The 106,712-nt window shown below is 54.8% G+C and overlaps 11 protein-coding genes and 4 non-coding genes across 23 annotated transcripts; 12 read left to right on the forward strand and 3 right to left on the reverse strand.

Moving 5' to 3' along the window:
• The first annotated feature begins 21,684 nt into the window (after nucleotides 1-21,684).
• Nucleotides 21,685-29,516, forward strand: LOC113908273 (tumor necrosis factor ligand superfamily member 12). Of its 2 annotated transcripts, none has more exons than XM_027568512.1 (7): nucleotides 21,685-21,940; nucleotides 22,098-22,148; nucleotides 22,687-22,762; nucleotides 23,450-23,503; nucleotides 23,589-23,624; nucleotides 28,393-28,517; nucleotides 28,707-29,516. In XM_027568512.1, the coding sequence occupies exons 1-7, from the start codon at nucleotides 21,782-21,784 to the stop codon at nucleotides 28,956-28,958; spliced, it is 753 nt and encodes a 250-aa protein (XP_027424313.1). In that variant the 5' UTR covers nucleotides 21,685-21,781; the 3' UTR covers nucleotides 28,959-29,516. The 2 variants fall into 2 exon arrangements, with proteins under 2 accessions (XP_027424313.1, XP_027424312.1); XM_027568511.1 differs by having other exon boundaries at nucleotides 21,690-21,940; nucleotides 22,101-22,148; nucleotides 28,707-29,490.
• An 863-nt stretch (nucleotides 29,517-30,379) lies between these two features.
• On the forward strand, nucleotides 30,380-33,271 carry TNFSF13 (TNF superfamily member 13). 2 transcript variants are annotated; one of them, XM_035724586.1, is made up of 6 exons: nucleotides 30,380-30,923; nucleotides 31,282-31,360; nucleotides 31,498-31,545; nucleotides 31,690-31,808; nucleotides 32,026-32,164; nucleotides 32,371-33,271. In XM_035724586.1, exons 1-6 carry the CDS (start codon nucleotides 30,666-30,668, stop codon nucleotides 32,478-32,480), a joined length of 753 nt encoding a protein of 250 aa, XP_035580479.1. In that variant the 5' UTR covers nucleotides 30,380-30,665; the 3' UTR covers nucleotides 32,481-33,271. The 2 variants fall into 2 exon arrangements, with proteins under 2 accessions (XP_035580479.1, XP_035580480.1); XM_035724587.1 differs by having other exon boundaries at nucleotides 30,647-30,923; nucleotides 32,802-33,271.
• A 185-nt stretch (nucleotides 33,272-33,456) lies between these two features.
• SENP3 (SUMO specific peptidase 3) lies at nucleotides 33,457-42,239 on the forward strand. 3 transcript variants are annotated; one of them, XM_027568503.2, is made up of 11 exons: nucleotides 33,460-33,931; nucleotides 34,816-35,541; nucleotides 36,502-36,741; nucleotides 36,837-36,948; nucleotides 37,608-37,755; nucleotides 37,881-37,928; nucleotides 38,947-39,024; nucleotides 40,718-40,855; nucleotides 41,017-41,100; nucleotides 41,227-41,277; nucleotides 41,703-42,239. In XM_027568503.2, exons 2-11 carry the CDS (start codon nucleotides 34,827-34,829, stop codon nucleotides 41,811-41,813), a joined length of 1,725 nt encoding a protein of 574 aa, XP_027424304.1. In that variant the 5' UTR covers nucleotides 33,460-33,931; nucleotides 34,816-34,826; the 3' UTR covers nucleotides 41,814-42,239. The 3 variants fall into 3 exon arrangements, with proteins under 3 accessions (XP_027424306.1, XP_027424305.1, XP_027424304.1); XM_027568505.2 differs by lacking the exon at nucleotides 41,227-41,277 and having other exon boundaries at nucleotides 33,457-33,931; XM_027568504.2 differs by lacking the exon at nucleotides 37,881-37,928 and having other exon boundaries at nucleotides 33,459-33,931.
• A 618-nt stretch (nucleotides 42,240-42,857) lies between these two features.
• Nucleotides 42,858-48,986, forward strand: EIF4A1 (eukaryotic translation initiation factor 4A1). The gene is made up of 11 exons (XM_027568507.2): nucleotides 42,858-42,967; nucleotides 44,335-44,383; nucleotides 44,751-44,883; nucleotides 45,332-45,471; nucleotides 46,509-46,677; nucleotides 47,003-47,112; nucleotides 47,330-47,473; nucleotides 47,550-47,687; nucleotides 47,798-47,887; nucleotides 48,149-48,228; nucleotides 48,334-48,986. The coding sequence occupies exons 1-11, from the start codon at nucleotides 42,945-42,947 to the stop codon at nucleotides 48,476-48,478; spliced, it is 1,221 nt and encodes a 406-aa protein (XP_027424308.1). The 5' UTR covers nucleotides 42,858-42,944; the 3' UTR covers nucleotides 48,479-48,986.
• Nucleotides 44,918-45,052, forward strand: LOC113908382. The gene has a single exon (XR_003515456.1). It is a non-coding gene; the product is annotated as a small nucleolar RNA SNORA48 (small nucleolar RNA).
• Nucleotides 45,803-45,944, forward strand: LOC113908383. Its single transcript, XR_003515457.1, has one exon. It is a non-coding gene; the product is annotated as a small nucleolar RNA SNORA48 (small nucleolar RNA).
• On the forward strand, nucleotides 46,765-46,905 carry LOC113908396. The gene has a single exon (XR_003515469.1). It is a non-coding gene; the product is annotated as a small nucleolar RNA SNORD10 (small nucleolar RNA).
• On the forward strand, nucleotides 47,934-48,076 carry LOC113908359. Its single transcript, XR_003515435.1, has one exon. It is a non-coding gene; the product is annotated as a small nucleolar RNA SNORA67 (small nucleolar RNA).
• A 557-nt stretch (nucleotides 48,987-49,543) lies between the features above and the next one.
• On the forward strand, nucleotides 49,544-51,564 carry CD68 (CD68 molecule). The gene is made up of 6 exons (XM_027568510.2): nucleotides 49,544-49,702; nucleotides 49,783-50,204; nucleotides 50,331-50,450; nucleotides 50,551-50,623; nucleotides 50,733-50,903; nucleotides 51,196-51,564. Exons 1-6 carry the CDS (start codon nucleotides 49,654-49,656, stop codon nucleotides 51,327-51,329), a joined length of 969 nt encoding a protein of 322 aa, XP_027424311.1. The 5' UTR covers nucleotides 49,544-49,653; the 3' UTR covers nucleotides 51,330-51,564.
• Nucleotides 51,565-52,866: 1,302 nt separating this feature from the next.
• On the forward strand, nucleotides 52,867-56,493 carry MPDU1 (mannose-P-dolichol utilization defect 1). Its single transcript, XM_027568513.2, has 7 exons — nucleotides 52,867-53,105; nucleotides 54,448-54,513; nucleotides 54,694-54,826; nucleotides 55,143-55,228; nucleotides 55,343-55,461; nucleotides 55,570-55,680; nucleotides 55,808-56,493. Exons 1-7 carry the CDS (start codon nucleotides 53,003-53,005, stop codon nucleotides 55,925-55,927), a joined length of 738 nt encoding a protein of 245 aa, XP_027424314.1. The 5' UTR covers nucleotides 52,867-53,002; the 3' UTR covers nucleotides 55,928-56,493.
• A 163-nt stretch (nucleotides 56,494-56,656) lies between these two features.
• SOX15 (SRY-box transcription factor 15) lies at nucleotides 56,657-58,328 on the reverse strand. The gene is made up of 2 exons (XM_027568515.1): nucleotides 57,416-58,328; nucleotides 56,657-56,864 (listed from the first exon to the last, which is right to left on the reverse strand). The coding sequence occupies exons 1-2, from the start codon at nucleotides 57,946-57,948 to the stop codon at nucleotides 56,696-56,698; spliced, it is 702 nt and encodes a 233-aa protein (XP_027424316.1). The 5' UTR covers nucleotides 57,949-58,328; the 3' UTR covers nucleotides 56,657-56,695.
• Nucleotides 58,329-59,478: 1,150 nt separating this feature from the next.
• Nucleotides 59,479-73,686, reverse strand: FXR2 (FMR1 autosomal homolog 2). 3 transcript variants are annotated; one of them, XM_027568502.2, is made up of 17 exons: nucleotides 73,191-73,679; nucleotides 67,579-67,631; nucleotides 67,130-67,223; nucleotides 66,499-66,570; nucleotides 66,254-66,402; nucleotides 65,921-66,014; nucleotides 65,318-65,434; nucleotides 63,044-63,214; nucleotides 62,805-62,883; nucleotides 62,379-62,488; nucleotides 62,039-62,125; nucleotides 61,514-61,736; nucleotides 61,173-61,370; nucleotides 60,882-61,082; nucleotides 60,691-60,786; nucleotides 60,465-60,565; nucleotides 59,479-60,177 (listed from the first exon to the last, which is right to left on the reverse strand). In XM_027568502.2, the coding sequence occupies exons 1-17, from the start codon at nucleotides 73,269-73,271 to the stop codon at nucleotides 60,082-60,084; spliced, it is 2,022 nt and encodes a 673-aa protein (XP_027424303.1). In that variant the 5' UTR covers nucleotides 73,272-73,679; the 3' UTR covers nucleotides 59,479-60,081. The 3 variants fall into 3 exon arrangements, with proteins under 3 accessions (XP_027424303.1, XP_027424302.1, XP_027424301.1); XM_027568501.2 differs by having other exon boundaries at nucleotides 61,173-61,346; nucleotides 66,254-66,570; nucleotides 73,191-73,686; XM_027568500.2 differs by having other exon boundaries at nucleotides 66,254-66,570; nucleotides 73,191-73,683.
• Nucleotides 73,687-83,803: 10,117 nt separating this feature from the next.
• Nucleotides 83,804-85,761, reverse strand: SAT2 (spermidine/spermine N1-acetyltransferase family member 2). Of its 3 annotated transcripts, XM_027568516.2 has the most exons (6): nucleotides 85,138-85,756; nucleotides 84,945-84,996; nucleotides 84,701-84,784; nucleotides 84,508-84,609; nucleotides 84,310-84,350; nucleotides 83,804-84,177 (listed from the first exon to the last, which is right to left on the reverse strand). In XM_027568516.2, exons 1-6 carry the CDS (start codon nucleotides 85,201-85,203, stop codon nucleotides 84,010-84,012), a joined length of 513 nt encoding a protein of 170 aa, XP_027424317.1. In that variant the 5' UTR covers nucleotides 85,204-85,756; the 3' UTR covers nucleotides 83,804-84,009. The 3 variants fall into 3 exon arrangements, with proteins under 3 accessions (XP_027424317.1, XP_027424318.1, XP_027424319.1); XM_027568517.2 differs by lacking the exon at nucleotides 84,701-84,784 and having other exon boundaries at nucleotides 85,138-85,761; XM_027568518.2 differs by lacking the exon at nucleotides 84,508-84,609 and having other exon boundaries at nucleotides 85,138-85,759.
• Nucleotides 85,762-86,348: 587 nt separating this feature from the next.
• On the forward strand, nucleotides 86,349-89,802 carry SHBG (sex hormone binding globulin). Its single transcript, XM_027568508.2, has 8 exons — nucleotides 86,349-86,943; nucleotides 87,091-87,182; nucleotides 87,330-87,519; nucleotides 87,831-87,992; nucleotides 88,244-88,406; nucleotides 88,538-88,674; nucleotides 89,155-89,368; nucleotides 89,622-89,802. The coding sequence occupies exons 1-8, from the start codon at nucleotides 86,830-86,832 to the stop codon at nucleotides 89,768-89,770; spliced, it is 1,221 nt and encodes a 406-aa protein (XP_027424309.1). The 5' UTR covers nucleotides 86,349-86,829; the 3' UTR covers nucleotides 89,771-89,802.
• A 6,932-nt stretch (nucleotides 89,803-96,734) lies between these two features.
• ATP1B2 (ATPase Na+/K+ transporting subunit beta 2) lies at nucleotides 96,735-103,010 on the forward strand. The gene is made up of 7 exons (XM_027568531.2): nucleotides 96,735-97,463; nucleotides 99,272-99,400; nucleotides 99,754-99,858; nucleotides 99,952-100,157; nucleotides 100,396-100,452; nucleotides 101,227-101,325; nucleotides 101,437-103,010. The coding sequence occupies exons 1-7, from the start codon at nucleotides 97,352-97,354 to the stop codon at nucleotides 101,599-101,601; spliced, it is 873 nt and encodes a 290-aa protein (XP_027424332.1). The 5' UTR covers nucleotides 96,735-97,351; the 3' UTR covers nucleotides 101,602-103,010.
• The last annotated feature ends 3,702 nt before the right edge of the window (nucleotides 103,011-106,712 follow it).

The raw sequence follows: 106,712 nt of genomic DNA on the forward strand, positions 1-106,712 counted from the left end.
GATATATTTATTTATGGGGCGCCTGGGTGGCTCAGTCGTTAAGCGTCTGCCTTCGGCTCAGGTCATGATCCCAGGGTCCTGAGATCGAGTCCCGCATCGGGCTCCCTGCCCCTTGGGAGCCTGCTTCTCCCTCTGCCTCTCTCTCTCTCTCTCTGTGTCTCTCATGAATAAATAAATAAATAAAAGTTTTTTTTAAAGATTTTAATTAATTAATTTTAAAATTTTTATTTATTTATTTGACAGAGACACAGCAAGAGAGGGAACACAAGCAGGGGGAGTGGGAGGGGGAGAAGCAGGCTTCCCGCGGAGCAGGGAGCCCGATGCGGGACTCGATCCCAGGACCCCGGGATCATGACCTGAGCCGAAGGCAGATGCTTAACGACTGAGCCACCCAGGCGCCCCTGTTTTTTATTTTTTTAAGTAATCTCTACACCCAACGTGGGGCTTCGACCTACAACCCTGAGATCAAGAGTCGCATGCTCCATTGAGTGAACCAGCCAGGAGCCTCTCATTGATTTCTTGCACTTTTGGTGTTCTATCTAAGAAACCACTGCCTTACCTCAAGGTCACAAATATTTAGGCCTATGGTTTCTTCTATGAACTTTAGTGTTACCTCTTACATTTAGATCTGGGATCCATTTTGAGTTAACATGTGTATATGGTGAGGTCAGGGTCCAACTTCATTCTTTACATGTGGGTACCTGCTTGTCCTAGCACCCTTTGTTGAAAACACTATTTTTTGCCATTTGATTGACTTGGCACCCCTATCAAAAACTGGTTGGGGGCGCCTGGCTGGCTCAGAAAGTAGAGCATTAGGTTCTTGATCACGGGGTTGTGAGTCTGAGCCCCACGTTGGGCGTAGGGATTACTTCTTTAAAAAATAACATATGCTACTTTATTTTTTTTTAAGATTTTATTTATTTATTTGACAGAGAGAGAGGGAACACAAGCCAGGGAGAGCAACAGAGGGAGAAGCAGACTCCCCTGCTGAGCAAAGAGCCCGATGTGAGGCTTGATCCCAGGACCCTGGGACCATGACTTGAGCCAAAGGCAGATGCTTAATGACTGAGCCACCCAGGCACCCCTCCCTGGATCCCTTTTATTTTATTTTATTTTTTAATTTTATTTATTTGACGGAGAGAGACACAGCTAGAGCAGGAACACAAGCAGGGGGGGTGGGAGAGGGAGAAGCAGGCTTCCCGTGGAGCAGGGAGCCCGATGCGGGGCTCGATCCCAGGACCCGGGGATCATGACCCGAGCCGAAGGCAGACGCTTAACGACTGAGCCACCCAGGCGCCCCCCTGGATCCCTTTTAAAAAGTCCTTCGTGAGGGTGCCTGGGTGGCTCAGTTGGTTGAACGACTGCCGTTGGCTCAGCAGGGAGCCTGCTTCTCCCTCTGACCCTTCCCCCTCTCATGTGCTCTCTCTCTCTCAAATAAATAAAATCTTAAAAAAATAAATAAATAAAAAGTCCTTCATGGTGTTGGTTTTGTCTGAAGGAGCCTCTTTCAAGGGTGACCAGCTCATTTCTGTCTGCCTGGCACTGCAAGTCCAGGGCCCCGTGAAACACCTCAGTCCCAGGCCATCTGGGTGGTTGGTCCAGGACAGACTTGGGGCAGGGGCCCTTCTGTCCTAGGACTGAATCTCTGTCATGCTTTCCGCTCTCCCCAAAGTCCGTGCACCATCGCCTTCCCTGTGTCTAGAAGCACTCTGTGCTCCACCAACCATGGGGACTTCCTGGTGCCCCTGTTGCCACCTCACCGGCCCTCCGGCCCTAGTCAGGCTCCAAAGGAGGTCAGGGAGGCAGGACTCCTTGCTTGGCCTCTGGTCACTCCAGCTCTCCCAGGGCATAGCCTGGGGCGAAGCTGTAGGTGCAGAGAGATCTGTGAGAGGTCAGGGCTGGGCCCCCACGCCCGGGGCTGCAGGACGCTTGGAAGAAGGGTCTTTTGGAGAAATGCCCCATGACTCTCGCTCTCAAAAGCCTGGTGAGGAAGTAATTCTTTACGACTTTTGGGAGGATTTCAGGAGAAATTCCTCCATGGCCCTCCTACCATACAGAGCAGGAGGAGTTTTTCCTGAGCACTTGGCTTGTTGTTAATCTCAGCGACTCTTAGAACTGTGACTCACTGAGTCTCTCTTCCTACATTAGCTTCTGGGATGTTCAAAGCATGTCTGTGGGGCCCCCTCACACAAAGCAGTTAGGGCATCAAGGTAAAGAGTGGCTCAGTCGTTAGGCGTCTGCCTTCGGCTCGGGGCATGATCCTGGGGTCCTGGGATCAAGCCCCACATCGGGCTCCCTGCTCGGCGGGAAGCCTGCTCCTCCCTCTGCCACTGCCCCTGCTTGTGTTCCCTCTCTCGCTGTGTCTCTCTCTGTCAAATAAATAAAATATTAAAAAAAAAAAAGAGTTGTGAGTTCAAGCCCCATGTTGGGCATACAGGTTACTTAAAAAAAAAAAAGTCTCATGCTCTACCTACTGAGCCAGGCACGTGCCCCTGATTTGAGCACAGTCTCGAAAGAGATAAAGGAGGAAGCCAGGTGGGCAGCCAGGGAAAGCTCATGCTAGGCCAGTGGTTCTCAGCCAATGCTGACTGCACCCTCTTACCCCCAAAGAGGAGACTTTTGCCGATGTCTGGAGAGAGTTTTGCTCTCCGGGGGTGGGGGTGGGGGTCTAGTAAGGAGAGGCTCTTAACATCCTACAACACACAGGACAGTGCCTGTCTTTGTCACAGGACAAAGAATCATCTGGCCCAAAGAGTCAACAGTGCCCAAGTCGAGACACTCTGGCCTCATGCAGGGAACAGCCCGTGCAAAGGGCCTGTGGTATGTGTGCCGGGTGCCCGCAGAAGCACTCAGAGCTCTCGCGGCTGGAAGGAGACGACAGGAGCCCAGTTTGGAGGGGATGGGCCAGCTGACCTAGGGCAGGGAGGCACTGTGAGGGCTTGAACTTCACCCTTAGTGACAAGAGGAACCACTGCAGGATTTGAAGTGAGGGAGTGATGGCCTCTCACGGAACGTCTTAGGGGCTTCTCGGGCTGCCGTGCTGGGGACAGGCTGGGGGACAGGAGTGTCTGTAGGAGCAGGAGCCACAGGGGACCAATGCTGCGACCCCAGGAGCCAGCTGGCCTCCTGTTTCAACTCTCCTCTCTCCTGAGGACCTCACCCCAGGCTGCAGAATAAAAAGGCAGCTGTCGGGTGGGACTCCTGCCTCCCACCCCCACACACCTCAGAGCCCTGGCCCTTGCCTTCCACACGGAGGTGAGCTCTGACATCTCCCGTGTGGGAAAAACAAACACACCAAAGAGACAAAACCCTACCTCAACACGGGGAAACCCTGGATGGGGGTCCCCCTGAGTGCGCACCTTCTGGACTGTTGATGTCCTTTGTTATGAAAGATCCGGGGCGCCTGGGTGGCTCCGACCCTTGAGCGGCTGCCTTTGCCTCGGGTCATGATCTTAGGGTCCTGGGATCGAGCCCTCTCCCTCTCTCTCCGTCAAATACATAAAATCTTTAAAAAAAAAAAAATTATGAAAGATCCTAGGGTTCCCACCACCCCGCGGTGTGAACGCTCCTCCCCCACCTTCCCCAGCGCACGCATTCCATTTGCAAGTAAAACAGAAGGGGATGTTTCTTTTCTTTTCTTTTCTTTTTTCTTCCTTCCTCCTTTTCTTTCTTCCTTTCCTTCCCTTCCCTGCCCTTCCCTTTCCTTCCCTTTCCTTTCCTTTTTTCTTTTCTTTTCCGATTTTATTTATTTGACAGAGAGACACAGCGAGAGAGGGAACACAAGCAGGGGGAGTGGGAGAGGGAGAAGCAGGCTTCCCGCGGAGCAGGGAGCCCGATGCGGGGCTCGATCCCAGGACCCTGGGATCATGACCTGAGCCGAAGGCAGACGCCTAACGACTGAGCCCCCCAGGCGCCTCGAGAAGGGGATGTTTCATATTTAACAAAATGTTTCATATTTAACAAAAAAAACCCATGATCAAATCTACTGAATCACACCCTCCCACTGGTCCCGTGGCCCCCCCTTCAGCCACCGCCTCCCCCCAACACCTGCGTTCTCAGTCCAGCTTCATCGTCTCCCACTGCCGCCTGGATGCTGCTCTCCCCCTCCCGCGCCCCCCCCCCCCCCGCCCCAGCTGGCCCTACCTCCCTCCGCTCCTCCCCGGGCTGCTCCCCTTTCCAGGGGTTCAGGCTGCCTCCCTGGAGGTCCCCGTCTCCACGCCCGGCACCTACACCCACCCAGATGCTCGAGCCTTGAGCTGCCAGAGCGCCTCTCCGGGCCCAAGTCCAAGCCGCGCCACTCTGCTGTTTCTCGAGGCGGTCCGCACCCTCCGTTCCCACCGCCTCCCCCCTGCTCCGCGACGGCCCGCGGCCCCCGCCCGGCCAAGTGCAGCGCCTCGAACCAGGCTGTCCCGCGGGGTCTTTGTCAGATCCAGTCTCCTCCCTCGCTGGTTCGAAGCCTTTTTAATGGCTTCCCTCTGCCCTGGGGCTAAACTCCTCCGAACTGTTGGGGCTCAGCCTCTGCCAGGCCCTTCCCACCCCGGGGGCTGCACCTGCCTTCTGGCACACACTCCTTTCTCCCCCAACCAAAAAATATGTTATTTATGTTAACATATGTCTTACTGGTTTTGGACACTTTTTAATTGTGGTTAAAACACACAGAACATGAAATTTATCATCGCAAACGTTCGTTTTTTTGCATCTGGCCATCGGTCTCCAGAACTCTTCATCTGGCCAGACTGAAGCTCTGTCCCCCTTGAACACCAATGCCCCATCCCCCACTTCTTCCCAGGACCTGGCACCCACCAGTCTACCCTCTGTCCCCGGGACTATGACCACGCGGGGTACCTCATACAGGTGGCATCATACAGAATTTGTGTGTGGGTGTTTTTTAAGATTTTATTTATTGATTTGACAGAGAGAGAACACAAGCAGGGGGAGCGGCAGGCAGAGGGAGAAGCAGGCTCCCTACTGAGTAAGGAACCCGATGCGGGGCTCGATCCCAGGACCCCGGAATCATGACCTGAGCCGAAGGCAGCCGCTTAACCGACTGAGCCACCCAGGCGCCCTGCCCTTCCCTTCTAAAGCTGAATAATATTCCGTTGTGTGTATGTCCTGCATTTTGTATATATGCCCCCATCCATGGACATCTAGGTTGCTTCCCCCCTTTTGGCTCTTAGGAATCATTTTGCTGTGAGCGTTGGTGTGCAAATGTCTCTTCAAGATCCTACTGGCAATTCCCTGGGGTTTCAGACCCAAAAGTGGAATTGCTGGATCATATGAGAATTCTATTTTTAATTTGTCGAGGGACTGCCATGCTCTTTTCCACAGCAGCTGCTCCATTTTCTGTCCCCACCAGCCGTGCACGAGGGTCCCACCTTCTCCACATCCCAGCCAACCAACACCTGTTATCTCGTGGGCCTTTTGTGGGTTTCCTAGTGGGGGCGAGGTGGTATCTCACTGCATTTTCCTAACGACTAGAAATCATCGCCAAGCTTTTCCCTTGCGTTTTCTTCCAAGAGTTTCATAGTTGTAGCTGGGAATGCTCATAAACTTCTCTCTCCCTGGCTCGCTGCAACTCTGGTTTTGCTGCATAACGATTTCCCTTCCCGGGAGGCCGCACTCCTGTTGCTCTGTCACATTTTCTTACGGCCCACATGGAACATCTGCCCCTTCAGGGCCCTTTGCACAAACGTAGTGAGGTTTTTACTTGGTGGCCATTACTGTCCTGAAGACAGGAGCCTCTGGTTCTCCATGTAGGACCAACACCCAGGACAGCACCTGGCACCTCCGGGCCTCCACACATTCTCGTTGAGTGGATGGATGGTTGGATGGATGGGCGGATGAGCGAGTCAAATCAACGGGACAGACAACCACAGGGGAGGGGAAGTCTGGGTGGCCAGAAAGAGGTGAGATCTAAGCTAAGCATGGAATGCCAGGAAAGGTTTGGAAAGAGAAGAAGTTGGGGAAGGGCTTCTGGCTGGAAGGAACAGCATATCCTCAGAGATGAGAATGAGCAAGGCCATCTGACCTCAGTGGGTGCCCAGCCTGTGTGGCGCAGGCCAAAGACGACCGGGTGGGCGCTGTCTACACTGGGCACATGAGCCTGACCAGAAGGATGAGGGGGACCCGTGAGGAGTTGGAACCACCCTATGACCTCGTAAAATGCGGCTTCTGGAAGATTCTTTGGCAGCAGAGTGCAGGATGGACGTGAGTGGGGGAGGGGCTGGAGAGTCAGAGGCTAGCCTGGAAACCTCTGCTCCTGTGAGACCTTTCACCACACTGTCTGAGAACCAAGCTCGTTTCCTTAAGCATAGTGGCCTTTCAAGCTTTTGCTGAGCTCCTGGCGAAGAATCCCCCGGGCGGCGCAGGGGCAGGGGGCAGAGCTAAGTGGGGCTGCTCAGCTTCCTGGCGTGCACCTGTTCAGAACAGGGGGTCATGCAGGTGTATTTAGTGATGCACACACACTGGCTTTGTCCTTGCCACCTGCCATCCCTGCCCTACACAGTGGGGTGCACAGCGGGCCCTGAACCCCCAGGTCAGGTAAACGAGGGCTCCCTGCAGAATAGGGCCTGCCCTTCCCTGGCAGTTTAAGGGAGAAGCCTGATAGGGTTTCTCAGAATAAAGCCTGGTCAGACCGAACACAGAATACTTTCCCTGTATCCAACTACAAATTCCTGTATATGGGGGCGCCTGGGTGGCTCAGTCAGTGAAGCGTCTGCCTTCGGCTCGGGTCATGATCCCAGGGCCCTGGGATCGAGCCCCACATGGGGCTCCCTGCTCAGAGGGGAATCTGCTTCTCCCACCTTTGCCTGCCGCTCTCCCTGCTTGTGCTCTCTCTCTCTCCGCCAAATAAATAAAAAAAATAAATAAATAAATAATCTTTTAAAAAGATTCCTGTATATGAAAATCACGTATGAAAATAACCTCGCACAGGGGCACCTGGGTGGCTCAGTCTTTAAGTGTCTGACTTCAGCTCAGGTCATGATCCCAGGGTCCTGGGATCGAGCCCCGCATCGGGCTCCCTGCTCGGCGGGAAGCCTGCTTCTTCCTCTCCAGCTCTCCCTGCTTGTGCTCTCTCTCTCACTGTGTCCTCTCTGTCAAATAAATAAATAAAATGTTAAAAAAAAAAAAAGATCTGCTCCCCACCCCCCTCAAATAATAAATAAATAAATCTTTAAAAAAAAAAAAAAAGAAAATAGCCTCGCACAGCTCCCTGCATGCAGGGAAGGGCTCCGTACATCACTTCGCAGGGAGCAGAGTGCTTCAATAATTGTTGGCTGACTAGCCCAAGCAGGACTTAGGAACCTAAGAATATAAGCAAGCCTCAGCATCCACCAAAAGCCCAAGGACAAAGCCACCATCAGGGTGGACATTTGGGGTCCTTTGGCTGCCCAAGATCTGATCATCGTGTCTGGAGAGTTTCTTGCCACAGGTATGTTGCTCGGAGAGGAGGCCTCAGAGTCAGAGATCTGCTTTCCCAGCATCCCTTGCAGCGGACAGGAGGGCATGTGACCCAGGCTGAGCCCGGTGGACCACTGGCCCCTCAGGCTTTGGTTTGAGGACTAGTGAGGCAAAGCAACCAAGCATGAGCATCACCCATCCTGGGGCCAGCAGTGCCCTCCCCTGCCCAGGGCGGGTGGTGCCGGCCTTCCTGGCTGCGTGTGTGTGTGTGTGTGTGTGTGTGTGTGTGTGTGTCCCGGAGGGCCTGTGGCGGGCGTGTCCTCACCAGCACAGATCAGCAGTGAGCTTTGGCCCCTGTCCATGCTGCAGTTTTCTTGACCCAGCCCTGGTTATCCAGCCTTTCTGGCAATTCCAGAAGCTACCTATGGCCTCCCAATAAACTCATTTTCTGCTTGTGAATGCCAGGGGTGGGTTTTTACGGTAAAAACTCGAATGGCTCGGCTACATATAAGGCGGAGGCTTTAAGTCGGGCTGGTCTGAGGGCCATGCTTCGGTTTCAGGCTCAGGCTCTGTCCAGGGGACGCCCCCCCCCCCAGCCCCCGCAGGGTCTGAGCAGGACATGGAAGCTTTGGGAACTGAGGCAGAGGATTCCCTCCCTAGAGCCGAGGTCCCACACCAGCAGCTGCGGAGCGTGACCCGAAATGCAAATTCTCCTTCCCAGACCTGCAGAATCCGAAACTCCGGGGAGGGGGAGACAGGAGCTGGTGTTTTAACAAGCCCTCTAGCTGATTCGGATGTACCCTAAAATTCGCCCTTGAGCTTCAGGGAGGAGCCACGTGCAGCCGAAAAACAACAGACAGAAATCAGAGACCCAGTTCTAGCCCTTGACTCCTTGGCTTTCTGCACATTTGCCTTACCTCTCTGAGTCTACCATTTTCATCTATAAAATGGGTACCAGAGGATCACCAGAGGAGTTTGCTGTTAAGGATTCAATTAAATAAGACTGTAGACATACGGTGCCAAGCAGGATGCCTGGGACACACGACAAAGGCCCGGTAAATGTCAGCCATCACCGTCGCGACCGCTTGTAATCCGTCCCCTTAGTAGAACAGCTGTGCAGATTTGGGCAAGGCCCCCAACTTCTCGGCCTCGTTTTATTGTTTTATTTTGTAACATTCAGATAACAGCCCTCGCCTCCCAGCCTTCGGAAAAATCAAGGAAGATAAAATAGGAAAGCAGTGTTTTCTCTGAGCTAAAACATAAAACTATGCAACGCGAAGTAAAACACAGGAGTTAAAAAAAAATATCCAGCCTAGGGGAGCCGGGCAGGCTCAGTCGGTAGAACCTGCGACTCTTGACCTGGGGGTCGTGAGTTTGAGCCCCACGCTGGGTGTGGAGCCTATGCAAAAAAAAAAAAAGAAAAGAGGGGCAACTGGGTGGCTCAGTCGGTTAAGTGTCCGACTCTTGGTTTCGGCTCAGGTCATGATCTTGGGGTCATGAGATCGAGTCCTGCGGCAGGCTCTGCACTCAGCGGGGAGTCTACGCCCTCTGCCCTTCCCCCCGCTCATGCTCTCTCTCTAAAATAAATAAATAGGGCGCCTGGGTGGCTCAGTCGGTGAAGTGTCTGCCTTCGGCTCAGGTCATGATCTCAGGGTCGTGGGATCGAGTCCCACGTCGGGCTCCCTGCTCCACCGGGAGTCTGCTTCTCCTTCTCCCTCTGCCCCTCCCCGCTGCTTGTGCTCTCTCGCTCTCAAATCAATCAATCAATCAATCAGTCTTGGGGGGAAAAAAGGAGTATATGGTGAAAATTCTCTCTCTCAGCACAGACCCCCAGATACCCAATTCCTTTTCTGCAGAAGAAACTGTTGGTACCACTTTCTCGTGTCTCCTTCCAGACCCTTCGGCTGTGCACGTATAGGATGTGTGTGTATGTTTCATATTTTTGTTTTCCACTTAACTCTATATGTTAGGGCTTGGTTCTTAAACAGCTGTAATGTGTGCATTAGGTTTTGTCCAGTTTTTCTGCCAGAAACAATTGTACCATGAAAAAAATACACCGCTTTATTTATTTATTTATTTATTTTAAAGATTTTATTTATTTGACAGAGAGAGAGACACAGCGAGAGCAGGAGCACAAGCAGGGGGAGTGGGAGAGGGAGAAACAGGCCTCCCGCCGAGCAGGGAGCCCGATGCGGGGCTCGATCTCAGGACCTGGGATCATGACCCGAGCCGAAGGCAGACGCTTAACGACTGAGCCACCCAGGGGCCCCCAAAATACACCGCTTTAAAGTAGGTCACGGGGTGACCCCAACTGTGCACTCCTGCAGAATCCTGCCACCAGCCAGGCCTGATTTCTTCTGGGCCTGTTTTCCCATTTGACGCCCGGATTGCTGGGTGGCCCACCCAAGGCCTTACCCAAGGCCAGAAACCAGGGGAGATCAGAACCAGGTTTCTCGTTTCCCAGCTCACTCCTGGTCAAGGGGTTAGTGGCTATATGGCTGTTTGTAGATACGCCTTTTTTTTTGCTAATTTGTGCATTTACATTTGACATCCCAAAACGGTCTGAGCAGGTGCCACTGAGGTATCAGGACAGGTGTTTGCTTTTACCACATTCTCTCCTGCTTAGAGGGAGGCTGGCTGGTCTGGCCCATCACAGCCAAGCTAGACCTGAGTCAAGCTGCAGCTCAGGGTCAAGGCGGAGGCAGGTGCCAAGGGCCGGGGCCCGACACAGCCAGGTCTGAGCTTGAGGACAGAGAACCAGTAGGGGTGTCCAATGCCTACAACCATCTGAGAGTCTGGCCCTCTCCTGACACTCAGTTCTTGTCTGGGCTGAGTCTTCATTTGGAGCAGGTATGAAATGGATGGAGGGCGAGGATTGAAGTAAAAATCCTGTGACCCAGGGAATCTCTGAAATAGTCGCAGAAGGTACAGAGGCAAAGAAGCAGGTGAAGGTCAGGCGGGTGAATGCCCATCTAGCCTTGAAATGCTGACCCCTCCTCCTTGTTCACCAAACTCTCTCTAGTCTTCACAGCTAGGTCCTCTTTTTTTTTTTAGTTTGTTTGTTTTCTTAAAGGTTTTATTTATTTATTTGACACAGAGAGAGAGACAGCGAGAGAGGGAACATAAGCAGGGGGAGTGGGAGAGGGAGAAGCAGACTCCCCACTGAGCAGGGAGCCCGATGCGGGGCTCGATCCCAGGACCCTGGGATCATGACCTGGGCCGAGGGCAGACGCTTATCGACTGAGCCACCCAGGCGCCGCACAGCTAGGTCTTCTTTCCCGTCCTCAGGAAAGTAATGGAACCTGTGGAGAGAGAGGAGTTCTGAATTCTGGTTTTAAAATTTAGGTTTGGGGCGCCTGGGTGGCTCAGTTGGTTGAGCGACTGCCTTCGGCTCAGGTTATGATCCTGGAGTCCCGGGATCGAGTCCCGCATTGGGCTCCCTGCTCGGCAGGGAGTCTGCTTCTCCCTCTGACCCTCTCCCCTCTCATGCTCTCTCTCTATCTCATTCTCTCTCTCAAATAAATAAATAAAATCTTAAAAAAAAAAAGATTTTAACATTCAGGTTTGAATTCTGGTGCCCCTGCTTCCCGATTGTGGCATCCGGAGCAAAATCACACGTTCGCTGATGTAGGAAATACTTACAGAGTGCCTGCTTTGCATAAGGCCTTAGCCAGGTCCTGGGAAACAAAGGTAAATGAGGGGCGCCTGGGTGGCTCAGTCGTTAAGCGTCTGCCTTCGGCTCAGGTCGTGATCCCAGGGTCCTGGGATCAAGCCCCGCATCGGGCTCCCTGCTCTGCGGGAAGCCTGCTTTTCCCTCTCCCACTCCCCCTGCTTGTGTTCCCTCTCTCACTGTGTCTCTCTCTGTCAAACAAATAAATAAAATCTTAAAAAAAAAAAAAGGTAAATGAGTCACAGTTCCTGCATCCATGAAACTGACAATAGAAGGATCAGATGAGTGACATGATGGTGAGCTCGAGGCAGCTAGGACGCAGAGGGAGGCCCTCACCAAGGAGAGCACGGGCGCAGAGCCTGAAAGGTCCCTTGGAGACTTCCTTGAGACCAACCAAGGGAAAGAAACCGTTCATTCATCAAATAAACAAGGTGCCTACTGTGTGCCCGGCACCAAGCAAGCCACTAGACATACAATGGTGCCCAAGGCAGACTTGGCTTCCACACCTGGGCAACTCTACACTCCAGCGAGGGGACAAGAGATATAAATTGTGGTCAAGGCGAGAAGGGAAACACAGTATCATGAACAAGAAGACGGGGGAGGGCATACAGATGTAGGGGTGGGGGGGCACAGGGGAGATGGGAAAGAACCTTGGGGTGTTGGGCCAGAGGGAGAAGTAACACTACAAATTTATTATTTATTACATTCCCTATCTCTGACAAAGGGCCCGAGAATCAGCGCCGTTTCAAGGAGTACGGGGTTCTCCTGTGACCTTGGTTTCCCAATACCCTTCTCTGTGACAAGAAAGACAAGAAACAGAGTTCCTTGCAGAAATGGCTGCTGATCCCGGGGTTGGTGCTGAGGAAGTACATAGTGTGCCTGGAACATCTTATTGTGACAGAGAGAGAGAGACCGAAACAGAGAAGGAGGAGGGGGGGGGGAAGGCAGGAAGTAGGGAAGGAAGAGCTCAGAAACAGAAGAGGACCCAGGAACCAGATGGAAAAATCGCCCGCTGGATAAATTTGGAACAACTGAAGTATTAAAATGGATAATGACTTAATGGATTATACTACATTAAAAAATTTACATGAATAACGAGTGCCTGCTTGTACTAAAAATGAAAACAAATAATAAAGGGGGGAGAACGGAAATCACAGTAGAATGCAGTTATGAAATGCAGAATGAAGACACCTATTTTGAAACCAACGGAGCAATTGTTGATTCAGGCAAGAAGCACTAACGGATGCTAACATCTTTAGGTGGATGTTCCTTGGAGAACGGGATTCCGGAGAAGGGTCTCAAATGTGTCTCCAGTCTGTTTGTACATTACAAAGACGAAAAGGGTCACTTGAGGGTAGAGAAGCCTGGCGCACGTGACCTCAACCAAAGGGATCACAGTTCACACTGCCAGTGATGGAATGAATTGATGTCCTCTGTCTCCTGCCTTGAGGCACCAAGGACACAATAGCCTTCCTTCGGCTTCCCTGCCAAAAACGTGCAACGGGGAATCTAATCATAATAAAACACAACAGGACCCTCTGTGGTATTGGGATTTATAATAACACATACAGATTTCATTTTTGTTCCCATTTCTGGCCCCAAGCTCCTAAAACCCTTGGACTCTCCCAACCAATGAGAACAATGGGAACATCTGTTGTGGGATTTGGTCTGTTGTCATGGGTTCCTGAACCCTGCTCCAGAACGAGGCGAAAGGAGCGCCCCCCCCCCCGCCCCCCTCACCCACACCCCACTTTATGTTAATAAGGTTATGTTAATGGGAGCCCTTAAGGATGGGCCCGTGGCCCCGGGAATCCACCTCATGATTGGAGGGTCGGAACTTTCAGCCCCACCTACCAGCCTCCAGGGAGGGGAGAGGAGCTAAAGATTGAGCTCAGTCACCAATGATTGATGATGACTTGGTCAATCTGGCTGTTGGAGTTGTAGCCTTTTGTCCTAAAATCTCAGTAAGGACACTGTTTTCTTGAGTTCTGTGAGCTGCTCTAGCAAATCAGTCGAACCTGGGGAGGAAGTCGTGGGAGCCTCTGTTACAGAGCCGGTCCGGCAGAAGCACGGGGGTCTCAAGCGTGTGGGGGCGGGGACAGCTTTGTGGGACTGAGCCCCTTCCTTCACCTGTAGGATCCCTCGCTACCTCCACGTGGAGCGTGGAATCCAGTCGTGGGGCGCTCAGCTGGTGTCACAGAAACCCACGTACCTGGTGTTGGGAGCAAAGCAGCGAAGCATTGACAGTGAAGGAGGACATGTGCGCGGGAAGTGAGCTTGTCCTTTACACATTCTATAAAACAGCTGACTTTGCTCCAGAATATCCACATCCCAGGGGCGCCCGGCAGGCTCCGTGGGTGGAGTGTGCGACTCTTGAGCTTGGGGTTTTGAGTTCGAGCCCCGCCTTGGGTGTAGAGGTGACTTTAAATGAAAAATCAAGGGACTCCTGGGTGGCTCAGTCATTAGGTGTCTGCCTTCAGCTCAGGCCATGATCCCAGGGTCCTGGGGTCGGGCTCCCTGCTCAGCAGGAAGACTGCTTCTCCCTCTCCCACTCCCCCTGCCTGTGTTCCCTCTCTCGCTGTCTCTCTGTCAAATAAGTAAACAAAATCTTTAAAAAAAAAAGAAAAATCAACTTAAAAAAAAAATCTTTTTAAAGCATTCCACATGTAAGGTACCCTGGGGTGAATTCAGTGATCAGTTTTGGAGTGTCTATGTAAACTCTTGTAAAAACAAAATTCAACTAAGTACATTTGAAGATGTCATTGATTTTTTTTTTTTTTTTTTAAGTAATCTCTGCCCAATGAGGGGCTCAAACTCACCACCCGGGGATCAAGAGTTGCATGCATGTGGCCCCTGGGTGGCTCAGTTGGTGAAGCATCTGCCTTTGGCTCAGGTCATGATCTCAGGGTCCTGGGATCGAGTCCCACATTGGGCTCCCTGCTCAGTGGGGAGCCTGCCACTCCCCCTGCTTATGTTCTCTCTCTCTCTCTGTCAAATAAAGAAAATCTTAAAAAAAAAAAAAGGGTCGCACACTCCACCGACTGAACCAGCCACGCACCCCTCTCCTTGGCTTTATTAAACGATTCATGAATGGGTCAGGAGCACCCCATCCAGCAGGGAAGAGAGACTCTCTCTGGGCAGTTGTAGAAAATGGAAGGAGGGCTCTTATAGGAGGAGGTGGGGCCAGAAGGTTATTAGTTAAAGAAAACGATTGTTGCAGGCGGGTCAGCTTTCTCGGGGAGAAGAAGCCAGGTGTCTCATTCTGCGCATGGCTTCATCCTTCCTAGGGCGATGGGGACAGCCCTGGTGACCCACTCTAGTGCAGACCGAAAACTCCCTAGCTGACGGCTAGGCTACATTTCTGGGAGAGGTTGAACTGCTGTGAGACGGTGTACGGAGCCCCGCTTTGGGGCCTCTGATGTCTTTTTTTTTTTTTTTTTTTTTTTAACACATTTGACAAACGTTTGCTGGCACTGAAAATAGGACGGTCCGGCTGAACCTTCCCAGCCCTCCCGCCCTTACAGACCATGGGGAAATTCCTCCTCTGCACGTGAGTGATGTGAGTCAAACCAGGCCTCAAAACAACAACAACAACAACAAAACCATCTGATTTTCTCTCATTATCATGGTAGAATATTTGAGAAGAAAATCGTAAAAAGCCCGAGGAAAACAAATCCTACTGGCTGATTTCCTTTCAGTAGTTTTCCTACGCATCCCCCTCTTCCCAAGTCACTTCCAATCGGTGTCCAAAAAAATGCAAGTTAATTTTCATTTTGGCTGCAAACCAAGAACAGAAAGGTTAAGTGTACTGAATTAGTTTTTCAAGCCAAAGTTAAAGGCTCTGAGCATGATGTCTCCAAGGGCCCTAATCCCTGTTTTTTTTCCATTAGCAGGTGTGAGCCCAGACCTGGAAGAGGCCACCGAGCGGCTTTCTCTCCCCTCGGCTTCCTGCTTTACCATTTTTTTTTTCTTTCTACAAACCCAAGTGCTGCCTTCACTTGAGAGCAAATCCATCAGAACAGAGACTATTACGATGGAAAACAAGGCTCCCTCACCCCTTCCCAACCTGTCCCACCCCGCTCCATCCCTGTGGCCCAAAAGCAAGCCCTGGTAAAGGTTTCTGTTTCTATTTCTTGCGGAAATTATTTCCAAAATCCTAGCTAAAATGCGCATCCTTCGATTTCCTTCTATATCATCTGTAGTGAATATTGACTTTGCAACACAAAACATGAGGCGTTTAAGTAGGTCCGCTTTCTCTCCCACTCTTCCCAAGGATGAGTCTTGGTATAAATATTTTTGGGTTTTTTCTTAAAGACTTATTTATTTAGGGGCGCCTGGGTGGCTCAGTCAGTTAAGCGTCTGCCTTCGGCTCAGGTCATGATCCTGGGGTCCTGGGATCGAGCCCCATGTCTGGCTCCCTGCTCAGCTGGGAGATGGCTTCTCCCTCTGCTTGCCCCACCTCCTGCTTGTGCTCTCTTTCTCTCTCTTTCCATGTCACATAAATAAATAAAATCTTTTAAAAATAATAATAAAATAAAATCTTGAGAAAAAAGGGGGGAAAAACTTTCTTCTTCAGTTTTGGAATTTCCCTAGAGATTCTAATTGTTTTTCTTTCTTCTTGTACTCTTTACCTATATCATATCTTTATTTATTTTTAAATTTTTAAAAAAGTTTTGTTTGGGGCGCCTGGGTGGCTCAGATGGTTGAGCGGCTGCCTTCGGCTCAGGTCGTGGTCCCAGGGTCCTGGGATCGAGCCCCGCATCGGGGTCCCTGCTCCACGGGGAGTCTGCTTCTCCCTCTGCCTCTGCCTCTCTCTCTCTCTCTCTCTCTCTGACTCTCATGAATAAATAAATAAAACATTTAAAAAATAAAATAAAATAAGAAGTTTTGTTTATTTAAGTCATCTCTACACCCAGCGTGGGCCTTGAACTCACAACCCCTAGATCAAGAGTCGCACACTCCACCAAGTGAGCCAGCCAGGCGCCCCTGTTTACTTTTTTTCAAGTTACATTTAGTCAAGTCAAGCCCCATTTTGCCTCCTCTTCCAATGAGAACTCATTACTGCTCAGTTGTCATCGGGGCCCTCATCCAAGTTAGAGCCACTGTTTTCTGAATATCTTGTTGCCTTTTTCCTGATGTACCCCCACGTTTTGAGGAACATAGCCGCCATTCTCTAGGGAAGGGTGGGTAGAGGCCAACTTTGCAAGTCAGCACTGGTCTTTATTCCGTCCTTACATTTGGGGATCGTTGGGCTCCATATACAATGCTAGATAGAGATTTTTCTCTCTCAAATGGTAGCCCGGAAACAGGGGTGCATGAGCACCTGCTCCGGGGGTCCCCAATAGACCAGGTTCGGCCACTTACCGCTGACAAAATCCAAAGGCAGAGAGGAGAGCAGTGGGGAAACAAGAAAAGATTTATTTCAGCGAGGCCAGCACCGGGAAGACGGTGGAGCAGCGTCTCAAACACTGTCTCCCAAGTGCTGAAAATACTTGTAGGGTTAGGTGAGGAAAATGTGGGGCCGGGGTCGGAGTGTGCGGGCAAGCAGTGCAGGTGGCAGCGAAGGTCAAGGTCGATCACTATCTCGGGGCCCCTCGTGGGTGGGGTCTTGCTGGCTCAGGGCAGTCCTTACCCCTTGAAGTGTAATTTCGGTTCCCTTCAGGGGATGCTTTGCTCGCAGGGTCTTTTGCCCAAGTTAAAAGGTGGGCTGGAAAGGAGAACGCAATCAGTTAGAAAGTTCGAGGTCAACATGGAGTTGGTGAGGCCCTCATTCCAAAACTGTCGGCATTTCTTTCTTCAATCTTCTAAGATTCAGTGCGATTGGTGAAAAATCTGGTTGTTTTGATTCTTGTTCCTTTGGAGAGGAATTGGTTTTTTTTCTCTTTAGAAACTCTTAATATTAACCCCTTTAGTCTTGATGTTGTGAAATTTCATGAGGAAGTATCTGCACGCAGATAACTTTTTTATTCATCATCTCTCTTTTTTTTTTGGTGCAAAAAGATGATTTTTTGACAGAGAGAGACACAGCGAGAGAGGGAATACAAGCAGGGGGAGAGGGAGAGGGAGAAGCAGGCTTCCCACTGAGCAGGGAGCCCGACGCGGGGCTCGATCCCAGGACCCTAGGTTCATGACCTGAGCCGAAGGCAGACGCTTAACAACTGAGCCACCCAAGTGCCCCAAAATACAATGTTTAATAGAAGGATTAAAAAACAGAGCTGAGGGGGCCCTTGGCTGGCTCAGTGAGTGGAGCACGTGACTCTTGATCTCTAGGTCATGGGTTTGAGACACGTTTTGGGTGTAGAGATTACCAAAAAAAACCACAAAAAAAAACACAAAAAAACCGCTATTTTTGCAACCACATTTTTAGCCACTGAGAAATATTTGTTTTCTGATTGTTCCTTTTTCATGCAGCACCCTCTTCTTGTGTTATGGATGTTTATGAGGGGTTCTCTCCGTACTCTGCATTTTAGGCATACCTCGGAGTTATTGTGGGTTCAGTTCCAAACCACAGCAATAAAGCAAGTATCACAATAAAGCAGGTCGAATGAGTATTTTGGTTTCCCAGTGCATATAAAAGTTATGTTTACATGATACTATAGTCTATTAAGTGTGCAATAGCTAGTAACTAACAGCTTATATGGCTTAAAAAATGCTGGGGCACCTGGCTGGCTCAGTCCGTGGAGTGTGTGACTCTTGGTCTCCAGGTTATGAGTTCAAGCCCCATGCTGGGCATGGAGATTACTCAAAAAAAAAAAAAGAAAAGAAAAGAAAAGTAACCATCATCTGAACTTTCAGCAAGTCATAATCACTGATCCTAGGTCACCACAATAAATATAAATATGGTGAAAAAGTTTGAAATATTGTGTGAATTCCCAAAATGTGACATAGAGTCACAAAGTGAGCACCACCAAAAAGGGTGCCGACAGACTTGCCCCGTGCAGGGCTGCCACAAACCTTGAGTCTGTAAAAAACACAGTGTCTGCAAAGTGCAGGAGAGTGAAACACATGGCTCAAGGAGTTATGCGTGTGTCTCTGTTTCCTCCAGTCCCCACCTTGTTTGTTTGTCTTTCTTTGCATGCTCCTGGTTCTCACCTGATCACCATGCGTGGTGATCATTGGTAATATTTCATAAAGAACTACCAAGGTATCCTGGGTTTCCTCTGCTGGTATGTAAATTATACTATTTTTCCTCTAGGGTTCGCTCTGGTTGGAAATTCTGCCTAGGAACTCTTCGTGGAGGATAGGATAAGACACATCGACTGGGGGCGCCTGGGTGGCTCAGTCAATTAAGCTTCTGCCTTTAGCTCAGGTCATGATCCCAGGGTCCTGGGATCGAGTCCTGAGCCCCACTTTGGGCTCCCTGTTCAGCGGGGAGCCTGCTTCTCCCTCTGCTTCTCCCCCTGCTTGTGCTCGCTCTCTCTCTCTGTCAGATAAATAAATAAAATCTTAAAAAAACAAAAAAAAACAAAAAACCCCGACACATCCACTGAAGAGCCTCAGTTGGGATGGGGCGGGCTGATGGTCAGCTGTCAGATTGTGGATCATCCCAAAAGCTAGAATAAAAAAAACATTTATTCTGGATTGCCAAGGCTTAACTTCCCTCAGACAATGGGTTCAATTTCTTTGGGGACAAGCTGTCTGCCATTCCATCCTGTCTGAGGGAGGGAAATGCCTTCCGGGTGAGGAGGGGAAGTGGGTTCATCAGCTGGTACTGTTGGCCTGTCTTTGCAGACCTTCACTCATTTCCAGAATTTCACTGCCACCTCTCCCGCTTTCCTTTGCCTGCTGATCAGGGAAAGTGCCTCTCTTGGGCAGCCTAAGCAACTAGGCTCGACTGGCAAACCCCCACCATCTTTGCACTGTTGCTTCTTTTTGTATTCTCTACTTTTCCTGAGGATGGATTGGAGACAAAGGAGTATGCCTGACCCAGAGTCAGATATCTTGTTTTACTTTCTAATTGTTCCACACACCCAGTATCCAGACAGATGGAGGCCTGTGGTCATGGCTCATTCATCAAACTCAGTGGAAATCGAGGAAGTATTTACTGAATACCAGAGTTCTGTCCCAACGACAGGGCTTGCTTGTTTATTTATTTATTTTTTATTTATTTCTGTATAATTTTAGTAATCTCTGCACCCAACTTGGGGGCTTAAATTTACAACCCCAAGATCAAGAACCTCATGCTCCACCGACTGAGCCACCCAGGGACCCCTGCATCGTTCCTTTCTCATGTCATTTGTGGGTACTCCAATAACCCCGACCACAGCTATGAAGCGCAACAAGGAGACACTCTTGTATGAAAAGGAAAGTCACAAGTTTGAAGTACAATGAAACTTAAATCAGTGCCGTTAAGTTACATAGATCCCGAAAATGATCAGAATTCCCTCTGGGCTTTCCACCAAAGTGTCTTGGGCTTCTTCCTTTTCTCCCTGTTACAAATGCCATCCACTAGAATCCCAAATCGGTTCAGTCATTCCAGAAATACTGAGTGCTCGCTCTTTGCCAGACATTGCGCTAGGCACCAAGGATAAACAGAAGAGAAGACATATGTGGTCCCTGTCCCCTCGGAGCATTTAGCTCAATCACCCAACAGATGTTTATTAAACATCCATCATGACCAAGTCGCTGCAGGGTGACAAGTGAAGCCACCGGCCGGGGGACACTTACGTCTTTGTTAACATGACTAGTCCTGTCTTCACTGGCGTAAATGGTATTCTACGACACATTCACCCGGGAAGATGAATGTTACAAAATAACTTTATTGCTTATTCCAGGAACTTCCTGAAAGACCCATCAACTCTTTAATGGAAAACATCAGCTGACTCTCTGGCACCTGGCTAGCTCTGTCTGTAGGTCTGTAGAACATGCGACTGTTGGTTCTCAGGGTCGTGAGTTCAAGCCCCACGTTGGGTATAGAGCTTATTCAAAACAAAACAAAATAAAAAACAAAAAACCCCAACCCCACAATCAATCAGGGGTGCCTGGCTGGCTCAGTGGGTAGCGCATGCAACTCTTGATCTCTTGGTCGTGAGTTTGAACTTCATATTGGGCATAGAGATTACTTAAAAAAAACAACAACAGCTGATTTGCAATAGAAATGTCTTATCAACTGACAATTTACACCTTAACACTGTTTGAGCCCCTCACTTTGCTATGTAAATTCTGCATGATTAAACCATAACCCTTACCTACCCTAATCAACCCCTGTTCTTACCCCAGCTTGGAAAGACCTGCTTTAAACCAGACTTCAATGTCTCAAGTAAATTTCGTGGGTTTGTCCATCTCCCTATGAGGCGTTGTCAGACCTTTGAGGGACAAGCAGTAAACCCTGCTTTGTCTTATCAACAGGTTGTTCTAGTGATATTTGGGGAACTGGCATTTGACAAGGTGCCGGGAACACGGTGAATAAAATCCTCATGGAATTTACATTCTAGACACAGACAATAAGCAGAAACCAGGAAATATGTAATTTTATACTTTACAATGTCGATGGGGAGATAGTAGCCAGGTTACAAATAGGAAGAGAGGGCACCAGAAAGGACAACGTGGGCAGTTCGGGTCCTCGTGAGAAAAGATGGTCTGGAAAACTCTCCGAAATGACTGAAGGGGGAGAGGGTGGTCTGAGTGCGCCAAGTAAGGAGGCTAAAGGTGTTGAGACCCCGAGACAGGGAGGGGGCTCCGCCGATTCCAGAACACAAAGGAAACCGACAAGACCAGAAGGCGGGGAAGGGGCAGGACTGAGCAGAGCCCCAAGGTCGAAGCCTCTCCAGAAACTTCCTTAGAGCCACAGCTTCACCCGAGCTAATTAGTACTCTCTGCAACAGAGTTGCTTTCTGATACTTTTCACTACAAATGTGCATAAGTGAACGCTACAGGTTAAATGCATTTTTGAGGGTCTTACTGTTCGCACAAGTGTTTTCATGGCAAAAGGGGTCCAGCTTTGACCAAATTCATGCATCGGGCTCTTGGAGCGCCCGTTGAACTCACTTGAGCCCTATGCTTAGCGGAAACGGCCCCTGTGTTTCCAGAGAGAGGCATTAGGGGAACCCGCCGACTGGGGGCGGGGGCGGAGGCTGGCACGAGGGCGGGCCAGAAGCTAGCTCTGTCTACCGCAGGACGCCGAAGTTTTAATCAACTCCCAACTGATCTGCCGAAAGAAGTGAGCACATGACCCGTGTGAATGATGTCCTCAGGCTCTTTTCCAGTTTCGTGCACGGAAGTATTGTCCTTCGGTGCAGCCGATAAAATCCAAACGGCTTTCGGCCCTAACCCCGCTGCAGGGTCATCCCAGTCCGGGACCCGAAATCGACGGTCGCGCCGGGGGCAGGAGTGGCCCCGTCGGAGGCGCGGGGGTCCCGCCGCCTCTCTCTCTCTCCCCCCCCCCCTTCCTCCGCACCCGGGCCTGGGTGGAGTCCCCGCGCGCGGCGCCCCCGCTCCCGCTCCCCGGCCGGCCCTCCGCGCCCGGGGCCCCTCCCGCGAACCCCGGCCCCGCGGGCCTCCTCCCGGGGTCGGCGCGCGGTGCACGCGCTCGGCCGCCCGCGGCTCAGCGCCCCCGCCGCGTCCCGCTTCCTGTGCGCTCCCCTCCCGGGCGCATCCGTCGCCCCTCCTTCTCGGCCGCCCGCTCCGCCCGCCGGCTCCCCGGCCCCCGCCCCCGCGGGTCCCGGGCCGGGGGTGGGGGGGGCCGCGAGGCAGGCACAGCCCCCCGCCCCCATGGCCGCCCGTCGGAGCCAGAGGCGGAGGGGGCGCCGGGGGGAGCCGGGCACCGCCCTGCTGGCGCCGCTCGCGCTGGGCCTGGGCCTGGCGCTGGCCTGCCTCGGCCTCCTGCTGGCCGCGGTCAGCCTGGGGAGCCGGGCATCGGCGCCCGCCCAGGTGAGGCCCTGCGGTGCAGCCCTCCCGGGGCCGGCTGGGAGCCGAGTCTGCGGAGCAGCGGACCGGGCCGGGTGGGCTGAGGGCACGGGGCCAGGAAGATGGGTGGAGGGTGAGATGTCAGGTGGAGAAGGACGGGGTGACGCTGCCTCCTTCCCAGCAGGAGCCTTCCCAGGGGGAGCTGGTGGCGGAGGAGGACCCGGACCCACCGGTGAGTGGCCGTGGGTGCCGGGCGCGCGCTGCTGGGCGTGGGGAGTGTGCGCGAGCCGAGGGCGCAGGGTGTGCCCCTGGCCGTGCCAACTGCGTGTGTGCGGGGGTGTGCACCGCCGTGCATGCGTATGTGAGACAGAGAGAGAGGGAGGGTGCCGCTGTGTGGAAGGGGTTTGTGTCACCTGAGTCCGGAATGTTTATTGGCTGTGGGTGAAGTGGGGGTATGGGATGGGGGGAGCCTGCCGCCGAGGAGGGATGCTGGTGATGTGTGCAGGGTGTGTACCCACTGTGCACACAGACTGGGTGGGGGCGCCTGTGCACTGTGCTGATCAAGCCGAAGGGTCTGTGCGGGTTCTGTGTGCTGGGGGGCTGGGGGGCCGGGGGACCCCAGGACCTGGCCTCCCTAAGACTTGTGTGCCTGGTGCTGGCTGGTGTCTCTCCCGACGGGGGCGGGGGGGGGGGGTGGCCCTGTCGGTCTCAGCTTAGTCTCTGGTAGTTCCCGAAAGACCCCAGTTTAGCCCTGCCCTTAATTCCCCTAGGAACTGAATCCCCAGACAGAGGAAAGCCAGGATCCTGGGCCTTTCCTGAAGAGGCTGGTTCGGCCTCGCAGAAATGGTGAGCATCCCTTTATCCACCCTTCAGGAACAATCGCAGTGGTCAGTCTGCAGTGGCTTCTGTACTCATTATTGATTTTGTTCATCCTCACAGCCCCACAGAGTGGGCAGAGCCAAAACCATCATCCTCACTTATGCTCGGGATGGAGAAACTGAGGCACCCGCAGGGTTTGCGGGTTCCATGGAGTTCAGAGTCAGGCAGCTAATCGGTTGAGACGCAAACCTAGAATTCTGGCCCTCTCTCTGAAGCCCCTCCCATCCCATGGACCTGCTTCTCACTTGAGATCCTAGGCCAGATATGAAGGAGGGGAAGGCCCAGGGTTAGGAGATGGAGACAAGGTGGGGGAGGCAGAGGCAGGGGCCCCAGTAAGCAGAGAGGCTTCTGAATGGGATGACCACGTGACTGTGTGTACAGGTTTGCACAGGACTGTCCCCGCTTACGACTGTTACCTCCCTGCAATTATTAATAGCAACCCTTTTGCTCTCAGAAACAACCCAGTTTGGGTGATAAATGATGCAGTCATTCTGCTTATGGAGGGAGGTCTGGCCTGAGGCTCTGAGGCCAGGAGTCTGGACACGAATAAGGATGTGGGGCTCTGAGAGGGAGGCGGGGCCGGGGAGTGGCTCCTAGCCCCCCCCCAGAGTAAGGGGGCGCTATATTCCCCATGTCTCTTTCCTTGATTCTCAGCACCTAAAGGCCGGAAAACACGGGCTCGCAGAGTCATTGCAGCGCATTATGAAGGTGGGTGATGGGTGAGCCATGCCCAGGGAGATGGGGTGGTGGCAGGCCAGGGCGGGTCTCAACAACCCTTCCTTGTGCCTTACAGTTCACCCACGACCGGGACAGGACGGAGCGCAGGCCGGTGAGACCCCATTCCCGCCTCTGAGCTCTCCCCCCCAACTCCCACAGCACTGGCCTCCTGGGAAAGGGGCCCCTCCAAACCTTTCACTCCCCACTGCCCTCCCTGCCTTCAGCCTGGGAACCCCAGAAGCCAGTTCAAGAAGATCCTCAGGGCTCGGTTCTGTGACCTGGGCGTGAGAACCCAGGCAGACTCCCGGCACCCAACCACCAGCCCTCATGCTTGTGCAGGAAGCACATTTGATTCTTCCCTCTCCCCCCGCCCACCTCGTCTTCCGTGAGTCTTCACGCTCTGACCATTTTTCTTTTTTTTTTTTAAGATTTTATTTATTTATTTGAGAGAGAGAGCACACGAGGGGGGGAGGGTCCGAGGGAGAAGCAGCCTCTCTGCTGAGCAGGGAGCCCGATGCGGGACTCGATCCTGGGACTCCAGGATCATGACCTGAGCCAAAGGCAGTTTGTTTAACCAACTGAGCCACCCAGGTGCCCCATTTTTCTTAAAATATTTCTACTGGGCTCCTTTTGTGTCCCTACCCGACCTCCCATCTCAGCACTAGGACCTCAGAACCGCAAACCCAGTCTCTAGCCCCTTCCCCATCCCAGCCCCTCCCCACCCCTTGGCTCTGTCCCACCTAGGTTGCCAAGCTAAGACCCTCCCAACTCACTGTCGTTATAACCTTGCTTCTCTGCCTGGCTGCAGCCTTTCCATGGTCTGGTCTCAACCTCTTTTCCCTGCACACTTGGCCTGACACCCCTCCCTGCCAATGTGCTTTTTCTGGATTTTACACACACTGTGCCCTGCCCTGGAATGTCCTTCCATGGGACAGGCCAGGAGGCAAGACGGGAGGGTGGCTTGGTCTAGGGGGCCTGACAGCTGAGAGGGAGCCATGTGGCTTGAAGATAGGGCTTGCTTATGGGTTGGACGTGCAGGGGGAAGGCAAGGGAAGGGATCAAAGTGACTTCCAGATATTTAACTTGGGCGTCCTTGGGAATAATGATGCCATTTAACGGGGATGGGGCTTCCCAGGGAAGAAATAGGTTGGGAGGTATGTGAATTAAGAATGGAATTTCAGATCTCCTCCTAAACCAAGTGAAGTAATAATAAACGAGTGAGTTCCGCAGATAGATGGCTGGGTCAGGACACCTACAGTCAGGAACCGTAGCCGTACAGATGGTGTTTAGAGCTCCAGGGTTGGATGAGGCACCAGGGGGGAAGAGGGGCCCCAAGAGGGAGGCCCCGGGGCTCTGAGACATCCAGAAGTGGCGCAGAAGAGGAGAACCCAGCGGAGACTGAGAAGCAGATGGACAGAAGGGAAGAGAGTTGGGGAGGAGAGGGGACTGTGATCTGAGAGAAGACGCGGTCTCACCAACGAGGGTGTGGCCGTCTGTGCTGAATGCGGCTGAGAGGTCACATGATTTGACCATGGGGGTTTGGTAACCTAAAAAGTCAGCTGGTGACCTTGGCCAGGGCCGTTTCAGTAGCGCGGTTAGGATAGAAGCCAGTGTGGACCGGGTGAAGAGAAAATGGGAAAGAAGAATTGGAGTCAGGGACAGCCCTTTCCAGAAGTTTCTCTGGGATGAGCAGAGCAGTGGGCCAGTGGTTGGAGGGAGATGTGGAGGGAGGAAAAATTCAGTCCTTCTGGGGCTAAGTAGTACTATAGGGATCGTAGCTAACATTTACTGAATGTCCCGTTCGTCTAGACCTCCCAACGCTCCTAAAAGGAAGATACTCTGATCAGCTCCATTTTACAGATGGAGGTTACTCGCCCTGCCCGAGGCCATGACGATACTCAGTGGCGGGACCAGGATTCGAAGCTCACTAGCGTGCTTGTGTACTGGACGTGCCCGGCGCAGCGGTGGGGGGGCCCCGCAGGGCAGTGTCCAGGACGGGGGCAAGGGGTGGGGTCCAGAACAAAGGGAGGGACACATCATCCCATCATCACAAGAGGGTCAGTTGAGAATTGTGAGCGCAGGTCAGTTTTTGGCTGTGGTCGGGGGAGGCGGGGGAGCCCTTGCCTGATGACTTCTAGATCCCCTGGAGAATGAGGAAGATAGGCAGGAGGTGAGAGGAGAGAGGGTACAAAATCCTTGCCTCGATGAGTACCAGAGCGAGCTCAGTGGGCAAGAGCAGGAGGGTTGCCAGGCAGTGAAGAATGTCCATCTGAGGCTTGTGGTTGTGACGCGGAGGGACCCCGCGGCCCCAGGCACACCATGCCTTTTGGCCACAACCAGCCTTTCCTCCAGCTGGTTCCACGGTGGGGAATGTCCTCCCTCCTCTCCCCCTGCTCTTCATGCCCCGGGCCAGCCCTCCTCCCCTCCGGATGGACCATTCAGCGGAGTAGTTACCCAGACATTCATCCCTCCGCTGCAGAGGACCTGCTGTTTTAAGGACCAGCCTCGGCGCCCGCAGGGAATGATACCCAGGCCTAGTCTCAAAAGATGACCGTCTGGGAGAGGAGACAAGCATATAAATTTGGGAATTACAGTATGCTGTGACAAGGGCGATAAGGAAAGCCTCCAGAGGTACACGGTAGCATAGAGGAAGACAACTTTACAACGGAGTCAGGGACTCCTTCCCCAAGAAGGCGTGGTGGGCCTTGAAGCACAAATCTAAGATGGACATGGAGTCAAGGATGTTCCAGGTAGAAGGAACCACTTGTGCCAAAGCCCCTAGTTGGGCAAGAGTATGATGAGCTGCTCAGCATGCTTGGAGGGAAGTGCTCGCCGACAGCACGGGGCCGTGAGCTTGGAGGAGAATAGGGAGCCAGGCCCCAAAGGGAGTCTGGACGTCATCCTGAGGTCAAAGCAAGCGAAGGCAGGCTCCCATCCGCGTTTTAGAAGGACGCGTGTAGGGAATAAACTGGAGCAGGGAGAAGGTGCACGGGGGAGGGGGAGTTGGCCGAGGAGGGAGGCTGAGAAGAATCCCAGCCGGAGTGGCAGGGGCCGGGTGGGGAGGGAGACAGGGCGCGGGGATGGAGGTGGCAGAACAGGTAGGAACTGGAAATCAGGGAATCAAATGGGTGAGGATGAGGGAGGGCTGGGGAAGGCCGCTGCTGCTGAGCGAGGCCCAGGGGAGCAGTGGGTGGATCCAGACAAAGCCAGAGCTGTGGGCCCTGTTGGCCGCCTCCCTCTGGCCTCCCAGCGCTGTTCGCAGGGCGCCCACTCAGAGCAGGCCCAGCGCTGCGTGCCCCGCCGCGGTGGCGAATCAGACCATGCTGGGACCCCGCACTTGCACCTCAGTAAATCAACCGGAGGATGGAGGATTTCCCGGGTGAAGGAAACAGGGTGGCATGGGGAAGAGATGAGAGGCAGGGCTGGGACTGGCTCTTTGGAACTGGGGGCCCAGGGAAGGAAGGCCGTCAGCTGAGTCGGGACCTGAAGGGAGGAAGGTGCTTTGGTGTGTGCAGGGGTGGGGTGGGGCAGGGAGGGGGGCAGGAAGACGGTGGGAGTCCTTTGATAGACCGGGTGGCCTGGGGAGGACCCGGGAAGCCACCTGAGCTCCTGCTCTGTCGTTTTATTATTCATCTTCTTGGCCATGACCTTAGCTCTAGATTTTTTTTTATTTTTTGGTATGGTTTTATTGAGTATACTTCCCATAAAATTCACCCATGTGAAGTGTAGAATTCGGTGGTTTTTAGTCCTAGACTGTTCACCCAGTTGCAGTCATCAGCATGGGAAGACACCCTGTAACCTTTAGCCGGCACCCCTATTTCTCCGCCACCCCCCCAGCTCTGAGCACCCACCGATCTACTTTCTGTCTCTCTGGATTTATCTGGAAATTTCATAGAAATCACATAATATGTGGTCCTTTGGAACTGGATTCTTTCTTTTTTTTTTTTTTTAAAGATTTTATTTATTTATTTATTTGAGAGAGAGAGAATGAGAGATAGAGAGCACGAGAGGGAAGAGGGTCTCAGGGAGAAGCAGACTCCCTGCTGAGCAGGGAGCCCGATGTGGGACTCGATCCCGGGACTCCAGGATCATGACCTGAGCCGAAGGCAGTCGCTTAACCAACTGAGCCACCCAGGCGCCCTGGAACTGGCTTCTTTCATTTAGCATAATGCTTTCGGTTCGTCCACAGGGTAGCATTTTTCTTTTCTGTTGTTGTTGTTTTTTTGTTTTTATTTTTTTTAAAGATTTTATTTATTTATTTGAGAGAGAGAATGAGATAGAGCATGAGAGGGGGGAGGGTCCGAGGGAGAAGCAGACTCACCGCTGAGCAAGGGAGCCCGATGCGGGACTCGATCCCGGGACTCCAGGATCATGACCCGAGCCGAAGGCAGTCGCTCAACCAACTGAGCCACCCAGGCGCCCGGTAGCATTTTTCTTTTTAACGGTTGAATAATATCCCACTCTATGGCTGTACCACCGTTTTCCTTATCCACTCACCGTCCGATGGACATTTGGGTACCATTTTGTTTTTTTTTTAATATTCGTAATCCAAGTGCTGTATGATTCAAGTGTGGTACGTAGACATTCTCAAAAGAGGCAAACAGCAGAGACACAAAATACCAAAGCTCCCGGGCGCTTCTCCTTCCATCTGGCTCTTCTCCCCAGAAGTGGCGGGTGACACCTTGCTCCTTACCGCCCTGGTCACAGACACGTGTAAACGCCGCATGTCTTCACGCACACTTCCCGTTACACCACGGGCTCCTCCCTGGCCCCGCACCCATCTCTGCATCTTCTGGGTAAAGGGGACCCCCGAGCCTTATGTACTGAACGGGTCCCCGGGGAGTGTGAGAAAGTCCTGATCTCTGAACACTGCCCTTCAGGTGTGGACGGCACGGTGAGCGGCTGGGAAGAGGCGAAAATCAACAGCTCCAACCCACTGCGCTATGACCGCCAGAGCGGGGAGTTTCTCGTCATGCGGGCTGGGCTCTATTACCTGTACTGTCAGGTAAGGCCCACCTGGCTGCACGGTACAGCGGGGACTGCGGGTCTGGGGGGGTGCGGCCGGGGGCGAGCCAGAGCGGGGAGGGGAGCTTAGGGCTGGGGCCCGATGGGCCCCCTGGGTGGCCAAGGCTGCTAGAAATTGAGGCGCGGCCAGCAGAGGCCTGGACTCTGCCGCCTCCCGCCCGCCCGGCAGGTGCACTTTGACGAGGGCAAGGCTGTCTACCTGAAGCTGGACTTGCTGGTGAATGACGCGCTGGCCCTGCGCTGCCTGGAGGAGTTCTCGGCCACGGCCGCCAGCGCCGTGGGGCCCCAGCTCCGCCTCTGCCAGGTGTCTGGGCTGTTGCCCCTCCGGCCGGGGTCCTCCCTGCGGATCCGCACCCTCCCCTGGGCCCATCTCAAGGCCGCCCCCTTCCTCACCTACTTTGGACTCTTCCAGGTTCACTGAGGGGCCCTAGTGGCGCCCCCACCGCGGCTGTGTTGGTGCGCCCCTCCCTCCGTGCGCCCCCCTCCTCCCCCGTTCCCCCCCCACCTGCCCGCCCTCTGCAGGCTGCTTGGACTTGTTCACGTTTGTTTCCACGACACGTAGATAACCCCCTCCTCCTCTGACGCCCCCCCCTCCACCTCACTAGCTCCTGAACCCCTAGTCTTTCGTCGCCCCCATTAATCTCCTGACTCCCTGCCCTGGCCACAACCCCCCAGGACACTGTGTCTACTCTACTCTGGGTGAGGATGGGTCCCCAACCCCCCCACCCTCAGGCACTAATAGGGGCTGGACGCCAGGGAGCCTGGGACTAGGCCGGGAGTTCCCAAACCCGAGGGCTAAGAGCAAGCCAAGCTCCTTCCCTGATAATTCCCTGTGGATTTTTAAAAAAGCAGATATTATTTTTATTATTATTGTGACAAAATGTTGATAAGTGGATATTAAAGAGAATAAACCACGGTCTCTCTCTTCCTTGGGGCTCAGGGAACATTTCTTAGGGTAGTGGAGGGTTACGGGAAGGGGGTCCGGGCATCCAGGAGTGGGGTGCGGGAGGCTGGGATGCCAGGGCAATGTAGACTCGGGAGTGGGGGCCTGCCTGCCTCTGACCCCTGAGGCATGAGCAGAGAGTGGAAAGGCAAACTGCCAGGAAAAAAAAAAAAATCAATCCTCTGCCCAAGGTCCAGCAAAAGCTGCCTCATTTACCTAGGAGGCGGGCTTCCTCCTGCGGGTAATCCCTGGCTGGGAGGAGCAGGGGCCCTTCCTCTTGGCAGCCTCGGGGACGTTCGGCAGGGGCTGCCACCAGCCCTGGCTGGGATGTGGGGTGGGAGCAGGCCCGAAGGGGAGCTCAGGGTCAGGAAGCAGGACGCCGGGGCCCAGGAACATGGGAACCTGGGGCCCTGGGTCCAGCGGAGGAATCCTACAGTGGTAGGGTGCTTGGGGCTGTCTCTTTCTCTCTCTGCCCGGGGCCTTATGTAAGAGCTTTTCTCGGGAAACAGGAAGTTCTCCTTGCCAAGTTCAGCACAGGGAGTAGTGCAGGCCTATTCCAACACACCCGGCCTGGCCTTAACCCCAGAACTCAGCCAGTTTCTTGCTTCCGCGACCCTGGTTCTCCTTCCCATCTACCCGCCCCCCCCCCCCCCGCCGCCCCTCCTTTTCCACCTTCAGTCATACCCAAAGATCTCTCGTGTGGCTGAGCCAGAGGGTCTTTACCCCCTCAGCCCTGGACCCCCCAAGGCTGCCCAGCTTGCCCCTTCATCCCTGCTCTTGGCACCATGCCCCGGAGCCAGCCACCCTCCCCTCCCCCACTTCTGGGGCCGTCCCAGGGTTCCTGGGCTCGGCCGCTCCTCCTGGGTGTCACTGGTAGTCCTGTCCTTCCTCGAGAGACTGGGACCAAGTCCTCCTGAGGCTGGAGGAGGGGGGGTGTGTGTGTGTGTGTTTGTGTGCGCGTGTGTGTCCGGAGGGGGCGTCTGGAGACAACACCGGCCCCACGGCGGGGTGCCAGGAGCGCCAACAGTGCCCCTTGCTGGCTCTCCTCCTCCCTTTTTAATTCTCAAGTTCCTTTTTATTCCTCCCTTGCGTAACGCTCTTCTTCCCTTCTGTACCCCCACCCTCCCCACCACCTCCCCGCCACCCCACTCCTGAGGCTGCAGCCTTCGGCAGGGTCCCCAGCTCATGCCAGCCTCATTTCCTTCCTTGCTAGCCCCCAAAGGGCCCCCGGGAGACATGGGTGGCCCGGCCCGAGAGCCGGCACTCTCAGTCGCCCTCTGGTTGAGTTGGGGGGCAGCTCTGGGGGCTGTGGCTTGTGCCATGGCTCTGGTGACCCAACAAACAGAGCTGCAAAATCTAAGGAGAGAGGTGGCTCGGCTGCAGAGGGCCGGAGGGCCCTCCGAGAAGGAGGAAGGGCATCCGTGGCTGAGCCTCCGGGAGCAGGTGAGTGAGGGGAGAAGGGGGTGGGGGAGAAGAGGTTGGGTGCCAGGGCCATCTTGGGGCCTCCGGGGTCTAGCCTCGTGGTCTGTAAAGTTTTGAGTAGGTTCAGGAGAGGGTCCCAGGTTTGGAGGTCAAGGGGGCAACCATTCCAGGAAAGGAAATTGTTAAAGATTAATGCTTCTCATGCCTACCAGAGCCTGGAGGACAGCCAGCACCAAGACTCAGGTCGCTGGGGAAAAGTGCATGAGTGATGTGAGGCGCTCCTGGGGCTGGGGAGTGGGGAGGCAGGGGGTGCTGGGAGGAAAAGCTGTCGGGGGACCCTTGCTTCTTAGCCTAACCCTGACCCTCTTTCCATGAGCAGAGCCCTGATGCCCTGGAAGCCTGGGAGAATGGGGAGAGGGCCCGGAGAAAGAGAGAAGCACTCACGCATAAGCAGAAGAGTGAGGCCTCCGGGGTGCGGTGCAGCAGGGGTGGGAGGTGATCAAGCAGCAGGGGGATCTGGAGATTGTTCCCCGGAGCCAGGGGGCGGGGGGGGGGGGGACAGGTGGGCTTTGCTTAGATCTCCTTCTTTCCTCAGAGAAGCACTCCGTTCTGCACCTTGTCCCCATCAACATCACCTCCAAGGGTGAGCACTACTTTAAATAATGGCTCTGGGGGAAGGGCAGGATCAGGGAACTTTGGGGCTGACACCTGGGTCCAAGAGAATCCTAGAGGTGAAAAGTCTCTGAGAATGCCCAGAAGTCCTGATGGCCATACTCCTCACCTCCAGAGGACTCCGATGTGACGGAGGTGATGTGGCAACCGGCCCTTAAGCGTGGGAGAGGTCTGGAGGCCCAAGGATATGCTGTTCGAGTCTGGGACGCTGGAGTCTATCTGCTGTATAGCCAGGTAATCCCACACATACCCTAAGCCTTGACTGGGGGCCATGAGGTCCGTTCTCCTGGGGCCTGGATGCCCTGGTACTGAGGGTTCCCAACGCCTCCGTTCGTACCGAACTTCGAAGACCCTCCTTCCTTCCTTGGCTCCGTCATCCAGGCTCCAGAGGCCTCCCAGCCCTGAGCCATGCTTTCTCACTTCCTTCGGCTTCTCCTCCATCCCCCGCCAGGTCCTGTTCCATGACGTGACTTTCACCATGGGTCAGGTGGTGTCTCGGGAGGGCCAGGGAAGGCAGGAGACTCTCTTCCGATGTGTCCGAAGCATGCCCTCCAACCCGGACTGGGCCTACAACAGCTGCTACAGTGCAGGTGAGAGGCCCGTGGGCAGCGTAGGGCAGCTGTGAGAGGAGCAGGGCGTCTGTGACCCGCCGGGGGCCGGAAGCCCCGGGGGACAGGTGGATCTGGGGGATGCAGGCCAGGAAGCAGGAGGAAGGCTGAGCCGGAGAAGGGAGGAGAGGCACCAGAGAGTCTCCAGGACTGTGCCTCACGGAGTGTGTATTTTCTCCGTTTCTCAGGTGTCTTCCACCTACACCAAGGGGATATTCTGAGTGTCACCATCCCCCGGGGGAGGGCAAAACTCAGCCTCTCTCCGCATGGAACCTTCCTGGGGTTTGTGAAACTGTGATTGGGATGTGGATGGTGGTGTTGAGCTCGGAAGATGAGGGTGGGTACAAATCGGAGACAGCCAAGAGCGAATAGGAGCAGACGCCTCTTCTGGGTTTGACGGGAACCCTGGGTTTGACAGCTCATCAATCTCCGCTCCTCCCTTTTCCCGACCCACCCCCACCCCGTAGACTTTGATTTCATGGATATTAAAGTGGTGTAATATCTTGCTTTTGTCCCCCATCCAGCCCCAAATTCTCGGGGCGGGGGGGGGGGCAAGGGAGGGGTGGACAATGCCAGGCCTTATCTGGACCTACTTCGGGTCCCACTGGAATGCTTCCAGAACAGCACCACCACCTAGCGGCAGTTTGAGAGAACCAGCCTGCGTGTCGGCACAAGTCCACGAAGCCTCCCTCCACTCGGGAAGACTCGTGGTTTCCTGTGCCACACCTCTCCCAGGTACCCGCTGCCTCCTCGCTCCACAAGAAGCCTAACCCCCACTTCTCTCCCCGGCGACGGGGCCCCAGCTTCCAGCACTGTCTCCGGGGGTGTGTTTATTGTGCGGCCGTCTGCAGGGGGGGCCCCGACGACGACGGTCCCTTTGCAGCCCCATTACTGCTCGGGTGCCAAGTTCTGCCCTTCCTGCTCTCCACTCCCCTGACGTAGCGGGTCCCTCCAAGAGCCTCTGGGCTGGGACGGGGGTCCGGGGAGCCTTGGGTAAATCGTGCGCCCTGAGGCTGGCCTGCCTTCATTCCTCTGGGCTCGCTCTTTCTGCTCAAGACCTGCTTAGACTTAAATAAAAGAATGAACGACTTCCATTCCCCTCGCTGCCTTGCCTAGCCCCGAGATCCCCCTGCCCTCCCGGCTCTCCCCCGGCGCGCCCCACAGGACCCAGGTTCCGCGGCCCCGGGGTTCGGGCCCACAAGCGCTCGGAAGTGGCTACTCGGCGGGACACGCAGCGTTGGCGGCGGGGCGGGGGGGGGGGGGGGGAGAAGGACACGCAGGCGCAAACCGGAGAGAGGCGGGCCCTCGCGCGGCCCGGAGCAGCGGGAGTGCGCAGGCGCAGCCCCGCACGGGGCTCGGGGGCGGGACGGTCCCTTGGCGTCTACGCTCTCGAGTAGGCGGGACTAGGCGCGTGCTGGCCGCGCCGGCGCTCTTCTCCGGGTGTGACGTACAAATCGCGCGCCGCCAGCGCCGGTGGGCCTGGGGCTCGCGGGAGGGGAAGGAGGAGAAGGAGGAGGAGGAGGGGGAGGTGGTGGAGGTGGAGGCTGAAGCAGAGCAAGAGGCGGCCGCGGCGGGGCGGCTCGGCGGCGCGGCGCGCGGCCCAGAAGCGTTGGAATCCTGAATTGAGAGGGCTGCGCCTGAAGACAGCAGGAGTGGCGGGGCCGCCGCCGTCGCCGGAGAGATGAGCCGGGAAGCTTGAGGCCGGAGACGCCCGCCCTCGGGCCCGTCCGCCCGGCTTCCCCGCTCCCGGTGAGGACGCCCCCTACCCTTCCCCCAGCTCTGCCGCGGCCTCTCCCAATCCTGGACCTCATTCCCACCTAACGGGGGGCCAGGAGGCCCTCGAAGGGGCTTCTTAAGGCCCTTGGGCGCCGAACTGTCCTGAGCCTGTAGGACCAAACCGGTGTGGGACTCATTCTGGCCCCCGGGAACGGAGCAGGAGAGGGGGGCTGGGCCAACCCGGCTCACGCGGCTCAGTTCTGTCCCAGCGCCTTGATCCGGCCGCCTAAGCACCGATTGGGTTCTCGTTCAGTTTCCTTTAACATTCTTCCGTTTTCATTAGGTTTTGCTCCTTGAACCATAGCCCTGGGATCCCCATTCCCTCCTGAGACCTCCCGAGACCACCTGAGCATACCCGTCCCCCTCCCCACCCCAGCCCCCCATTCATTCCAAGGTGGTAGGTAGAGAACTCTTTTTCCGCTCTAGACCACGGTTTCCTTGTGGAAGTTGTGTCTTCCTCAGCTGTCTCTGTATCATGTCAGGAGTCTCGTGCTGAGCCATGTCCCTCGTTAGGTGCTCAATTAGGATACCCCTGGTGGTCTCCAGTAGAGAAGTAGAGGCTGAAAATCCTGGGTTTAACCTGGGGATCTGAGAAATAAGATCCCGGAGGCGTGCTGCTCAGCCATATTCTCCCTTGCTTCTGTCTGGTCAGGGGAAGGATGATGACACAGACTGTAAAGGGCCCCTTGTGGACCATGTGAACCGAGAAGATCAGCAAACTGTAGGAGTTCTGCCTTTTTCCCCCTCTCTCCTCAGATTATTTGCATCTGATGCCAGAGAAGGCATGCTGAGCAAGAGAGGCAAGATCGTGGGGTTCAGGGTGTTTGGATTCTGACACTCTGACCATTGTTTTACAGGCTACTGGAAGATGAAAGAGACTATACAAGGGACCAGGTCTTGGGGGCCTGAGCCTCCTGGACCTGGCATAGCCCCAGCTTACTCAAGTCCCAGGCGGGAGCGTATTCGTTGGCCCCCACCCCCCAAACCCCGACTCAAATCAGGTGGAGGGTTTGGGCCAGATCCTGGGTCAGGGACTACAGCGCCAGCCAGACGCCTCCCTGTCCCTCGGCCCTCTTTTGATGCCTCAGCTAGTGAAGAGGAGGAAGAGGAGGAGGAAGAGGAGGATGAAGATGAGGAAGAGGAAGTGGGAGCTTGGAGGCTGCCCCCGAGGTGGGGTCAGCTGGGAGCCTCCCAGCGGCCTCGCCCTCCCCGCCCTACTCATCGAAAAACCTGCTCACAGCGCCGCCGCAGAGCCATGCGAGCCTTCCGGATGCTGCTCTACTCAAAAAGCACCTCGCTGACATTCCATTGGAAGCGTTGGGGGCGCCACCGGGGCCGGCGGCGGAGCCTTGCACACCCCAAGAACCATCTTTCACCCCAGGAAGGGGGTGCAACACCACAGGTGCCATCCCCCTGCTGTCGTTTTGACTCCCCTCGGGGGCCACCTCCGCCCCGGCTGGGTCTGCTAGGTGCTCTCATGGCTGAGGATGGGGTGAGAGGGTCTCCACCAATGTCCTCTGGGCCCCCAGTGGAGGAAGATGGATTAAGGTGGACTCCAAAGTCTCCTCTGGACCCTGACTCCGGTAAGGTGGGAATGGGTGGAGGGAGAGGGTGGGGAGGATCAGGAGCCTCTTGAGGTGGTGACAGCTGGGCCTAAAGCTAGTAGGATGGCAGAGTGAGGGGGTCCAGAATAGCCATGAAATGTCTTAAGCTCCACTTTGAGCAAGAACTAAGTCTGGGAAGACAGTCAATCAAGGCTGGGATACAGAGTCCCTAAGTAGGTGTTGTGTTCTGTGTATAGATGAGAAAGGGAGGCTGGTTTTAAATTTTTTGTTTTTAAATTTTATTTATTTATTTCAGAGAGAGAGAGAATGAGAGATAGAAAGCACAAGAGGGAAGAGGAGGAGAGGGTCAGAGGGAGAAGCAGACTCTCCGCCAAGTAGGGAGCCCGATGCGGGACTCCAGGATCATGACCTGAGCCGAAGGCAGTCGCTCAACCAACTGAGCCACCCAGGCGCCCAGGGAGGCTTGGTTTAGAAAAGTCAAGACAGCCTTATACACTTAAAATCCCTCTTCATTTGTCCTCTTAGAATAAAGGGCCATGTACATCTGCAAAGGGTGCCATCTTCTAGTGGTGGGAAGGGATTTCTCTAGTAGTGGACTATATCACCAGTCCGGCCGCGTGTGACATTCTCACTCAGAATGTTTCTTTGGGGAACCTCAACCAAACAGTTTTTGGCTACGTTTTTATGAATCACTGGAGTATTTATCGAACGTTTGCGGGGTGCAATCCTAGGAGCCAGGAGTATGGTGCTGATAAATATCTCTGAAATTCAGATCTCTCTGAATCTTAGTCTCGTCCTGCTTCTGGCCTGTCTATGAGTAGTACGTCTTCTTTTCTGTTCCTCTACAACCTCTCAGACGTGCTCATTTCATGCTTGAGATTTCCATTCCTTAGAGTTTATGTTGGTAGTGTGTGGGTCGTTTAATCTCATCCCATTGTTCTTTGATCTAAGCCCCATCCTGTTTCCCCTGTCCTACAGGCCTCCTCTCCTGTACTCTTCCCAATGGCTTTGGGGGACCCCCCGGGCCAGAAGGGGAGCGGGGTCTGGCACCCCCTGATGCCAGCATCCTCATCAGCAATGTGTGCAGCATCGGGGACCATGTGGCCCAGGAGCTGTTTCAGGGCTCCGATTTGGGGGCTGCGGAAGAGGCAGAGCGGCCTGGGGAGAAAGCTGGCCAGCACAGCCCCCTGCGGGAGGAGCATGTTACCTGCGTGCAGAGTAAGGGACTCTAGAGGGCCCAGTCTCTTTCTCGTAGCCAACTCCTAAATTGAAGTCTGGAGGCCTCACCCCTTCTCCTCCTTCCCTCCGCTTAGGCATCTTGGATGAATTCCTTCAAACGTATGGCAGCCTCATCCCCCTCAGCACCGATGAGGTAGTAGAGAAACTGGAGGACATTTTTCAGCAGGAGTTCTCTACGCCTTCCAGGTAAGGCGTGAAAGAGGTGCCCTCAGAAGAGGGCTGGGACCTGAGGGCAGGCGAGAATGCTGCTGCTGTTTCTCCCATAGGGACGTGTTGGGGGGGAGGAAGGTAGGACTGAAGGGAGGACTCTGCAGGCAGCGTGCCAAGCCCCTGCAAGCTGGCTGGGGTGGCGGTGGGGGTCTTTTCCTGAGACCCCAGAATACTGTGTATACCTGCTACTCGTGTGCCTCTTTCTGGAGACTGGGCCGTTAGCAGGGCCTCAAAAGGACACGTGACCCCCCAAAAAGGATTAGCGTTTGTTTGTTGTTTGAAGTAGGCTCCACGCTCAGTGTGGAGCCCAGTGCGGGGCTTGAACTGGGGACCCTGAGATCAAGATCCGAGCTGAGAGCAAGAATCGGACGCTCCACGTTCTGCGTGGGGCCCTGGGTGTGACGCACAAACAGTGAATCGTGGAGCACTCCATCCGAAACTAGTGATGTACTGTATGGTGATTAACACAGCAATACAAAATTATAAAAAAAAAAAAGAATCGGACGCTCAACCAACTGGGCCACGCAGGTGCCCCCGAAAGGATTACTTTAGATTCTTACTCCGAGCAGTAGAAAGTACTCCTGTATGCCCCAGCCCCGTCAGCTCTTGTGTGACCCCACCCTTGGTCTCCTCAGGAAGGGCCTGGTGCTGCAGCTGATCCAGTCGTACCAGCGGATGCCGGGCAATGCCATGGTGAGGGGCTTCCGAGTGGCCTACAAGCGGCATGTGCTGACCATGGATGACCTGGGCACCTTATATGGACAGAACTGGCTCAATGACCAGGTGAGGAGCAATGGAGACACGGGCCCCAAAGGGGATTTAGGGAGCAGGGTGTCTGGGACCCTCTGGGGGAGCCCTGTACCCATGCTGCACCCTCCATGGCAAGTTGCCTCCCGTCTTCTCCCCAGGTGATGAACATGTATGGAGACCTGGTCATGGACACGGTCCCTGAAAAGGTAGGCCTCACCAGGTACCTCGGTCCCCAGAAGAATGTTTGCGGTTCTAAGCAGCGTTTTCAGTCCCTTTTATCACTTTATCCATAAAGAGGATCTTTGTTTTTGGGGAGAGGTGGTAGGAGTCAGCTTGTTAAATTCAAATCTGGAATTTTTTTTAAAAATTATTTTAAAGATTTTATTTGACACACAGAGACAGCGAGAGAGGGAACACAAGCAGGGGGAGTGGGAGAGGGAGAAGCAGGCTTCCCACTGAGTGGGGAGCCCGACGTGGGGCTCGATCCCAGGACCTTGGGATCATGACCTGAGCCGAAGGCAGACGCCCAGCGACTGAGCCACCCAGGCGCCCCTAAGACTTACTTATTTGAGAGAGAGAGAGAGAATGAGGTGCGGGGCGGGGGGAGAAGAGGAGAGAGAATCTCAGGCGTACTCAGTGCTGAGCGTGGACCCCAACGAGGGGCTCAGTCTCTTGACCCCGAGATCATGACCCAAGCTGAAACCAAGAGTTGGACGCTAAAGCGACCGCATCGGGGCGCTTGAGTGGCTCAGTCGTTAAGCATCTGCCTTGGGCTCAGGTCATGGTCCCAGGGCCCTGGGATCGAGCCCCGCATCGGGCTCCCTCCTCGGCGGGAAGCCTGCTTCTCCCTCTCCCTCTCCTCCTGCTTCTGTTCCTGCTCTCGCTGTGTCTCTCTCTGTCAAATAAATAAATAAAACCTAAATAAAAATAAATAAGCGACTGCATCACCCAGGCGCTCCTCAGATCTTTAGTCTTGGTCCTGAACTTAACCTATTCTCTTCCCCCAGTGGGTAGGGTTTTTTTTCCCCCGTGTCTTAACTCCACAAAGCAATAAGAGAAGGCTAAAAAGGATGTGGTTTTTTTACCCTCAGTGAATTGGCAGTGGAGGGTGTTGAACCTGGCCCTTGGAGCCATAATGAAATGGAGCGGCACAGGCAGAGGACACTTGGCAGGAGAGCCGGGGCTCTTTTAATTCCATCCAGCTCTTTTGTATCATTGGCACAGGTGCATTTCTTCAACAGTTTCTTCTACGATAAACTCCGTACCAAGGGTTACGATGGGGTGAAAAGGTGGACCAAAAACGTGAGTTACCAATTCACATCTCCTTGTGTAACACCTTGCCTGGAGAGCGTTAGAGTTTTGTTTTCTAGGAGCCCCTTCCTCAAGCCTGCTCACTCAGTCTTTGAAATATTAAGGGTCTTGTGTGTGTGGGAGGTACCGTTGTAGGCACTAAAGATTCAGTGTTAAATAAGGAGAACTTCTTGCCTTTATGGAGTAAGAGTAAATAAGCAGGTGAGATTCCAGCTAGTGCCAGGTGCTGTGATTAAAAGGGTAGTGTAGTAGCATGGGAGGTGGGTCTTTGAGATCGGGCGGTCTGGGAAGGCCTCTCTTTGAGACTCGAGTGATGAGGAGCCGGCCGTGTGCAGATCTGGGGGAAGAGTTGTTTAGGCAAGGGGAATAGCAAGTACACGGGACTCAGGGTGAGAAAGGGCATGTGAGGCACCGAAGGCCCATGTGGGTGTCCTGTGTGGTCGGAGCAGAGTGAGTGGCGGGAATATTGGTAAGACATTCGGTCAGAGAGTCGATCGTGTAAGGAGGGAGGAGAAGCTGAGGGTAGATCTTACTCTATGTGCGCCGAGAAGCCATTGAAGTTTTAAGGAGGCTGGGAAGTCCCTCACATTTTAAACTCCTGTTTCATGAAGATTGGAAGCGGGGCAAGAGTAGAAGCAGACAGACTAGGAGGGGAGCACGGAAGTCCAACTGAGAAACGGGGGCCAGGGCGCTAAGGGCCGAAGTAGAAGTAGCTTTCTCTAGGATAGGTTTTGCGGTCAGAATTGATAGTATTTTCTGACGGGTCGGACCTGGGGATGAAGAAAAGCTAGGAATCAGGGAGGCCTGGGTTGGTAGCAGAAGTTACTCGGGAGACGAATTAGGAGGGAGCACGTTTGGTGAGGGGAAAAAAAGAGTTTTCTTTCTCTCCTCTAGTTAGTTTCCCTGCCCTCCAGTTCGGAAGCCAGGAAATTTCTACAGTGAGGTAGGACAGCTAACTGGCTCCAGCACTCCTCAGTTTCAGCCCCCAAGTTTGGGGGCTTACACCCTCAGTGACCTGGCAGGCCTGCTCCTCCCAGAAGAGGTGGGGTGGCGCACAGCGAAAAGAACTTGTCTTCTGCATACTTGCGTTGGAATCCCACCTCTGTACTCTCTTCTGTGACCTTCAGCTAGTTGCCTTACTCTGCCAAGGGGCAGTTAGCTCCTTGTTAGCTGGCCGTGAGCACTTCCTCATAGGATTGTCTTGTTAACTGGCCGTGCCGCCCTTGTTAGCGTATTATGGACGTTAACTACTTTAACTCCTAACAGACAGATGAGGTAGGTGCTGTTGTTTTCAGCTTCTTGCAAGGGAGAGAACGGAGGTATAGAGAGTTTATCATGTAGCTTGCCCACGGTCACCAGCTAGTCAACAGAGGAGCTGGATTTAAACCCCGGCAGTCTGGCTCTGCAATCCTAAGCCTGGGTTCTTAGCTACTTAGCACTTGCACCTTTGCTGTGTGGAGTACCTGGCCATCCTGAGCCCTGCAGTGGGTGTCTCCTCTGAGCTGCCTTCTTCCTCACCCCTGGAGGCCGCATACGCTGACCCTTGCCTTAACAGTGGAAGGGCTGGGCCTTGTGTTCTGTCCCTTGGCTCCTTGCCTGTGCCTCCGCTCCTCTTGAGGACCCTCCTGGCAGCGGGCAGGACCCTCGCGCTGCCTGGCTTGACCTCTGGCGCCGCCTCCCTTAGGTGGACATCTTCAATAAGGAGCTACTGCTGATCCCCATCCACCTGGAGGTGCATTGGTCCCTCATCTCTGTGGACGTGAGGCGACGCACCATCACCTATTTTGACTCGCAGCGCACCCTAAACCGCCGCTGCCCTAAGGTTTGAGAGGGGAGGGGGGCAGACGGGAAGCATGTGGGGAGGAAATGCAGTGGCTAGGCATTCTGGGCAGAAGGGCGGGCTCGGTGCTGGGACCACCATACCCTGGGTTCAGTTGGGAAACATAGGGCATCACTTCTTCCTCCTTGCTTCTGTCTCTGTAGCATATTGCCAAGTACCTGCAGGCGGAGGCAGTCAAGAAAGACCGGCTGGATTTCCACCAGGGCTGGAAAGGTTATTTCAAAATGGTAAGTGTCTGGGGGTGGGGGTGGGGGTGGGTACTGGGTAGTGAGAGAGGTGTGGCAGGAGGCAGAGTTGAAGCCACACCCCTAGGAGCCTCCAGGTGAAGGGCCTCCCTTCTTTTTATTCTGTAGAATGTGGCCAGGCAGAACAATGACAGTGACTGCGGTGCCTTTGTGTTACAGGTAAGCAGATAGCAGTCGGGTTACCGTTTTGGGACGGAGGCGGGAGACCGCTCGGCCTCCCTGATTTGGCTCACGGGCACTTGTGGAGCAGGGAGTAACCTTGCGTGTTAGAATGCAGAAACGCGGATGTCGTTCGTTGGCCCTCTTCTGGCTTCCCCAGCCCACATTGGGACTGGCCCTCTTGGTCCTTGGGCCCCGGCTCTAATATAGGTGCCTTCCAACCCCTCAGTGCAGGTTCCAGGAACAATGACTTTAATCAGACTTTGAGCCCCAGGCTATGGGACCTTGGCTCCCTCTGTGAAAGGGGGAAGCTCTTGGAAAGGCCCAGTGAGATGGATATGGCTCCTGTGAAGTGTGTAGCACAGGCCCTGACTTGGGGGGATGCTCAGTAGGTGGTTCTCATGGCCTGCTTTGTTAACACCCAGTACTGCAAGCACCTGGCGCTGTCCCAGCCATTCAGCTTCACCCAGCAGGACATGCCCAAACTTCGTCGGCAGATCTACAAGGAGCTGTGTCACTGCAAACTCACTGTGTGAGCCTCGTATCCCAGGCCTCAAGCCCATTCATTAATGGGCATGGGGACATGGGGGACCCTTCCTTCCCAAGAAACTCCAGTTCCTTTCCTCTCTTGCCTCTCCCCATCCAGTTCCCTTTGGTTTTTCATATTTAAATGTTTTGATTTCTGTATTTTTTTTTTCTTTGAGAGAATACCTGTTGATTTCTGATGTTCAGGGGGTGGCCACGGAACAGCCTCTTTTTCCCTCTGCAGGGGAGGAGTTTGGCCTTGTGGCCTGGGTGGGGCGGTCATTCCCCCTTCCGAGTGCAGGGGCGGGGGCAGGAAAATCTGTGCTGGGGGTGGTGGGCGGGCAAAGGGATTACTGCCTGCCAGTCTTCAAACTTTTTTTTATATATATATATAAATGCCACGGTCCTGCTCTGGTCAATAAAGGATCCTTTGGAGATACATAGTGCTGGTCTTCCTTCTGTCAGGCTCGGGTTCAGCAGTCACCGTCAGCCACCCTGTCGGAGGTGCTGAGACCCTGGGCCCCCCCCCCCCCCTCCCCGACGAAGCCCTCCCGCAGGGAAGCCGGAGCTTCGTGGCCGCACCCCCAGGGGCGCGGGGGCGCGCCTCCGGCTTCCACCGCCCCCCGCACACTCGCAACGGCTCGGGGCGGCGTCCGGTCTAACCTTTGCTGCAGGAGACGACAAACTAAACTGCGGGCCCGGCGCGCACCTGGAGCCGAGGCGAAGGGAAGTGGCGGTCTCGGGAGCCCGGAAGTCCCTGGAGGCTGAAGCCTCGCCCCTCGCGCGCGATAGGGCCAGCCGGACCACATGACCCGGGCGCTCTCGCCTCCGCACGTGTAGGGGCGCTGGGCCCCAAGATGGCTGCCAGGCCTCGAGGCCTGACTCCCGTATGTCACTTCCGCACCGGCGAGAAAGGCGGGTCCCACAGCCAATGGGGCTGCGGGGCGGGGCCTCATCTTGATAGGCGTTCAGGTTGTCCAATGGTGGCGGCGTGCCGGAGCGCCTGCGAACTAACGTCACGCCGAGTCGCTCAGCGCTGGCAGGCGGGGCCGAGGCGGCCAAGCCAATGCGATGGCTGGGGCGGGGTCGGGCGCTCTATAAGTTGTCGATAGGCGGGCACTCCGCCCTAGTTTCTAAGGATCATGTCTGCGAGTCAGGATTCCCGGTAAGAAACCCTTTTGCAAAAGGTCGAGGCTACTCACCCTTCCGCTCCCTTCCGAGGGCCCCGCGGGGCGGGCGGGGGCGGAGGGGCAGCCGAGGCCCACCGCCCGGGGCCTCCCCCCGCCCCGCCCCGCCACCCGGGGTTGTACGGGACAGCCATGCCGGGAGGCCCGGGAGGCCCGGTCTTGGGGGGACGAGGGGGCAGGGCCCAGGCCTGGGCAGCGAGCGGGGACGGCCCGGCCCTCGGGGCCTGGCGTGCGAGGCCCGCCTGGAGGCCGCTCCCCGTCCACGACGCGGCGCGCGAGGTCCCGGCGCCCGAGCGCCAGGCGGGGTCGCGACCTGGCGCGGGGGACGACGGCGGCGGTGGCCGCCAGCGCGCGTGGTCCGGGCCGGCGGGTCCGGGCGCCTCTCTGGCGGAGGGAGGGCTCGCGCGCGTTCGGGGTTCCGGGGGGTGCCGACGGGACCACTCGCCGGAGCGGGGGGCGCCCGGGTCCTCCGAGCCGGGCGCTCGGTCGCGCGGAGAGCCGGGGCGGGGCGGAAGAAGCCGGCCGTTCAGTGTGCTGGTTTTCTTGACGGCCAGGACCGAGCCTGACCCCGAGGAGCGGCCGCGTGAGGCACCGGGAGCCCACCCGGCGCCGGGCGGGCGGGTCCATTTTGCCGCACAAGCCGGGCAATTGGCAAACTGCGGATGGGCAGGTCCACTTTCCTTCGGGGGTGAGCGGCCTGAGGTATGGGAGGGCGATGCCATTTCGCGACGGGGGCGGGCGGGTTGTGGATTGTTCCGTGGCGGGGGGAGAAGCCGCCGGGTGGTCGAGGGAGCGAGCACATGGCGGCCCGAGGGGCTCCCCTCCCCCAGCCCGCTTGGCTTCTGAGTGTTGTGCAATCTCCCCCTTCGCTAGCTCGGCTGGGGCTCATTGTGCGCGAGGCCGCCACCGCCCGCGGCCTCCCACATCCGGGCACCGCGAGGGGGGGAGACGGGCTGGAGGGGGTGGGGGAGGGCGCGGGCGGAGTGACGTGGGGGGAAGGGGATGTCCTCCCCTCGCAGCTGGGAGGTGAGGGGCGGGACTTCCGGCGCGCCGGGGCCGCGGGGGTGGGGTGGGGGAGGCGCACGCGCTCGGGCTCGGAGCGGCCCCGGCCCGGGGCACACGGGCCCGGCGGCGCTGACCCCCTCCGGGCCCCGGGAGCGCGGCGGCGCTCCTTGCAGCCTGCCGGGGGCCGGGCCTGGCTCGGTGGTGGAGGAAGGGCTGTGTCCTCGGGGAGCTGGCGGGGTCGGCTCGGGGAGTGGGGCCGATGGCATCGTGCAGGGCCGCCAGCTGCTTGGGGGGGGTTCTGACGCGTCTCAGTTGGCATGCTTCTACTTTCATCCAACAGATCCAGAGACAATGGCCCCGATGGGATGGAGCCCGAAGGCGTCATCGAGGTGAGCTTGGAGCCCTGCAATGTTTGTCCCTCTTTTCTGGGAAAGGCGGTGTCCCCTAATTCCGGGACTGGGGTTGCCTACCTCCCGAGTAGATCTGTCCCCCCCGTTCTAACTGCTTTGTGGTGATTTGTTTAAAATACCACGTCCTGGAGTTGAGTCCTGTGTTTCTGCATTGTCTGGGTCTCTGGTTTTACAAGTGGACTCGCCCTTTAAGGTGATTTCCCAGATCTTGTAGGGCCATGTGGCTTCCCTGGAGGGAGGTGAGGTGGGGGGCTCTGAAGCTCTGGTGCGGGTACAGGGTCCGGCTCTTCAGCGCTAGGACACAGCTTTGTGTCTCCTACCATTGGAATTTCTCTGTATCCTGTAGAGTAACTGGAATGAGATTGTTGACAGCTTTGATGACATGAACCTCTCTGAGTCCCTTCTCCGTGGCATCTACGCCTACGGTTTTGAGAAGCCTTCTGCCATCCAGCAGCGAGCCATTCTCCCTTGTATCAAGGGTAAGATCCCTCGGCCTCAGGACAAGTTCTGGACTGTCCCTGACCTGGGTAGAGTGGCACCTGGTTGGTGGTGCTTGGCTCATATCAGTCAGGGACAAAGCAACTCCTTGTTTATCCCAGCTTGGCTCTTGGTCTGTGCCTGCGTCTGGTTCATGCCCTGGACACACGGATTGCTGGTTTAATTTCAATAAGGTGGTAGTTTAGTCAGCTCATAACTGCTTGTCCGTACCTGTGTTTTAGGCCAGTTTTGTGTAGTGATAAATGAGTTAATCCGACCTGCCCTGATTGTTCCGTGGGGGTATGCCATTGTGACAAGGTAAAGTCTGGGAAGTACTTGATGCTTGCCACATGGTTCTCTCGGGTGCTGATTGATTGATCAGAGCCTCGAACGTTTCCTGATTCTGAAACATATGCACGCTGATAACCAAATGTCTGCTTATCTGTTTAGGTTATGATGTGATCGCTCAAGCCCAATCTGGGACTGGGAAAACAGCCACTTTTGCCATATCAATTCTGCAACAGATTGAATTGGACCTAAAGGCTACGCAGGCCTTGGTCCTGGCACCTACTAGAGAGTTGGCTCAGCAGGTGAGCATGCAGCTTCCTAACTCCTCTCTTGAAGGAATGTTAGAAATAATTACCATAGTCAAAAAAATCAGAGGTGTGTTCCGCAAGGACCACCAGCTCAGCAGAACTGAAGCATGGGGGGAAGAAAGGAACCACCGTGTAAAAGTAGAGAAAATAAGCTGAGGACTTCCGAACCTTTGAAGGCTTGTTAAGGCTAATTATAAGCCGTTTCTTACCTAAACACAATAAGCATTATTTTCTCCACCCATTTCCTGAGTCAAATGAAAAGCCCGTGAGGTGGGGCCTGGCTGGCCTGGCTGGCTGGGCAAGTTTGGCAGCTGTTAATGAACCGACCCCCTGGCAATGGGCAGAGAGACCCCTTGGTGGTGGTGCTCTTGTATCAGCCAGGGGCAAAGCAGACGGACAGTCCTTTGTTCATCCTAGCTTGATGCCTGGATTGGTGGCCAGAGCTGTTTCATGCCTGGGGCACACAAAATCCTAACGATAGATAGACTGTTTTCCCGGGTCTTGGGAGTTCTTAGAAAGGGTCAGAAATGCTAATCTCGTTTAAGTAGAAAAGTTCTGTGGAAAAATCAGGATGATTCTGTGCTAACTGCAAACAAAGGTAATGTACTGCAAGCAAAGCAGAATTCTAGAAGAATTTCAGAGGGCCTTCATGTGTGTGCAGATGCTTTTTTTTTTTTTTAGAGTGAACATCTCCCCTAGCACAGGTCTGTGGCAGGAGTGCAATAGGACACAGGTAGATGGCATTCTGTTAATAAAACTGGTTGCTATGAGATCAAATGAAATGGGTCATTGGTGGCTTTCAGAAAGGGCGGTTATTGTGAATCCTTGTATTCTTAGGAGCCAGACCAAGCTCAAATCCTGAGCCTGCCACTTACTGGCAGTGTGATCTTAAGTGAAGTATCTGCCTGTTTCTTGCCTGAAAAGTGAGTTTAATGGTGCATGTCTGAGTTGGAGAGCATTACATCAGAACCGTTTTAAATGGGGTCTGGCACGGTCGCGGTTAACATACGGGCACTTTTTTCTGGGTCTAGATACAGAAGGTAGTCATGGCATTAGGAGATTACATGGGTGCCTCCTGTCATGCCTGCATCGGGGGGACCAATGTACGTGCCGAGGTGCAGAAGCTTCAGATGGAGGCTCCCCATATCATCGTGGGCACCCCGGGTCGTGTATTTGACATGCTGAATCGGAGATACCTGTGTGAGTCTCTCCTCCCGTGCACGCGCGCCCCCTGCCCCCTGATCCACAGTCTCCTCCACGGTGCCCGGGTGCGCCTGGGAGGGCGTTGCTCTGTGATGAGCCCATGCGTGTCATCTGAGCCTGGCTTCCCTGTCTTCTCAGCCCCGGGGAGTGTTCTGCTTCCCAGGGCTGTCAGCTGGCCTAGCGTGGCAGTTGCAGGCAAAGGATCAACCTTCGTCTTCTGAGAGCAGAGCTCTTGTCCGTTTTCTGTTCTTTATTGGGAAATGGGAGTCTCCTCTCACACTTCCCTAATCACCACCTGTTGGTGTTTTCTCTCTTCTCGTAGCTCCCAAGTACATCAAGATGTTTGTATTGGACGAAGCTGATGAAATGTTAAGCCGAGGATTCAAGGACCAGATCTATGACATATTCCAGAAGCTCAACAGCAACACCCAGGTGAGAAAGAGGTGTACAGCCTCGTGTCGTGGAGTCGAGGGCTCCTTTGTAGATTGTGGGGTGCTTGGGGTAATGGAGCGGAGGAGCCAACAGGAATCCTGGGGTCTCCCCTCAAGCCGTTTTATTCACTGGCTTCTGTTTCAGGTGGTCCTCGGGAATGGGGGAGGGGCAGGTATCGTGGCGGGCCCCCCACCCTGAGGCTGTTCTTTTCTGTTAGGTGGTTTTGCTGTCTGCCACGATGCCTTCCGATGTGCTCGAGGTGACTAAGAAGTTCATGAGGGACCCCATCCGGATCCTGGTCAAGAAGGAGGAGCTGACCCTGGAGGGTATCCGCCAGTTCTACATCAACGTGGAGCGAGAGGTGGGGCCCAGGGCAGGAGGCGGGCCGGCGGGGAGGGGGGGTATAGCCCCTGACTGGTATCCCCTCCCCTTCCCAGGAGTGGAAGCTGGACACGCTGTGTGACCTGTACGAGACCCTGACCATCACGCAGGCGGTCATATTCATCAACACCCGAAGGAAGGTGGACTGGCTCACTGAGAAGATGCACGCCCGAGACTTCACTGTGTCCGCCATGGTGCGTGCTCTTCACCTTGTCCCCGGCGGTGGGGCGTTGGCGCGCCTCACAGCTGCTGCTCGGCGCCCGCGGGCCCGCGACCCACGCCCTCCCCTCTGTTCCCGCTCTAGCACGGAGACATGGACCAAAAGGAACGAGATGTCATCATGAGGGAGTTCCGCTCCGGCTCTAGCAGAGTACTGATTACCACTGACCTGCTGGTGAGTAGGGGGGACGCTGGGAGAGTGGGAAGGAAGAAGGGCAAAAATCCAAGGTGATTCCCTCTCCGAGGGGCCTGCTTGTGCCCCTCTTCAGGAAAGTAGCAACTTGGAAGACAACGTGGCATGCCTTAGGTTGCTGGGGGAGAGGGCGTTGTCCGTTCCTGTGCCTGCCTTTGGCTGCCTACACGGCCTTGAGTCCCTTCCGGCTCGATTGTGTCCCCTCCTGGTTCTCGTGCTGACCTGTCCTCTCCCCTGACCTAGGCCAGAGGCATTGATGTGCAGCAGGTTTCCTTAGTCATCAACTATGACCTTCCCACCAACAGGGAAAACTACATCCACAGGTAAGTGTGGGTCTGGAAGGTTCCCGCAACTCGCCCTGAGCTAAAGTTCTGGTTCCCCCCTTCCGCTGTCATCCCTCGTACTGAGGTGTCGTCGTTTTCCACCAGAATCGGTCGCGGTGGACGATTTGGCCGTAAGGGTGTGGCTATTAACATGGTGACAGAAGAAGACAAGAGGACTCTTCGAGACATCGAGACCTTCTACAACACCTCCATTGAGGAGATGCCCCTCAATGTTGCTGACCTCATCTGAGGGGCTGTCCTGCTACCTAGCCCTACCCAGGCTGCCGTCTGGGGGCTGAAGAGGAGCAGGAGGGGGGAGGGAAGGGAGCCAAGGGATGGACATCTTGTCATTTTTTTCTTTTTTTTTTTTTCTTTGAATAAATGTCACTTTTTGAGGCAAAAGAAGGAACCGTGAACATTTTAGACCCCCTTTTCTTTGGGGCAACAGCTGCCCCAGGCGCCGTCGCTTCTCCCAAAAACACTAATCCATCTCCGTAACCTAGTCGACCTCTAACCCCCAGAGGCTCTCCCCACCCCAGCTGAACGCCTCTGAAGAGGATTCAAGGGGCCATAGTGTCACTCAACCTCATTTGCTGGACCAAATCCGGAGAATCTGAGTTAAATGGCCCAGGGGATTGTCCCCAGGTGGGGGGAGCAGGGGAGAAAAAATGGTAGCCATTTTTACATTGTTTTGTATAGTATTTATTGATTCAGGAAACAAAACACAAAATTCTGAATAAAATGACTTGCAAACTGCCTGTTTGGGCTTCTCATTTCTTGCCTCCCCTTCCCTCCCACCTGTTACTGGGCACACACGTATCTCCGGCCGTGCCCCCCGCCCCCCGCCATCACCCTTACAGACTGCCCTTGGGTGGCTTTTTTTCCCCCACCTCCCTTCTGACGAAGTCCCGTCCACTGGACACCCCGACCTGCTCTGGCGCCGCAGGCGGCGCACCGTCATGAGCAGCTCACGTGCCTCGGCCAAGAGGAAGCGCCAGACGGAGAAGGGAGAAAACCCTTCTACAAGGCCTCGAACAGCCCGTTTCTGGAGAGCGCTGGGGGAGGGCTGCCGGCCCGCTGGTTCTGTAACCCCTTGGGACCGCCACGCGTGCTTGGCGGAGGTAGACTCATCGATCCCCGAGGATCGACTGCCCCCAAACTCACATGTGACATTCTGGAGGCTGTGCGTTCCCACTCGGAAGCCAGGGCAATCCCCTCAATGACAAAAGTTGGTGACTAAGGGGTTGGTGGCTGGGGCTGAGGTGCCTGAGTCAGGCTGGGGGCGGACTGTCTCAGTGACAGGAAGTCCAAAACTTAATTCCTCCTTTTGCAAAGGGAAACAGGGGGAATAGGGCTGAGCAAGCAGCTGGGTCAGACGGGACGGGCCCGGAGCGAGCGGGTGAGGCCAGGTGAGGCCGTTCCGTCATGAGGCCGGCCGTGGTGGTCTTGGGGGCGCTGGTGGGGCTGCTGGCTGGTAAGGAGAGAGGCCAGAGGGGAGGGGGCCCCGGGAGCAGTCGGCCCACCTGCCGCTAACCGGTCTTCCTCTGCTGAAAGCCCAGGGGCAAGGGAACGACTGTCCTCATAAAAAGTCGGCCACTCTGCTGCCATCCTTCACGGTGACCCCGACCCCGACAGCGACAGAAAGCACGGCAAGCCCTGTGACCACGAGCGGCGTAACTACCACAGCGGGCGCCACCAGCCACGAGCCCACGACGGCCACGCACCGGCCCCCGACCACCCCCCGCCACGGAAACACCACGGTGCATCCAACAACGAGCAACAGCACCGCCACCAGCCCAAACGCCTCCACCAGCTCCCCCCACCCAGCGCCGCCGCCGCCACCCCCGCCGAGTCCCAGCCCAGGGCCCCAGGAGGCCGTAGGAGACTACACTTGGACTAATGGTTCCCAGCCCTGCGTCCGGCTCCAAGCCCGGATTCAGATCGGAGTTGTGTACCCGACCCAGGGCGGAGGAGAGGTAAAGCCAGGCGCCGGCGGCGGACGGGAGGGGCAGGGGGGCGAGGCAGGGCCGGGGCGGAGGGGCACAGGGAGCCTCGGCTGACGCGGCTGTGTTCTTACCGAGCTCTCATCTTAACTTCTACAGGCCTGGGGCATCTCCGTACTGAACCCCAACAAAACCAAGCCCCAGGGGGGCTGTGAGGGCGCCCGCCCCCATCTGCTTCTCTCCTTCCCCTTCGGACAGCTCAGCTTCGGGTTCGAGCAGGTACTTCCCCCGCATCCCCCCACCAATCCCTGGCTGCGCTCCTGGCTCCGGGCACGTGGCTGCCCGCTGCCACCCTGAGCCTTCCTGGTCACCTCCCCAGGAGCCACGGCAGGGCGCAGTCTACCTGAAGTACCTGGCTCTGGAGTACAACGTGTCCTTCCCACAGGCAGCGCGTGAGTAGCCTGCCCTCTCGGCGCTCGCCCTGGACGTCTGGGCCCCTGAAGGGACCAGAGCGGGGGGCGGGGGCAGGGACGGAGAGCTGACCCTCCCTCGCTCTTCCAGAATGGACCTTCTCGGGTCAGAATTCATCCCTTCGAGCTCTCCAAGCCCCCCTGGGCCAGAGCTTCGGCTGCAGAAACGCAAGCATCCTTCTGCCGCCGGCTTTGCGCCTTGACCTGCTCCACCTGAAGCTACAGGCCGCTCAGCTGCCCCCCTCAGGGGCCTTTGGGCCAAGTAAGACCTCTTCCTACCCCCTCGAAGCCTCCGCCTGCTGAGACAGCACCCCCCCCCCGCCCCCCCCGTGTCATCGGGCCCATAACCGCCCTTCCTCTCTCAGGCTTGTCAACTGTCCTGCTTCCTCCGCAACTCCGCCCTTCTCCCCTCTTCCTTACTGCTCGGAGTCTTCTAGGGAAGCTCCCCGCCAATCTCCTACTTCCCAACGCCCCCCCCCCCCCACGCCTTCCTCCCTCCTCCCATCTGGGCGCGGCCTCCACCGTGATTCCTGCCGGCCCTCCCTCTCTGCCAGGTTTCTCTTGTCCCAGCGACCAGTTCAACCTGCTGCCCCTCATCATCGGCTTGATCTCGCTGGGCCTCCTCACCCTGCTGCTGGTTACATTCTGCATCGTCCGGAGACGCCCACCGGCCTACCAGCCCCTCTGAGCACCGGTTCCAATACCAGGTGACACCGCAGAGCCCTGCGCTCTCACCACTCAACCGACTCAGCACCAAAGTTACCTTCCCTCTCCGTCTTCAGGAACAAAAGTGGAGCTAAGATGTTCACTAAACGTGCGCAGTTTCTCCTCTCCCGGCCCCAGAATACTAAAACCTGCTCCAACCTCTGTCCTCGGTTTTCCCTGCCCTTCTTGCCAGGATTAAAAGCCCTGAGTGTCAGTCACACGCCTTTCTGCGCCGTCCGTGGTTGAGTCTCAGGGAGCCAGACCGTCATGTGTGACCACATGCCCTCGTCGGTTCATCCCCCAAAGCCTAGCACAGCTGGCGTCGCATCTGCCTCGGCCCCCTTCCTCCTCTTCCCGGGCCTCTGGCTGCTCCAGTACCCCCTTGCCCTCCAAGCCGGTTTCGCAGTCAGAGGTGAAGCAGGTAGCAATGGCCGATGAGTGGGGGTGGGAAGGTCACACCTTCCTGTGGGAGCTCCGTAGCAACAAGAACGCTCTGCCCTGCCCACCGCGTCCAGGGCTGGGTGAGCACGCCGATTAAACCCTCACCGCACCGGGGATGCTCCTATCCCAGCCGTGGCAGCCGTGGGGACTCTCACCTCCACCCCCAATCACCCTGGGCTCCCCCAGGAACAGCATGCCTCCAGCCTGGGCCCCCTGCCCCGGGGGTGGTACCTACGGGGAGCGCGTGGCCGCCCCAGGACAGCTGCCCCGCGTTACAGTAGGCCACGGTGCAATCGCCGGGAAGCCAGGATGGGGCCCGTCCAGCTGCGGGGGCCCTGCAAGGCCGGAGGCCCACCCCACCGCGTCCCCGGGCATCCCGTGTGACCTCGCTAACTGGCAAAGAACTGCTGCTCGACAGCGTGGCCCCTGCAGCGGGCGCCGGGCCACCGGGGCGTAACGGCCGGGCCCGCCTCCACCGGGATGGCTGGGAGCTGGGGTCCCGGCGCGGGGCGCGGGGGGCATCGCTGTCCACGCTGGCCTCTCCCAAGGGGAGCTGCTGGGCCCGGGGCCTCGCCGCTGGGCTCGCTCGGCGGAGGGGCCGGCGGCGCGGGAGGGAACCCTCGGGCCGGGGGGCTCGCCTTCCCCACCGCCTCCTCGTCCCTGCCCAGCAGCTGCGGGCGCACCCAACCGCCAAGGCCCCGGGCGAGCCGGGGAGGGAGGAGCACGGGCCCGCGCGCAGCTCGGCACCTCCGGAGGGCTAACTGGCGCAGGCGGTCCTGCTCCCGCCGACGCCCTTCCCTCGGGAGACGCCGAGACAACAGGAAAGAGGGAGCCACGGCGCCCCCACTCAACGCCCTTCCCGAGACTCATGCTCCTTCTCCCTCAACTTCGAACAAGGTGGGGTCGGCCAGGGGAAGACAAGATGGCGCCGCGCAGGAAGAGCGGAGAAAGGCAGGAGGCTCAGTGTTGCCTCCGAACTGGAAGCGTAAACAAAGGCGCGATAGACGGAACTGCGCAGGCGCAAGCTTGAGCATGCCGTAAAACGCGAACAGGGATGGTGCTTCCGAAACGTGGTCTCTGGCCGAGACCTATTTCACGCTGCTGAAGATGGGGTGGCGTTAGAAAGAGCGGGGAGCAGCGGGGCGGAGGGCCCAGAGCGCGCATGCGCAGCGTCGGTCAATGGCGACCCGGACAGGCGGAAGCTAATTTAGCAACATGGCGGCCGAGGCAGACGGCCCGCTCAAACGGGCGCTGGTGCCGCTTCTCTTACCTGAGGAATGCTACGACCAAATTTTCGTCCAGTGGGACTTGCTTCACGGTGAGCTTTATTCGGCATCCTATCAGAGCTCTGCTGGAGCGCCCTGGGGCCATCAGTGGTGCGTGACTGCGGCCCAGGCGGCGGCGGCGACCCCTGCCAGGCCGAGCCGGGCGGAAGTCATGGCGGAAGGGGGCGGAAGTGTCTCGGCCTCCATAGAGGGGGCTCGCCATATTTGGGCGGGAGGCCGGGGAGGGGTCAGCGGGCGGCCGCAATAAAAGATGGGGAGACTCGCACCGCACAAAACAAAGTTAAAATCTGACCAAATCGTCCCAGTCTTCAATAAGATCAGCCCGGTTAAACGTCTGCCTTCAGCTCGGGTCATGATCCCGGGGCCCTGGGATCGAGTCCCGCATCGGGCTCCCTGCTCCGCGGGGAGTCCGCGTCTCCCTCTGCCGCTCCCCCTGCTCGTGCTCTCTCTGTCGGATAAATAAATAAGATCTTGTCAGCAGTAGACCTTGAGGAGCCGTTGCACTTGCTTCAAGGCCTCTGACGAATCCAGGCTTCAGCGGCACCTCCAGAGGCGCCTTCCGCCCTCCACGTTTGCTCATGGTCTAATCCTGGGGTGACTTGCCTGCAGTCCTCCGTCTGCGGGGCAGGCCCACACGAAGCCCACTGCAGACGCCAGGTCCCGTGGGAGACCTGCCCAGCCTGCCCTTGTCCGTTCCCGGTCCCCCGCTGTGCTCCTGGGACCGACTGGGTTGAATTCATGACTCCCACTGGGCCGAGCTCCTTGGGCTGGAGGTGTGGGGGCGGGGGCCTCCCAGCAAGCCCCTGCAGGGTAACGTAAGGTCTGTGAGCGGGGGGGCCAGGGACAAAAGGGTTCGGGAATGAGTGGATCGGGAGACCTGTCCTTGCACTGGGAAGACGTGTGGATTGGATCGCCTAGGTTGCTCAGAGTAGGGGAATGAAGGATCCCAGGACTCGTGGGCATTGCCCAGTGTTACAAGAAGCTTCCCCCTCCACGCACACCATTTTTATTTATTTTACAGAGAGAGCGCAAGCAGGGGGAGCTGCAGGGAGCTTGACGCGGGGCTCGATCCCAGGACCCTGGGATCACAACCTGAGCCAAGGGCCGATGCTCAACCGACTGAGCCACCCTGGCGCTCGCTCCCACGCCCGTCAGTTTAGATGTAATCGGCATGGCAAAGGCTGTTCTGGAAAGTCAGAGGACAGTGATAAGACTGGGAGCAGGAAGCCCAGGCCCCAGACAGCCCCGGGCTTCCTTGTGTGGGTTTGTCCGCGTCTTAAGGAGCAGCGGCAACCCACGGCAGCATGAAAAGCCCTTGGCCCTGGGCCGGGTTCCAGAGGCGTCCCTTCTGTTTACTCCTGTTTCTCTTCTCAGTCGCCTGCCTCAAGATTCTCCTCAGCAAAGGCCTGGGTCTGGGCATCGTGGCCGGGTCGCTGCTGGGTATGTACCTTATCTTTCCCCGACGTCAGGAGGAGGGCGGAGACCTGAGATGCCAGAAGCTGGGTGGGTCCCTTAACCGGAAGTGGAGGTAACAGGCCTCCCAGTCCACTCCCTGGCTGTGGTGCGGTGCTCCCGAGGGATGCTGGCTCCTCATCCCTGCCCTTCTTGTTCTTTCTCTAGTAAAACTGCCGCAGGTGTTTAAAATCCTGAGAGCCAAGAGTGCCGAAGGGTTGAGCCTTCAGTCAGTAATGCTAGAGCTGGTGGCACTGACGGGGACCATGGTCTACAGCATCACCAACAACTTCCCCTTCAGGTGAGGGAGCCCGCCCTTGATCCCCAAGGGTGAATGTGCACACGTCTAGTGGGGGTCAGGGTGGGGCAGGTAAGAGGGCGGCAAAGCTTAAGTCCTTCTGGAAATCTGGCCGTCTTCTGTGAACGTGATGGGGAGAGGAGAGCATCCCAAGGATGCCCAGGATCTAGACCCGAGTCCATCAGTCCATCCCCACAGGACGGGGCTGCGGACAACGGGGAGTCATCAACAAACTGTGGCCCCAGCTGGACGGGCCATGGAGGCTTTCCCTGCCTCTTTCCAGGCCCACCTTTCTCCCTCCCAACTCTTGACTCTGCAGCTCTTGGGGTGAAGCCCTGTTCCTGATGCTCCAGACAGTCACCATCTGCTTCCTGGTCCTGCACTACAGAGGACAGACCGTGAAAGGTGCTGGGGGGCGTGGGGGGGGGTGGCTCTTGGGGGCCCTGTTGGGAACTCCGGCCTGGGGAAGCCCGAGGACCGGAGAGGCTCATCGGGGCTCCTTACCTCCCTGACCCCCAGGTGTCACCTTCCTAACGTGCTATGCGCTGGCCCTGCTGTTGCTGCTGTCCCCACTGACGCCCCTGGCCCTCGTCACCCTGCTCCAGGCCTCCAACGTGCCTGCGGTGGTCTTGGGGCGGGTGAGGGCTGGGAGCGAGGGAAGGATGCTGGGCGGGGGGGTGGGGTGGGGGGTGGCAGGTGTGAGGAGTCCAGACGGCGGAACGAAGGTTCTCAAACTCCCCCCCCAGCTGCTCCAGGCCGCCACGAACTACCGGCACGGGCACACGGGCCAGCTCTCAGCCGTCACCGTCTTTCTGCTCTTTGGGGGCTCCTTGGCCAGAATCTTCACCTCCATTCAGGTGAGTGCCCCTTCTCCCCTCTAGGGGGCACTAGAGCCCGGCCCTCGCTCCGCCGCCGCCGCCGCCGCCGCCTTCACGCTGCTCCTTCTCTGAACACTTTCTGGGGCCCCCGCTGTCCGTCACGCAGGAGACCGGAGACCTCCTCATGGCCGGAACCTTCGTGGTCTCTTCCCTCTGTAACGGCCTCATCGCTGCCCAGCTCCTCTTCTACTGGAACGCAAAGCCCCCCCGCGAGAAGAAAGAGTAGGGCTGAGCTGGCTGCTGCTGGAGCGCCTGCTGTGTCTCCCGCCGTCCCCATCCGGAACCAGTCCGCTGGTGGGACCTCCCCTCCTTCATCCCTCTGCAATTGTGAAAGTCTCGAGCCGGGGGCTTAGGGGGACCGCGGATCCCCGGAAAGCACGGGGGTAGGGCTCTCAGGCTGGCACTACTGCCCTGTGCACGGAGTGTTAACTCGCTGAACCGTTTGCCTGAGACTCCTCCTTCAGCGCCATTCCCACCTATTTAGGTTTTCTGGGGCCCGAGTCGGCCCTGCCCGCCCCCTCCCCCACGTCCCTGTGGCCCTAGAGGGCAGAGCCGCCGGTGGAAGCAGCTGGGGGCTTGGGGCTGCCTCCCTCCCCGAGCCCGGTTGGGACGGTCTCCAGGACCCCAGTGCTGGGTGGGGAGTGGGGGGATGGAGAATGACTCAGGCAGGGCCCCAGGGTGGGGTGAGGAGGTTCCTGCTCTGGCAGGTCCAGGCGGAAGGGAGTGGGGACTGCTGGTTCCTGCCGCAGTGAGGGGGAACAGACATGGGGCAATAAAGACTCCGAGACAGGGCTTAATTGTAAAAACTTGTGTTCATCCTACAAAAAAAAAAAAAGTGTTTTGCGGGGCGGGGGGGGGGACGGGGACCGTAGCACAGGCCTCCTCTGAACTGGGGTCCAACACAGTTCTAAAGAAGGGTTTGCAGCCTGGGGGGGGGCTTGGGGTGAAGACAAGGGAGGGGGAGCCCTTCCTGGGAGGTCCGTGTCCACGAGGGTTAGAGGTGGGTCAGGGGCAGGGGGGGCCCCAGCAGGGGAGGGCTGTACGGGGTGGGAGAGCCTGGGGGGAGGCAGGGGTTATATTGGGGGAGCAGCTCCCCCTGGAGCCTGGGGTTATTCTGAGGGAGGGAGCACGGCGAGGAGGCCTCTGGTTTACAGTGGGAAGAGCTGCAAAGAGAGAGACACTGGGGTTAGAGCCCGTCCCCGGGCTGGGAGGTGCCGGCAGCGCCCCCCAAGCACAGGTGGGGGTGGGTGGGACCAGCTCTGGCCCCAGAGGTAGAAGCTGCCGTCACCCAGCCCCCGGTCCCTGGCTGCCCGGGCCCCGCTGGGTAGCGCGGGTTGGGGACCAAACCCCGCGGCGCGGCCGTGTCGGGGCACGCTCTCGAGCAGGCTTGCGTGTCGCGCCTGTTTTCGGCAGGCCGGGAAGGGGCAGAGTCGGGCCGGGCCTCTCCTTGCCCCGCGGGCAGGGAGGGGAAGCCGGGTCACAGGAGGGCCAGAAGCGGGGAGGAAACGGGAAATTCGGGTGACTAGAGCAGGATCGCATCCTGGGGGCCGCCACTGCCGGGCTGGGATGGAAACGGCCTCCAGGGAACCCCGGGCCCACCAGAACGCTCCCACCCCTGCGGGGCACTGGGCGGGCGGGGGGCGCTAACACCCCCCCCCCAGGTCCCCCCGGAGTGGCCCGTGCCGGAGCCTCAGCCCGCCCTCCAGGCACTCACCCGTACCCGCCGGGCAGGTAGGCTGCCGAGTAGCCGGGCGGCTGGTACCCAAAGCCTCTGCTCCCCTGGGTGGTCGCGTACCCGGGCCCCCAGACCGGGCCGCCGGCAGCTACACCGCCGCTCCCCGGGCCGAAGTGGGGCTGCCCGGCGCCCGAGCTCTTGGCCTTGCGCCGAGGCCGGTACTTGTAGTCGGGGTAGTCGCGCAGGTGCCGGGCCCGGAGCCGCTTGGCCTCTTCCACGAAGGGCCGCTTCTCGTCCTCGCCCAGCAGCTTCCACTGCGCGCCCAGGCGCTTGGAGATCTCCGAGTTGTGCATCTTCGGGTTCTGCTGCGCCATCTGGCGGCGCTGAGCGGAGCTCCACACCATGAACGCGTTCATGGGCCGCTTCACCTTCTCTAGGGGGAGCCCCCCGGACACCCCCGGGCTCCCGGCGCCCTCCCGCTCCGGGCAGCCCGAGGACGGGTTGGCAGGAGCCGTGGGAGCAGGAGGCTCCAGGTTCCAGACCTGAGCGTGTGAAGGGCCAGGAAGCGCCATGGGGGCGTGGGGAGGGGGGTGGTGGTGGAGGGAAGCCTTGAGAGGGCGTCCTCCGCGCCCTCCCCTCCAAAGCGGGACGTCGATGCCCACACCCGGTGTCCTTAAAATGCAAGGGTCTTCCCAGTCTGCAGTCGTTCCAGAGGAACTCGTGTCCTTATGAAAAGTAGGTGTCGGCCCCAAGTTCAGCGTCCTGAGAATGGAGCCCCTGCTCTCAACCAATCAGGCACACTTTGGAGCGCCGGCACCGCGCAAACCGCGCTCCCCGCTCCCGGATGCCGCCAGGTGCCCGGCCCAGCCCGCCTTCCGCCGAGGCGCGCCCGGCCTCCGAGCAGTCCCGGGCAGTCCCGGGGCCCGGCCGCCACCGCCCCTCTCACCTGGCCTCAGCGTCTGTGGCTGGCGGGTGGGCCAGACCCGGGAACAGCTTTTAACCAGACTCCTCCCCACGCCCTCCCCACAGACCGCGCCTCCTGACGGGCGCCAACGTCCCCCTCCCTTAGGCAAACCCAGGTGTCCTGTTGTTCCCAGCCCCCAACACTCCCCCTCGGGGCGCCACGCCCCCTCCCCACCCAAGACCCAGATGTCAAGCCTTCCAGCCCCAGGAGCTCTGAACGCCTTCCCCTCCCTTCGGGAGCTTTGGCAATTTAAAGTCAATTCCTTTGCACAATGGGATCAAGCACTGGGGAATCAAAAGCCCTCAGGGCCACAATTGAGCTAGGAGGAAGTTGGGAACACCCCACCCCCTACCCCAAACCCTTTTGTGCCTATTGCTCCTCAAAGCCCTGACCTGCCCCTGGGCCAGGACAGTCAGGAGGCAGGCCATTTTTGTTTCCTGAGTCATCCCAGCAGGTGCTTAGGTGATTCAGCCCCTTTCTCCAGGTGAGAAAACTTAAGCCCTCCCAACTCCAGCCCCCAAACCTCGGTTTCCCCACTGCAGGTGCTACCTGCAAACCCGAGTCTGAAGGCAGGGAGCCCGGAGCCTGGGCTCCCCTGGGCTCCCCACCCCCCAGGGCCCAGCGGTCAGCAGCGCGGGTGCCTGAGAAGCGGCCTGGACCCAGAGCGGAGAGCCAGCAGCAATGAGGGCCGGACACCTAAGTCTCAGAGGCTGTCTCCAGGGAGCCCAGCTCCCCATTCTGCCCCAGGCCCGGCCCAAGCCCCAGGCCTCGGGTAATCGGATTAGGCAGCCGGCCTTGGCTCTCAGCTCTGAGCAGGAACAGCTCTGGCTCGGGGCAGCCCTGAAGCAGCCCTACCTAGCCCGCGGTGACTCAGGGGAGAGGAGGGGCCCCGCTCCCTCTGCCGGCACACCTGGGGGAGGGGAGAAGCAGCGAGCCACAGGCCACAAGCCACTGGCCTCCGGATTAGAAAGGGACCTGGACCGGGGAACACAGGAATGCCAGGAATTCCCAGAAGTGGACAATCTTTGGAACACCAGAGAAGCCAGGTGGGGAGAAACAGGGAACAAGGCCCGGACAGGTCAATCCTAGAGAAACCGCTGGACCCAACCGGGGACAAGGAAGGTGCAGGAACCACAGAGCCATTTGGATTTTTTTATTCTCTTTTTAAATACTGTACAGTGAAAAATAAATACGCCTTCTCAACCACCAGACAAGGTTGGTCCCCCCCTCCCCCGGGGGACCTTGTCACCCCCCTTCATACACACCCCTGGTTCTACTCCAAAACCTTCCCCATGCCTCCCACCCACTTATACCCTTACTATCCCCGTCTTCCACAGTGATGAGGCCCCAGAAATGGGGGGTACAGGATGGGAGGAGGGATAGCAGGGGAGCCCCCCTGAACTGTCAAATCTGGGTGGGTCAAGGAGCACCCCGCACCAGCAGGCGGAGAATGGGGGTGTTCAGAGAGATCGGGGCATTAGAGGATAAAGGCACATCCAGTCTGATGGGGAAGGAGAGAGGCTCCCCTCACCCTGGGGGAAGGGCGGACAAGAGGGAGGGGGTATGACCCTGTTACACACCCCTCCACTAGCTCCTGGAGATTGAGGGGGGACCCAAGCTGCTGTGCCACCCCCCTCCCCCCTAGATAAGAGCAGCTCCAGCGCAGGTCAGTCGGGCCTGGGAGGGCCATGGTGTTGGGCAGCAAGCGAGATGGAGAAGGGAGGGATGCGGGCTGGAGGTTTTATGAAACCCCGTTCATCAAACTACCCAACTCCAAGGGGGCAGAGAGCTCCCCGTTCTCTGAGGGGCCCTTAGGAAGCTTGCTGACAGAGTCGCCCTGAGGGGAAGCGGGAAAGAAAAACGGAGAGGAAGGAAGCAAGCCGGTCAGCAGAAGTCCAGGTAATGCCATCCCCCCGCCATGCTAGTGCTCCTGGCGGCTGGCGGGCCGCTCTAGGGGCTCTTACAGGCACCCGGAAGGTCCGAGCCGAACTTCCCTGTGCTAGCCAAACCTTCTCTATTCCACACGCCGCCTAAACGCCTTCGGACACAGCTCCTCTGCGAATCCCCTGCACCCCCCGGCCCAGGAGGAATCGCGGTGGGGTAAGTGACACCCCGCCTGCCTACCTTCTGTCCTGGAAGAGAGTCCTCTGAGGCTTTAGTGCGTTCCAGGGGGGGCCGCTGGCGGCTCTGCGACTCGGCTCGGGAGATATAGTCCGCCACGGTCACTGCGCGAGGCAGAGGACCGAGAGTTTCAGAAGGAAGCGGGTATCCAGCTCCTGGACACACACCAAGCCCCAACCCCTGGCAAAAGGCACCCGGGGAAGGACGCCGGCACCCAGTGTTCGCTGACCTGGCTGACGGTCTCCACTGATGGAACCATCCGTCCGGTTCCCACGATTACGGCGGCGGCGGCTCCGGTTCCGACGCTGGGGTCTCGACTCATCTTCTGTGGGGCACAGAAAACCCAGGTGGTGCATCTACTCCCTCGTACCTCAATTCCTGCTCAGCTCTACCTTTTCAGGCCCCAGGCACAGCCCTTACCCAGACCGTTCTCTGTCATGCTGGGCCCATCAGATTCCAGGCCTCCATCCATGACAGTCCGGTCCTCATCCGTGCGGCGGCGGCGGGAGCGGCGGCGCCTGGCACTTGCTGGGGGGGGTTCCCCAGGCTCTGAGTCAACTGGGGGCTCTGGTTCAGATGTGTCCAGTAGGCTATAGGGATTACTGTCTGGATCTTTCAGCACTGGTCAGAGGAAGAGAAGGTGGTTATCGGGCGTCCATCATCCTTCCTTTTGGCCTGCGTCCACAAACCCAGCCGTCTGATAACTGGTACCTGAGCTGATAGATGAAGCGTTGTATCTCGTGGTGGGCCGGGGGGCAGGTGGGGGTCCCCTACCCCGGCCCCCAATCGGCCGCCTCCGGCTTTCTTCCCCCCGGGTCGGGGGATCCCGGTCACCTGGCCCAGCTCGGTTGGGCTCCTCCCTCTTCTCTGACTCGGTCTCAGAAGCTGTGGATGGGTCCGAGCTGGGGCCTGAAGGACACGGCGGGCTTCACTCCGGGTCACTTACCCCACCCGGGGCCCCAGCCAGTCCCACCTTCAACGTGGCTGTCACCCTTTCCTCGAGATGCCACCCAGGCCCGTGCCTCTCCCCACAAGGCCCACGGCCGTCTTACCATAGGCGGGACCGCCCGTCCTCCGGCCCCGGCCTCGGCCCCCATAGCTGCCCCCGTAGGTCCGTGTAGTGTGGAGGGAGGACGAGGAGCTCTCATCCGTGGTGTATCCGGCCTTGTCGCTGCCACCGCTGCCCCGCCCACTCCCGGGAGGGCGGAAGCCCAGCCCTATCTGCCGAAGCTGCTCATCAATCTGCAGCCGCTCCAAGCGAAGCTGCTCCACCTCCTGGTTAGGCAGAAGATGGAGAGAGGTACCAAAGGAGGAGTGACTAGATCCACAAACACTCCTCCCTCACCCGGGCTTCTTGGCCCTGACCGTCCCTAGCGACCTCAACTCTCAGGAACGGGAGAAAGACGCTGGCTAAACGAGGAACATTATGGGATCCAACCCCACAGCCCCAAATCTCCACTCCGTGGTTTCCGTTCTCCTCAAACTGGGCACCACGGCTCCTAACTTCATCCGCCAGCAGTCTCGGCCTCCTTGCTTACACCCAGACCCTTCCCCTCCCCGGCTTCCGGCCTGGGTACCTGCAGGTAGGAGAGGTGGTATTCCAGCAGGGCCTGGGCGTTGCTAATACTCTCCCGGGTACCCACGAATATGAAAGGAACCATCCCCTGCAGAGCAGAGAGGATGGAGGGGTTAGCAGGAGAGTCAAGGCAAGCACCAACTCCACCCTGTCTCCCATGGAAGCTCACCCAGCGGGCTCATTCTGGGCTCTGCATTACTAGGGGAACACAGAAGTTCCCGTCCCCCACGCCCCAGGAATCCCCATCCTCCGTCCTCTAGAAATCCCAGGCCCCAGAGAAGAACAAGAGAACAATGCCATCTGCTTCTGGAAACCAGTCTCTAGATGCAGCTGCCCCATACCTCCTCCCTGGGGTTCTTCTTGTCATTATCACCTTCTACTCGAACCCTCACCACACCAGATTTATCCACAATCTCCTGGATCACTTTCCCGTTCTTTCCAATCACTTTGCCTGAATGGATAAAGGAGAAATTAGGCTTTTCTTTTTTAAGAGTAAAAACAGGTAAGATAAACAGACTTCCACCTCCTATATATGGATTCTGTTTAATTATTCTCTCGCTTCTAAGTTTCTGGTGAGTTCTCAGGACAAAATACTACAATCCAGAGAACTCTGTTCTTCCATTTTTGTCACTCTCCCGGCAGACTGCTCCGTCCTCATGAAACTGGAAGTCCCCGGGGGGCTGCCGAGCCCAGAACAGCTTTAGGGGATCTCACACCTGCCCCCCCGCCCCCGTACTCTCTCCTATGCGTACACACCCGCAACTCACCAACAAGGTTCCTGGGCACCTGCACGGAGTCCTCCGAAAACTCAAGGTAGCTCCGGGCCTGTCGGCACGCCTCAGGAGTCTACGAGGAGAGGAGGGAGGCTGTTACTCAGACCCTGATCCTCCTGCTTCCCTCTGCCTTTGGGAAAGCGTGCTGCCACCAAAGTCAGGGAGGGAGGTCCACCGAGCGCTCGCTTTGCTCTACCCCCAAGGGACCTAAACCACAGCTGTCTTTCGCTGACCTCCCCATAGATGCGGAAAGTGCAGGTCTCTTCACCCAGCTCGATGGCCGTCACCCCGGGTACTTTTCGGGCCTGCTGGATGTTGGCACCGTGAGTCCCAATGGCCAGTCCCATCAGGTCTTCTCGCACGGTGAACTCCTCCTGGAAGGCGGCTGCCAACTGCTTACTTGTCTGAAAGGAAAAGGCACAGTGGGGTTTGTGGTGGTGGAACCCCAGACACCTGTCCCGGGTACCTGACACTGCAGGACTTCAAGGAGAGAAAAATGTGTGAAAGCAAGCCAGAACCACCCTGGATCCGACCACGGGGACCTGTACAGAGAATTCAGGAACCTTCCCTTCTACCCCTACCTGGCAAACACCAATGGCTTGGCGGGGAGGGGAGGCACATGAGGGCAGAGTTTGGGAGCCACCAGAGTTCTGGATGTGGTTCTAACACTATCTGGTTATGCGATCCTAAACACAACACACTCTCACGGTCGTCTGCTAAAGGATTACACCGGACTTACCCCACCCCCAAACTCTCAGGAGATTAAATAAGGTTATAATAATGATTAAATAAGGATTAAGTAAGGTGTGAAAGACCCTTTCACAAGGTAAATGGAAAAGTAAGGAACTATGATTACCTTAACCAAACTAGTATCAGCTCCCAAAATAATGAACAGAAAGCAAGGGGCTGAGAAAAGCATAAAAGGAGCCCATTATGGAACAACACACTGCCACTTCATTTCTCAACCAGGCCTTAGAAAGCTGGGCACAAGGGCAGGAAGACAGGGAAGGTTCTGGAAAAGGGAGTCCTAGGTAGAAGCACCAAACAGGAGAGCTCTCTGGAAGGGGACATTCCCGATTCCAGTCCACTACCCCTACTTACAGGACAGAAGGAGCTGTATTACGGCGAGGGCTTACACAAGGCAAGAAGAAAAAGCAGATAAAAAGGGACTACACTGGGTGTTCAAAATACCTGAGGGAGGGAGGGAGAAGACGCACAATGATTTACAAACATCCTCTAGAGAAGTTTGCCAAGGGCTCAATTTCCTAAACTGCCTGATGGGTACAAGGGTACTGTTTTGTTATCTTTTTCCTTTACACAGGCAATATTCCAAAATAATTTAAAAAAATAGGAAAAAAAAAAAAAGAACAAGCTCTCTCAAAAAGGCTTTGCACATATGGCTAACTTAGCTATCTGCACTTTTTAAGAGATTTTATTTATTTATTTGAGAGAACAAGAGAAAAGAGAAAGAGGGGAGAGGGAACGTGCATGAGAAGGAGGGACAGAGAGAATCTTGAGCAGGCTCCGCGCTGAGCATGGAATACAACTAGGGGCTTAATCTCACGACCCTGAGATCATGACCTAAGCCAAAGTCAAGAGTCAGATGCTCAGTCGACTGAGCCACCCAGGCGCCCCGTATCTGGCACTCTTCACCACACTGACCAATAAACCAGGTCCTAGGAGAGCTGAAGTCTAGCTTCCGTCACCAGGGAATCTGCTCACTGGGAACCGGAGCAGACATGCTTCATACCATCTCGGGGTAAGGGTGAATTTTTAACTGCCGGTGCCCTGAGTAGTAGCATCCCTGGAGAAGTGAAAGATCACCATGCTCCACAATTTGCACAGGCTCAGAGAAAAGCCTCCCCAAAAGATCGGTTCTCTTGATAAATGGAAATGGATGGATGCACACACACCCTACTTGTGTAGGACGGTATGACACCTAAGAAAAGGGAATCTGACCACCTTAAGGTATCAGAACTCAAAATGACCTCGTAGAAATATTCTAGTCTAACTACCTCATTGTCACAGAGATAAAGCTCAGTGAAATCAAATGCTCTGCCAAAGGTCAGTATTTGACAAAGTGAGACTTGGGATTTCAAGTCCAGTGGTCTTTCCAGCGTACAAATGGTTCTCAAATATACCCTGCAAAGGAGTTTGATTCTCAGAGGTGATCTGGGGGAGGCCAGTGGAGGTCAGGGCCACACCCCCCCTTCCACTTTTAGACAGAGCTGCTCTGATTGATCTTTTTTAGACATTGTGCTTTCAAGTAAAATTTCACTTGATCAAAGGGTCCCATGGTTAAGAAAAAAGTTGGAAAACAACTGTACTATTATAACATGATGGAGCTCTGCCATCTGGAGGAGTCTGGGATAAAATAGCAGACCCAGGTTTAATGGCCCAGAAAGACCTTAGTCTTTTTGTTCTGTAAACACAAGAGCATGGGTGGAGGATGGGACGGGAAGGGGGGACAATACCATTCAGCAGCAAAAAGTGAAGCCCAAATTTACCTCTAGGTGCTTGGTAGCTTCTTCATTGCGGGACATGAGTAGCAGTTTGGTGCGCAGGCTTCGGAAATGCATGTCACCCAGCAGGGATGCCCGCTTCACAGGAGCTTCTGTGGTCGACTGGGAAGAAACCAATGGAAAAGTCATTAAAACGGACTTTGAATACACACTGGGGAAGAGCCAGGCGCTGGGAATCAGGATGCCTGAGTCTCTGGAAAAGGACAGGAATTAAGAAATGAAGCGAGAGGAGGAAAATCATCAGTCTCACAAGGGCCTACCATCTGGGCACCTAAGGGAAGTGATTTTAGGCAGCAGGCAGCGGTGAGAACTGTAGTGTATTTTCTGAGAGTCCAAATACACAAGGGAGGGTCCAGCCCAGACTGTGATATGATGGCCAGGCTAAAAAAAATAAATTAAGGTCAGACATGAGGGAAGATTAAGGAAACGTGGGGCTACCTGGGCCCACAGGGGTCAGGAGCCATAAAAAGCCTTCTTTGACAAATAAATAGAAGCACATCTGATCTCCTTCCTTTCTGCAAAGGAGTTCAAAAGGGAGAAGGAAAAATCGCTGAAGGGGTTTAGGTGCAAGTCAGGCAGGTAACTCACCAGAATGAAGAGCTCACTATTTGTGATGTTGAGAAAGATGCAGTTCGCTCCCAATGCTTTCTTGAACTCTTTATGGACGTTTTCATTGGAGCAGCTGCCGAGAAAGAGAAGAGTGCTCAGCGGGCACAGTGTAGCAGGCAAAGGTTCAGGGGAGAGACAGGGACCACAAAAATGAGACAAGAGGGACGAAGAAAGCGAGAACTGGGAGCCGGAAGGACTCTGGAGGCCCAAGGGAACAGGAGGGAAGACGGACAGGAGGAGTGGGGCCTGGAAGAAGAAGGGCAGACAGGAGGACTGTCGTGGGGGCCCCCCGCCCCGACATCCCTAACTCACGCTTCTCTCAGATCCTCAGGCACAGCCATGGTAACCTTGAAGAAGCTGCCTTTGGTTGCAAGGGGACTGGGATTCACTGGCCGGAGCCGCTCCAGGGTCACGATCTCGTTGTAAGTGGCATCGCACGCAGCATATTCGATGACATAGAACTGGCAGAAAGAAAGAAGGGAAGGAACAAGTGTGGACGACCGGAGCGTCTGCCTCCCCGCTTTCGTTGACTGGGACGCGGGCCTCCCATCACTCACATCTCCCTTCATCATCCGCACCCGGGCCAGCCACCAGCCGCAAGGTTCCTGCTCGTTGGCTCGAGAATATACCTGAAGGTGAAAATAAAGGAGATACTGAGGACCAGCCAAAAACATCAGACCGGAACAGGCATTCAGACACGGGAGGCACATTACACAGAAACGAAGGAAACTCAAGGAAAGAGTGGATTAAACACCAGAGGGTAGGGGCAACTGGGTGGCTCAGGTCATGATCCCAGGTCCCCGCATCGGGCTCCCTGCTCGGCAGGAAGCCTGCTTCTCCCTCTCCCACTCCCCCTGCTTGTGTTGCCTCTTCTCACTGTGTCTGTCAAATAAATAAATAAAATCTTAAAAAACAAAAACAAAACCAGAGGGTGCTGTCACCATAAACAGAGAAAGTGACTCCCCTAAAACTGGGAAGCTCCCGGGAGTTTGATCACAACAGTGACAGACAGACGGAACCGGTGCATTTCTCTCTTCCACAGCCTACCAGGCTGGGCATAGTAGCTTAGTGCGGGGAGGAAGGAGACGGAACAATCCGGCAAGGAGCCTAGGATACTAGTATCAGGGCAAGGGAGATGCAATCCTGGGCAAAGTGACATTTAGAAAGGGTGGAGCCCATGGCCCTTACCTCCACCTCATCCCCTTCTGTGATCTCTTTATTATAGTCAGCTGGAGGTGGTAGCCGGACATCCCCAAAAGGAATCTGCCTCTCACTCTGCCAGCTGCCAAGGGAAACAGTGACATGAAAGCTATTCGGGCTAACGTGGTTGTCCATTTCTTCAGGAAGGGGTTAATGCCTATGCCGGGCAACTTCCACCTTCCGTGGTGATTAGAGGCTAAATCCCAGGCCCTGCTCCAGAGCAGTGTCTTCTCTCTTGCTACAATCTAATACTAGGTCAAAAGTCCCCCACCCTCACCAAATTTCAGCCCGCTCCTCTCCTGGGATCCACCTAAGTTGACCACCCAAAGCTCTGGCTCTCCCCACCTATTACATGCCTCAGAGGACGCAGCCGCCCACTCTTCTCCACCCTCCTTCTAGGATCTAGTATGCTGGGTTCTCTAGTCCCAAGGTCTTACTTGTTTTCAAAGTAGATGGTAACAGAGTCTTCATGGACATCCTTCACAAAGCCCTAGAATGGATTGTAGAACAAAGTTAAAAAAAAAAAAAAAAAGAAAGAAAAAAGAAAATGACAATTTACCACCATCAAGGGAACAGAGACCATTACCTCGAGTTTTAGACCGGGACACAAGCAATCTAAAATAGGGCCAGAAAAACCTGTGCTGGGGAAAAGACATGAACGTTGAGGTACAGACAAAGGAAAATGATATTGACATGGAAAGAGAACTAAGATGAGACAAATTCAACAGAAGAGGGAAACATCACCTGCACGAGAACAGCCTGGAAACTGATGGGTCTACTAAGGCTCCCACGGGGGCCTCCCTATCTGTCTGCATCCCGTTGTGCTGAGCAACTTGCCAGAGTTCAATTAAAATACCAACCACACTCAGCAAGGCTAAGAATATCCCATGAGACAGTGTGAGGCTGTCCTGGGACACCTAGAGGACGTCAGGAACCGCCAAGAGAGACAAGGGTCTAGCTCCCCAACGACAGCAAGAGGCCCGAGCAAACCTGGGGCCTTCATGCCTGGGCCCTAGATGAATACTCAGAACACTGATGAAGTTCAAAACGATGACCACGATTTACAGAAGGAAAAATCAGGACTTCGGAGATGTGAGATTTCTTAATGCTGGACTTATGACACACTACTATGAATCTGAAAAAGATAAAAAGACCCCCAAGTTGAGAAGACGACGTGGGAGAGAACAGGGATGACTGAACAGCTGGCCCACTTCCTACTGTCTGTGTCCTCACTGAAGAAGCCAAAGCTATGTGCTCAATCCTATGCTCCCAATTTTTCCACCTTCTCTATTTTTCACATACTCAAAATTAGAGATTGCCAATTCTCAAAGTCCAGTTTACCAGTTTGTTCTTTTATAACTGAGCTTTTGGTTTCCTATCTATCTTTGCCTAATCCAACACCACAAAGCTTTCTCCTATCTCTTCTACAAGTTTCATAGTTTTTATTTTACACTTAGGTCTATGATCTACTTTAAGTTTTGTATATGGTGCAAGATATGATCAAAGCTCATTTTTTACCCATGGAGAGCCAGTTTGAACACCGTTTGTTGAAAAGACTACCCTTTCTCTACTGAACCGCCTTTTCACTTCTGTCAAAAGCCAGGAAGTACAAATTACGTATTACTGACAGAAAGCAGATAGGTGGTTGACAGAACTTTTCGGAGTGATGGAAATATCTTGATTGTGGGGATGGTATGACATATATCTACAGGGAAATGTAAACAGGTATCTACGTCAAAAACCTATCAAATTATACTCTGAATGTATGTACTTCACTGTTTATATCTCAGTAAAGCTGTTAACGAAAAATGAGGGGTTGGGGCACTTGGGTGGCTCCACTGGTTGAGTGTCTGACTCTCGATTTCGGCTCAGGTCATGGGCTTGGGGTCGTGGGGAGCCGGGTGTTGGGCTCCGCGCTCAGCAGGGAGTCTGCAGGGAGTCTGCTTGGGATTCTCTCTCTCTGCCCCTCCCCCCTCAGTTAAATAAATCTTTAAAATAAAAAAAGTAGGTGTTTCAAAAGGCTAACAGACAAGAACTATTCCTGAGCTCTGCAGCTAGGCACAACAGTTGAGCTTAGGAGAGAAAACACGAAAAATGCACACCTGTATCATTCCCACCTCAACGAACTGGTCAAACGTGAATTTACTATACCGTTATTTCCTTACGGGGGGGAAAATCTAAACCCAAATTTTACTCTTGATACCGGCTGGCCACCCTGCTCTCCTTTCAGGATCGGAGCTTGTTCTGGCACCTCACTACCCAGGGCTTTACTACAGTCCAAGGTGTTTGGTCCTCCTGGCACCTGGCCGCCTCATCTGTGCCTCCCCTTTCTCCGCCATTCCCCGGGTTCTCTCCACTCTTCACTCCGCTACTACACCCACACCCATTCCTACTATTCGGCACTTTCACTCCTGTTTGCCCGAGTCCTTCTTCCTTTTCGGGTTCTTCTCTTAGCTCCTCATTGAGCGTTCTCCTCCTGCCTCCCATAACCGTGACCATGGCGTCCCTCTCCTCTCCTTGTCTCCCTTTACGAGGGTCTCTATGGATTTCTAGAAACATTTCAACCAGCCTCTTCTGCTGACTTTATCCAATTCTTTCCCCAAAATGTCTTATCTCCAAACTGGAAAAATCGTTTGAGAGTTAGCTTTTCTCAAAACATTTCAGGGATGAGATAAAAGCAGTGGAGGAGTTAGAAGAGAATCACTTGTCTGCCTCCCTTGTGAAGAGATTCCCACTCCTAGATAAACTCCTTCAGAAAGGACATGTCCGGGGCTCTAATCCGATTCTCCCCCAACATGTTAAGGTTGGCCCTCATGCAGAGGTAGCACTACCACCCCGTTTTCTCCAGCTACCATGATCCAGCCCCAAAGCAGAAATGCAGAGCTCAGAATGGAATCTTCCCTCACATTACTCAGCAGTTCAACCAAACGCCACACACTCTTACACTTCTAGGGTCTTTTTCCTTCACATATTCTCCAGAACAAGCTTTCTCCTCAACTTCGTATTCCAGTCCAGTCTCTGCTCCTTAACTTCACCCACATCACCCACATTTTTCCTCCAAAGCCACCAGTGGTAGAAAGTGAGCTCCTAGTTCTGCTCAGTCCATGCTCATTAAGGAGCTAAGCAGGTGAGGGCAGGAGCAGGTGAGTCAATCTCTAGAAAGCTAACTAGATCCAAAGAATGACTCAAATTCAGTGGCAGCGGCATATCCTGGCTTTGGCTTTCGGGGCCTAGGACCAGAGAGAGGGCGAGTGGCCCAAGGTTTCTAGATACTCCAGTTTCCTTAAATTAGAAGGTATGAAATTAGTCCCCACCTCCGCCCTATCTTCTAATCCTGGGATCTCAAAAGAAAGGAGGGAGTTCTAGGAGAAAAGCAGGAGCGGTCTGGGTAAAAACCACAGGTCGAAGCTGAGGATGCGATATTCCTTAAGACAGGAACGGGAATGTGGATATCCATTCGAGGTCTGGAAAGGTGGATGACTGTGCCCTGAAAGGTGAACGGATATTTCATTTGGGAGAGTACGACTTAAAGAATAAGATACACTGAAGTACCAGCAGGAAAGGAAGAGCTGGTGGGGTAGCTACAGGATAACGGAGATCCCAGATCTGACCTGTGCAGTGCTACCCTGGAAGAAAATGAACAACAGGACCCAATTCTGAGAGAGGAGAAAGGGGCCTTCCCAAATTTGTATTCTAGAAGCAATGTAAACATTCCTTGACCCACACCAAAGTTTGCTGAGTCATGAATACTAAATCAGTAGCAAGGTCAGAATGGTAAGTATCTACATGGCTCTAAAAGTTGAAGAAAGATTAGTCTGAATTTAGGGATTTATTGTTGTTTTCAACTGAGCCATGAGGCAGAAAATGCTAACGTGCCCAAAACACAAAATCCACATCACCTGGCTTTCAGCTCAACTCCAAACTCTACTTTCTGAGCATCCTGTCTCTAATTCACCCAAGTCTATCACTGCCATAGCCCACAGGGGAAAAGGGAAAGATTCTGAGAGAGATTTTCTGTCGGACACGTACATGTGGAAAGGAAAACATCTCCCTTCCCATCCGTCCCACACAGTTAATCTGAACTGGATACCAATCTTTCCCAGCTATGCTTAGTGCCTATGCTTCCTAGAACAAAAGCAAGTATCATATCTCAATCTCAAACTCAATTTAAGAATCACTTTTCTTGGAACCTAGAGGTGAGGGGTGGGACACACCCAGAGGAAGGACAAGATACTGGGGGGAAATGAGGCCAAAATCTTATGAACAAAGGTATTTCAACAGAGATAACCCAAGTTTGAAGAAAAAGGATACAAGAGCCAAACGTACTCTATCAGAATCAGAAAAGAATTAGAGACTTTTGCCAAAGAAAACAAATGCTACGGAGGCAGGCTAGAAGAAAAAGTCTTTTGAGTTAGAAAAGTATGCAGAAAAGATGACAGAAGAGATCAGTGGGGAGCTTCCTTCAGACACGGAATACTACCCGGAGGGAACACAAATTTTAGGATAAAAAGCTGAAGACTTAAGTTGACAGGATAAGTTAAGATAAAGAGATAAGGGCTGCCACAGGCACTGAACAGAAAGAAATCTGGTGAGGGAAGCAAGGCAGAAATGGATAGGCATTTAGGGTGGGTTAAAAAAAAAAATCACTACACTCAACTTATCAACTGAAGCCAGAGCAGAAACCTTCCACTACAAGGGCAAAGACGCGAGACCCTTCCAGTTACAGGACTTCATGGGTAAAGAGTTGGAGAAAGTCATTTCCAAGGGCAGGAAGGTGGAGAGGTCTTCTAGAGGAGAAAAGGCCCAAAAGAAGTGAAAGAAAGGGGGCTCTTCTCCTCCCATGGGAGGAGACGGTATCTCTGCTCTGGCTCCTCAGGGTAAAATGAAGGAAGACAGAAATCAGGAAAGTCTCTGCCACAATTCCAGGCATGAAGTCCAAAGAGGTTCAAAAATAACAAAGAAAAATTTCTGAGAGGCAAGAGGGGTCTCCCTCTGGCTTCATCCAAGTGGGAAAACCGTGTCCTAGACAATGGATTCAGAAGGTGGTAGTAGAAGGAGTTCTATGGGACCAAATCCTGGGCAAGGGAAGCGCTGAGGTAAACAAGCACCCTTTAAAGACAAACCCCCTTCTTCAAAAAAAGGCTGTCAGCTTCCCCAATGGAGAGAGTTGGCCAGAAGTGTCCCAGGAGCGGAACTCCTTCAGAAGATCGCATGGGATTCCCCCCACTTGGAGATTAGGAACGGGAGGCTTACCGGGCTCCAGAGGAAGAACCTATAGGAATGATCTAAAGATAGCTGAGGTCAAAGTGATATAGAAAGAAACGCAGCCCGCAGAATGGTAGACCAGCCGGCCTTGGGATAAAGGGGTGGGGTGAGAGACTGGGGAGAAGATGCCACCTTATGGCTAAGAGGCAACTTGACTGGTTACAACCCAGAGTTGCTGAGGTCAAAGATAGCAAATGTCATAAATGGATTTTGACCGTTTCTCCTTGGGTTGGGAGCAGAAATGCAGCATGAAAGTGGGGTGAGTCTTCCAGAGCCAGGAGGCAGAGGCCTCTCAGGAAGATAAAAGGATCTAATATGGGACGGCCTTCCCAAGGGGATAATAGGGAAGAATAAAGAGAATTCTCCATGTGCTTGGACCGTGGCTGGGGGGGGGATGTGATTAAGGTCTAAGGTATGTCTTCTCCTAGGAAAACAAGAAAAGTCAACGAGAAGCTGGGAAAACGGGGTCTCCCAGCGAGGGGGGGAGGAGGCGGGGGGGGGGAGGCGGGCGCTGATCCGAGCACAATGATGCCCCGATGTTCATTCTCTCTGAGACGGGGGAGGGGGGCCGAGAGCAGGTGTAATTAAGAGAGGGACCGAAGATACGAGGAAGGGGGTTCACTTGCAGAGGTCTGCCCCGGAGGACTGCGGGCGGGAGCGTGGGTCTAGGGCTCGGAGGGCCAGCACTTGGCTCCAGGAGCACGATCCCGCCCCACTGCCCCCCTCCCCGGCGGGGGGGGGAGGGGGCCGCACACGCGTGTCCCCGGCCGACGCGCCGCCTCACCTTGTAGAAGGCCCCGTTGGAGCCGCGCACCTCGACGGGCAGTCCCGGCTCCACGTCCCCCCCGGAGGCCAGGCCGCCCATGGCGCCGCCGCCGCCGCCTCCGACTGCCCCGGCGGCGGCTGCAGCGGCGGTCTGAGTCCGGGCCGGGCCAGGCCCCCGGCGTCTCCCCGGGGGAGGAGCCGGAGGGGGAGCCGCGGGGGGCGGGAGCCGGGTCGGCCCCACCGCGGCCCTGCCACAGCCAACGAGCAGGGGGCCGGGGCCGGGCCGCTCCCCGTCCGCCGCCGCCGCCGCCGCCTTGGTCTCCGCCACCGTGAGGGAAACGGCCGCCGCCGCCGCTGCCTTCGTCACCTCAGCTTCCGCCTGCCGCCGCCCCCGCTGCTGCCTCAGTCCCGGGACCCGCTGCTGCCGCTGCCTCTCCACGGCCTCCACCTCCCCCTGCCGCCGCCGCCGCCTACTGCGCAGGCGCACCGGGCACCCGCCCGCCGCGCGCGGGGCCCCGAGGGCCACGGCGCAGGCGTCAAGGCTGGCGACCCAGCTCGCGCTCGCCAGCACATCAGGGCTTCCACACTCCCTTTCGCTCTCGCGCGCCCCCTCCCGGTCCCTTGCTCGCGCTTGCGCAGAACGAGATGGCTCTCTTTCTTCGCCACCCCCCCCACTCCACCGCCCACATCTCTTCCTTTCCCCGCCCCACAACACTGAGAGCTAACCAATCGTGAGGAGGGAGGGGCCGAGCCCACGCAGTCGGATTGGATTTCTGCTGCTCCTGGCCAGGCCACACCCACTTCCCGACCGTGAGCATCCCGGGCTGGGGCAACTTAGGGATGGGCATGCGCCTGGATGACTGCTTGGTCACTTTCCCCACCTTTGTCTTTCTTGGTGCGCACGCTCCAAAGGAAAAAAAAAAAAAAAAAAAAAAAGCCGGGCGCGCACGCGCTGGGCTTAATCGTCCACATGCCTGTATCGAGTCTTACGAGCGTCTGTAGCTCCAGCTGTAGAATTAACGGCGGCGTTCTTGCTGATCGTGCATACAGTGAAAGGTTAAAGGGTAATTTCAAGGCAGTACAAAAGGCAGAGGCAACATAGATTAGCACAAGATTTGATATCCAAATGCTGACGAAATTCGAAATAGGAACAAATGTTGTGGAGTAAGGGTAGTGGAGGGAAAACTTCGGATTCCTGAACTAAGATAAGAAATTGAGTTGTAGAGATGAATCTAAAGTAGCACAGAAATTAGAATCGTGTTGTGCCTTTAATCATTTAGCAAGTATTTTATTTCGCCCTCACTGTATTCCAATCACTGTGTGCTAAGCGTTAGACAAGATACAGTCCCCAAAACAAGGGTTTTATAATGCATCGGGAAGGGACAAACAGGTTTAAACCAACTCAGAAATAAGTGCATAGGGTTCGACTGAACATGTGATAGACATAAGGACTAGATATAGAGGGAATCCCAGGGAGACAATGGTCAGCGGTGCTTCAGAGCGACCTGGGAAGGCTTGAGGAGGTGACGACTCGGACTGGGATGTGAGGCCTTTGCTAGAGGAAACCTGCGGTAAGAGTATTCTTGAACTATCAGGAACACAAGTGATGCTGAGCAGCGGAAAGAGCATGTCCTTTGGGGAACCATGACTAATTCCAATAGCATTTGGCTTGAAGTAGGGGGCTGCCAGGAGGGTAGCCTGTGAGGGACTTGTAAATCAGATTAAGGAGAAGGGCTTTTACTTTATGAGTGCTGAAGAGCCACTGAAAAATCTTAAGCAGGAATGTCCTGTGATAAGATTTGCATTCTATAACTGTGGAGAATGGATTAAAGAGTAAGGATGCTCCCAAGGTGTCAGACTGGTGAAGAACCATTGCAGGTCAGAAAGATGCTGATGACCTCCTTGGATGAGGGCTGTGGACAACAGAAGTACAAGTAGATTGGAGCCTGTGAAATTTGCAGTAGAATCAACAAGAATTGGTGATGAGGGTGGAGTTGGGTGGGCTCAGGAGCCAGTGAAGAGGTGGAAGGACCCCCAGACAACTCTCAGATTTGTACTTAGGGTCACTGAGTGAATGGTGCTGCCAATCATGGGAGCAAGAACTCATGAGACAAAGTTTTGGATGACACATTGATGACTTTGAGTTTGGTTTTGCTCTGAGTTTAAGGGTCCACCATCCAGGTAGACATCCCTTGTTGTCAACAAACTTCTCTCTCTCTTTTTTTAAATTTATTTTATTTTATTTTTTATTTATTTTTATTTTTTTAAGATTTTATTTATTTATTTGACAGAGAGAGAGAGAGCGAGAGCAGGAACACAAGCAGGGGGAGTGGGAGAATGAGAAGCAGGCTTCCAGCTGAGCAGGGAGCCGATGCAGGGCTTGATCCCAGGACCCTGGGATCATGACCTGAGCCGAAGGCAGACACTTAACGACTGAGCCACCCAGGCGCCCCAACAAACTTCTCTTTCAACTTAAATATAATTTCTTTAGGCTTCCACTAAGCCTATACTAGGTTAGGTCTTCCACCTCACACTGCCAAAGCATCCTATACTCCTTTGTGGTACTCATCATGGTTGTACTGTTAATAATTTATTAATAATTTGTCCAGCATCTGTCTTCTGCCATCTAAGAGGTCAGAGACTGGGTTCCATGTCTGTTTGTGCCCACTGTTGTATACCCAGTACCTAGCACAGTTCCCAGCATGGCAAATATTAACTGAAACTCAGGTCAATGGACACACAGGTACGGCGTCCAGGAGAGGTCTTGGCTAGGGAGGTGGATGTAGGAATCATCAGTATATTAGTCATAGTTAAAGCTAAAAGACAAAAATAAATCTCTAAAGAGAAGTGTAGACTGAGGAATGAATTGGTCCATGATGGAACTCGCAACTACAGCAGTATTTGAAGGGCTGGCAAAAGGGTCGCCTGGGTGGCTCAGTTGGTTAAGCGTCTGTCTTTCGCTTGGGTCGTGATCCCAGGGTCCTGGGATCCAGTGGGATCGAGTTCCACATGGGGCTCCTTGCTCAGCGGGGAGCCTGCTTCTCTCTCTGCTTGTCACTCCCCCTGCTTGTGCCCTCTTTCTTTCTGACAAATAAATAAATAAAATCATAAAATAAAATAAAATAAAGGGCTGCCAAAAGAAGAGGTTCCGTGGGGCGCCTGGGTGGCTCTGTTCGTTAAGCATCTGCCTTCAGCTCAGGTCATGATCCCGGGGTCCTGGGAATGAGCCCTGAGTCCTCTGCCCCTCCCCCCCCCCGCCCCGTTCATGCGCACTCTCTCTCTCTCAAAGAAATAAAATCTTTAGGGGCGCCTGGGTGGCTCAGTCGTTAAGTGTCTGCCTTCGGCTCAGGTCATGATCCCGGGGTCCTGGGATGGAGCCCTGCATCCAGCTCCCTGCTCAGCAGGAGGCCTGCTTCTCCCTCTCCCGCTCCCCCTGCTTGTGTTCCCTCTCTTGCTGTGTCTCTCTCTGTCAAATGAATAAATAAAATCTTTAAAAAAAAGAAAATCTTTAAAAAATTAAACAAAAAAAAGAAGAGGTGCCTTCTTGAGTGTCTGAGCACCAGTAAGTAGGGAGGCAGAGACAGTAAAGACGGTGAAGAGCCAGCAGTGATTCTGACAAGGAGAGGGAGAGAGAGTTTGAGCAACTAAGAGGAACAGATTATCAAGAGTGCAGGCTGTGAGACTGAAGAGTTTGGGTTTGGACTCTTAAGCAAGAGGAGTGACTGAATTTTATTTTATTTTATTTTTTTTAAAGATTTTATCTATTTTTATTTGACACAGAGACAGAGATAGTGAGAGAGAGAGCATGAGCAGGGGGAGTGGCAGGCAGGCAGAGGGAAAGGAAGAAGCAGGCTCCCCACTGAGCAGGGAGCCCGATGTGGGGCTCGATCCCAGGACCCTGGGATCATGACCTGAACCGAAGGCAGACGCTTAACGACTGAGCCACCCAGGCGCCTGAATTTTATTTTAGAAATGGCACCCTCACGAACTACCAAGCCTCTGACACCAACAGTCCTCTCAGGTTTAACTTTTGTTCCTCCGCTGTAGTCATGGTCCATCCAGACAAAAGACAGAAGTGGGAAAAAGTGGGAACAGCATTTCAGACAGGGGAATGGCTTGTGCGGGAGGCCCAGAGGGGGAGAATACAGCACATCTGAGGTACTGAAAAGAGTCTAACCTGGTGAGAACCAATTGGACAGGAAGCACATGGCTGGAAGGGTTGGGCCAGAGCTTGGAGGGGACTGGAACATGTTTAGAAGTTTGGACTTTCTGCTGAGAGCGGGGAAGCCATTGCAGGATTTTCCGCCAACTTGCCTTTTAGCGAGATCACTCTGGCTGGACCATGAAGGATGTGTCAACAGACAAGGCCTGGCTTGTCTTTGGACTTCTAAATACATAGAGATTGGGAGGAAGACAGAAAGTTGGATAGGTTGATGGAAGAATGTTAGTTACTGAAAATGGGGACTACGTGAAAATTTACATACTGAATGTTGACACTTGCCCCAGACTTCTTCACCCTGCTCTGAGAATATGGATACCCAGGCTGAAGCCCTCCAAGTGGGAGTCTGGAAGAATCTTCCGAAAAATATGATTAGATGAGCAAAAAGACCTAAAGATACTAGCGTTAGGGATTCCTCAAGGAAATAGCCTAGTGGATCGCCCTGTGGTGAAGTCCATAGATAACATGGCTCCCCACCAGCCACACACACACACACACACACACACACACACACACACACACACACACACACACACACACACACAGTTTCCGATCGTACCTTACAGTCCCAATCTTAATTTGAGCACACAACTGAGGACTACCAGACATTTGAGGAAAGCCTCTAAAATGAGACACAGAGCTGCAACCCCCCCAAAAAAACAGAAAAAATAGTTTAGAAGAAATAAAAACTATGCAAGGAGAAAAGCATTTTTAAAAAACTGTCAAGGGTGGGGTGCTTGGGTGGCTCCATCGGTTAAGCAACCGACTCTTGACTTCGGCTCAGGTCATGAGCTCAGGGTTCTGAGATCGAGCCCTGTGTCAGGCTACACACTCAGCGGGGAGTTGGCTTGAGATTCTCTATTTCCTTCCGCCCCCCCCCCCCTCATGTGGGTCCTGGATCTCAGGGTCCTGGAATGGAACCCCACATAGGGCTCCCTGCTCAGTGGGGAGTCTGCTTCTCCCTCTCCCTCTGCCCCTCCTCCCTGCTTGTTCTCTCTCTCTCTCAAAATACATAAAATCTTAAAAAAGAGAGCTCTTAGAAATTAAAGACATGAAATCAGAAATAAAAATTCAATAGAAGGGTTGGAAAATAAAATTAATCTCCCAGAAAGTTGAGCAAAAAATGAAGGAGATAGGAAATAAGGAAAGAAAATACAAGAAAATTAAACGTCTGGCCCATGGGATTAAACATCTCAGGGGGGCCTGGGTGGCTCAGTTGTTGAGTGTCTGCCTTCGGCTCGGGTCATGATCCCGGGGTCCTGGGATCGAGCCCCGTATTGGGCTCCCTGCTCCGCGGGACCCTCTGCCTCTGCCCCTGCTTGTGTTCCCTCTCTCGCGGTCTTTCTCCCTCTCTCTGTCAAATAAATAAATAAAATCTTTAAAAAATAAATAAATAAACATCTGAAGAACAAAAGTTCCAGAAAGAAATAACAGAAATATGGAGGGGACGAAATAGTCCAAAAAATAACAATTTATTATTTATTTTATTTTATTTTTAAAATTTGTATTCTTTTATTTTCTTTTAAGATTTTATTTATCTGAGAGAGAGAGAGCACAAGCAGGGGGAGTGGCAGGCAGAGGGAGAGGGAGAAGCAGGCTCTCTGCTGAGCAGGGAGCCCAATTCGGGGCTCTCAATCCCAGGACCCCGAGATCATGACCTAAGCCGAAGGCAGATGCTTAACTGACTGAGCTACCCAGGTACCCCCAAAAATAAGAATTGAAAAAAATGTTTTTCTAGGGGCACCTGGGTGGCTCAGTCATTGAGCGTCTGCCTTCGGCTCAGGTCATGATCCCGGGGTCCTGGGATCGAGCCCCGCATCGGGCTCCGTGCTCCGCGGCAAGCCTGCTTCTCCCTCTCCCACTCCGCCTGCTTGTGTTCCCTCTCTCACTGTGTCTCTGTCAAATACATAAATAAAATCTTTAAAAAAAAATAAAAATTGTTTTCCTAGAACTGAAGAAGATGCACTTCTAGGTTGCTAAGACCCACTGGGTTCCCACTAAAACTTTCCATGTAAGATTTCAGAAGCCTAGGACAAAGAGAAGATCCTAAAAGTTGTGGTTGGGCAAAGAGAGAAGGAAAATGAAAAGAGGCTTCATACACACTTTATTTTCCAGAATAAGAAAAATTTCAGGCTTCTTAACAGCAACACCAGAAGCTTGAAGACAATGGAGAAATGCCCTCAAAATTCTTAGCGCAAATTATTTCCAACCTAGTATTTGATACCCAACCACAATGTCAGTTGAGCGTTAAGAGTAGAACAAAGACATTTTCAGTCTTACACGGTCCCAACACTTTTTTTAAAAGTTTTTTAAATAATATTTTATTTATTTATTTGACACAGAGAGAGAGACATCGAGAGAGGGAACACAAGCAGGGGCAGAGGGAGAGGGAGAAGCAGGCTTCCTGCTGAGCAGGGAGCCTGATGCGGGGCTCGATCCCAGGACCCTGGGATCATGATCTGAGCCGAAGGCAGACGCTTAACGACTGAGCCACCCAGGCGCCCCTAAAGTTTTTATTTAAGTAATCTCTACACCCAGTGTGGGGCTTGAACTCACAACCCCAATACCCTGAGATCAAGGGTCACATGACTTTCCACTGAGCCAGCCGGGTGCCCCGAGGTCCCAACAAAATTATCTCCCAAGCACTCTTTCTTAAGAAGCTCCAATCAAAATAAACGGAAAAAGATAAAGAGATAGGTTGGAGATAGGTTGCAGGAAACAGATAATCCAAGAGAGGCAAAGGGAATCCCAAGATGGGTGTGGAGAGAGACCCAGCAACGCGGTCTGGAAGACCAGCCTCTCCGTGCTGGAGTCGGTCTAAAGGCTCTGCGAGAAAATTCTCAAATAGAAGAGATAAAATTCCTTACGTGTTTGTATATCCTTAAAACACATTAACACAACTAAAGAAGAATTTTGAAATAAATTATAGTACACAGAAAACGAAGCAAACAAACATAAAGAACAAAGCAAGTATTAATTTCAGAAAAAACATAAATAGTAACAAAAGCTTAACTATCCACATGGGGGACACCTGGGTGGCGCAGTCAGTTAAGTGGCTGCCTTCAGCCCGGGTCATGATCCCAGGGTCCTGGGATCGAATCCCACATCGGGCTCCCTGCTCAGCAGGGAACCTGCTGCTCCCTCTTTCTCCCTCTGCTTGTGCTCTCTCTGTCAAATAAATAAATAAAGTCTTAAAAAAAAAAAGAAGTAGAAACATTTGCATTTTATTTTTAGTTTGAGATATACAAATGAATCTAAGACAAAACATAGTAACGCAATTTAAACACTCAATTGAAAGTGATTGTCTGAAAAACTGAGGGAGTTGGGAAAGCTACTATTTTTTCTATCAGCCTTATAGAAGTATTTGTTTATATAAAATAATGTATATCTATGATAAAAAAGTACTGATAACCTCAGGGAAGGGGGCAGCTACAGGAGGAGGTCAGTTAAGAGACAATGGCAGGGGGCGCCTGGGTGGCTCAGTCGTTAAGCGTCTGCCTTTGGCTCAGGTCATGATCCTGGAGTCCGAGGATCGAGTCCGGGGATCGAGTCCGGGGATCGAGTCCGGGGATCGAGTCCCGCATCATCGGGCTCCCTGCTCAGCAGGGAGTCTGCTTCTCCCTCTGACCCTCCCCCCTCTCATGTTTTCTCTCTCTATCTCATTCTCTCTCTCAAATAAATCAATAAATCTTAAAAAAATGATACGTTAAAAAAATAATAAATATTTTATTTATTTAAGAGAAAGAGCTCGAGTTGGGGGGAGGGCCGAGGGAGAATCTCAAGCAGACTCCTTGCTGAGTGCGGAGCCCGACTCGGGGCTTGATCCCAGGACCCTGAGATCATGACCTGAGCCAAAACCAAGAGTCAGATGCTTAACTGACTGAGCCACCCAGGTGTCCCTCCATGTTCCCTTTAAAAAGCCCTCCCCCTCAGTGCCCTCCCCTTTGTTCTCACTGCCAAGGCCAGAATCCAGGCCCTTATCACCTCATACTGATCACACCCAACATCTGATAGAAACACCTCGTAGGAGGCTAATGAGGTGATGAGTGGGCAGGAGCCCAAGGCGAGGCTGTGTCTGAGAACAGAGTGATGCTGGAGTGCAGACATCCCGTGAAAATTGGCCAATACAGGGGCCAAGTCAAGAGAATAATGTGAAAATCATAAACTCCGAAAATCAAAGGCAAAACAAGATGGGGCAAGATAAAATTTGGCAGTATTGCTTCCTAGTTTATGCCCTTTTCTTCTGCATGAAGTTTTAAAGTTTAAAGTATTCTATTCTAGGGGCACCTGGGTGGCTCAGTCGTTACGCGGCTACCTTCGGCTCGGGTCCTGGGATCGAGCCCCGCATCGGGCTCCCTGCTCGGCGGGAGGCCTGCTTCTCCCTCTCCCACTCCCCCTGCTTGTGTTCCCTCTCTCGCTGTCTCTCTGTGTCAAATAAACAAATAAACTATTAAAAAAGTAAAGTATTATATATATTTTTTGAAGATGTGATACATGGGCATGGGGCAAAATTCAGAAAATTCGAAGTGGTGAGTGGGAAAAGCTGTCCCCTGACCCCTCAGATCCTCTCCTCAGAGGTGACTACATTCTCTCTGCTTGTTTGTGCGTCTTTCCAGAAATAATGCATTCTGATGCAATTTAAGGTTAAAAAAAAGCGTCACTAGATAAACTGATCATACTTAAAAGATATAAACCCTGGGGTGCCTGGGTGGCTCAGATGATAAAGCCTCCAACTCTTGATTTCTGCTCAGGTCATGATCTCAGGGTCCTGGGATTGAGCCCTGAGTCAGATTCCCTGCTTAGCTCGGAGTCAGATTGCGGATTCTCTCCCACCCTGTCCCTCTGCCCTCCCCCAGCTCACAAGCACTTGCTTTCTCTCTCTCAAATAAATCTTAAATATATATACATATATATACACACACACATAGAAATCCCTGTCAGATTGAGAAGAGCCAAGGCCATGAGACTGGATTTTTCTGGCTCCCAGCTGTGGAAGGGGTTGACCAGCTTCATTATCTCTTGATCAAGATTGTCCTAAAGGCCCTTTTGCTCTAAATTGGTTTTAAGGGCCCCAAACTGGCACGACTCAGGAAGGGTTGAGCCCCTGATGTGTTCTGTTCGGCCGAATCTTTTTTTTTTTAGTTTGAATTTTAAGATGGATCTTCAATTCTCTACATTTCCATAGAAGTCTAGAGATCCTGTTTCTTACAATGTACACATTTATATTACCTGCCTACTCCCTTTCAGTGTCTAAATTATGGCCATTTAACCAATGGTTCATCAACAAAAGAAATAATATGCCACCATCAAAAGTGATGACAGATGCATGTTTAATAGCATAGGAACATAGATATTTCTGATACATTGTTTTTTTCTTTTGTTTTTAAGATTGTATGTATTTATTTGACAGAGAGAGAGAGAGCGAGAGCAGGAACACAAGCAGGGGGAGCAGCAGAGGGAGAGGGAGAAGCAGGCTTCCCGCAGAGCAGGGAGCCCGATGCGGGGCTCGATCCCAGGACCCTGGGACCATGACCTGAACTGAAGGTAGACGTTTAACGACTGAGCCACCCAGGCACCCTATATTGTTAAAAAGTATATGATCCCGGGGCACCTGGCTGACTCAGTCAGTAGAGCATACGTCCTTGATCTCGGGGTCATGAGTTTGAGCCCTACGTGTAGAGGTGTAGAGCTCACTAAAAGAAAAAGAAAGGTACATGATTCCACCCCTACCCACTTAACAAATTATGTGTATATATGGACACTGAAAAAAATCTGCAGAATTGATACCAAAGAGTTAACAGCAGTTAGTAGGTAAGGCTTTGGAGTCTATTTTTATTTTATATGTATATTCCAATTTTCCTACAAGAAACCCACAGGACCTGTGTAATAAGAGTATTATGAAAGTGGGGCAGGAGCTTGTCTCCCTCCTTCTCTCCATGGGTCCTAGAGGTCTGTTTGGCTTTGCCGAACTGAAAATAAGGACTTTGTGACTTTTGAAAAAGAAAAAGCACGGGTGAGCTGATTTTTTTTTTTTTTTTTTTTTTTTTGGAACTTGAGGCAAGTGTTCCTTCCCTACACCCCCAAAACACCACCAGCAGGTGGCAGTCTGCTCCACGTGTTGAGCCGGTGGGCTGGATTCAGCCTGGGGTCCTGCACCTTGCCGTCCAGACACTGGAGGCCTTTGTCTGGGTCCCAAAATGGGACCGACAAGCCTGATGTGCCAAACTGGCCCCCTGCTCTTCTTTTCTCTGTATTCCACAGGTCAGAGCCAACACTCTGGCCCCCTGAGGGCGCACGTCGTCTTGGCCGCACCTTTACTCCCTGAAGCAGCATCCCCCTCCCCCCCCACACACCAGGAGACTAGAACATTCCAGAAGGGTCTCAGGGTGGCTGAAGCTTATCGAGTCACGCACTTACAGTAATTCCCCTTTATTTCTCACCCTCAACAAGGAGGTGGAAAGGCCTCTGCCCGGATACTGCTCTGCCCCTAATTTGGGTATAGTCACTCTCAACCTCTCTTCCTTCAGGGAGGCCTGTGCCCGTGGACAAGAGTCTCTGCGGAGTGCTTGAGCTGGTGGGGAAGGAGAAGGTCGACCCCGGAGATCCCTAAGGAATGGCCTCACTTTTCCGCCAACTTCCTCATGGCCTCTCCTTCGAAGCGAAAGGCATGCCAGCCCTCGGTTTCAGTCAGATCCCGGGCTCCCAGGGCCTTGTACAGGGTCATGGCCCTCTGGTTCCAGTCCAGGACTGCGAGGCGGAACTGGGAACAGCCCTTATCCAGGGCCACCTGTGGGAGAAGACATCGCTGACTTTTCCTTCCAAAAAGGAAAAGGCATTCTCACCCTGCATTTGACCGGCGTGCCTCCCCTACGCGCTTGCTTTTCCAGGGCCTAACTCCTGGCCCCAACCCTCTCCTCACCTGAGCCACTTTTTTTATTATTTTCGAGCCAATCCCCTGACCTGTTGTGGGGAAAAACAGAGAAAACAAAAAGGGGGCGGGGGGAGGGGTTATTTCCGTTGAAGGGACTCAGAAGAGGACATAAGGCTGGGGTTAGGGGGCAGGGGCTGGAGGTTGGGTCTGGGTGGCTTTCCTCCCGCCGTGGCCCCAGCCCAGTACCCCGATATTCCGGCGTCACATAGATGTCTTCCAGATAAACGTTGCGCCCCTTCCACGTGCTGTAGATGAAGTAATACTGCCCATAACCCACCACACGGGGCCCTGAGATGGAGACAGAAGAGGGCACTGGGCGCCTGGGAGGGACCCCCGAGAGCTCCGGGACCGGGACCCTCCGAGGCCCTGCTGGTCTTACCCGGCGGCTTCCCGGGGGCGGGAAGAAGCTCTGCCACCAAACAGTGATAGAAAGGGTTCCCTCCGAAGCCATCTGCTCTCAGGGCTGCGGAGATGGGGATTGTGGCAAAGAGACAGAGAAAGGGCCTGGGTGTGCACCCGCCCGGCCTGGAGCTAGGGCCTTAGGGACCCATCCCTCCCCCCGCCCCCCCACCCCCCCACCCCCCGCCGCCGCCTGGGCCAGGACGCGGGTGCTGGGCCCCCACCTTCTTCACTGATCTGCACCTGCTCCGAGAGTTTCTCGTACTCTGCCAGTTCCTACGGCAGCGGGGGACAGAGGCCAGATCAGGGCAGGGGACGCCTCCCGAGGCGGCCCCGACTCCCCGCCCGCCCCCTTCCCACGGCCGCGCCGCCCGCACCCCCTCGGGGGGGCCCCGGTTCCTGGCCCGCAGGCGTCACCCGAATCAGCCTCAGGATATGTCCACAGTCTCCCTCCTCGGCCTCTCGGATCCGCACGGAAGCCATCTCGATCCCCGCCGTCTGGGACTGAAGTCCGGGCCCCTCCCCTCCCGTCCTGCCGGCAGGGGGCCTGCGAAAGGGCCTACGCACCGGGCCGGGACAGCCTGGGGGCGCCGCAGGCTGGGACCCGGGGGACTGGTGGGCGTGCGGGGGGTGCTCTCGGCGCCTCACCCCTGCGCCCGCCGCGAGCCGGGGGAGTGCTCAGCGCCGGGGGCGCCGGGGGATCCTCTCGGCGCCGCACCCCTACACCGACCCGTGGCCCTGGGAGTGCTCAGCACCTGGGGCGGCGTGGGGGGGGAATCCTCTCGGCGCCGCACCCCTGCACCCTCCCGGGACGCGTCCCGCCAGCCAATCAGCTGGCAGAACAGGCACGCCCGGAGGCCCTAGCCCTGCCCCCCACCGTCAGCCCCGTGACTGGGCCCCCGGGCAGGGGTCAAGGCTGGACTGCCCGCTCCCTCGCTGTTGTCGCCCGGGTGTCCCAGCCTCTGTGGGTGAAACCCCGCAGTTCAAAAGTCACCTCCCCTGGCCTTCCCTAAGTGAAGTGTGCAGTGATTTTCTGCTGTACTCTTCACTCTCGCTCACCCGTCCAAGGGCCCCCGCGACCCTGCGTGAGTCCTAAGTCCCCCAGCTCCGAGAGCTGTCTCCTAGGGTGTCTCGAGTAGCTCCAGGTGTCCTTTCTCTCGGCGCACTGGGATTTCAAAACGGGTCAGGGAGAGGGTGATGCATTTCTATTGGTAGATGGTGAAATCCCGAAATAAATGGAGAAGAGGAGATAATTCGGAGTGGGGGACGGGTCTTTTCTTAGAAGCCACTAAATCACACTCAGGGACAGAACCTCCCTCTAAGGCCAGCCTCAGAGGCCTGGGAAAACACTGAGGGAGGAGCTCAGAGCCAATACCAGGCACGGTGCCTGCTTATCTCAATGAGTCCTCCCTACAGCAACCCCATAAAGTAGGTACTATTTTTCACATTTTATGAACAAGGACACTAACAAGCACCATGAGTGGAATGACTTGACCAGACTCACCCAGCTGGATATTTAGTATCGCGGGTCTCAGCTGTAGTTCCTTTTTTTTTTTTTTAGGATTTATTTATTTATTTGGGAGAGGGAGCATGAGGGGGGTGGAGGAGCAGAGGGAGAGCGAGAAGCAGGCTCCCCACTGAGCAGGTGGGGCTCGATCCCAGGACCCCCGGGATCATGACCTGAGTCCAAGGCAGATGCTTAACCGACAGAGCCACCCAGGTGCCCCTCAGCTGTAGTTCTGACAGAGGATGCTCCTTGGGGTGCAGGGCAGGATTGTTCCTGGACCTCAGGCCCGCAGAGGCAGCCTCCCCTGGTGGGCAGAAGGCTTCAAGGACCCAGGTCAGGCTCTAGAGGAGGAGCGGGGAATTGGGGCATCCTGTCCGAGCTGATACACTTTCCCAGCAGGGGGAGTGTAGTGGAGGAACTCTGTCCCTCCCCCGGAGTTGTCCTCAGAGGGGTCAGAGGGGCCAGAGGGTCAGTGCCCGGTCTCCTGCCCCCCTTCTTCCCTCCGGGGCAACCTTTAACCCAACACCAACTACAGAAAGGCTGCCTGCCCCCACACATTCTCCCCAGAGCTCTCTGAGTCACAGAGAGGACTGCAGCTGACCATGGAGGGCAGAGGCCCGCTGGTCACATCGCCACGATGGCTGTCACTGCTGTTGTTACTGCTTCCACCTCCCAGCGACCAGGGACAGGCCCCGAGACAGGCTGTCTCCACCCAGGTGCGGCTGTCGGCATGGGGTGCTCAGCCCGCATGCGGGACTAAGTGAGCTGCACTTGGCTCAGCTTCTGCCTTGTTCCCCCCCCCCACCTCTCCGTCCATCCTCGTCCATCCTCGCTCTACCTTGTTTGTTTTCTCTCGTGGACAGAGGGTCCAGGACCCCCCTGCTGTGCACCTCAGCAATGGCTCAGGACGAGAGCCCATCAGCATCATGACTTTTGACTTCACCAAGATCAGGAAGTATGAGGTTGACCTAGCCCCTTGACGGGGTCCCCGATCCTACCTTCCCTCCCTCGGATCTTCTCCCAGTCCTTCAGCCTCCCCTACCCCACTTTTACCCCCAGAGGGCATGCCCCATACACAGTCTTTCCTTCTCTGTCCTTCCAGAAGCTCTTCCTCCTTTGAGCTTCGAACCTGGGATTCAGAGGGAGTGATTTTTTATGGCGATACCAACCCAAAGGATGACTGGTTTGTGCTAGGACTTCGAGATGGCAGGTCTGAGATCCAGCTGCACAATCAGCTGGCCCAGCTTACAGTGGGCGCGGGGCCCCGGCTGGACGATGGCAGGTGGCACCAGGTAAACCAGATCCGGTCCCGAGGGGAGGGGTGTCCCGAGCTAGTCCACAGAAGGGGAACAGAAAGGAGTTTTTAGGCATCCCTCTCCCACTGTCACCTTATTCAATCTGCACAAAACCTCCATGGAGTTGCTATGCTTGTCCCCGGTTTTCCGGATGGGATTTCTGAGGCTCACGGCCCGAGTGAGCCAAGGATGCTAGCTGACTCCACGAGTCCATGTTCTTTCTGCTATACTTGGCTGCTTCTGAAGAAGAAAGTGGTGGAGGCAGGCCCCAGGGGTTCTGATTGGGCTCCGCTCCTTCCTCCCTGCAGGTGGAAGTGAAGATCCTTGATGATTCGCTGCTACTGAGTGTGGACAGGGAGGAGGTGCTGCGCCTGAGACAGGTCTCTGGGCCCCTGGCCAGCAAACCCCAGCCCATCGTCAGAATTGCACTGGGGGGACTCCTGTTCCCAGTCTCCAGCCTCCATTTGCCGGTAACTGCATCACAGGGCTGGGGACCAACCAAAGCTGTTGAAGTGTGGCTGGCTGGGGGACGGTGGGGGTCCAAGGCCACACTTTGAGCGAGAGAGAGAGAGAGAGAGAGAGAGAGAGAGAGAGAGAGAGAGCGCTACGTGGGAGAGGCCAAGTGCTTGTGACTCACAGCGGAGTAAACTGAGGGTGGGGAGGGGCTCTGATGTCTTGAAGGCCACATCCCCGTGTCTTCCCTTCCCTCCACCGGCTCCAGCTGGTCCCTGCCTTGGATGGCTGCCTGCGCCGGGGTAACTGGCTGGACCCACAGGCCCAGACCTCCGGATCTGCTTCTAGTAGCAGCCTCAGAAGCTGTGCCATCGAATCCCAACCTGGGACGTTCTTCCCGCCAGGGACTCGTGCAGAATTCAATCTCCAAGGTAAAGGCTGTTTTTCCCTGCACGGCCAGCTCTGGGTCTGCCTTCCCCTTCTCCCTCGCAGCGCTCGCTGCCTCCCTCCATGAGTCCCCAGCCTTGAGTCCTCAGGGGGATCACTTCTCCCCCCTCCCCAGACATTCCCCAGCCTCATGCCGAGCCCTGGGCCTTTTCTCTGGACCTGGGACTCCAGCTGGCAGCAGGCTCCGGCCACCTCCTTGCCCTTGGGACCCCAGAAAACCCTTCTAGGCTCAGCCTCCACCTCCAGGATCAAGTAAGTGGGCGCTGCCTGTATTCAGTGGAGCCTGGGAGCAGGGGGGGCCTCCAAGTTGTCAATGTTAGGAAAGCTTAAGGTGGGGGGGTGGGCAGAGACACATCCTGAAGTTGCCTACAGCAAGCAAATGATATTTTATTTATTTATTTACTTATTAGATTTTATTTTTAAGGACTCTACACCCAACATGGGGCTCCAACTCACAACCCCGAGATCGAGTCGCATGCTCTATGAAGTCGGCCAGCCAGGCACCCCTATAAATGGCTTTTATCTAGATTGTATTGACTGGGGAGAGGTGTGGTTTTATGGACTATCAAGCCAGGGAAATCGAGGCAGCATTTAGGTGATTGAAATGGTCGGCAGACAGAAGGTAGAGCACAGAGGCCTCACTGAGGCAGAAAGGGATGGGGCCCCAGGGAGTTGATGCGGTTCATTCTTTCCATGCGCACCCCCTCAATCCCTTTTCTGCACACTTTGCAGAAGGTGGTGCTGTCCTCTGGGTTGGGGCCAGAGCTGGATCTGCCCCTGGTCTTGGGACTCCCTCTTCAGCTGAAGCTGGCTGCATCCGGGGTGGTCTTGAGCCAGGGGTCTAAGAAGGAGATCCTTGCTTTACCTGCCTTGGACTTGGACCTTGCCTCCCTCCTCAAGCTCTGGGTCCAGCCGCAGGGGCGCCTCTTCCTGGGGGCTCTGCCAGGTAAGACGGGGACTTTCGTGTTCCTCAGCACACCACTGGAAACAGCTAGAGGGAAAGGAAAGGACAGGCAAGCGTGTGGTTTTAGGGGAAGGAAACTTCTGGAAAGGGAGAAGAGAGGCCACAAGAAGAGAAGGGATAAAGGGCAGTGGGAGAAAGTGCTTTAAAAGAAACTTGAGGCAGTGAGCTGGGAAAGTGGGGGGCAGCCTGTGGGTCCAAGCTGCCCTAAGGCCCCCTCCGTGCCCCCTCCCTCTAGGAGAGGGCTCTTCGGCCTCCTTTTGCTTGGATGGCCTTTGGGCACAAGGCCAGAAGCTGGACATGGACCGGGCCCTGAGCAGAAGTCAGGACATCTGGACTCACAGCTGTCCCCAGGGCCCAAACAATAGCCCTGGCACCACCCATTAAATCCCCACCTAAGAATCTCCTTGAATGTCGCTCATTCATTTATTCAACGAGTATTCACTGGGTGCCTGCAGTGTACCAGGCGCCCTGCTGAGCAGTGGGTTGTCCTGATGAGTACAAGCGACCCAGGTTCCTGGCCTCTGAGCGCTCACGGTTCCCCCGGGGGAGGCAGGCATCCAGCAAAGACCCACAAGTAAGTGGATGATTGGAAACCCAGTAAGCGCCATAAAGGAAGGTCAGCTTTCTCATGCCGAGGCTGGTCCTGAGAGGTCCAGAGGGGAGGGAAGCAATGGAATTCTCCGGTCCCTGAGATGGGCCGCTGCTGTGCAAGGAAGAAGCAGCAGGGGGTGTGAGAGAGCCGTGGAGACAGCGGGGCAGGGGTTCTGGGAAAAAGGGTGGAAACAGCCGGGAGAGAGAAAAAAGGAGTGGAGCCTGGGGCGAAGCAGCCTGCATCACTCCTGGTCTTGGTCCACTTGCTGCATTCCCAGACGAATTCGTCTCTACTCCATTAAACAAGAGCTGGTTTATGCTGGTCCCAGCTGGGAAAAACAGACAGATTCAGGAATATCTCTGCCTTCAAAGAATATGGTGACTCAGGCCTCAGCCCCCAGACCTCTGCTGAATCCTGGTTCCCCAGCCCCTACCCAGGGCAGGCACCCTCCTGTCTCAGCCCCTAGCTTCCTGGGAAGCCTTCAAGCCCAGACCTCCAGCCCCCTAGGGAGCCCTGGGGCTTCATCCCTCAGTCCCCGCCTCTCAATCCTCATCCCTCTCTAGAGCTGTTGACCCATCCCCCATCTCCAGAACCCATGGGGATCCCAGCCTCCTGGCTTCTTAAAATGATTTTCCTACCAGTCCCCCTGGCAACAGGGTGAGTCACTCACTGGACCCGCTGTCTCCTTCTGCAGGGATCAGCCAGGACCTAAATGACCCCAGGGTAAGGAGGCTCCAGGAGAGTCTCTGGGGCTGGAAGACACAAAGCCGAGGCTTCTCCTTGGACCCTCCCAATCTTGACTTTGCTGGTCTACAGGGGCCTCCAGCAGCAGGTGGAGTGTTCTGGAGAGCCCCGGGCAGGGCCAGGAAGCCCAAATGCAACTCTGGTCCCCTGGGCAATGTTTGGGGTCTGCCTGAGCCATTGGATATGTCCATTCAGCTGATATTTACTGAGCACCTACTGTGTACCAGGCACTGTTCTAGGCACTGAGGATGCATTGATGAAAAAAGACACAATCCCTATACTTTTCTTTTCTTTTTCTTATTTGAGAGAGAGAGAGAGAGAGAGAGAATGAGCACGAGTCAGGGAGGATCAGAGGGAAAGGGAGAGAGAAACCCTAGTGGACTCTATGCTCAGCGTGGAGCCCGACGTGGGACTCGATCCCACGACCCTGAGATCATGGACCTGAGCCAAAACCAAGAATCGGAGCCTTAAGGAAACCGCCTGCACCATCCAGGTGCCCTCATCATCCCTGTTCTTATGGAGCTTACAGTATGGGGGCGGTGGCAAACAAGTAAGGAAGATCATTTCAGATAGCAGTTAGTGCCGTGAAGGGAATAAGATCCTGTAACGTAAGCGAGGACAGTGGTAGACGGGCATGCATTGGCCGGGTGGTCAGGGATGGCCTCTCTAAGGCAGTGTCACTTGAGCAAAGACCTGAATAATGAAAAGAAACCAGTCCCATGGGGGCCTCAGGTGTGAGCCAGTGGGGAGGGTTAAAGGACCCTAAACACACCTGGGTCCCCATCAAGGGGTGGTCCTGAGCAGCAACCTCCTGAACTTTTGTCCCTGAGGATTCTCCCAGGGACTGGCTTTTCTCTCCTCCCTGCACCCCACCCTGTCCAGGACACCGCGCCCCCAACCTCTCTTTCTCCGGTTTGCCCTAGATTCCAGGATTCCTGATTACCGTCCAGAGCTGTCTACACTCTTTCATTAAGACTGACTTTGCTTTGACACAGAGGCTGCCAGGCCCCCACCAAGGGCACCTTCAGTGCCTGCCCAGTGTTCTCTGGCTCTCCCACACCCCTACAAACCTTTCCGGAGCTTGGCAGCATACCCTGCAGCCTCCAGGCCTGGTCCACCCACTCACTCCACCCTGCGCGCTGCCTCTTTCTTCCCTCCCTCCTTCCCCTTCTCCCTCCCTCTCCTTTCCCTTCTTTTAAGCATCGAATATTGGCTGTTGACCATACGCCAAGCTCTGTGTCAGGTAGTCCACAGGGACCCCGAAGATGAGTAAGACTCACTCTTGGTCCTGGAGACCCAGAGTCTTGGGAGAAAGGTAGAGAGACATGGGCAATGCTTGAATAGAGATCCCTGTGAAGGGCCAGGGAAACTGGCTTCGAGTTCTACCAAGGATCATCAAAGAGGTGAGCCATTGAACGTTTGAACTTGAACAAACGCCTAAATCTCTTGACTTTTCATGTTCCCCATCTACAAAATGGGAAAGTTACTCTACTCCAAGGCTTGCTGTGAAGATTTGATGAGTCATGCGGACCAGATTCCTAGCCCTGAGCTTGGCCTCTAGTAAGTGTTCAGTATATGAGAGATGTTGCTTCCATCGCTATCATTAACCTCATGCATAGTTCTTGGAATAGAAGTCTGAGCCTGCCCGTATAAAAGACGAGGAAGGGTGTGCAGGGTCGGCTCAGACGGGGTGAGGGCAGACTGAGGAGGCTCCTTGGGCCATGTGGTAAGTGGCCTTGTAGGTCCCGCTGAGGAGCCGGGGGGCTTGGTCTGGTCAGTGGCAGAACATCTGTGTTTGTCTCCTTTTTTTTTCCCCCCAACTGTGGCATAACATACAATTTACCATCTTAAAAAAAAAAGATTAATTTTATTTGTTAGAGAGAGCGAGCGAGCACATAAGCTCTACAGGGGGGAGAGGCAGAGGAAGAGAGAAACACAAGCAGACTCTGAGCTGAGTGAAGAACCCGATGCGGGGCTCGATCTCACGACCCTGAGATCATGACCTGAGATGAAACCAAGAGTCGGACGCTCAACCGACTGCACCACCCAGGTGCCCCACAATTTACCATCTTTTAAAGCATTTTTCAAATTTGGGATGCCTGGGTGGCTCAGCCAGTTAAGCGTCCGTCTGCCTTCAGCTCAGGTCATGATCCCAGGGTCCTGGGATCGAGTCCCGCATCGGGCTCCCTGCTTGGCGGGGAGTCTGCTTCTCCCTCTGCCTCTGCCTCTCTCTCTCTCTCTGTCTCTCATGAATAAATAAATAAAATCTTTAAAAACAATTTTTTAAAAAGATTTTATTTATTTGTTTGAGAGAAAGAATGAGAGAGAGAGAGAGAGAGCACATGAGAGGGGGGAGGGTCAGAGGGAGAAGCAGGCTTCCCGCGGAGCAGGGAGTCCCATGTGGGGCTCGAACCCAGGACTGGGATCATGACCTGAGCCGAAGGCAGACACTTAATGACTGAGCCACCCAGGCGCCCCGGTTTGTAATGGCTCTTTGACCCCCACCCCTTCCTTACCATATTTCCCTGTGAACACTGATGCTGCATTTGGTAGCATGCTCCCTCCCGCCCCCCTTCATGCTGACCCGCACCTATAGGAGAAGAAGATGTACATGGGTGCAACAGGTACCTTCGGCCTCACCCTGAAATGCACGGAAGACATTCATTCTTTTCCGAGGGAGCCCGTGTATAGGATGGAGACTGAGCCAGCGGTCTGGAGGCTCTCCCCAGGCCTGTGTTTGCCAGGCCCTGTGTGTTGAGGGTCGCTTCCAGGCCTCATCTCTCCGGATGGAGCCTGGCTCATTCCAAGGCTCCTTGCCTGATGAAAGAAAGGGCAAGTTGCCCCCCCCGCGGTTTCTAGAAGGAGCCATTCCATGTTGAAGCACAATTCAGCAACCAGACTTCGTCTTCCGTAGCTCCGTGGGTTGCTTGGATATATGAAGAGTCTAAGACAAAGGCCTGTTCACAAAATGCTCAAAGTCTGAGCTTTCAGCCCAGTTACTCCAGACAAAAACCCAGGCATTAGACTTGACTCCTCTCTCTCTGTCACCCCCATTGTTCCTGTGATGGTCCTTCCATCCCGAACCTTTCCTCGTGTCTCCACCTGTAAACCTGCTCCCCTCATCTAGAACTTCCGTATCTCCTGCACAGCCTCCTGAGAAGCCTTCCCCCCTGGCCTCCTTGCTTCCCGTGGTCCACGCTCCACGCTGCAGCCCTGGTGATTTTCATGAACTCTCATCACATCACTCCTCTGCTTAAAACCCTAGAATTGCTTCTGTGATGGTTGGATTAAAATCCAAACTACGGGGCACCTGGGTGGCTCAGTTGGTTAAGCAGCTGCCTTCGGCTCAGGTCATGATCCCGGGGTCCTGGGATCGAGCCCCGCATCGGGCTCCCTGCTCAGTGAAGAGCCTGTTTCTCCCTCTCCCTCTGCCTGCTTCTCTGCCTACTTGTGCTCTCTATCTCTCTGTCAAATAAATAAATAAATAAAATCTTAAAAAAAAAAAAATCCAGACGACGCCCTTTGACCTGTATGGTTTGGCTCCTGCCTCCCTCTTGGATCTCTGGGTCTTGCCTTCCTTCATCGAAGGGCAGCTTTTGCACTAATCTTCCTCCTCCTGGAAGGAAGAGTCTTCTCCTACAGGTCCCTGTGGCTCCTTTGGGTTAGTCGGGTCCCACGCTGACCCTTAAGCTCTTTGGTAAGGCCCTCCTGGACCATCCGGGGGCTCTCTGGCACATCATGCTGTTTTATTTTTCCTGCATAATATTATAATGCATTGTTTCATTTGTTTGCTGGGTTTTATTAGTTATTGGAATGGGAGTGTCCCAGGAGCACAGGGACCAGAACAGTGCCTGGCTCTAAGTAACTGCTCATTAGCTACGCACTGAACGAATGAATGGGAGTCGGGGCTGGACTCCTAAGGGTGGGCTGTCTTCCAGCATGAGGGAGTGAAATGGACAAAGGTGTGAAGCCAGGAGTAAGCACAGTTTGTCCTGGGAGTGGCCGGCTCAGCTCCAGTGGAGGACGAGTTGGGTCCTAGTGGGAAAGGAGGTTGGGGACACACAGGCTGGGTCTCGATTGTGGAATGTCCCGAAGGAAAGACAAAAGAATCAGAACTCCATCCTGCAGGCTAACAGGAAGCCATTGAAGACCTATGAGGGGAGGAGTGGCCTAATTAAAACTGTATCTTGAGAAAATTAATCCAGAGCCTGCTTAGAGCCAGCTGTATAATTTGCAGGACCCAGTGCACAACCAAGATGTGGGATCCCTTGTTCAAAAAGCAGGGGAAAAGGGCCAGTCACGGCACCGAAAAAGAAAATGTTTTCCTTTTCTTCTGGTGTTCCTTCCTCAAATTCTCATGGGACTTTTTGCTATTTAACGTTGTTTGAAATAAAGAAAAACTACCATTTTTCTACCTTCAGCTTTCTGATGAGCACAGAAGGACTGAACGGAAAAGGAATTATGGGCAACTCAGCGCTCCCCTTCCTTCCATGTCATCCTGGCTTGCAGAAATGGTTGGCTCAATCAGGACGTAGCTTGCACGACAGAGAAAGGGTAGAATAAGACGCCTCAATCACCCATGTCTTCTAGAACACCTCTGCCTTCTTTCTGTGTTCCAAGCAAGGTCTGCTTCGAACATAAAGTGTGGCCTCTCAGTGGTCAGCACCCCGAGTGGTTCAGGTGTATGCATAACATGCTTACCTCGTCCCGGCTTTGAATCTCGCTGAGCTCCCGTGTGTGGTGGGTCTGTGCCCAGGGAGCCTCACGAATGGCATGTTACCTGCATCTCCTCTGCTCACACGCACACTCCATTGTCCCATTGGACTTCACTTGCAAATTACAAGTTCAAAGATAAAATTATGAAGAGTTACAAGAGAGTGACAGCAGGGCACTAAACCAAGCGCAAGGCTATTCTGAGCACCAGCCTTGTTTGAGCAGACCCCAAGTTCATGAAGCTAGGCTCAGGGGGAGGTGGGGGAGAGCATTCCAGGGGGAGGTTGACAGCCGGAATAGGCATGGTTGAGGACTAGAGCCAAGGATATTGGGTGATAGTTGAAAGGGGAAGAAACACTTCTCCAAGGGAAAGTGACAAGATCTGAAGAGAGATGAAAAGTAACAGATAATGATTCTTAAGTCGAGGTCTGTAGGGGCTCTCGTACCCCCCCTACTAGTCTGTGGGTCTCTTGAGCCCCAGGAGAACCGTGACTTTGCCTCCCCAGGGCTAGAGTTGCATAAGGTCTCTTGTAGGTACTCAATAAATGTTTGTCGATCCAAATGGGCAAATGGGGAAGGGGGAGTTCAGATACGGGGAGGCGGGTGGGGACACACAACACCTGAGCACACCTGGGTCCAGGGCTGGGGTCTCAGGGCAATGCTAGGGCCCGGGAATGGGAATGTGGTGTCGGGAAGGGCTTCGCCCAGAGGGTGGGTGGGGACATAGGGAAGCTTCTAGGCTTGGAGAGGACCAGGGGCTGTGGAACTTGTGAAGGAGGTATGGGGGTGCTGGGTGGGTGGTAGCTGCTCCCCAAGGGGGATTTCCGTCCTGTGGTGACCCTCTGTCCATCTCTGTGTGGCCTGGTCTAGCCCTAGTGCCTACTGTTTGTCCTGGTCTCTGGCGCTTTCACTATTCCTCTCACATTTGGCCCTGTCCGTCTCCGGATCTTAGTCTCCAACGGCCGGCCTGGGGCCCCTTCTCAGCACAGAACGGCTTCCCTCTCCAGCTCTACGTCTCTCCGGGGTTATCTTTCCCTCTACTCCGCCCCGACACGCCCTCCAGCCCCTCCATCCACCTGATCCCGTCCAGTACCTGGGGTGGGGGGAGGGGAGAGACCTCCGGGTGCTGAAGAGGCGGCAGGGGGGCGGACCCAATCCCTCTCTCCATATTTGCATATGTATGAGGTCGCCCGGGCCAGCGGCGAGGAGGCGGGGCTTCTGGGGGTGGGAAGGGGGCGGACACCCCCCTCCCCCCCCCCCCCCCCCCCCCCCCGCCGCCGAGTATAAAGACTGCGCGCCGCGACCGCCGGCCCCGCACTGCTGAGGAGCGGAGCCTCCGCCTGGGGGACCCCCATCCCTGGCTGTCCCCCAATTGCGCGTCCCTGCCCCACCCCCGCGGCCGAGCCGCCACTGGTGTGGCGGTCTCCGCTTGGCGGAAGAGCCTTGAGCGGTCACCCGGCCCCTCTCCACAGCCTCTTTGCATCTCGGATTTCGGGGCAGCCCCCTCCCCCACCCCTCCCTGGCCTCCTTGCACCCCTATTTTTTCTGCGTTTCGCTCCGGTTTTGCAGCCGTCTATTTTTGCATCCCTTTTCATTTTGTTTCTAGAAGGTTTGGGGGGTGAGGCTGCACTGCACCCCTTCCCCTTTCTAACCTCCCCTGCTCTGACAGTCCCCCTTTTCATCGTAGCTGGGGGGCCTAGGATTCGTGCATCCTACGCCGCGCTGCCAGTACCCCGCAGCGCGTGGCCGTGCGCCCCGGAATTTGCAGCCGCTGCCTAGCTGAGGAGGGTCTCCCTCGCCCCCGCTGCCTTTGCTCCCCGCGCGTTCCGGAGCGTGGGGGGGGGGGCTTCTGCGCGCCGCACCCCAGCTTCTCCGCAGCCCCCCGCCCCGCGCGGGACTCGTCCCCCGCTGCCAAGATGGTCATCCAGAAGGAGAAGAAGAGCTGCGGGCAGGTGGTTGAGGAGTGGAAGGAGTTCGTGTGGAACCCGAGGACGCACCAGTTCATGGGCCGCACCGGCACCAGTTGGGGTACGCAGGGCGGGCCGCGCGAGGGGCGGGGCGGGGGTCCGCCGGGCGACGCCGGGGTGGTGGGGCACCGGGTCCCGCCGGCTCGGCCCCAGCTTCCTTCCCGGGTCCCCGGCGTCCGGCCCCCCTGCCGGGCTCTGGCCTGGGAGGGGGCCGAATCGCCAGTCTAATCTCCCCGGCCGGCCGCTGCGGAGGCGGCGAAAGTAGGTCACCGCCGCCTTCCCGCCCCCCGCGGAGCCCCCTCGCGCGGGGGGTCGCGGGCCGTGCGCGCGTGGCCGCGCCGTGGCGCTCGCGCTCCCTCTCGGGGCAGGTCCGCTCCGCACGGTCGCCCCCCGCCTTCCCCAGAAGAGCGCCCCTTCCCTCCCTCCGGCTCTCACTAGCTAGCCAAGCCCGTCTATTTTTAGCTCGTGCCCATCCCCTGGACCCTGGGAACATTCATGAGGGGGCGGGTCTTGGAAGGGTGGGGGGGTGTGTGGGGGGGTTCTTCACAGCGGAAGTTGTCAGTATCCCACTGCTGAGCGTTTGGAGCTTTCTGTGGCTGCTTTGTGGGTGGGGGGCGGGTGGGGAGGGGTGGCCCTGGGAGGTTTTGGAGGTTGGATGTTCGGCTCAGATGTCTCAGGCGGAGGGAGGAGTAGATGCTAGCGGTGGTGAGACGCGTACATCATCCGGCAGAGCGTGTCTATGGGGTTGGGGTGCCTTGGGACCTCCCCAACCCATAGCGGGACTCGAGGTGTGTGGAGGGAGTTGTCTCTAGTCGGGGGGGTCTGGTGCTGGGCTTGAGTGCAGGTGAGGGGTGGCAATCTTCCAGAAGGGATTGTGAAGCAGGGAAGTCAAAGCATGGGGGACCCTGTGTGACACAGTTTGCAATTCATCCATGCTGATTGCACACTATTCCTATCAGCACCCCCCACCAGGGGCTCTGGAGGTGGGTCCAGTGCAGTCCTTGCCTGGGGGGGGGGCACTGGAAGTCCAGCCCCTGGGATTGGAGGGGTCCCTGACTGCTTGGGGAAATCTGGAGAAGCGTCATGGTTCAATGTGTCTTCTGAGATGGAAGGACTGGGGGTCCTGGGTGGTGGCAACAGCAGACACAGTAGGCTGAGGAGTGACGGAGTTCCGTGTCCATCCAGCAAGCACCTGCTCTCTGTCTGGAAGACTCTGGGATGGTCCACCTTTACTCTCCACCTCTGCCTTGGGAGCTGTGTGTGAATTTGGGGTGGGGTGACTGTTGAAGGTTCTGGACAGCTCTGAGAGATGTCCTCGGTAGACAGGATTCGCGTGCAAGGTCTGACTTGTGTGGGGTGCCGGGGGAGAGAAGGCTTTGCTGTTTGAGTGTGAGGGTCCGTAGTCTGAGAGATGGGGTGAGAGTTTAGTTGTGAATGGCGGCGGTGTACAAAGTCCTTTTTCTGGATGGACGGCTTAAAGCACGAGCACCAAAGCAGCAATCACAGATGTGGTGCCTTTTCAGGGCCATGAATGGTCGAGAAGTTGGGAACATAATTTGATGCAAAATGACTGTGGCCTATACTTGGGGTTGTCCCAGCAACGAGAATTTAGGTCTCTTGTGGCCTCCGCAAGGTTGGGCTTCAATGTGCCTTAGGACCGGAGGGGGCTGGGAGCCATGGCTGGAAGCCAGACGCAACTGCCTGTTTCCAGCTTGTCTCCTTTGGCTCCCAAGGGAAGGCTCTAAGATGTCCCCAAGACTCTGTGACCCGTCCCCGTGCTGAACCTCAGAGTGGGAGACGGGTGTGTGGGGATAGGCGAGGTCGTCCCGGGAGCCTTGGAACCTGCTGACCTCATTTCCTCCTCCCTAGCCTTTATCCTCCTTTTCTACCTCGTGTTCTATGGCTTCCTCACGGCTTTGTTCACCCTCACCATGTGGGTCATGCTGCAGACTGTCTCTGACCATACCCCCAAGTACCAGGACCGACTGGCCACACCGGGTGAGTGATGCTCGCTCCCCACCCGCCATGAACTGGCCCTGTGCCCCCCAAGCCTCCAAAAACAAGAACTTACAAGCCCAGGAGGAACTCACAGTTCCCAGAGGCTTGGTTCTGGTGGCCCAGTTGCCACGGGCAAGGGAGTGCTCGAAGTCCGCCTTTCTTCCCGTTTCCTGCGGCGGAGAGCTTTGTGACCTGGGGAGGCGCTGTCTATTCCCCGGGAGATCTTCCTCCTGGGAAGACGATCTCACACCTTCACCCCATCCGTGCATCACCCTGCTGCTCCCCTATGTCCATCTTCTTCACTCTGTGTGTGGTCCCTCTATATTCTCCCCTCCTGCCTTTGTCGGCTCTAGGCTTGATGATTCGCCCCAAGACGGAGAATCTTGATGTCATTGTCAACGTCAGTGACACTGAGAGCTGGGACCAGCACGTTCAGAAGCTCAACAAGTTCTTGGAGCGTGAGTGTGGCTGTGCGGGAGCTCGGGCAGGGGACTGGGGGACCCAGGAGGCAGAACAGCGGGCCCATGACCCTCTCTCTCCCACCTCCTTAGCTTACAACGATTCCATCCAAGCCCAAAAGAATGACGTGTGCCGCCCTGGGCGCTACTATGAACAGCCGGATAATGGAGTTCTCAACTACCCGAAGCGTGCCTGCCAGTTCAACCGAACCCAGCTGGGCAACTGCTCTGGCATCGGGGACCCGACCCACTACGGGTACAGCACTGGGCAGCCCTGTGTCTTCATCAAGATGAACCGGGTACGTGTGACTGTGGTCACCGGGGAGGACCAAGGAGGAGGGGGCCGGGGCCACCCTCTGCTGGCAGATGCTCTCTTGCACTGGGGCTACTGGATGCTGGAGAGATTTTTGGATGTTTGAGTGGCTGGGAGAACAGGAGAGACGGGGCCGTCGGAGGCTGGGGTGTGTGGAGGGAAGACTGGATACTTGTGTCTTGACAGTCTCCTCTCTCTAGCTCATCCCTCTCTCCTCCCTCCAGGTCATCAACTTCTACGCCGGAGCCAATCAGAGCATGAATGTTACCTGTGTGGGGAAGGTGAGTGTGTCGGGCCTTGCCCACCTGCCCACCTGCGTGCCCTTCGTGGTTTCCACCTAATTCACTGATCTCTCCGTCTTCTTTGTTCTCAGAGGCCCCTTCACTATAGGGACAAGGGGGTAAGAGTGGGTGCCACTGTGGCTCGAATTCCCAAGGGGCCCCCACCCCGCTTGCTTCTCTCTAGGATGCAGGAGCTCGCTCTTGTGTGGATAGACACCCACCTCCCTGACTCCACCCAAGCCTTGGCCCCTGGCTTCTATCCCTAATCCTTCCACTTTCTCGTCTAGTCCCTGATGACCGTGACTTCCACTCTCGCTCCTGCAGCTCACCTGTTCCTTCCTCAGTTCTTTCCAGGTGTCTGGTAGTTAGCCCCACCCGCCGCCACTCAGTGTCCCTGGACCCCACGTCTGTCCTCTCTAGAAACTTTCTGTCCCTCTTCGCTCACACCGCTCCCCCCTCCCCTGCCTCCTGAGCCCTTACTCATTTATCTGTTCTCTCTCTCGGATCCGCTCCAGAAACCGATTCCTGAGACGGGGGTAAGAACTCGGTGTGGGAGTGTAGTGCACGGCTTTCAGTCTCATTAGCGCCCTTCAGGACTTCCAAGTCTGATGGAGGAGACAGGCAAACACACACACATACAGGCTCACAGCCCAGGGGAAACTGATCTGAGACAGAAATTATTTGGGGGCGAAGGAAGAACAGAGGGACGTCTGGAGAGCTCTCGGGTTCCTCGCGCCCCAACATGCTCTCCCCCACCCTTCTGCGCCCCCACAGAGAGATGAAGATGCTGAGAATCTCGGCAGCTTTGTCATGTTCCCTGCCAACGGCAACATCGACCTCATGTACTTCCCCTACTATGGCAAAAAGTTCCATGTAAGTCCCGGTGGGAGGCCCGGACTGGCGGCTCCCCAAGGGGAGCAGGGTCCTTGGGGAGGAGGCTGAGTTGCCACGGGCCTGGACCTTTGCTCTCCTCCTCTGGCCCAGGTGAACTACACGCAGCCCCTGGTGGCCGTGAAGTTCCTGAACGTGACCCCCAACGTGGAGGTGAACGTGGAATGCCGGATCAATGCCGCCAACATCGCCACGGATGACGAGCGAGACAAATTCGCCGGCCGCGTGGCCTTCAAACTCCGCATCAACAAAACCTGAGGCCCCTTCCTCCTGCCCCCACCTCTTTCCTATGGATGCTTCTGGAATGTCCCTGACCCTGCCTGATCCCTCCCTCACCCACCCCAAAGGTATTTTTTATAACAGAGCTATGACTTGTTGGAGCCTCACGCCCTTTTTCTTTACTTGTGAACCCAGCCTGACAGCCATTTGTGATTCCCAGCCCTCAGTTCCCCCCCGCCTTCCTCTCCCGATTCTAGCTGATTCTAGCTCGGTCAGAGGCAGGGAGACAGGATCCCGGGACGGCCCCAGGGGAGTTAGCTGTTCTGGTTCGGGTTTAGCTGTGAGTGGGGTGTCTCCACCCCTCCTCTCCCCAGAGAGCTGTAGAAAATGCCTGCCCGCTCACCTTCACACCCGCCTTCACACTCATCCACCTACACACACACACACACACACACACACACACACACACACACACACAATCTCGGTTCACCTACACAGTCCTTGTCTTGGTGGCTTTTGACGCATCCGGCTTCTCCTCCGGCCTGTCGCCACCCCCTCTGCACCCCCGTTCCCTCCTCTGAAAGACAACTGTTTGTAATCGAGGACGAGGTGGCTCTGTGGCCTTTTCCCTGTTTTCTGGCACATTTGTCTTCTCACCCTCTGGTGACGGCGTGCGCTGGGAACCAGGGTCTGGAAGAGGAGTCCCCGTTGGTTCTTGAAAATTCTCTTCCTGTCAATAGGCACTCCTCGGAGGGATGGGGTTGACCTAGGCTGAATGTCCACTTTGTTTTTGCCGATGGTTCACTTCTCCCTGTTTGTTTTCCCAGAATATCCTTCAAGTTCCACTCTTCCCCAGAGCCCTGGGGGAGGGGCAGCCATTTTGGCTGGGTCCCCAGTGGCCACCTTGGAAACGTCAGCTGGCTCTGGGACTATTCACCTCCTTTCCCCCCTGGGCCCAGAGCTACCCCCACTGTCCTCTCTCTGGTTTCTCTTAGCATGTTATCAACTAATCACTAACTCCTTCCCTCTCCGCATGTCAGCCTGAACGTTGCAAACAGCCCCTCAGTCTAGGCTCTGAATGTCTCGGCACCCCCCCCCCGTCTCCTTCAGACCCCTTGGCGTTTTTAAACGACCCCATAGTGTCCATAGAATGCTCCGTGAGGGGCCTCTGGTATTCTTGAGCGATAGTGCCCTTCATTTCTGCCCTCTCTAACTGTCCATCTCTTTTCTGACACTGCAGCCCCCACACCCCACCTTCCGATGGACCCTTCCCTCCTTCCCTCTCGCTGGTCTGAGGTCTCTTCCCTTTGGGTCCCCATGTTGTCCTGCATTGTCCTCGCCCCGGTGGTCTTTCTCTGCAGTTATTTAATGCCTGTGTCAGATCTACTGTAAAAAGAGGATAAAGTACAATAAAATGAGAGCAATTATATATATAAATATATATCATACACGGAGCCCTGCGTGCGGGTGGTTCCTTGCCGAGCGTTTGGACGGGCTCTGGGAAAGGGAGTGGGGGGGTGATGGGTGTGGGTGATTCGGGGCTTGCCCAGGCCTCCTTCCCAGCTCCGACCTCTCCGTCCAGTGTCCAAGCAACTAGATCACTCCTTCACCTGTATGGTCTTTGCGATCACACAGTGCAAGAGAGGCAGGAAGCCTACACCCCTCTGTACAGTGACGACACTTAGGATGTGCCTACTGTGTGCGTTCTAGGCACCGTGAGGACACACTTATGAGAGAGGCAGAGTTCCTGCTCCCAAGGAGCTCCCCAGTTTAACGGGAGAGGTGAGGAGCACAGGAAACACTCTCCTACCAGGTAGACCTACACAAATGTGCTTCCAGGAATGGGAGAAAGCTGAAAGCCGGCGAGGACAAAATTCAGAGTGGTCATCTACTTTCTATCGGGGGCTTCCAACGGCGGGTTTCCTAGAGGCTTAAAGGATGGGTGCGTCCACTTAACAATGTTTACTGTGCCATACAGGGATGGGTCTGGAGCCCATTTTTATTTTTCTTGGGGTTTGTTTTTGTTGGTTCGTTGACAACGAGTTAGTATTTCCCACGAAAAATACCTTTAGTACACAGGCATGGGATATACACAATTTTATCACGAATGCGTCGTACACACTAGGATCACTGGGTTTGGTCACTGTTGTGCCGAAATTGCATCATATTATATACTTTTGTGCATTCCACTTTCTTCACTCAATGAATTTCTTGTGCCACTATTTCACCTGGTAGAGCTCTAATATGTTGTTTTTTTTTTTTTTTTTTTTAGATGGCTGTGTCATATTTTTCCTGTTGGGTTGTTCTTACTGATTTGTTCAAGCTCCTTGACAGCTGTAGATAGTTTACTGTTTTCTGCATTGCAAAAATCCACCCCCCCCAAGCGATTGTTTGCCTCTCCCTTAAAAGGTGTTCCCTCTTCAGATAGTCCAACTTGCTTAGCTGTTTTGCAGTTCCTGGGTTTCCAGGCACTAAAGTATACTCATATTTTCTAGATTTTTCGGCGGGGTGGGCAGGATTTTCATTTCATTTAAACATCTACATTCACTTTAATCCCTCTGATTTTTGTTTCTTCTTGTGTGGTGTAAATGGGAGTCCAATTTTATTTTATTTTTCTAGTTTTGTCAGTTCCACTTTACTTTTCAAAAATCAAGGGCTCCTGGCTGGCTCAGTTGGTATAGCACGCGGCTCTTGATCTCGTGGTGGTGAGCTTGAGCCCTAGGTTGGGCGTAGTTTACTTAATAAAAGAAAGATTTTTTTAAAAATCTGTAATTTATTCCCATTGAGGTGAAATGCCAACTTTGGCCATATAATAAAGTTCCTGTGTGCCAAGATTTGCTTTCAGATTTGGTACTTACTGCCCCTGGCTTGTCTACGACTCCACACACCAAGCCATGTTGATTTTATTCTAATAGTTTTAGTGTTTTTTGATATCTAGCAAGGAGAGTAGGTTTCCCTCCATTGCTTTTTTTTTTTTAATTTTAGCAATCTACCCCCCAACGTGGGGTTCAAATTCATGACCCCGAGATCAAGAGTCGCATGTCCTTCGGACAGAGCCAGCCAGGTATCCCTCCCCCCTTTAAAAAATTATCTATTTACTTTTTTAAGATTCTAATCTCTACACCCAACATGGGGCTTGAACTCACGACCCGGCGAGATCAAGTGTTGCATGCTCTACCAACTGAGCCAGTCAGGCGCCCCTCTCAGTACTAATTTTTGAGAAGATGTATTTCTCTATCTACTGTCCATTTACTTTTAATTCCAATGATTCTCTATCCTGGTCTCTTGAGTTTTTAAGGTACATAGTCATATGATCAAAAAGGCAAAGAGATATTTCACCAATGTTGGTTTCTTCTTTTTTGATCCTCTTGAACACATTATAACATTGTCAGTAGGCATCCCTGTATGGTTCTTTAATTGAAATTATTTTAGTGTTTAACCATTAGGATAATACCTCCTGGTATTCCACTACTATTTTTAATTAAGATTCTTTTTTTAAAGGAACGGATGCTGAAATTTAATCAAATTCCTTTCAGCATCTGTTGATATGATCGTATTTTTCTCCTTAATTCGTTAATGTCATGAATTATGTTGATAGATTCTCTATTAAACAAACTTTGTGCTCCTGGAATAAACCTTTACTTACAGTGTTAATCTTCTTTTGATTCGTCAATGCATTCTGGTACTATTTTGAGAGCTTTGCATCTAGGTAAGTTAATTTAGCTTCTGGGTTGTTACGGTCTTTATCAGGTTTTTCTATTAACGAAACCACAAAAACTTTACATAAATTAGAGATTTCGTTCTTTTCCTGTGGCACAGAATAGTTTAAGTAGCATTGGACCAACTGATGGTCCTTGCTGTGTTTTCCTCAACAAGCTCTTGAGTTTTTCTTTTTACATTATTATTTTTTAATTTTTATTTTATTTTTTAAAAATTTAAAAAAGATTTTATTTATTTGAGAGAGCAAGGGAGGGGAGGGAAAGAGAGAAGCAGACTCCCCGCTGAGCCAAGAGCCCCGTGCGGGACTTGATCTCAGGACCCTGAGATCATGACCTGAGCTGAAGGCAGACGCTTAACTGACTGAGCCGGCCAGGCACCCTTCTTTCCCTTTTTTTTTTTAAATTTATCTTTTTTCCCCCCCTAAACTCTTGCTTTTCGATTTACCCTCTCAACAAATTTGCTTTCTTTTTCAACAATTTCTTTTTTAGGTTCCTTTTCTCTTTCTCTCTTTTTTAAGAATAATGAAAGCATTTATGGCTATACATTTTCCTCAGAGTACAACTTTTGCTGGGTCTCACAGCTTTGGGAACCCCGTGTTCCTGAAATCAGGGAGGTTAAGTTGTTTAGGAGTCCAGATCTCAGTGGTACAGGGCTCAGGCTTTGAGCTTGAGGTCAGAGGCCGTGTCTGCTACAGGCCCCTATGGCCTGGAACAGAGCCAGGCAGAGTAAAGCACCAGCGGATGCCCACAGATGACTGAATGAACACAAGGGGACAAAGCAAGCAGGTGGGACCAGAGAGTTAGGGACCCATTATAAGTCTGCAAACCCAGCCTCATTTCTGGCCCCGTGATCTATCAGCTCACAAAGGTTTCGGCAGAGCCAGTTGGATCTGCTTTCTGAAGGAGCAGAGCAGAATCCAAAACAGCCAGGGACAGTCTAGGGAAACGGGAGTCAGGGGTGCTAGACGCTGGTCAGAAGGGAGCTTCAAGGTGAGCCATGTAGCAGAGCGAAGAGAGGGAATGAGTTTCGAGAGGTCTGGTTTGCCAAGGCCCCGGTGGGTGGGGAGAGATGAAGGAGAACCGTCTCTGAGGGAGATGGTTCCAGGTCTCCTGGGGAGTGTTTGGCATTCCCTGGCGAGAAAGAGGAAGAAGGTGGTTTTGAGGCCAGGGAGGCTGGTGGCTGCACAGCCATCTGGGATCCCACAGGCACTTGAAGCCTGGTTGATAAGGCTGAGAAGACAGTGGCCCCAGAAGCGTCTCTGGACCTTAGCACCCCTCCCTCTGCCTCCAGGGAGGAGGTGGGCCAAGCCATGTCCCTACTGTCTGGCCGTCCCTCCAAGCACTGGCTCAGCCAGCAGCGGGTGATGGGGAGAGCTCGCCCCCAGCCCCCCTCCCTGGGAGCCAGCAGCACCAAGGATGTGGATGGGCGGG

The sequence above is a fragment of the Zalophus californianus genome, chromosome 16 (assembly GCF_009762305.2).
Source record: "Zalophus californianus isolate mZalCal1 chromosome 16, mZalCal1.pri.v2, whole genome shotgun sequence".
Lineage (NCBI taxonomy): Eukaryota > Metazoa > Chordata > Mammalia > Carnivora > Otariidae > Zalophus > Zalophus californianus.

Coding starts and splice junctions, on each gene's coding strand:
- LOC113908273 (XM_027568512.1), top strand. CDS start 21,782: ATGGCCGCCCGTCGGAGCCAGAGGCGGAGGGGGCGCCGGGGGGAGCCG. Junction 21,941..22,097: donor GGGCATCGGCGCCCGCCCAG/GTGAGGCCCTGC, acceptor CCTCCTTCCCAG/CAGGAGCCTTCCCAGGGGGA. Junction 22,763..23,449: donor GGTTCGGCCTCGCAGAAATG/GTGAGCATCCCT, acceptor CTTGATTCTCAG/CACCTAAAGGCCGGAAAACA.
- TNFSF13 (XM_035724586.1), top strand. CDS start 30,666: ATGCCAGCCTCATTTCCTTCCTTGCTAGCCCCCAAAGGGCCCCCGGGA. Junction 30,924..31,281: donor GGCTGAGCCTCCGGGAGCAG/GTGAGTGAGGGG, acceptor TTCCATGAGCAG/AGCCCTGATGCCCTGGAAGC. Junction 32,165..32,370: donor CAACAGCTGCTACAGTGCAG/GTGAGAGGCCCG, acceptor TCCGTTTCTCAG/GTGTCTTCCACCTACACCAA.
- SENP3 (XM_027568503.2), top strand. CDS start 34,827: ATGAAAGAGACTATACAAGGGACCAGGTCTTGGGGGCCTGAGCCTCCT. Junction 39,025..40,717: donor TGAAAAGGTGGACCAAAAAC/GTGAGTTACCAA, acceptor CGCCTCCCTTAG/GTGGACATCTTCAATAAGGA. Junction 41,278..41,702: donor GCGGTGCCTTTGTGTTACAG/GTAAGCAGATAG, acceptor GTTAACACCCAG/TACTGCAAGCACCTGGCGCT.
- EIF4A1 (XM_027568507.2), top strand. CDS start 42,945: ATGTCTGCGAGTCAGGATTCCCG. Junction 46,678..47,002: donor GCTGAATCGGAGATACCTGT/GTGAGTCTCTCC, acceptor CTCTTCTCGTAG/CTCCCAAGTACATCAAGATG. Junction 47,688..47,797: donor ACTTCACTGTGTCCGCCATG/GTGCGTGCTCTT, acceptor TTCCCGCTCTAG/CACGGAGACATGGACCAAAA.
- CD68 (XM_027568510.2), top strand. CDS start 49,654: ATGAGGCCGGCCGTGGTGGTCTTGGGGGCGCTGGTGGGGCTGCTGGCT. Junction 49,703..49,782: donor GCTGGTGGGGCTGCTGGCTG/GTAAGGAGAGAG, acceptor CTCTGCTGAAAG/CCCAGGGGCAAGGGAACGAC. Junction 50,624..50,732: donor GTCCTTCCCACAGGCAGCGC/GTGAGTAGCCTG, acceptor TCGCTCTTCCAG/AATGGACCTTCTCGGGTCAG.
- MPDU1 (XM_027568513.2), top strand. CDS start 53,003: ATGGCGGCCGAGGCAGACGGCCCGCTCAAACGGGCGCTGGTGCCGCTT. Junction 53,106..54,447: donor CCAGTGGGACTTGCTTCACG/GTGAGCTTTATT, acceptor TTCTCTTCTCAG/TCGCCTGCCTCAAGATTCTC. Junction 54,827..55,142: donor ACCAACAACTTCCCCTTCAG/GTGAGGGAGCCC, acceptor TTGACTCTGCAG/CTCTTGGGGTGAAGCCCTGT.
- SOX15 (XM_027568515.1), bottom strand. CDS start 57,948: ATGGCGCTTCCTGGCCCTTCACACGCTCAGGTCTGGAACCTGGAGCCT. Junction 56,865..57,415: donor TACCTGCCCGGCGGGTACGG/GTGAGTGCCTGG, acceptor CTCTCTTTGCAG/CTCTTCCCACTGTAAACCAG.
- FXR2 (XM_027568500.2), bottom strand. CDS start 73,271: ATGGGCGGCCTGGCCTCCGGGGGGGACGTGGAGCCGGGACTGCCCGTC. Junction 66,571..67,129: donor CAGAAGGGGATGAGGTGGAG/GTAAGGGCCATG, acceptor TTTCACCTTCAG/GTATATTCTCGAGCCAACGA. Junction 60,566..60,690: donor CAGTGGAGACCGTCAGCCAG/GTCAGCGAACAC, acceptor TGCCTCGCGCAG/TGACCGTGGCGGACTATATC.
- SAT2 (XM_027568516.2), bottom strand. CDS start 85,203: ATGGCTTCCGTGCGGATCCGAGAGGCCGAGGAGGGAGACTGTGGACAT. Junction 84,785..84,944: donor GGTGCAGATCAGTGAAGAAG/GTGGGGGCCCAG, acceptor CCATCTCCGCAG/CCCTGAGAGCAGATGGCTTC. Junction 84,178..84,309: donor TAATAAAAAAAGTGGCTCAG/GTGAGGAGAGGG, acceptor CTTCTCCCACAG/GTGGCCCTGGATAAGGGCTG.
- SHBG (XM_027568508.2), top strand. CDS start 86,830: ATGGAGGGCAGAGGCCCGCTGGTCACATCGCCACGATGGCTGTCACTG. Junction 87,993..88,243: donor TCTCCAGCCTCCATTTGCCG/GTAACTGCATCA, acceptor CACCGGCTCCAG/CTGGTCCCTGCCTTGGATGG. Junction 88,675..89,154: donor GCCTCCACCTCCAGGATCAA/GTAAGTGGGCGC, acceptor CACACTTTGCAG/AAGGTGGTGCTGTCCTCTGG.
- ATP1B2 (XM_027568531.2), top strand. CDS start 97,352: ATGGTCATCCAGAAGGAGAAGAAGAGCTGCGGGCAGGTGGTTGAGGAG. Junction 100,158..100,395: donor TCTTCATCAAGATGAACCGG/GTACGTGTGACT, acceptor TCCTCCCTCCAG/GTCATCAACTTCTACGCCGG. Junction 100,453..101,226: donor ATGTTACCTGTGTGGGGAAG/GTGAGTGTGTCG, acceptor GCGCCCCCACAG/AGAGATGAAGATGCTGAGAA.